This window comes from Aulonocara sp. 'chitande type north' Nkhata Bay, linkage group LG12, assembly GCF_057382095.1.
Source record: "Aulonocara sp. 'chitande type north' Nkhata Bay isolate Kocher_YH1m ecotype deep benthic linkage group LG12, A_spYH_male_GT1.1, whole genome shotgun sequence".
In the NCBI taxonomy this organism is placed as follows: domain Eukaryota; kingdom Metazoa; phylum Chordata; class Actinopteri; order Cichliformes; family Cichlidae; genus Aulonocara; species Aulonocara sp. 'chitande type north' Nkhata Bay.
Genome location: NC_141355.1, coordinates 27,153,165 through 27,297,343, shown reverse-complemented (window position 1 = coordinate 27,297,343; position 144,179 = coordinate 27,153,165). Strand labels below are relative to the sequence as shown.

At 40.5% G+C, this 144,179-nt stretch overlaps 1 protein-coding gene across 2 annotated transcripts; it reads left to right on the top strand.

The window, feature by feature from the left end:
• Positions 1-32,429: 32,429 nt before the first annotated feature.
• Positions 32,430-138,861, top strand: efna5b (ephrin-A5b). Of its 2 annotated transcripts, XM_086314714.1 has the most exons (5): positions 32,430-33,556; positions 119,175-119,467; positions 132,253-132,318; positions 132,679-132,759; positions 134,288-138,860. In XM_086314714.1, exons 1-5 carry the CDS (start codon positions 33,432-33,434, stop codon positions 134,410-134,412), a joined length of 690 nt encoding a protein of 229 aa, XP_086170840.1. In that variant the 5' UTR covers positions 32,430-33,431; the 3' UTR covers positions 134,413-138,860. The 2 variants fall into 2 exon arrangements, with proteins under 2 accessions (XP_086170840.1, XP_086170841.1); XM_086314715.1 differs by lacking the exon at positions 132,679-132,759 and having other exon boundaries at positions 134,288-138,861.
• The last annotated feature ends 5,318 nt before the right edge of the window (positions 138,862-144,179 follow it).

The window sequence follows — 144,179 nt, the reverse complement described above, 5'->3', positions numbered from 1 at the left end:
TTTTAAGAATTATGACATATTGATACTCATCTACAGCACCTGGTGCAAGAGTGCGTGGATGTTATAATGCGGTATTTCAAATGTGTTAAAAGTTTGTCTGTGGGTGTTTGTGAGTCTAACAAACAAAACAGTTTAAGGCCATCTGCCTTGTTAATGGGAGAGCATGGCGCCAGTAGATGCTTTGATAGCAACCTTTGAAACTATGGACATCTGTATGTGGCGTGATGGCTGAGTGTTTGCGTTTTTGTGTCTTGTTGGGAGAGATGGCTCCATCTGTTTGTATTATTTCTCCCCTTGATTGCTCCGCTTCCAGCAAACTTGTATTGTGGCACTGTTTTAGAACACACACCCACACATGCATACCTGCAAGGAAGTATTTGCATATGCACACATTCAGACACAATGAGAACTGAGTGACATTTCCTGGTGAGTACAGTATGTGCACAGATGTGTGTTTGGAAATAGAACGCAAATAGAAAAGTTCTAAAAGGCCAGGGATTGCTTTTGTTCAAAGACTCTTTGTCTGTTCTCCAAACTGATGAAAATTTAAGGATGATGGAAGATTTTTCTTGCTCCGTAATTAAACGGACTGCCCTGAAGCCTAATGTTTAACTAAACAGCTGAATCATTTTTTGTTTATTATAACTAAATTGTTGCTTAATCATCATACACATCCTTTATTCTGTCACTTTCTCTCTTTCTGTGGTTTGGCTTTTGCTATGCTGTTGCTCGTGACTGTGTGTGAGAGTGTGTTTTTGTATGCAATGGGTGTCATGTCCTGTGATGTCAGTGCGTGCACATGTGGAGCAGGCTAGTGTCAGGCTCCTGGGACCTGAAAGACATAAGGCAGAGATGGGGGCAAAAGGTTAATAAACACACACATGCAGAAAAGCACATTCACTCATGCATGCACAAAAATGTGAAAACACTCACCAGACACCAGACCTGTGCATTCACAAGTCATTGCTTCTTCTTAGTTAATCATTCAAATGTATTAATAAGATCACTTAACAGTTAATTAGAACACATTTTTTGTTATTAAGCAGCAGGGGATGAATCTGAGCTTAGTTGTGTGCTTCCTGTTTTTATTGTAATGCTTGGGACATACACGCAAAAGTATCGAGAGCACACACGTACAGTCACGTGTATCCCAGCACAGCACATGCTTTGACCCCTGGGCGGTGGTGTGCTGTTAGAGTGGCTGGGGCCGGGAGAGACCCCACTCTTTGTCTGTTGAAATAAATCAAAAGAATACAGCTTTTTTCTTTTTTCTAGTAAATTGAAATTCCAAACAAAATGCCTATTAAGAGCTAAGAGACCTCCCTTGAGGAACGAGTACTGGCATTTAGCATGCAGACCAAGTGTTTAGCTCCAGTACTTTCAAAAGGCAACACAGTCAAACCAATCTCCTAGAGAACGGCACAGCAAATTTCTTGCGGATGAGTTTTGGCCGGAGCTCAGATATACAAATTGAAATGATGGCTTCGTGGTTTATCAAAGCAACCATAGTGTTTATTCGACTAGAGGCAAACACACAAGCTTCCTAATAACACTCGCAGAGGATATTTCCTCCAACACGTATACAAAACAACCTGAGTGCTACTGTATAACCCTCAGTGAAATTTATGTGAACTGGCTTATGTTTACATAGAGATGAACGCATGAGATCTTGGAGTGATTCAAAAAAACTGCACATCTCTTCCCCTCTGATGGCAGTTTTAGTGTTAAACTGCCGGAATGAGAGGCTGCGTCAATACATCCAGTAAGCAAGGGGGCGTGACTGTTTCGTGCAATGTGACTATGTTAATCCCCTCAAGGGTCAGTGGTTAGCATTTTTAAAAGATGTGTTTATGCAGAACAATTAAATAGTCACTACCAGGATCGCCAGGAGCTAAGAGAACCAGAAATATGAGGGAAAAAAACAACAAAAAGAGAAACCACTCTTAATTGAAGACATCTGTAAGAGTCCATGGAATTTTTTTTTCTCTGAGTAAAATGTGAGCTACTAGTTTAACTTTAATATTGTCACATTGTGAAAAACACTAAAATTGCCATTTACAAAAAAATTTTTTGGGTGAAATAATGAACAAGTCATTAGAGCCGCTCTTGTTCTTGAAGTCAGCACTGATTTACCGACATTCTTTTTACAACATTACCAAGGTTCTTGGTTTTTAAAAAAATGCTGACGCATTCATTTTTCTTGTATTTGCAGCATCTGCCAAAAACAATCCTCATTATGTTAATGCAGAAAATCAATCCAAGTGGCATTACCAAAGCTTTGCACAAATATACAGTTTGAGAATACATTTTGAGGGGACAGGGCAGAACGAGGTTGTGTTTTCATTGCCACATACTGACACATGCGACATTATATAGAAAAGCACCAAGGTGTGTCCTCAATACATTTATACACAGTAAACACAACTTATCTAGTCTCTTTGTGTCATTGCTCGGAGAAGGCTGAATTTATTCTTTGCCTATTTATTTGATGTTGATGAAAGAGTGGATCAAATCCAATCACATCAATCACATCAAAGGCCTACTGTGTAACGTGAGGAATGGCACACACCATGAACGCATGCACACACCCACAAAAGCAGACTTCCACACAATCTCGTAAACCTTTATGTTTGATCAGCGTCCTGATCTTGAGGAAACTTATCTACCCCTTTTCAGAGGAATGTGAAATATCTAATGGGGACAGCATGCTTGTCAGCAGTATCTCTAGGCTCTGCCAGCATTCTCCGTGGCTGCACTAAATGCAGACTGTGCATTCACTGAGAAAATAGGTAGAAGGATAACTTTATAGTCTTTAACTGCCAGTGTCTGTCTTTATCTTGGGGTCAAAGTTGTGCAGGGTTCCTCACCGCCTCACAACACACCTACTGTGTCTTCTCTATCTAGGTCCCCTCCATCGCTCTCTCTCTCTCTGCTTTCCCATATACATTAGATGGAAGACATACTTAAAAAGAAAATTCAAGCTACTCTTCCAAACGGAGAGAAAGTATAGGCTTAGATGTAGGTGTGACTAACCAGAGAGAGCTCTTTATTTCCCACAGGTCAGTTGATGCTTTCTCTCCACTATCATGGGCATTCTCCATTTCCCAGGCCTCCGCGGGCTGGACGGAGAGATGTGTGAGTGTCTGTGTGTGTCTGATGCGATGGGCATGACGAACATGATACATCTTATCATGCTTCTCTTCAGCGGATTAACAGGCAGGCTTCCAACAGCATTTATGCCAACACTCCTGTGGGGACTGGCTTTGTGCAAGCAACGGGAAAATTCAATCACTGCCTAAAGGATAGGAACGGGTGGAATGAAACGCTACTTTGGTTCCATTTCCGTGTTAACCGCTGTTTTTCAAGGCTGCAAATGAGGAAAGAGCGAGAGAGCGCTCGATGGCACTTCTCAATCTGTCCCACTCATATTTCCGACTCCTTATCGAGGAACAAGCTTGCGACAGGATGGATTTAGGAAACGGATAGGACCAGTGTCCGATGTCTCAAAAAACCTAAAGTCGTTTCTGACATTTGTGTAGGTTTATTTTCAAGAATAACAGCAATGCTTATAAATGTTGATTAAGACATTGATCCAAATAGTGTCCCCAGATTTAAAAACCTCCACAACATTTTGAAAAGTAATTTTTATGTCAAAATAAATTCCAATAGTTAGTAAAGTGTGGGCAGTGAGTACGCAGCATCAATTACTTTGCTTTTTATGGCAACTGAAACTGCCTAAAATTACCCTCACTTCTTTTACTACTTTGCCTTTTTTGGTCACAGCACAGCAGCAATAAATTATTTTCCCATGAAGCTCAAACTGATAAGATGTAGTGCAAAACATTTTGATTTTCTAAGGCCTCTTTAGTGTCAAACTAATATCCTTTTCACAAGCTGGACTTTTATAGTATGTCTGCCAACTTTTAAGCATGCCCTCATTTTCAATTTGCACCAGTTTGCAGAAAGAAGCAACGAATGCTGCGATCATGTTTTTAAAACAATTTTGTGAAAAGGGGCAAAAAAGTATATGTGTGAGTCGAGCTGTGTGAGCATGACTTTCCAAATTTATGCTAGAACACTGTATGCATACCTGGAGTGTCTACACTATAAACGACATCTGCTCATGCATTTATGCCTCAAAGGATATTACCACAGTGATAGGTATCTTCTAAAACATCTGCCTGGAAAAAACAGTCCAGTCCCAGCCTGGTAACACAATTGTCTAATACACTCGAGCATGGTTTGCCAAGCTTGCCAAAATCCAAGGGGAAGATTCTGATGTCTTAATTTGATCATAATATTACCTACCCCAGAGCAGGCAACATGAAAGCAGTTGCACAGGAGGAATTCGTTTCTAACAGCATTTTCAGAACAGTGTTTCATTGTACTTCTCTTCAGTCATATATCTATATTTTGAGAAAGAGCCACGCCTTTCTAGTCATGGGTGATCCAGTCTTTAATGCATTCGACAGTTGCTACTGACCATCAAACAGTTCATACAAAGCAAGGGAGAGCCCTGTACCTGAAAACACATCAGTATATCAAGTACAGGATGTAGATGAGTTGTATAAGTTTGGGGAAACAGTGGTGCAGTGGTTAGTACTGTCGCCTCACAGCAACAAGGTCGTGGGTCGTGAATTCACCAATGAAGCTGGGGCCTATAGTCCTCCTATAGTCCAAAGACATACATGTTAGATCCACTGGTGACTCATTGTCTGTGTCTGTGTTACTGAATTGTATAAGTGGAAGAAAAAGTATGGATGGATAGTTATATAAGTAGTTTCACCACTGTATCGATGTTATAGCTAGCATAAGCTAAAACTTAACCCAAACTCCTTCCTTCTGTGGGGAGAAAAAGAAAGAACTGGCACAGCCAGCCCGTTTAACATAATCGGGTGAAGATGATTCAGGTGTGGCTCAGCCTCTGGAAACTCTGCTGCTTTGCGTCCTCCTCAGGAAGATGAAAAAATATGTGTAAGGAACCACAAGCCGACCAGGACAGCTCGTCATAATCCCCTCACACATAAGAGCCCAGACCAACACTCCACGAAGTACTGAGTCAGAGGTTACAGCAACTTTGAAGACAACAAGTTATATCTGTAGGTATCAGAACTGAATGCAATAACAGTCAAAGTTGGAGTTATCCTCTTCATTAACCGTTCTCAGGACAAATGTTCTGTGTGACAGGTAATACCACGTGTTTTATTTAAATGATCAGGAATGCATAACGACCTCTTTAGTACTCAAAATATAGGCTTTATTACTATGCACTTTAGTCAGGAGTTGTATTCAGACTGAGTCATGACTTTGTCCTAGATCTACTGAATATTAGTTGTCAGTCACATATCCCTGAGTGCAACTGAATGAGTAATGCGTGTACGTGTAGTAGAATGTGAATATGCGCATGAATGCTCTGTACACCCCTGTTTGCTGTGACTATTTGTGTATCTGACTGCTGTGGGACTCAAAGACGGTGAAAAAGAGAGAAAGAAAAAGCAGTAGGGGAGAAAAGGAGAGGTAAACTAAAGCTGCATGACGAGTACATCAGGGCGCAGGGCCCCGGCTGGGAGCAACAGTCCAAACACAGATTCGCCGTGTCCAAGCAGACAGTGAGGGGTAGAAGAGATTTCCCTATAGAGGCGGCCCGGGATGCTCTATACCTGAACACACATGAATACACACAGTATTCAATGAGCTTATGCTACAGCAAGAAACCACTACAAAATACAAACAGAGACCACCACTTTTTCTGTACGAACACTTATAAAGAGATTAATGTCTACACATACACAAAGACAACCAGAGATAGCGAATAGAAATGTAAAGTTCACTTCCACCTACAGTCAGCATAATGTCCTGCCAGGATTACACAGTGTATGTGGGGAGACTGGAAGTGAGAGTTGTGGTGCCTCCAATTCAGTATGCTATCACTGTCAAATTGCCCTCACGCACATTGCTTTTAACTGAGGCAACACAAAAGAAGAAAAAAAGGAACAAACATCAGTGCTGAGATAGGAACACTGGATATGCACATGATGTCTAGTGATCCCACAAGGTAGGCCATGTGAGAAGGTGCAGTGTGACATGGTTTGTGTGCAAAAGGGTATTTTTCATCTTTTTTCATTTTTCATTTTTTCCAACCATCTGAGTCATGACCTGATTGACACATTTAATACGTGTGTGCGCAGATGCCGGAAAGACAGATTGATGAATAAACATTGTGGCTAGGCAGGGAAGATGCTGAAGAGAAAACACAACAAATGAAATACTTTGAATGATAATTACCGGGAGAAAACGAGGGGCATGGTTTATACAGTTCTTTTTCTTTGAAAGACAACAAATCTTTAGAATCAGCACTGGTTTGAACAAAGAACTGTGAACTAGGAAAAGAAAATCGTTGTGATTGACAAGGAGATGAAACAGTTCATTCTAGGGCGTTAAAATGATAATATTTCAACGTGACAATCTGTTTCAAAGGAGATCATCATTGAAGAGGAATGCTAACAGCTATCACTTGAAAAGAGTGTTGTAAAGTAAAATCTTACACTTCTAATGTGCTGTCATCCACCCACAGGGAAGAGAGGAAGACGAGTGGAAAAGGTAAAGAAACATTTTTGAAGCACTGTGACCATTCTGTTGTTTCTGACTGGCAAGTGTTATCCCTCAGGGTAAGTTTTAGATTGCGTGGGTGGAAGAACCACAAAGTGGGTTTTCTTTAGCTGATTTTGAGACATTTCTATTATAGATGTGTCACACTTCTTTGAAACTGTCCGAGTCTATAGGCAGATAGCAGATAGAGAGATGAACTTTGCCCTAAAATGATTGGGTAATTTTTTAATGAGGCTCGCCACACACATCCTATTTTTTGATCAAATGTTTCTAAATAAATGCAAACTGAGAATAAAAATGGTGGTCATCTATACTTCCAAGACTTTTACCTAAAAGACAAAAAAGGTGCATTTTCCCCCCTCTGTTGGATGACTTATCAGAAATTTGGGATGTTCTTATGAGGTCAAGCTCAGTGAAGTCTTTTTAGACCTTGATGACCTGACCTCAGGTTGGCATCTTCTGTTTTGTGTCTGAGAAGGCCTCAAGGACAGTCTGACTGCTTGTTTAATTTTGGAGCTTGTGCAGAGCCTACTGTGTTGTGTAATCTGGAAGGGAGATTAGATGTAGAAGTGACCATACAAGACGCACGTCACAATGCCGCTTTTCTTCTTCCCTTGATTTCCTTGAATATTTACATAAAAAGTACAACTTATCTATTTAAAAAATGACCCTGAACCTCGTGAATCATTGTTCTTCTATTTCTACAGAGCGAATCTGTCATATCATTTAATGTAAGTGTTTAAGAATGTATACATACAACATCTGGTTATAAGTTTTTTCAATTAAATTAAATTAAATTAAATTTTATTTATATAGCGCCAAATCACAACGGCAGTTGCCTCAAGGCGCTTTGTATTGTACAGTAGATCGTACAATAATGTTTGAAATAAAGTTTGAAATATACACTGTATGGACAAAAGTATTAGGCCACGCCTCTTAATCTTTGAATTCGGGTGTTTTCCATCCCACACCAACAGGTGTATATAATCAATCACTTAGCCATGCAGTCTGTCTTTCCAAACATTTGTGAATGAAAGGGTCACTTTAAAGAACTCCATACATTTATTTTCTTCCACTTACCCAGTTCTGAAGCCTATTCCAGCTGCCATAGGGTGAGACACCGGGCACACCCTTGAAAGGTCACCAGTTTATTGCAGGGCTACCACAGACAGGCAGACAACTATTTGCACTTACATTCACACCTATGGTCAGATGAGGGTGAGATGTGCAAACCAAAAGAGGCTACAATAGGCGAATATTAATTCTGAGTCAACATAGGTCCTCTAGCCACACTTTGATGACCCCTGAGACAAACAGAGGTCACTAACTAAAAGGTTATGACGGAAAGGGTATGTCAGTGACATGAATGCTAATGAGTAAATACACTTTTCGGATCTTAAATTGGGGTCAAAGGTTGTGACTGGGGTTAAATTTAAAAGGTCAGAAGGTTGCAGTTGTTATTTTTTTTGGTTCAGCTCACAGACATTTATCTGTTCATTGAATTATGTTCTCAAGAGACTCAAAAGAGAGGATGACTTTCAGATTCTGATATAAATCAAAGGGGTGAGGAATGTAGGCTGGGTGGCAAACCACACACCAGACAACTCTGAGTCGAGCTCAGATTTCGGTCTCATTTTGCTGACAAAAATGATGCAAATATGTAGTTTTCTTTGCCACATAGCTTTGTATTAAACACAGATGGGATAGGCTTGGAAGTAATTCTGCTCATGGCAGTCAATGATATTTTTATTGACCCGAGATAACACCCTTGTCAGTGCACTTCTCTGATTAGCTAAACTCATCACTGATAGTATGGAACACTGACTAAGAGCACTAGAGGGGTCTTCATAAGCAGCATAAATGAGAGGATATGTCCCTGTGTCTCAAACACTGAGGCGCTATGATGACAAAATCCACAAAAACAGGACTGAACATTATACAGATTTAAAAGCTAAATACCTATCCCTGAATTCAGTATCACAAGAAAAAGCTTGTTGTTATTTGTATCCTGTTAGCTTTTGTTTCCTTTTTTTTCCTGTCCAAGTGCACTAATGTCACCCTAAGTGCACTCTGTCAGATTTGGCTTTTTAGCACTTTAGCTTTCCTGCCAAATGAAAATAATGTAATGTTTTGACAAGAGGGGTCCTTGCAGTTAAAGAATTAGTGGGAATCCAAGGCACTTAAATAATTTAGAAGCTGTCACTGTTTTCTTTTGAATAACAAATTAAGGAGTCCAACAGTTTTACCCTATAAAACCCATTCTTAGATTGTCACAGTTAACAACAAAACCCGTTGTGTTTACTGTGGAACAGAATAACACTATCATACATTTATAATTGCCCATTTCAGAGGCATACAAGTAATAGGAAAAACTAATCAATTTAAGTGTAAGAATTGCTTTTAATAAGTCACTGCCTGAAGTGTAGAACCCATGGGTATGCACTTCCTCCCTTGAGATACTCTACTAGGCCTTTATGACAGCCACCTTCAGTTGCTGCTGGTTTCTGGGTCTCTCTGCCTGTCTTCAGTAGCTGAAAAGCATGCTTTACTGAGTTGAGTTCAGATGACTGACTTGGCCAGTGAACAATATCCCTTTTTTTTTGCCTTGAGAAACATTGTCTGATCATTTTTGCAGCATTTGGCTAATTCTGAGCTAAGAGTATAGCCCTGTACACTTCAGAATTCATGCTGCTACTTCTGTCACCAGTCACAGTTTGTTGATTATTGATTTGTCCACACCTAAGATTTTTACTATGTTTTGATGGGTTTCTTTTTAGTTTTTCAGTATATTGATAGTCTCCTTCACTTGCATCGACATATTTATGGATCTTATTTTGAAAGTTCTAGTGAATAAATACCAATTGCTGCTTTCATCAGCAGTCACAATAAACAACAATGACCACCGGCAGGCATACATGCCCATGAAATAACTCTGCCTCCACCATGTTTGACAGATGTTACGGTTTGTTTTATATCATTATGGTAGTTGATGGGGTTTTTTTCAGAACTTTGAGGCTTTTTAAAAAAATGTTTACTGACACAGTCTAACCTGGCATTGCCAGTGTGACCATTGGTTTACCCTCTGCTATAAACCCTCATGAAGGTACTTCTTGATTCTAGACTTTGACAATGATATGCCTCATGGAGAGCGCTCCAGCCTTGGGTAGATGTTGTGATGTTGTTATTCTTAACCATGGAGATAATTCTGTGATCATTCACCTCAGTTTTCTTCCACAGTATTTCACACCTTTTGATGTGTCTGAGCTCGCTGGTATATTTCTTCTTTTAAAGAATGTACCCGACTATTGGTTTGGCCACACCTAGGTTTTGCTTCGTCCTTTATAAGTTTATTTAGTTTTTTCAGGTTAATGACTGCCTAATCCTCTTGCAATGACATTTATTTGGACGCCATATTGAAATTTCTAGTGAAAAAAAGGTTTAACACTTGGACTCTACTCTATACCTTTTCATCTGTTATGTGTCATGGAAGAATGAATCCTCGTCCAATCATGTTTGGGCCTCTGAAAACGGTTGAGTGTTTATAAGTATTACTGTAATAAACAGTACAATAATTTTGTTAAACCCTTGAATTAAGTCTGCACTTCAATCACATCTTGAGTGTTTGATTTCAAAGCCACTGGAGTGGTGTACAGAGGTGAAATTACAGAGATTGTGATTATTGTTAAATTCTCTTAAATTCTTCTTGTTGTATGTATGCTACATGCTAGTAATCTCACAAACTTTATTGCAAAATAATTTTCCTCAGTCATAACTTTCATGTTAGAACGTGGAGAAGTTTTCACATCTTTACAAATACATCAAATTATAATATATTTTGAATGATGCACTTATGAGCAAATTATGCTAATATTATTTTTTCCTCAGGCTTTATTCCAGAATATTTTAATGAAGGAAAGATGATAAAATAAAAAATCTTATCAGTGGAAGTCACATTTGTTTCTAAGTATGATTTTGTTCTTTGATTGGTTTCACGTGAAATAACTTGTGATTGCTCCGGTTATTGCAGTCAAATCACATGTGCCTTAAGCAGCACAGATGCAGGAACGCAGAACAAGAGCTGATAGTTCAGCATAATGAAGATGACAAGGATGTTAACAACTACAAAATCAACTAATCTTTGTACAGAAAGCGATGTAAACTGGCAATCCACGTCCAATGGCATTAGGGTGAAAGTTAAGCCTAGGGTCAGAAAACTGCAATGAATTTGCTCTTTTGGATACTTTACAGCTGCAGGAAATGAGGTAGTCAGGATTAGACTTAAAACCTATTACTAATCAAGTTTAGCTGAATTAAGCTCTTTCCATAGGCTATTTATTTGCATGCAACTTGCATAACTTGATACACTGTTTCTCTCAGGTCACAAAGAAGTCCCTCTTGAAGTCACTGTGTGTCAGGCTTTCTGTTTTTAATGATTAGCACTTCCATCAGCGTGGCTTCCTGCCAATGTCTCTCTTTCTTTCTCTTTGTTCAAATACAGGTTTAAATCCTCTGTATGACTGACATAAGAATGTGACTGCGCTGTATACTTCGCTGGCTTGTAATAACATGCTTTTAAACCAATCCAATATCTGAATACAGCTTGGCGCAGTTAAAGGACTCCACAGCCAGGTTGCTACATCAGCTTAGTTGAATTTAAAAAATATTTATTGTCATTTAGTTCACATCTGAATACATGCGTATGATATTTACTGGAAGGCTGTGATATTTCTTCTCCCGTGGCGTAAAATCAATATCTAGCTAAATAAACCTGAGTGGTGGCTCAGCTAAGGCGTGTATTTGTTCCAGTGTCACTCAACTGGGTGTTTAAAAGGTCTGACAGAGAGTCATTCATCTAGACGTTTTAGACAGTCACCAACTTGCTGATATGAAATAGCACCTCAGTGACTGCTTATTTACTCTTATGGTGTTTTATCATTTATTTCCATAAGTGAAATCAAATTTTGGATGCTGGCCATGCAGCTATTACCCACTAGAGTAGGCCAATGCGACTATATGCACACAGGTTTGAGTGGGTATGACTGTGTAATTCAGTGTGGAACAGATAGATGTGGTATTAATGCCCATTTGGAATTTATTTAATAGTGGATAATCAGACTAGGAGCCCACATCATAAGGTCAGTCAGGTCAGTAGTATTCCGTCTGGAACAGGACACAGAGGACAAAACCAGGCCTGGCTGAATCCTTTAAAGATGTGATTAATGGCAATGGGAAGCTGCACATACACACAAATACACACCCTGTTTGCAATGCATAACTCAGTAGTAAGCCTCTTTCTGTGTTCTGTCACAAGAGATGGGGAGCAGAGAGCAGAACAGGGTGACTTTATAATCCCCACTGTATTTATACTCCACCCTACTGACTTGTGCACTTTCCACCCTTCTTTCCCTTTTTCTTTCCATTTCTTCATGATTTCTCTTCAGCCGTCTCCTTTAAACACATATCTGATCTTATCTGGCTTCAAAAACCTAACCCTCTTTCTTATATTGTATTTCACAATCTTTTTCTTTTTTCATTATTCCATCAGGGTACCCCTTCGACTTTCTCATCTCCTATTTTTCCATTTCATTCTTCCAGAGGCTCTCGTTCTTATTTTTTTTTATTCTGTTGCTTCCTCCTTCATTTTTTTGCCCTTTACTTCTCCTGGAGTTGTAGGGAAAGCGGGGAGCAAGAGAGCTTGCCGGTTGGTTGGTTTCTTACTAAACACAAAGCTTTTTTTTCTTTTGATCTTGTTATGTTATGCCTCCTTACTTTTTTTTTGTTTGTTTCTTTCTTTTTATTCATTCATTTTTTAAAAATCTTTTCTCATTTTGTTCAGTTGTGGCTATTCACCAGTAACTAAAAAATAAATTAATACATATATATGGGTGACAAATTATTGGAAAGATCAATTTAAAGTTTGTCAGTGAGGTTTCACCACATGACCATGGCACGGACTAAAACCTCAGTATAACAGCTACTAGATCCTCTCATAGTAGGCACTGGGCCTTTAGGTTTTTCCTTTGATTTGTCCCAGATCTGCACATCAGCATGCATTTAATACACAGCAACACACAGAAAGTGAAAGAGGGAGGCTGGAATGAAGAATCCAAGCACACGCTATCTAAGTACTGATTGACTATGCAAATATCCTGGTCCTCAACTAGAGTTGGAATACCTGTAAAAAAGAAGCAGGGAATAATAACCGACCATTCGCCTTAAAAAAAACAAAAGTACTCTGAAATGGCATTGGCCTGACACACCAGGTGCACTTTTAAATTGTCAATATTCTTTATATATCATTCATTATATGACTCTAGACACTACACTGAAAACCTTGCTATGCATCTCCAGGGTCTAAGTTGCTCTTTATATCCAACACAAGATGACCCACCTGGAAATCAAGATGGGCCGGTGTACTTTTAATGAGTACAACACAATTTGTTTTTATAGCCCACACCACTGTACTCAGTCAAGAAAAAAACAAGTTTAACTAGTTTAACTAATTCCTTCTGGTATGAGCTTAATTACTGGCTTTAAAAGGGGCTATAAAACTACTGGAAATGTTAAAGTGCTGCAGTAGCACTGTGCTGTTGTTACAACTAGTAGAATATTAGCAAAGGTATAAACTGCTGGCGTAGCCACTACAGCTAAAACTCTCAGAACTACTTTGCGGTACAGTATAGACGCCCATGCTCTCGTGACTTCTACTGTAATACTTCAGGTATGAGTGCACACTCGTGTTTTATCACCACTCTTACAGTAGCTGTGGTTCACGGGCACATCTCAGTATACTGAATGGTACTTTGCTATCATTCAAGTAAACATGCAAGTATCCTAACTTGTCATTCATCAAAAATCATCTCAAGCCCTGCTGCTGACTGTCATTATTCATCGACAATTTAATATGCTGGCATTAACTTGAAAATGCAATATCCATCAATGGCAGAAGACACATTGCTCTTTGTTCCTTATCATTTTTTATGATCTAATTTTCTGCCTTATTGATTTCTCCTCTTGCTTCCTCCCTTACAGACACAGTGTCTTCGTCTTCCTCCAGTGCCACACAGAAGCAGAGAGAAGTCAGACAACTTGTAAACCCGGATAAGGAGGCTGAAAGCACATCTAGCACTGACATATACGGGGTCATTTTTACAAGCAGTTTATACAATCTTCGGCCTTTGACCTCTTCTTTTTATTTCGTCTGTTCACCCGCTCGCAAATTGGATGGCAACTTTTAGATGTCCAGTCTGACAAAAAGCGGTTAAGAGAGTCAATCGCAGCAGTTTGGCATGTAAGTGTATCTGCATTTGTGTGAATGTGAAGTGTTTACGACAGCACATGCTGCTGTCATAAACATGAGAGGACTCACAAATGCCCCTTGGATTCTAAAGCACCCTATTCTGTGTGTGGATTTATAAGACACTGCTCCCTCTGGCTAACATTTTCCCATTTGGGTGTGTGAGGGAGAACAGGAGTGAGACAGTGAGTGAGAAAGAGAGGGAGGGAGATTTACACGTCTGCAGAGTAACAGGGTATCAAGCACTTAAGCTTGGGCATGGCCAGTGGAAGGGGCGAGGCCTTCACTCGTTAACTTTAATAAAACACTCCCCCCAGTCAATGCCCCACGCTGTAAAACTCCTGCATCTAACACTTTCCAGCTCCAGCTCTACTGTATATCTCCACACTTTTATTCCAAACACATATATTTACACACAGACACACACACCCTAATAATTTATACTCGCTGTGTTGTTCCACCCTTCACACAGTAATTTCCAGAATTTGGTCCAAGCATGAACCCCCTGGATTTCAGCTTGTGTTTTATTGTACCACCATGACAAGTTTGATTTAGTGTTGCATGCACTTAAATATGTGAAAAAATAAACAAACCCTGCGATGTGATTGGCACAGATCAGACACTGGCTTTTGAAAATATTTGACCCGATGTACATCTGGTAGACGGAAAAAAAGGGAAGGACAGGAAATAAAAAGTGAGGAAGGAAATCAAAAAAACAAAGAAAGAGAGGGCCCCAAGGAGGAAGTCTATAATAAAATGTGGAGGTTAAGAATGAATTGAAAAATGGCCTGTATTTATATAGCGCTTTACTAGTCCCTAAGGACCCCAAAGCACTTTACACATCCAGTCATCCACCCATTCACACACTGGTGATGGCAAGCTACATTGTAGCCACAGCCACCCTGAGGCACACTGACAGAGGTGAGGCTGCCGGACACTGGCGCCACTGGGCCCTCTGACCACCACCAGTAGGCAACGGGTCAAGTGTCTTGCCCAAGGACACAACGATCGAGACTGTCGGAGCCGGGGCTCGAACCGGCAACCTTCCAATTACAAGGCGAACTCCCAACTCTTGAGCCACGATCGCCCCACTAACTGGTGAAGAAGTAAATGAACAGGTCTGAGACAGTTTTAAAGTTTACTCCTATGTATATTTAGCAAGGTCAATTCTCAAATTATTAATTTAACTGCTTCATCACATGCATTCATTTCCAGAAATAATCAGTACACCTGTACCTTTTATGTTGAAATTGATTAATTGGGATATATAAAAACCCAGTCCCTCTCCCAGCTGCTGAAGAAATCTACATGTCCACGATCCTGGAAACAGAAAAATATATATTTTTCACGGTAATCTAATCTGAATTAAAACATTAATCTTGAGTATGTCAAGGGAGATGGTGTTCCAGTAAATCTTAATCACCCTGCCTCCATAAACATGATTGATGTGGGCATCTGAAATATTCAACTAATCAACGATGAGAACACTCGTGGTGGCTCAGGACTGCACTTATCGCATCCTAACTACTAATGAGTCAACCAACTGAAAAACACAGTTAAGGGATAAAGTCTGACGTTTTAAAAAGTATCTGAATGATATATCACCTGAAATGGTTTTTAATTGAAATTTATAATTGATGATCTTTAAAAAGTGGATGTTTATTAAATGATTAATAAATACAAACATTTTCTTAGATGTGATCTTTTATCAAAATTATCTGAAGAAAGTAAAACACATTGCAATATTTTCAGCATCCCTATTTTCTTTTTTAAAATGTGAACTACCTAAGACTACTTACTTCTTAAACAGATGTTAATCATTTAATCAGATAAGAGACTGTGCTTCATGAAGTTTAATATATGGAGATACACGCGTTCACATGCAGACGTGCTGAGTGATGTGGGGGGGATAGCTGATTAATAAGTTGGGATGCGATGCAATCTCCATCTTTATTAAGATGTTGAAAGACACTGAAGACATTGAACCACACACACTGGCAGTCACACACCTGACATGGGGGAATTTGCTGTATAAATGGCCACACACAAATGTCAGCATTAGGAAAGCTGAGAGGATTTACATTTTGTGGTATTGAGGCGAATTAATAAGAAAACAGGAACAAAATGATAATTGTGCACAAACGAGCAGTTAAAAGTACTAAAAATAACTGGAAAAGTTGATATGTACAGTAGGGAGTTGTGGAGCGTGAGGGAGAAGTTGGAGGAAAGGACTGTTTTTGGCCCGAGAATAATGAACAAAATGAGTGCAGATGGAAGAGGCAGATGGTTTCATTTGTGATGGGCAGCCCAGGGCTGCCATGGTGCTTGGTGGGTAATGGATATTACTCCATGGAGCCCATGGTCCTTCCTGAGGATTGTGGCATGATGTCAGTCACATGCTGATAAAGGACTGGTTTAGCATGTGATCTTCTAATTGTCTAGGTTAGGATTCAGTGAGAGTAATTTGATCCTTCTTCTAAGTCTGAGGAGCCCAACCTGCTTCCCTGCACTGAAGAATTCACGTCTGATTGAATAACATACTTTTTCCTGTTTGTCTTTGAAAGTACAAAGACCTACATGTCTTTAATTTATTTCACTACCTATCTAAGCTGCCTTTAAGATCGTCAGTGTACAAATGTATTTCTTGTCACTGACTAAGAGCTGAAAAAGAGCTGAAAAATGGGTCACAGTGAGTAAACCTCTCAAGGTCTAGCGTCTTTTTAATGCAATTTAAGTCTTTTCGTGGCATAACTCTGATAAGAGAGATGGGAAAACTGCAACAATAACAGGAAACACAAGGAAATAACTGTACGTCTTAGTGCTGGCCAAGACAAACAAGCACGATCAGTACTCCAAGAAACTTGGATAAATGGGCAAAATTAGAAGACAGATGTGCACAAGATAAGGTCAGGCAGATTTTTTTTTCTTCCTCTTGAAACAGGACTGATGTTTGTGTGAGAAAATTGTCTTGGTATCTTATTCTAGAAGTATACGTGGCATTAGACTACCCAAATCCCTTAACTGAAAGCTCCGATAAATTGTCCTTGGTACAAGAGGAAACTAAACCCATTCATCACTTTTGTAAATGGCATGACAGGACAGTGAAAACAGAGCAACAAAAAATCTCAAAAGGAGGGTGATTGTGTATTCAAGGCAAGGTTAGAATTATCTTCATCCCCAAATCGCAAGATTATCAGGCCACATCTGTTGGCTATTGACTGGCTGCATATGTTCTAATCATGATGTGAAGAGTAATTACCATTATGGAGCTTTGTGAATGTGTGAAGGAAAGACAGCAAGGTTCCACATTCCACAGGGCCAGTTGAAAGAGCTAAGAGTGACAGATCTTTGGAAATGTCGCCCCAGAAATGTCTCATGATGCCCACATAATAAGAAACAGAAGGAATGGTTTTGTGTGTTTCTGTCTTGGAGTGTTTGGAAGAGAGCTATGGACTGAGTGGAGAGTTAAGGCTGCTGAGATGTGTTGTTTACATTGTGTTTAGCGTTTTGATTGTGTGTGTGTGTGTGCAGTGTGTGTGTGGGCGCAGGTATTTGTCAATTTCAAGGTATCACATTTGAAAGCAGAGCACATAAACAAGTTTTTATGCTTTATGATTTTGCACAAATCTCCTCTCCTCTTCTTGCCTCTTAGATGGACAACCCTGCAATTTGACTTAATCCATATTGACTGCTCTTCAATGACTTCACTCCATAGGGTCCAGCACTGAGGATTTACTCTGAGAAAACCAATCTAAACAACCTGATTTCACTTCTTTTCCTCAGTATGACTGTGTGTGCAAAGCTGAGAAAGACATTGAGGTAGAAACACTTGATGTAGAAAATGTGGCGGAGCTCCCTATTTGTACCTAAGCAAAGCTTTTTGCTGTCATGTCTTTAACATGATGAATGGGACAAAGATGTAAAGCCAGAGATAAAACAAAGCCCCAGTGACTCCGTGGGAGCCCCACAGCCAAGCCATAAAATCCTTCTCTCTTTTCATAACCAGTCGTTAGCTCCATACATGCAGGCTTGTCTATACATATATTTTAACAGCAGGTTCAACGGCGGAAGGGGTGGGTGGGTTATAATTAGAACCAATCCGATATTACCTATCGGTCCGATACTGACATAAATTACTGGATCGGATATCGGAGAGAAAAAAAATGTAATCCGATCCATTAAATATCAAAAAAGCACCTCACAAAACTTGCGACATGGCGTAACTCGGCTCATAACCGTAGCACGTTGGAAGAGTGTGCCTCCTGTGATAGAGCAGCTGTGTGTATTTGTAGCCTCGCTACCAAACCTGCATTTCATCTCCGAGAAAGTTATCCCAGAGAGAAGTAAAGCAAGTGTGTAAGTTTGTAAAGCGTTCCAGCGTTAAGCTTAACAACCGATATATGGAGCGACTGCCTCTTCTCTCTCTCTCCTGCTGCTACTTCAATCATGAAACTGATCAATGATCAGCTGATCGGCTTTTCTGTCGCGATTCAGTCTCTCTTCTTTGTTTTTGGCCCACTTCGCGCCAGAAAGAGGAACCCAGAGGCTGAACAACAGCGGCACGTTTAAGCTTGATAAGCTGTTGTTAGAATTTATTAAATATTACTTTCTACACCAGGATCCTTTTCTACGCAGCAGACGGCTGGTAACTGTGCAGGGGCGGATCTAGCAAAGTTTAGCCAGGGGGGCCGATAGGGCATTAACAGGGAAAAGGGGGCACAAAGACATACTTTTCTTTCTTATTCTCATTTAAAATGTCTAGCTTTAATAAATAATTATCTGAATCTTACACCCAAAGTTTTAATCTGATGTAAAACGTATAGAAGTCCATTACTGTATAACTAACTATAACTATAAGTAACTATTAAGTCTAATATACCCTAGTAAGCTATAGTACTTTTTTCCTTTGGGAAGGTACCATCTGTGCAGTCTGCAATTCTGTTGAAGAAAGATGTTGAATCTATTTAATTATTCTTGAAAAATAATTTATTTCTGTGCATTTTTTTCACACTGCATCAAATTAAAGTTGATTACGTCAATTAAGCATCATGAGGTGGGGGTGGTTCCCTATTTTTTTTGCTGGGAGTTGGCGACCCTATTAGTTAGGTTGCTTAATATTTCTGTTAAGTACTCTTTAAAATACCAGAATAGGGAGGATGGAGTAGGTTTAAGTTTATTAGATTGATCAGATTGATTCTTCTTCCTGCTCCTTTTCACACATGGTTGCAGTGCTTTACTGATAGAAAGTGTGGTTGGTTTGTCTGAAAGAGCTAACTGTGGAAACTGTTGTACCAAGTGTGAAATAAATAAATAAATGAAAAAAAAAAAGAAATTAAATCAGTATTGCTGAACTATGAAATATTTTTGGGTGCAGTGTATTTTTTACATACAGGTATAACAGAATAGCTTTAGTGTTGTTGTTTATTTAAACTTGAGTATGAACTTATACAAAATGCAGCAAGATATAAAAAAAAACAGTTTTATTGATTAAAAAACACACTATATCGGATTCATATCGGTATCGGCAGATATCCAAATTTATAATCTAGTTATAATGTCAGCTGCATACAGACAAACGACACACACAGACACACACAGACAATCACACACACACACACACACACACACAGAGAAAGAGAGACTTGTAAAGATAAAGTGTTACCTTGCTCACATACTAATTGTTTCTCACCCACAGACTGATTCTCCTCAGTATATATGTTGTCCGTGAGCACGTGGTGCACACACTTGCCCATTTCTGCATCAGTGTAATTTGGGATATGTACATATAAAGAAACACATCTGTGTGTGTGTGCGTGTGCTGTTTACATTTGAGTGTGCGTTCGTAGCATTTCTTGTGTATAAGTTGTACCACCAGCTGGGTCAATTTCTGTCTCTTTGCTTAATTAATGGTTTGCCTCTGGCACCACTGTGCAGAGAGCTCCGCTCTGTCTGCTCCAGCAGCCTTCTGCACAATCTGTACTGTGTACACACAAACAATATATCCCTGTGATGTGTACACATACCCCAACAGGTGCATAGGCACCATGTAGAATGACTTGAAGAACAGCAGCAGTGAATCTCTCACGTTGCTTTCCACTGTGAAAAAAAGTAAAAGAAGAAAAGAAAAAAGAAAAACATTTGACTGCAACATAAATTTATGGATTTTTTCTATGTGGGAAAGTACAGAATTGAGAAAACGTGTGATTTTTTTTCCTGTTTCATTCAAGCCTAGGTAAGAAATAGATGCCATTGTGAAAACTTTGTAAAAATTCAGAATTTAATGGCATTTTAAGGTCTTAGATCATATCCTTCCTTGTGACTGTTTTTCACAGACCCTCCCTCTTTATCTAACCTTTTGTCCTTATTTGTTGGCCTGCCAGAACAATGACCTCTCTACCCTCGTCAATCTGTCCTCTGGTATTCTCCCATAGCCCTGTGATGCGGATGCAGCCCTTGTCGGACTATTCATGCATTCTACCCTTGTAAGAAGCAGGCATCTGATTCACCACGACTGCAGAAAGCACCGGGGATCCCATTCAGGGTGGTTTGCTTTTTCCCATGCAGTGTTATTAAGATGCATATGTTTAATTTATGATCGGAAACTTTCAAAGGGGATCCGCTGTCTCAGAGTTGAGCTTTGTCCATATCTTCCATATATATTGCCTCATTCTCTGTCTCGCTCCATTTTCTTATCCCCTTTATCTTGCAAGTGTTGTCATGCCATAGCAGACTCTTGAAGAGAGGATACCCACATGCATGGCAGCACACACACAACACACACACATTCTTGTGTAACAAGTACTTGTGAGTGAAGTGAAGTGAACAGCCACACAAGGACTGCAGGACTCTCAGAGCACAGGGAGGAGAATCCACAGCTGATTCTAGTTAATACCAGAAAAACAACATTTGACGTGGCATGTCTGATGTGCCATTGTTTTACAGGCACAGAGAGCCAGTCTGAAATATATCCATTGTCAAATCTGTAATGGAACAGCCATAACTCTCTCTCAGGTTTGTCAGCCTGCAATCTGTCTGCACGGGTCTGGCCCGGGAAACAATAAGAGAAGAGCCAACAAAGTATAAAGCGAGAGATAACTGACTGTAATAGATAGAGGCAATATTGTAGCAATAATGAAAATGTATGTGTTTTAATAAAAGAAAATATCTCAGATAGGACAGAGGTCAAAGTTCTTTGTCTGCAGAACAAACCTTCCAAATTAAAAATTAAAAAAAAATAAAATAAATCAGATTCTGTGGCTTAAAGACTGTAACGTCAAATGGGTGTGAACTGAGCCTTGAGCACCTGTGACTATCCAAACTTGGGTAAAGGTTCACTCACAGGATAGCAGAACATCTTCATAATCTGCTTCACAGTAAAAAGCTCCTGTAAGAACAATGCTGGAAAACTCTAGCATGGCTGTCAAACGACCAGTAAATTGTAAAAAAAAAGAAAAGAGGAGGATATCTGAAATCCACGCTGTCATAAAATAAATTCAGAACCATAAAGAATGAAGTTGTTCTGGACACGTGCAGAGAAACTGGTGTGAGACACAGGTTCAGTTAGAGGGTGGAGACCAACTCAGAGTCACCCTGGTTGGTCCTGCACAAAAATTACAGGTCTTTCGATTTGTGGTAAATTTGGTTTGGCATGAGATTTAACCAAAGTGCTGCCATGTTGTTTCGACATAAAAACAACTGGCCCAAGTTGTAGGAGAGACTGTGGTGAACCAAACAAATGTGGACTGGTAAATAGTGGCTGATGAGAGAAGAAAAGTGACTTGCTTCCTTTGCTTTTAATTCTTAGAGACAATAATAATACAAATTTATAGGGAAAACACAGACAGACACTTTTTTTAGCCAACCAAATTACAAACTTTGTCCTTTCTGTTTTTTTGGGCAAGGACACTTTCTTTATTTCAAAAATATCACGGCAGCAGTCTGAATGATTAAAGGGTTTAAAAGTGCTTTGTGTTGTGTGTAAGCAGAGTAGAATGCATGTGGGTGAACGATGACCCCATTACAGCATCATATATGTTGTTTTAAATTACCAATTACCACACAGCGTGTACTTCTGCCACAAATGTTAAAAAGTCACTGTGTGACTTGCATAATTAATCGTCTTGTTTCCTGCGGTAGGCAGTTCATCTCTTTCTCCTGAAGCTCCGTTCTTTGGATCTGCCACTCTGCCCGCCCTCCCCTCTTCCTCACGGGGCCTCGAGGCCTGCAGTGGTGTGCAAATCCATTGGAGAGCTGTCACTGTTGCCTGTGTTCCTGCCTCACCAGTGGCAGGTGGTCCCATGTCCCGCCTGGGGCAAAGAAGTGAGAAAGGGAGGAAGAAGGAAAGACAGATGTTGAAAGAAAGGAGCGAAAGAGGCCAGTGAGCTATTGCTATAGCTATGAAAGTGTACTTTCTTAATGGGTGGCAGCTAGTGCGCAAGACACGCTTGCGCTCATTTATCTTTGAAAATGTTTCATCCATCTCCTTTCAACACAGCTTTTCCTTGAGACTTTTGACTGACTGACATAAAGGTGAGGGATCTGTTTTGTTTCACTGCTGCTTATACATAACACATGCCACAGAGATGGGCCATGGGCTCATTTACTCATCATACGTGAATGGTACTTTTTCACCTTGAGGCAAACATGATGGGATACAAAACCTCTTCTATTTCATCCTGCATAAACTTGTAAACTACATGAAAAACCTGTGAGGTGACATTTATCATCTGGATTGCTCTGTTTCCTGGTCTTTAAAATTATTACTATCATTTTCTTTCCGGATCATGAGAGGAAGGAGCAATATATGTAATTTAATGAGCCTTTGTCTCAGCCGGAGACATTACCTTGTCATCCAGATTCTTTGATGGAAACGTTAAATATCCTGTGCCCCCTGACCTCAGAAAAATGTCGCTGATGGACACCAGATGTGTCTTCAAGGAAGACCGCTCACCTTCATATGCATGCAGTATTTTGGAGTGCAATCTGTGGCTTGTAATAAAGTGCACATTTCTCCAAATGTACCCTGTTTTTCTTTAACCCTCCTCCGTGTTACTGTTATATTTTCATTGGTCGTGTTATGTACACAGCCCATACAGAGCAGCACGATCCCACAACAACAACAAGCTCGTTATCAGTCACACCAAAGTGCTCTCTTACCAGTCCACCCATGGAGATGGTGGTGTTTAATGAGCCAAGGGAGAAAGGTAAAGATTCAAAACAGAGAAAAGCAGAGTTGCATTATCATCCCTGTTCCCCCAGGGGTGGATAATTAGCAGGCACCACTACTATTGATAACTGTCTCCGGAGTTGCCAGCTGCAGCAACACTTGAATCATTGCTTTGAACTATTGTTAAAGGAATCAGAAAAGATAAAAGGGAAACAAACTTTTGGTAATAGCTATATTAAATCAAAGGGAGCATTTCTATTTTGTTTTAAAAACTTTAATTTCCTGAATCATACGAACAGAAGCCCGCGTAAACGCTCTATATTTGAACGCTTCTCTGTTTGCATTTGCGGAAAAGTCTAAAACCCTGTGATTATAGCATAACGGTCTGAATTTTAATCATAGTTGAATCAAACTTTCATTCGTGCTAGTGTTTAACCGAACAACAAATTAATTCAAAGCACATCATAACAGACTGTTTATGATGCAAATGATTTGGTTGGAAAGTTGCTGATTGGCACAGTGGCCCCTCAGGCAACAACATCCATTTCGGGGGCGGGTGAAAGACCTCTCTTTATCTGATGGCTCTCTCTCGCTCCCTTTCTCTATGCTAAAGCATCTCAATGGAAGCCAGACCGGCTTGGCCTCTCTGTCAGCAAATGCCACTGCTAATTATGACAGAGTCCTTCTTCCCCAGCAAGTGAGCACTGGTGTTAGATCTGTTTTACTGAGCCCTACATATGAATTGGGATGCAAAAACTCCTATCCTCCTAGGGGGTGATGTATAAGGGTAGTTGCTCCAATATCCTGAGCTGCAGGGATATGTAGTGCTGACATGTTGGTATTAGTCAAATATGGTGTTTCTGTGTTCTGCTGACTGGCTGACCAGCAGGTCTGGAAGTCTGGTTGGTGGAGGAGTGACGATGATACTTATCACACAGGGATAATATTGTTTCATGTTCCATGCTGCACCTTTGAGAATGATTCTTATAAAAACCCATCAAAGGCCGTGCAAAATTTAACGGCTTGCTTTTCCAAATCAGAATATATTTTGTAGCACAAATGACAGACCCGACCACATGTTTGTGATTTAGGTGAAGTGGCCCTTAAATCTACATTTTGAACAATGCGTCAGCTTTCCTGGGTGCTCTCCTAACTTCAGCTTGCTGCCATGAAGCCCGAGGACAACAAATACATATGCTCCTCTGGTACTAATCATTCTAATTAAAGTGTCACATTGTGGTAATGTAAGGCCTATGCTGTGATTAAATCAGAATGGCAGTGACACTATTTTTTCATGCTTAAAAAGTGCTGATCCTCTTTAAGCACGGCCGCGGCTTGGACTGCACGTAGAATTTCTGGAAGTCACTGTGATTGTGTAACTTTTGGGAGTGACCTCACATTTCCCTGCAGGGACTTTGAATGATTACATCATATTTAATGAAGAACTGAAAAGAAAATTGATGACATCACAACCCAGGTGTGATGAGTATCCCTCCTGAAACAGAAAGCCATAAGTCAAAGTGAGAGGCCAGAATTATACGCGGGTATGTTTTTATATGTAAAGAATTTAGGCTGACTGGAGTCATGTTTTCTCATCATTTCTGCATCTGCATTATTTCAAACAGTGTTAACAGCCAATATGGTTCTTCTTTCTTATCAGGTGTAATTACACAAAACATTTTTTGTCATCAAATTAAGAACAACACACACACACACTGGGTTTTTCCACCCCATAATTTCCAGAGGCTGAATTTTCTTGTTTCTGTGTCTGTGATTATGCATGTGATAATGTGTTTAGGTGTGCACAAGCATTCAAACATGAATCTGTTGGGCATGTCGTAATGGGTGCGTATGTGTGTCTGGCAGGTAATCCGATGCTGGTTTACCCCGAGCGCCTATGTATCCTTTATTTCTTCAATTATTCCCTCGATTAAAAAAGCAAAAGAAAAACAGGAGAAGGAAATGGTCTGTCTCAGTGACTGAGTGATGTCTGCGAGAATTAATGTGCTGTCAGGGGGATATGAAGCATTCTCACATTCCCACAGATAGCAAGGAAAATGCCACAATGGGGCCAAGAGTCCCTAATAAATACACATAAAATGACAATATTTCATTGAGGTTTAATGCTTGTAATAGCAATTATGGAAAGAAAATGCACTGTAAATGAAAATGGATTGCCTGTAGATGGGAATATTTTTGCATATGCAAAGTGCATAACAAGTGCCTAGTCATAAATACCACGGGGCAAATCTTGTCAATAGCTTGTCAGCGATACTGTTCGTAGCAATTGTATTTCTCATTATCAGGTATTCCTGTTGGGAGAAAATGATCTTAATTTGATCAGTGTCATAAGTCCTCTTGGATCTCAGCTTATCCTTTTATGTGTGGAATTACAAATGGCCCGATTATAAAACTTTCCACAATGGCAGGGAGAATTAGCAGGCTAAGCATACACTAATGCTATTGTACCCTCATCAATGATGTATAGCTGAGCTCGTAAGCGGTGGCCTTCTCCGCAGAGCAACACCCGCCAGAGAACGAGGCAGAAGGACAGACAGAAGCAGAGAAAGTACAGTTTGAAAAGCAGAATCAACTGGTATTAATAAGAGATTAATGTTCTTTGGCTTGAACTGACACGCTGCACTATTATTCTGCTCCTTTGCTTTGAACAAGTCTGGCTATTAGCTTTGTCCTGGGCCTATGAATCTATATTTCCTTTCAACAGAAGAGTCATAAAGGGACAGTGGAACATCAATTTCTTCCTGGGACTTCAAAGAGAGATGCGAGGCCCCATGGAGGCGAATGACTGCTGCGTTGCACACTGAAGCCAGGGATATCAAAGACTTTTTTACATTCATTGCTGTAATGAAGGAGCACAGAGAGTACAAAAGAGGACTCAATAGTTGCCCACCCTCTCTCCTCCCAGCTTTTTGGTCATGATTGTATGTAAGTATTACTCAGAGTTGAGGATAGCCTCTCCAAATTGAGACCCTTATTGCAGAAGCCAGCTGAAGCACCATTCACATTAGGGTAGGGACAATGTGCTCATAATATCTATATCAGCGGTGTCCTGTCTTAATTCACTTTTATTACATCCATTCATAATGCTCTCATAATGATGAGATGGATCCCAGCCAAGGGATTTTCACAGTGTCACCTTTATTATCACATACTGTGATTCATCATTTGTTACTCTACAGGTCCCTGTAATGAGGATAAGTTAGACTTTTCCGAATTAAATCTAAGGATAAGATGCCACCATGCTATGTATTCTTTATTATTAACTCTGGATCTCCCCTTTGGATGAAACAGTCTTAAGTATAACACATGGAAAGATTTTGGTTTAAAACAAGAAAAAAAAAAAAAAGGAATACTATCAATTCTTATCTTTATGTTTCGCACACAGAATAGCTCACACTAGTCGACATGCTTTGAATGTATGCTGCACACGTGCACACATTTGTCAGCGCATGCCATCAACAACACACTGCATTAAGAAACATAAAGAAACAAACTGCTCTGTTGTAGGCCAAATAAATATTTAAACCTGGGGATCACAGGGGACTGTTTGTGGTTTCCTTCTGTGCATGTGAGCGAGCCTTCGTTCATTTTTTTTGCAGGGAGAATGGGAGGAAAAAGAAAATGGATAGCGTTACTGTAAAGCCGCTGAAAAACTGGGAGTAGGTCAGACATAAAACAGCCGTTTTCACACTAGCGTCAGCTGATAATGTCCAGCTGAAGAGCGAAGAATGCTCTTATTAATTCTTTATCAGATGACGGTATGTCCCAAACCCCTCGAGAAACAAACCTTTCTGGACATTCTCATTCATCTAAGAAAGTGCTTTCTTGGGAATATTTACTTAAGATAAGAAACGGGACTCACAGCGAAAAACTCTCTGTGACATATACTTTTTGGTTATGTTTATTGGTAATGTGAGCACTTTGACAGATCTGAAGGCAAAGACATTTACTCTGAGTGGTTAGAGAAGTTGTTGAGTGGATTATCATTTCAGCTTCACCCTCTTGAAGAATTTTTAGTATGGAGATTTATACCTTTTAATAGAGTTAGTTTTACTGATTAGCATATGTTAGTTTTATATAGAGAAACATCTGGCCTGGCTACATCCAAACACATCTGCCTATCTTCAGATCTAGAAACCACATGGCCTGCAATCCCTCCCCACCAAAGAAACAAAACAATTTTTTGAGTGATTAAACAAACAGGATATAGTGTATGTGCCTACTGGTGAACTTTTCCTTACCTATAAACATAACCAGGCTCTTTGTTTCCTTTGTTTTCAATCTTTCTGCCAAGCTAAGCTTACTGGCACAGTAGCCTCATATCTACTGACTGAACTCAACATCTAACTCTTGGCAAGCAAGCGAACAGGCGAATTTCCCACAATTGTTTTCTTTTGTGAAACTTTAAACCCAAATTTCAATCCTCTCCCCTGCATTGCTTCAACATTAAATATAACTTTTTACAGATCATTTCTACATAATACACATCCACTTTAAAGCAATTACTCAGGACTCAGACCTGGCAAATTGGAGAGCTGGTTGCTTTTTGAATCCACGGTGGAGCCTTAAAACAAAGAGGGGCTGTGCTTTTACTGTTCTCGTCCTGGAACGCCCTTGATCAGCTCAGTCAATCCCTCATTTAAAAAAAAAAAAGAAAAGAAAGAAACTAAATGTTTAAACGCTGCCTGAATAAAATGGCTTTCTAAAAAAAATGCTTTTAATATTTTAGTGTTTTACTTTGTTATTAATCACATTTTATATTATGCATATTTTATGCATTTGTGTTGCATTTTGGGTAAATTCTCCGGTTTAAACGGATGCTGTAAAACAAAAGCAATATTATTATTAATATTGTTATCATGTGGACATAATTCTGCCTTGGTTTCTTTTACCCATGACCATGATCTTTCCCAAGACGTCCCATGGAAATGTGGATCAGTAACAATAACATAAATGTCTTAACAGTGGCATGGATCTATTTTCTTGTGAGATGTAATTTCTTGTCAAGTTCCCCCCAAGCCCATTGCAACACTTTCTGTCCTTGTTTGAAAAGGTGTCTTCCTAAGTATAACCCCCTCCCCCTGACATGCACACACTGTAAGTATCTATACACTCAAAACCTTTTCTTTATTCATCTCTGTTTCTTTTTCTTTGCACCAGCACAAACACAGACAAGCCATCTCTAACGCAGACTCCTGCTCTCCCTCTATGAATAGGGGGACCTTGGCTGTCTCTATTGAAAAGCTCATTCCTCATTGAAAACGAAGCCCTTGTCCTTACATTCCTCTGCCTACCGCACTGATTGAGTACTAATGGCAACATCAGTCCCCATCTGGTGTCCATCATTTGGATTCAGGGCAGGGCTCGTCCCAGCAGATACATCCGATTAGTCCATCTCATCGATTTGTGCTGGCTCGTCATGACTTAGTCAACCCAAGGTGTCTCTTCTATGACATGCTGTCTCCTTGCGATTCAGTTTGCCAACACTCTAAGTGCATTGAGTGTGACAATAAAATCTTTAATCTAATATGCATCCTAAGGAGGGAGGTGGTGGAGAATTAAGAGAGAGTGAGGCAGCGGTACAGAGGAGGGAGGTAATGCACTCGATAAGATATAATGTATCGTGTTACTGAAATGCAGGATACAGCCCTACAGATGGATAGATTTGCGATTTCAGGTGTAACACATGACATTAAACGGTTTGTCAAATATTCTTCCTTGTTATCAAATCGTGAACATACACTGCAACAGAGTGCGTATTTTTCTTTTTAAGCTCTTTGTGGAAGATATCTCGAGAAGGTGAACTGAGATTATTATCTGCTGAAATAGACTTTTTTTTTTTTCATCTATGCTCCAAAGAGGTCCAAATCCTATTTTCTCCCAGCATGTAACCCAACCCAATCTGTGTTTGCAGTTTGACGCACATGATAGCATGAATGGGGTTATAGGGCAAAAACACATGCATAGTGCTCCCAGTAATGCTAACTGACAAGGATCCCATTGCCTGGGCTTGTGAGAAAGTATCATATTTATGGATGTGTGAGCTGTATATCAATGAGATATGAAACAGCACTGTTTGAATAGATCATTACACAGATCTCCAGTACAGTGCTTGATCTACTGTATTCCAATGCTGCTCGCTATCTCTGTAAACGCGCATAACATTATGGAAATGACAGACTGTAACACATAGTGATGTAGTGTAAAAGTGTGGGAATATGTTGCAAAAATTTGATTATGGGGACGTGAACACATTTAGTTTATTATTACTCTTCTTATTTTTGTGTATTGGATGAAAAGCCAACATTATAACAGAATGGTGCCACTTTGACTGTGCCTCTTTGGTGGTTTAGGTTTATATCTCTTTTGATGATAGTGCATAAATAATTAATGAAATCTACATCTAATGGAGGATGCAATAAATCCTATTCAGAAAAAGAGAGTTGATTGTGCTGACAGTTTTAACTAATGCTTTGCTAGGCTTTGTTTCTTTTTAAAAATGTATTTATTTTAAGAACCCATGCACAGAATCCTCTTTGATTTTCATGTCTATAATTGCTTGTTGGCATGGCTGACCTTCCATGTTGACACCAACGAGCCGCGTTCTCACCTCTTCCTCCCAACTTCTGCTTCTCTATAATTGTCCTGATAATAAATGAACAGTTGCATTGAAATAGGTATGATTCACCCACCCAGTCAGTCAGTCAGCCTTCCCATCTCACCCTGCAGTGACCCTGCCTGCGTGAGTGTTCAGATTACTGTATGTGAGAGGAGGAAAATCTCTGGCTTAAAGCCAGACACTTGTCATTTTGTAAGAACGACTACATATATATATATATATATATATATATATATATATATATATATATGAAATTGAATGATAAAACCTTCAAGTAAGAAAGGGAGAATTACATGACACTGCAGTAAAATTAGAAAGTACTCTGCTCTGTAAAAATACACAATTCATAGGGGGCGTTGGAGGATAATAAGAACATACAATGAGATGTTAGCAGCAAGTAAAAAAAATATGAGCATGCAAACTTTCATTCATTTAAAAAGAACACACGCATCACCTGGTCACTGGTTGTTTATGATGGTATTGTTTTCCTCCGCACTAATCAATCAAATAGGAAAATAAACCCCGCTTTTTGAAAATAGAGTTCAAGCCATCTTTGCACCGCTCGGCGGGAACATGTGGATGGAGGTGAGGGAGAAAATGGGCCTGCGTGAGAAGTAATCAACGCAGCCCACTATGATGGTGGCAGCAGGTTAAGAAGGGGATGGGGAGAGATAGCTCTGTTCCTATGCCAGAGAAAATGAAAGCAGCTGGGGGTATACGCTGTGTGCGCTAGTCAGTCAAACATGCTTGTTATCAACTTTTTCCCCCCTTTTTTTTGGATGCTAGTGTGTATGTGTGCATGTGTGCGTGAGAGAGATGAGACACAGCAGGAGAGGAATGCAGTCATGGTTGTAAAGTGGGTGTGAAAACAGCCATGTTAAGTGACCTCCGGGTTGACCTACCCACCCCTCCTTCCCTAGTAGCTGATAATGTCCTCCCTTTGTGTGTGTGCGTGTTACAAAAAAAAAAGGCTTGGAAAAAAAAGTGTGTATGTCATAACATTTTTCCAGGATTGTCTGGTGCTGATGTCTGTATGTGGTTGCAGAGTGAGTGTCCTGCCAGTGTGCATGTGCGCGCTGATAGATGTAAGTGAGTGGTCCTTAGTTTACACTAGTCCAAGAGAACAGGTCAAGAGAATTATCTTAAAATATTAGCTGCCCTCTTACCCTTTCCTCCCTTCTCTTGTCTTTCCACTCTTGTTTCCTCCCCTCCTGTTTTCTGAAAGGGACACAGCACCTGTTGCACTCACATAAAGTAGACATTTTTGGAATTTAGAGTGAAATGTCTTGATTTTCTTGACTTTATAACAGAGATATTGATGCACCAGGCAACCAGGCAAGGTTTTATCTGAATTTACTATTTTTTTTATCAATAGGTTTATATTAGCTATTTGCTGACAGTGATATTAGAGATGTGGAAAATGTAAAAATGAAAACAACAGAAAACGTAGCTATAAACTTTACTTACCTCTTTGTAATGATCACATTTATTGTTCATGCCTATTATAATAAATGTTATTTTCTAGATTTACATTTTAAATCCCACTTATTTAAACTTCAATGTGCTTGTTGTTTTCACTGGAACTACTTTTTCCACTTCCTCCACCTGCTCTCTCCCTTTAAAAATCATATCTGCTTTGTTTAATATCTCACTTATTTTTACATTTACACAAGATGGGCAAAGATTTTAGTCCTTAAAGTTTATAGTATGTCTTCAATATTATTACTGTTATTTAAAAATCATTCCGAATGGCCCCATCGGTGAAATTTCACCCCATAACTCTTGCCTCTATAGGCTGTTCATATTACACATTATTTTCGCTGCGGATGTCCCATCTGAGTTTAGGCCTACAGCTTATTTTCTAAAGTTTCATAAATCCTCCTTGTGAGCATTTGTCTGATTAACTCGACGACAGACGCGCTTCCCCTGGCGCACTCGAGCTTGAATTTGTCCTTGGCTGAGTCGGCGACTCGCCACTGCGGGGCGTCTGGGCGCTGGAGCAGCTCCTCGAACCGCTCCAGCAACAGGCTGCCCCGCTACATCTGCACGGGCAATGCGTGGTCATCATCTCTCAACACTGCGCTATCACACAGAAGGGCTGAGAAGTGTCGCTGCCCTCCTCCTCTAACTGTAGATTTGACCTTTGTGGAGGTAAAGTAGTTAAAATTAAATACAATATAAAAAATTATATTAAATATATTTTTTTAAATTAGATTGATGAAAAAAATAATGGGCAATGAAAGTACAAAGAAAATAACATGTTAATATTAATTATCTTTTTCCTTATAAAATCTAATATATTTATGTATAAAAGTATTGTTATGTCAACATCTTGGCCATTACCTCGTTACAGGCTTCCTCTTGTTAATAGAAAAAAACGCAACTTAAATTGAAATGAGAGTGTAACTGGAGCCCATGGTCTTCTTTGGTCCGCTGCGTCCGTTTGCATGTAATTAAATTGCGCCGAGCGCACTTATCAAGCGGAGCTGACAACGTGGTGTGGACAGAGTATCTAAAAGCGGTCACTGTCCCAGCTGTGCGCACCTCTTTCCATGTCCCCTTCCAGCTCTACCTTTCGGTAATTGAATTAGCTCGGTTTTAGGTGGGGGAGGGGCTTGGCTTTGTTCGAGAGACGCCCATTCAAATAATTTCAAACCAATGGGACTATCCCCCGCTCCGTCGTAACCAAACCCACTCTCTCACTCGGCGTCTCAAGCTGCCTGCTTGTGCCCTCACCTTCCTGCGTGTCCCGGCGTTTGAAACCCAAACATAAGAAAAAGAGGAAGACTTCATAGCGCGCTCATGGGAGAACGCAGTATTTTTTTCATGCCTGCACGTCGCACGATGGCTTATATATGAGGAGGACAGTTTGGGATGCGACCATAAACAAGCGCCTCCACGGACAGAAGCGCATGAGAAAACATAACTCTGTCCTCCCCGACACCGAGAAGGACTCCTCCCCGCATCGGTCGTGTCACACCCGGTAAATCGCCGGGAAAGGATAACATTATTTTTTTTCACGCTGGAAACGAAAGACCGTGTCCAGCTTTCCCCATTCATTTCTCAGTGACTGGCTGACTGTATGGCTTTAAAAAGTTGCCTGGAAAACATGGACATCTGACGTGCGCCTTACAGCGTCATTGGACACATTGATTCCCCCCTCTCTCTTTTTTTCTCCATCATATCTTGGGCTGGCTAATCCCCTGCGCTTTCGGTTTGGAGTAAAGAATAAGTGTTCAGCAGCTGTCATTTGCCCTGATACAGGCTACATCCAGTAGCTCCCTGCAGGAACACGATCACACCACAGAAGACACTGCCTGTTGTGCTGCGTATTGGTGCCTACATTTGCTGATCACTGTTTGTGCAGTAGATGGAGAGATATTTTGTCACCTTGATACGGATTTGTTAGAGTTGACAACCTTCACCAAATAAAGCTCATGATTCATCTGAACTTTCTCTCTGCGTCAGCGAGAAACGCGTTGCTTTTGTAACTTCACATTTCCTTCGACCCGAAGAAGTGTCATCCGAACTGTCATTAATGGTTTTTCCTTCGTTTTCTATGTTGTGCGCATTTGTATTTGTTTAGTATTCACAAACTGCGCCAGAAACACGCGGACACGTGTGAATGAGACTCATCACCTGTCCCGGTTGAAACGCCCGTGCAACTTGACTGACTAACCTACGCTGAAGAGGAATACGTGCCGAAGTTTGCTGTAGTGATGCTGCAATTGGAAATGGTTGTCTTCGTCTGCTTGGTGCTGTTGATGTGTGTATTTAGCCAGGAGCCAAGCTCCAAAGTGGTGGCCGACCGCTACGCTGTCTTCTGGAACCGAACCAACACCAAGTAAGTGGCTTCTCACCGGGCAGGTTTAACTACGGAGGGACGGCGAGGTTCCTTCTCTTATGTACGAACGACGGCTTTTCAGGTTTGCCGGACCACATCAGTATTTATTCTCCGCAGTGAGGGCATAATGCCAGCATCTGTAGGTAAATGCTACAACCAAGGACAGGAAAAACCCTCTGTCTTATTTTCAGCGCGAGGCTGCTCATAAAAAGCGTACCTGCCGAGAAACTATAGATTAAAACCGTGCGTAACAAGGCCCGGACATAACCTGTAAAGCCTAATGTTCCTTCGCTTTACCCGCTGTCAGTATCGTCCTGATAAGGAAAGTAACCATTTACCCTCTTACAGACAGAGGGACTGTGCCATACAATCAGGATCATTATCTTATGTTCTTTCTCTCCTCGGTGGACTCAAGCTGTGCTTGACACGACCCCACCGGAGCCATTAACACCTGTATCTTATTAGTCTCAGCACAAATCCAAAAAGCCCATTTACCTACAAAATATGGTAATTAATTTCCTCGCTTTTAGATTACATGTGTTTGCTTCATTCGGAAAACTCCAGTTATAGGAGTAACGCCACGAACAGGCCAAATGTCTCAGACCTGTGAACTACGGAGGAGGGCTTCTCTATGTCGCTTGTCCGTTTTGCGTTCAGGGCATTTATGGCTTCGTCACAATATAGAAACTTAAGATACTGATCGTAGGCACAGATAGCCTATATGTCAGTCAGGATTAAAGAATCAATTTTTCATATTTCAGGACAGTTACCATAATGTAATCTAGACGCATTCGGCGATATCAACACAACTAAAAATACCTAAAGGAGTGCTTCATAAGTACAGAGTAACCACAGCAAAAAAAGAAAATGACAGAAAATGTCAAACTCACATTTGAATAATAAAAACACGCAGTAGATTAAATCCGAAGTGACGTTATCGCCAGTTTTGAGAGTTTTAATTGGTCAAGTTTTATTTTTTTCTTCTTTAAGTTGCTCCTTGTTAAATTTGTTCTCGGATCACCTTTAAGGGTTGCTGGAAAATTAAGCAAAATGTTATCAATGTTTCTTTAGTTCATACGTTTAACAGTCAATGTGAAATATAGTTTGTAAAATTACATTTGTGCAGCATTGAACTGTAGCATGTGTGGACTTATTACAGTGAAGCAGTAAATGAAGCATGTCGAAATTAAGCAGCGTTTTTCAAGTTTTTAAAGAAACTAATAACAGATGTTTTGCTAAAATTAAATACAAGAATACTAATTAACTGTGTCATCTGTGAAAGGTTTAATTTGCCTTAGTAAAGAGATGGCTGGTTAGTGTGAAAACCAATAATTTGTCTTCTTAAAATAATGTTCTCCTTTGTTATTCTGAAAGAGACAACGTTTTTCTTGAAATTTATTTATTTATTTGTTACTTTTTTCATAGATGTGAAGATAAATTGTTACTTTAGAGTTTAGAGGACATCTATCTTGTCAAAAAATGGAACAGTTAATGTAACTGTGAAAAGAGGCGCTTTTCACTTTTTATTTTAGGAAAATAAAGATACTTATGTGTTTAACATAATTAGATTCACCAAAACTCAGTTTGTAAGTGAGAACGTAGGTCATTCAAACTCGGCAACTTCAGCAAAGCAAAATGAAAGTTTGTGAGAAGTGCTGCAGTCCTTGAGACTGAAACTTCAACAACGTTGAGTTAACCTCAGTGCACATTGTGGACATTCGTTGAGACAGCATTTCCCACTAAAAGTCCCTTATGGAGTTAAACTGTACAGCCTTGTCTCAGGCTTATTAAGTCTAAATGCTGCTGGTTGAGTTTACAGAGAGATTTCACTGAGCTGCCAATGGCACTTAGTATTTGTTGAATAAAATGCTTAACACAAAGCCATTAATAGCATATGCTGAATTTGTTGCACAACTATTTACGTTCAGTTTGAAATTTGGGAAAACATGATTTATTGCTTGAAACAATTAGTGGTCAGGCTTACAGACGGAGGGCTGACTGTAAGCTTTCTCCTGAAGTCGGGGCCAGTCTAGCGGGGTGTGTAGATTCTCGGCCTGATATACCGTAGACCGTGACTGCTGTGGTCTTAGTCCCTATTCCAGCTTACCCTGGCTGTTTATTTATGGAGCGCTTTCTTCAGTAGAGGCAAACACAATTTTAAGTTAAAGTTTGAGTTAAAGATTTCTGCTGTTGATAGACACACTTTCATTAGTCTGCACATTTTTTTTTCCCCAACAAAACAGTTTTGACTTGACTTGCCGCTCTGTTAACTTGATATCTTCCAGATGTGCTGACAAGTTTCAGTAAAGAAAGAAACAACAAAAAACAAAGTACGGTTTAAAGAAAAATGGAAATATAAGTACATCTACGTTTGATCTTTGATCTGACATAGGAACGCGGAAAAAAGAAACGGTGAGAGTGTAAAATACGGTTGTAGTGATCCGTGTTGCACTTTTACTGTCTTTGAGTCCGCTGTAAAATCACAGAAACGGATAGTTTCTTGCATCTCATCTGTTTCTGAGGCTCTTTGTTGCCCGAGGAAAGAAAACAGGTTTTCATGCTAACACCAGTCACTCTGTTCTACTTACTCCAAATAGAGTTTGTTTGACTCTCACCCCTGCAGGTCTGAGGCAGGAAGCCAGAAAGGTAATGTTAAAAAGCAGTGAAGAAAAGGAGAGAGGCAGAGATGGCAAACGTGTGTTATTGATGACTCTGTTAATAAATATTGAGTCCCTTTCCTCATGCATTACTGTAGAAAGCTGGTGTGGCATGGTAGTGGAACTTGTGTGCGTCTGCCTTTTGTTCTGAGGCTTCCAGTCACACTGAAAGAATTTACAGCGTCCCTGATCACAAACAGACTCATTCGCACGTTACTTTCCAATTGATTTACTGCTATCATCATGTAATTCATCAGAAATGTTATTAGAAGAGTTAATTCCATGTTTTTTCCCCCTATGTTTGAATCAGCTCATATTCTTAGTTGCTGGTATCTGACCACAATCATTCAGGGCTTGTTTTACTACCTAGAGAAAAAGCCATTTATCGACACTCCTTTTTTGCTCCGCGTGAAACTGCAGCTTCCTCGAACTTGAAAATTGCCCAAGAGATATGATCCATCACACTAACGCTGCTCTTTGAGTTGGGTTTTGTCATAAAACCTCTTTTGCTTTTAATTCATTTAACCAAATTGGATGTTTCACTTCAGTGTGCGCAATGTGCTGTGCTCTGCTTGCTTACTTAATCACCTGAAATGCACAGAAGTAATTCTTCTAGAGAAAGCTTCTGTATGGAAATGCCAGGTGAAACAGTTTGACTCGTAAACTTTGCTACATCTGTTTCTGTCCAACATCAATCAGCCTGAAACTGTCCGCAGGAACGTAAACATGAATTTGTCTGATTTCAAGTGTCATGCCGTGCTAAATGATTTGAGAAAGTCTGAAGTCGATGTAAACGGAAAAAGTGAAAGGGCTCAAAGTTTAAACAGTGAGCTATGCTTTAGTTTCACTCGCTGATATACAAAGCACACTGCGGTAGACCTGCTTACAGACCGTCAGTAACGTAGAACCGGGAGCCTCAGATTGGAAGTTTTTGTGTTTGGAATAAAACGTTCTGCTTTTTTTCCCCGTGAAGTTTGCATTTTCTTCAAAAGTTTTCTCATTCGAAATTATAACTGAATTACACATTATTGTGAAATGCTATTTGTGCTCGCCGTGCCACAGTAATTTCTGCCGGGTGTTTGTGTTGTTCCTGATCTGGGTGCAGGCTGAGGGGGGTTTCCTTGCCGTTTTGTTGGCTTGGTTCCATCGTTGTCTCTCACGGCCGCAGCATGAGACCAAAAACTTGCTAACTGCATTGTTTTTCTGAATAGCACCTTTATCTTTTAATCTCCCTCTCTCTCTGTGAGACATCTAAACTTTCTCTTTTAGTTTTCTCTTTGATAGTTACTCAAAAGAATTTAATTTGGAATATTAGCATTTTTGAGGATGTTTGGAGAAATCCTGGATGAAACCCTACAATTTTATCTGAAAGACTTCCATTAGTTTGAAATAACACTTCTCTCTGTGGAATCTGTCCCTCTGCTATCTCACTAACTGTCTTTGCTTGCGAGCATTTATTCCAATAAGGGACAGACAGTGACTCTAATGATGTCTCAGCTGTAATAGCGAAGAAATGGCTTTCTCTTCCATGCTCCCCCTTCGTCCTTTCTTCTTCCCCTTATCCCTCCTTGCCTTGATCCCGTGCTGCCTCTCTGCTCTCCGTCTCTTTCTCTCTCTCCTTCCTTCCCTTTCTCCCTCTCTCTTTTTGTCTCTTCTTGCCAGGCGCAGAAAATGAATGAATACAATTAGATATTTTCAGAGTCCCTCCACGGTTGATGGTGGAGAAAGACGCGCAGAGGTCAGGCACACTCTGAGAGGAGCTCAGGGAGAGGTCACACACATACGGAGAGGAATAACGAAGCAGAAAGTTGGCTTGCAACAGACAAAGTAGTAACTGCAACTCTCCTTGAAGTGGAAGGTGTTATTAACATAAACAGTTTGATGCGGTTGTGGTCATGCAAATTGCTCAAGGTGATTTGTATTTTGCTGCATAATTTGTAGCTCAACCAATGAAATTTTCTAACAAGCTGCTTTAGACCTGTATATAGTAGTGTTGCTCCTAGTATTAGTCTGCTTTTGTTGCTGTCTTGATTGGCTCATCTTTGTTTGTGTGTGTGTGTGTGTGTGCCAAATGAGCCATAAGGTCATAAAGGGCTTGTTTCCGCTTCTTCATATTCCTGGATACTGCAATAATCACATGTTTCTGCCTCTTACTTCTCATTACCTGTCATAGACTAGTGGGTCATGAATATATGTATTATCAATCTGTGCTTGCATGTAGGTGCATTGATTTATACTAAGGCACAAATGCATAAAGTTGGAAAATCATAGTCTCTACATGCATTTGCCTTTAACAAATGGGAAAATTTTATATTACGTTATCATCCGTATGATTACAAATTCTGAATACCTGTAATTTTTAAAGTCAAGTGATATTGCCCTGTTTTAGTTGCTCCTAACCTCCTCATCGTTTTCATCCTGACTCACTCTGTGTTCTACTCTTTCCTCTCCCTCTGTCCCCCTGTCTGCAGGCTGATTAGTTCTTGTTAATGACCCCTTGCTCTGTCATTTTTTTATGCTTGTGGCATTGGCAAGCACAGCCACCGGCAGAGCTGCAGGGACTGCGAGCGGAGGGGACACAAAGAGATCGAGGCAGAGAATAAAGACCAAAAAAGAAAAATATAGGACTTGATAGAAAACCAGCAAATTGTAATGATAGTGCTGGGCAGTATAATACTTTTATTCAGTTTAAATGTAGTATTTTTGTCACCAGACATGTAAATGCACTTTCCATTTAAATTAGATTTTTTTTCCTATTAACTAGAAAATGAGCCCAGCAGGCAGCAGTCAATGCTTAGTCAATGTGCTTGGCAGAGCAGCTGTTCTTCAGTGAGCAGTGGAAGAGGGGTAGGGCTCTTGGCCGTGACCCTTGTGAAGGAACTATGCAGCGGACAGAAGCAGCCCTGTCGTCGGGGGCGACTGGTCAGACTGTAGACTTGCATATGCTAATCCTGGTGAAAGCACCTTATGACGAAAGTACGGAAGTGTATTTTTATATAACTAAATATACTTTTATATGTTAATATTTTCATCTTTGTCTATAGATATATATATCAGAAAACTCGTGTTTTTTCATTAGTAGATATATATTAATGAGTAGCGATATCATACTGGTAAACTGTAAAATTACCACTTTTAAACGTTATTTACTCCAAAAAGGCAGGATTGCTTTAAAAATAAAACATAATTTCTGAAGCGCATAATTCCCTTGCCCGGACAACCACACATTAATGTCCAGGTAATTGTTTTCACACTAGTCACACCAAGGTCAGATGGTGTGCTGAAACACTGCTATCAGCTGAGTGATCTACTTTTCAGCCCTCATTCAATTGTTGGCATTCAACCCATGGGGGAAACAGTCTGTATAGTTGTACTTGGAAACAATAAAGTATTTACCAGCTTATGCAACTTCCACGTGTGCAAATCTTGGTGCAAGACTTATATTCTGTTATGAAAATGTAAAGACAAAAAACCTTTACCCTTTTTTTTTTCTTTGTTGCCTTTGTACTAGATGCATTTGTTTTTTATTTGCAGACTGATTTATTTGTTTGTTTGTTTTTCCGCGCCACTATCGCAGGCCTCTCTGGCTAAAATTAACCAAAAAAAAAAAAAAAAAAATCTAAGTTGTATATTTTTTTTCCTACCAACTCTAATTTTTTTCCTCTTAAAGTGAATTCATATCATCTGAATCCAAAGTGTACTCTTACTGTGAACACGGCAGGTTAATTTATGGTTTAAAAGGTTAAATAAACATAGAACTAAGAAGAAAATATGTATAATGCATTTTAGGAGATCAAAAAGAGTGGTCAACGGGAATAAATGATCACTTTAGTTCTAATGAGGGTTCAAACACCAATCCAGAAAGCTCGCGCGTTTGTTACGATTCTCATTCGCGGCTGAAAATGGCGCTTAACCATATCCGTCTTCACGTCCTCTGCGCTCTTCCATAAGATGGAGGCCTACAAGCAGCTGTTATAACGCTCGGTTGGTCTATCCCCCCCTGACCAGAAAGGGGCGCTACTGAGAGAGGTGTGATACCTTCTGTGCCCTCTGATCTCAGTTGAAAGGAGTAGTGTTGAAAGAGATATATATATATATATATATATATATATCTATATTGGTATAGACCAGCACTTTCTGTTTTCTGTGTTTGACCTTGTTAGACTCATTTACTGTAAACTTCATATTATTTTTACAGGAACTACACGGATACGTGTGTAAGGCCAAAACAGCTGATGGGTTTCTTTAAGAAAATAAATAAATAAATAAATGTTTTCACTTATTTTGTCACCCGTCACTATCTGAACTGGAAAATGTAATGGGAGCGATTGAGACTGTTCGGGTTTTTTGCCAGGCACATTTTCCACAGATAATTCCTTTCATGGTAGACTGGCTTCGGACTGTACGCTGCCGTTTTCCTTATTTAACTTGGGGTGCTGCGGGGGAGTGACTGGATGTTTTTCTAGCTGGGCAGCAGTGTGGAGAATAGATCCCAGAAGAGAACACATCTCAAGCTTGTGAATAAAGACCTAATTGACAGGTTGTAGCCAGTTGTAAATGACTCATGAGGTAATTCATCTTCACAGACAGACTGAGAAACACACAGTTGGGTTGTAAAGTTGTGTGGTCTTCTTTCTCTTTGGTATTGACGCAATCTTATTGATATATTTGCAGACTTTTACAGCCCCGCCGCAAAAAGAAAAATTAGAAAATATAAAACACTGATTTTAGATTAGGACGGCGTTAACTCCTTCACCACCTGTGATTATTTTAAAATGGCTGACACAGCCTGTTTTGCTTTCAACGAGTTCCTTCTTGTTTACATTAACATGGCCATGAAAAAGTGGACTAAATATAGGTCAAAGCACAGAAATGTAAGCAAACAAAAACAAAGTCACACAGTGCTGTTTTTCACTTCGTTAACTCTGTGGTTCTAACAAGACATGACAATAATAAGCTAGCTGCATTAGCTTGTTTGAACTGACAGTAGAGAAAAATACTAGCAGCCAGTGCCCCCCCCCCCCAGCGCTGCACTGCTAGACTGAAAGGCAGCCATTGTTCTGCTCTCTCTGTCCACTCCACATAGCCAGGGCTGAAAGTAGCGCATGCCTTTTAATCGGAGGGGGAAAAAAAGAGAGGCCAAAGGAGAGGAGTGAGGGAGAATCACATGAATGGCAAGGAGAAAGGGAGCGCGAGCAGCTGAAGTAGTAGTATGCTTTTGGACAGAAAAAGGGAGGAGAGGAAGAGCATAATGCAAGTGCCAGACACTGCTGGGGCTGCTATGTCGTAGTAGTAGCCAGGGGTGTCACAGTGTTTGGAAAAGAAAAGATGGCATTCTCTCTTATTTCCAACTGCCCTTTCCCCATCTTCTCTTATGTTCTTCCCTCAACACCATCCGGCTCATCGACCCCCCCAGTTTCCACCCCCCTCAGTTCCTTGTCTGGCTTTGCCACATTTTAAAGATGCATGCAGCTCGCCGGCTGTCTCTGTGTCCCGGGTGGCGGCTGTGGTTGGTTGGTGGTAGTTCTCCTGGGGCTAAACTCTGGGTCTTCACCCTGAGGAGATGTTGTCTTTACGGTTTGAGTTTAGTGACACTGGGGCTTTCTTCCACAGAGACGGGATTAATCCTGCTCAGGTTTAGACCCCTGCTTTTGTTTCCTCTGACACTAAAGACTCCCACACACAGGGTTGTGTTTACTCGGGAGTTGGTGCTGTGCTACTAAGTTGCATCTTATTCTTAACTACTGTGACACATTGCACGCTGTGCCCTTGAAAGTGCATTTTCCACTGCAAAGCATGTATCACAGTCAGAATGCCAGGGTGTGTGCTATGTAGCAGCTTAATGGAAGGTTTCGTTCCAAAATGGTAGATATCTGCTGTGGCGACAAATTGGTACAATAAGAGCGAGTCGTTTTTGTCCTTAGACGTAAATGTACTTTAGAAGCAAAGACTGTGATGAATAGTGTGGATAATTACGCATGATTGTAATTCAAATAGTAGATATCTAAATGTGAAAGAAATCTCTTCATATTTGTCTCTAGCTGCGCCACCTTGGAGTTTAATAACTCTAAAAACAAATGAAAATGATCTTTTAGAGATATCATTCTGCATTTCTCAAACTTCTTGTCAAGATGAAGTGCAGTTTATCTTTTTTAAATCACTACCTTCTACTACTACTACTACTACTACTACTACTACTACTACTACTACTACTACTACTACTACTCACATTAAAAGCGTTTTTTTCCCAGTCCAGGCTTTTTATGAGGCAACAGATGCCGATGTTTGATCCAAACTTTAAGGAGAATCTAGAATCAAGCAGTTAATAAATCATACTTTAAAAATGTGTAACACTGAACCAAGTCTAGCATCCTCCGCTTTGATGGCTTTGATGCTCAGACGAGTGTGCGTTTTGTGTCTTTTGGCGGTATCTTTCTGTTTACTCGCATGCCAGTGGCTAGTTACTTGTGCGCATGCTCGAGTTTCTGTTAGCATGCGTGGTTATCCTGAGACGACCTCTGCTTCGAAGCCTGCTTTAATGAAGCAGCAGAAACGCATACCTACTACTACGGCAGAGCGCAGCACTATTCTTGACCCAATTCTCTGAGCCTGCTCCTCTGAGAGCTGCTTGATAGTTTTCCCATTTTGTGAAGTTGCATTGTGTTGTGCATGTGCGCGCTGCTTTTTGTTTGTGTGATGGTTGGTATTTCGGTGTGAAACTGTACTGAGTGTGGTTTTTTTTTTTTTTTTTGTTGTTTTTTCCCCTGAAGAGAAAGTGATCGATCCCCTGAATGTGTGATGAAACCCATCTTCTCCCTCTTCCTCTCATCTCTGCCCAGCGTTGACTGGTCTGGCTTATTCTGAACATTATCCCACAAAACCAAATATGACACCCCAAAGAACATAGACCGACGCGCACGCATGCACGTTTACCACTCCGATTTAGGCGGGTAGTTCATTATTTCTTTAGCGAGGTTCAAGTTGCAGGAGATGTGGTATTTAGTCTGCTTGTTTATTTTCTTCCTTTAAATCAGCAAGCAGTGAGGCTCAGAGTGCAGCAGCCTTTGAACCGCGGCCTATCCCATGACTGCAGCCCTGAGTATTAACCCAGAGCCACTGAGAGGCTTAAAAAGCCATCAGCTCATTGTCCGGAGACACAAAAACCCCCTTCCTCTAAAATCCCCCCACCCCATCCATCTCTTCTCTTTTCCTCCTTCCCTCCATTCTTAGGAATGCCTTGAGCTGGCCTCTGCTGGCATTCATATTAATCAGTTTTAAGGGTCTAATGAGATAAGTGAGACTTAAGGGGAGTCCCCAAAGTGGCCTAAGCCCTCCAGATAAACAGAGGTGATGAGCGCTGCCTATGGCTACATCCTCAGGAGTGTGTGTGTTTTCTTCAGGATAGTCATGCATACAAAAGTTTTTAATGTCCTTAATCTCACTGTTGAGCTTTGAGAATCAAAACAATACCAAACTGGATCAGTCATCACTTGCCTCGTAATTGTAGAGGTGATAATGGACATGGGTTTTGATGCTTTGTTGGCTGGGTTCCAGAATTTTTTTTAAGGTAACTTCTTCCTACGGGCATTTTTTTTGCCCTTAACACATAGCTGCTTTTGTCTTTCTTACCTTGCCTCGTATCTCTGAAATATAGGACAGTTGGTTTACTCCCGCTCTTTTGCTCTTTGTGCCATATTGTCCCCTCTTTCCTGTCTCTGGGATTACCAGATCTTTAACTGTACTGCACTGGGGTCTTGGGATCCCGCTGAGGTGACCCAGCATGCCCACTGTTAGCATTAGGCTCCATGTTGTGGCTGCAGCACTTGAGTGACAGTTGCGTCCACACTCCACCTCCCCCTGGTTTTTGGGGATTTTTTTTTTTTTTTTTTTTTTTAAAAATCTTTTTTTCTTTTTTTTAATCCGTAACCTAGCCCCTCCCACCTCTATGTCTATTGTTCGTATGTGTGTGTTTGTGTGTGTGTGTTGTTGTGACACTAGCCAGAAACATGGACGTTTATATATACAAGACCCGTCAGAATCGAGTTTTGATTTTAAAAAATGAATTCTTTAGAAAACTGTGATTACAGCTACTTGGTAAGAACAACCTTCTTAGGCAAATTAGATTATCTGTAATAATCTGCTTCAACTCCACGTGTAGAGTTCTGTTAGAGTGCTGTTAAACTTAAATATTTGATTTATGATTTTATTTATTAAATTATTTCCTTTACAGTTCAGTTCATTTTTATTTCAAACATGTGCCTTCACAATCATTACAAAAATTCATTCCACTTACATACAGACACTTATTAGTCCCTACCCCCTCAAATTTGACCTTTCATTGATTTAATTTTCTTTTAGCCTTAAATTAAACAAACAACATATGAAGAAAACGGTCTTCTTTCTTTTGCACATTTGGGTTCTTGTGTAACAGATGGCCTGGTTGAACTATACAGTAGAACTACTGGGAGGCGCGACAAGCCATCAGAGTTCAGTTTCACCTGCTGCTCTGCTCCTCAGGGCCGTAGGACCCCACGACCGGAGACATTCCAGCCAGGATTAGTGCGTTCATGGCAAACGGAAGCACAAATAGGAGGGAGTGAAGTGGCTGTTCACTCTGCTTTTCTTTTCTTTTTTTTTTTTTTTAAGAAGCAGAGGAGCATTTGGCCCGCCTGTTGCTTTTAAAATGCTTCTAAAATTTTATAGCATCACTGCTTTGTGTCTTTTTGTTTGTTTAGAAAAAAAAAATCTAAATATCATTTTTGCTTCCGTTCAATACAGTTTAAACGGTTACATTTTGCACATATTTAATACAGAAAACATTCTTATTTATAAAATATTTACAACAAAAAAATTTACTGTTTGATCAAGAGAAGTAGCAGCTGCTGCTATGAAATTAAATAATTAAAATAAATAATTGTGTTAATTCCAGTATTTTTTTTTTTTTTAAATTTCTTTAAAAATTGAAAATATATCTTATTTACATTGAATAATTGCTCCTTTATATATACGTGTGTGTTTTGGGGTTTTTTTTGTTGCAAAGTTGCCGTCTGTTTAGGATTCCTTTCATGGAAATGCCTGAAATTTTGCAGATGTCTCAGTGGTGATATTTTTTTATGAGGTACAGAGTTGTGGTAGACCATTAGTCCGCGGGAAATGAGATGCCTCATATTTCTCCTCTATTGGATTAGAGTGCGTGCTTGGCTTTGGGTGGAGTGATGAAATATTCATTACTGTTTGTGATCTCTAAGAAGAGTAGTACTTCTAAACCTTAGCACGCGATTTCATGAAAACTCTAGTACAGGTAGCATGTTTTAAGCCTGAAGGCAATGAAAGGTTGTCTGCTTAACTAATTTCACTGACCTTTCACAAACTTTCACAATGGCTACCATGACCAGAAACCTTTGTTTGCCTGTTTTTTGTTTTTGTTTTGTTTCTTTTAAAATAAAGGCTCATCTCTATATCCATATGTTTTAATAATCCTTTGTTTGTATAAGTGCATATCATGATAACTCTGCCCCTGGATTCTGGCTTTCTCGTCAACAGGGTGACAGGTGTCATTTGCAAGGCCCGTGAAGGTATCTGGCTTGTCAATCTGTGAGCGGCATTGGGTTTGCAGCAGCTTTAATAATGCAGTACAGTCACACTTTCCATGTCCTTTCTCCGGGATGTAAAGAGCTGTACTTACATTAGGCTCAGGTCAGATTGTGTCTACAGTCGTACATTAGCGGCAAAGCTTTCCTGCCTGTATCACTGTTAAGAGGAACATGGCACGAAGATGGCTGAATTATTCACACTCATAATCTGCCTTTATGTCCCGCTGCCAAGCCTGACCCCACTGTTATTCTAGTGCATAATTGATAGTGCTCAGAAGTGGAAAAGTTAGAAAAGCAGAAGTAATGTGAAGCGAAAGTGTAGTCAGGCAGCACAAGATGGGGAAAAGGGGGATAGAGGGATGGAGGTGGGCCCCTGTAGGAGTTTTTACACTGAGCTTGTGTTAGCCTTTACGGGGCTTAGGCCCAGCTAGCATGAGGATCGCGTGTGTAGGCGAGCCAGACTAGTCTTTTGAGGCGGGGGCCAGGATGAGGAGGATGAAAGGAGGTGGGAGGGAGAAAAGATGGGGATCCTGAGTAACAAGGCCTGACGCTGAGCCGCCCCAAAATGTGGTCATTCTGCGTTAATCTAGTACTTCAGTGTGGGCAAATATATTTTATTAAACAGCACAAATTCTATTCAAAGCAAAAAATAAAGAACTGCCAGGTAATATTCAGAGTATGTTTTTTTTGAAAGAAGGAAGTTATAATTTAAGGGGTTTTTGTAACTTCAAAACAATGAAGGTACGTACTACAAGAAAAGGCTTTTGTGTTTCTGTTCAAGGAGTGAAACTATGGAACAAACTGAATATGGAATTAAAGCAATGTCCAAACATAAAACTGTTCAAAAAGAGTTCTAAAAATATGATCTTCTCGATCTATAAAGAAAAGGAAAATATTTTTAAGTGAATGTCTCTATTTAAAAACAAACAAACAAAAAATTCATGATGTGATATTATAGTATATAGTATATCAGAAATCTGTTCACTATTTTTATTACAAATTATATCAGTAAGGAAGCTGACTAAATATTCACTGATAATTTATGGGACAGGGGTGGGATTAAATAAGTGTATACTTCTTCCCACTCCCTTTCAACATGTAAATTAATCAGAATGTTTTTTTGTATGTAATTTGTATAGTATATTTTTTTTTCTCTCATTTCTTTTCTAAATGTACTTGTATATTGTTCACATGTTGAAATAAATTACCAATCAATCAATCAATCAAACTGAATTTAATTACCAAAAAAATTATGTATTTTATTTATTTTTTTCTCCTAAATTATTTTAAAAAAAAGAGTATCCACAATAGTTTTATTATGTGTCAAGTTTCTAATCATGGGTTTGGATTTGTTTGGCCCTAATCCACCTTTTTTTTGTTTTTTTGCAATAGCTGCTTGCTCAGACAGGTAAGACAGGCATTGACATCACATTACAACCATGTGATACTATGATCAATAAACAGCAACCCCAGGAGAAGAGCAATGGCTGGCTCAATTCCAACAGTTAAGAGAGGCCATCTATTGAGGAATCGATTTAGTCAACCTCTTGAAAATGTTTAAAGACAATACTCAATAGTTAAAAACACTATTCCATATATTATTTCAATTAGCTGCAATCATCATTTTCAGTTCCCAAAATAAACTTTTGCCTGCTTTTTATTTTTATTTTTTAAAAATTAGCAATAATCAGTAATATATATTTTCCACCTCATTACACAATTGTTCTTTGTTAATCTGCTTAAATAAATTGAACTTTTTTCCATGGAAGTTTGTATGTTTCAGGTGTTAATACAGCCTCAGGTGTAGTCTGTTTAACACCTCTGTGACCCTTAACAAAGCCTGACTAACTGCTGTCTAGCTCTAACTTTTGTGTTCCATAACAAAGCCCTTTAGCTTTTAATAACAGCACAACCCTGCCAGTGTCAAGAGAAACCTGAGATAAGGTCCACATCAGAGAGTTGGTGGGAACTGTTTAATCCGCTTCTCGAAACCAAACCAATGCACAACAGGCAGGGATCATGTTTGGCAAAGTGGCCCGCTTTGATGGAGGGATCGTATGGTGTGAGTAGGAAGAGCGGGGAATAATGGAGGAAAAGAAAGACGGATAAATGCCGGTAGTCTTTTACGGAGCTGTGAAAGAAAACATCTGGAGAATAATACAGGGAGTTGTACAGGGCGTGTGCTAATGCTTACTCACACAGACATTCACACGTAATGTCATAGCAGTATTACATGTTGTAGGTTCATTCAAGTTCTTGCCTCCGATCACAGTTTTCACGTGTGCAAATAAATTGCCCAGATCGTAGTGAGTGTAATTTTCACCCCCTCAAAATAAAGAGACTTCCAGTATTCTCTTATCTCTTATTTTCCAGGACTGATAACGCTGTAGTCGTGCCACACATCTCGTTAAAAATTTAAATGAAAGCATTACGTCAAAACCCTGTTTTTGGTCAGCATCAGTTTTGCAGTATGTTAGGTAGCATCTTTCACCGGAGTCGGTACAATGTGGCCATAAAGCCGTCGAGTGGAAACATTAACAGCGATGTGTCTCAGAAACTAATAAAACCAATTTATGAGTGCACTTAAGGCCCATACACCTACTGGAGCCATTCTATAAAGATGCAGACAGAGATTGTACCAAACTCTCCCCAATTACCCACATTTAAAAGTAATAAATGTGGATCGATAAGTGATAGAGGGAGGTTAATCTCTGACTTACCCAGTTATTTCCAATTTAGACACTCCTTTTCAAACTAAAATTGCAGCATTTACAAGCTTACCATTGATTTGTTTTATTGTTTTCTTCCTACAGGCTAAATGCATTGAGCTGTTTTCGCTGTAGTCTTCCAGAATTAATGTTCTTGTCTTTTGTAGTCTTTAAAAAAGTGTTTAAAAAGAGAATTGCCGATTTCTTATTATAAACGAAAATTGCAGGGAACAAAATACTTTTTGGTGTAATGATTCCTTTTATGTGCTAATGACTCGTTTATAAATTTCCCATAAGAGGAAAGAATTTTAATTAAAGGAAACTTAAGCAATCTGCATCACTGTATTTGGTAAACAACGCTGCTGCCCAAAGGCGCCGAAACAATAGTTGCAGCCCTCTGTGGTCATTCATCAATAACATATGTGAAGAGGTCAGTGTGCCCAGTTGAGCTCATATGCTTACTTATGGGCTCAGTGTGCCAGTATGGGAGTGCTATTAGCACAGGCAGGTATGGATTAGACCCCTTTCTGTCTCACTGTGATGTTCACTGAGGGAATCCTCCTCCTGCAGTAGACGGGACTCTCTCAGTTCTCTGTTCAGACTCGGCTTACAAAGCTCTACACTTTCACTTTTAATTTGAATTGACAATTTATGCCTCCAACCTGATGAGACTGCATCCCGTAAATCATTTCTCTGTGACCTTTTACACATTCTGTCCTAAATGAGCCCCGCCCCCCCAAATCCCCCATCGGCACTAGTGTGTACTGCTATTAATATGATATAATAGCTTATTATGGTGTCGCTAATTAGATTGTACAGCAGTTAGATGTGTTATCATTCTGCTGTGCCATTCGTTGCTCCACAACTGATCTGCTTTTACATAGTTACATGTAAATGTGCAAGTATTCTATATATTTTAAGTGTGAACAGAAACTATGCAGAAGTTCCTGCATGTGATTTCTTTATATTGTACATCATGATGAACCCTGAGAGCTGCTGATGTACTGTCAAGACAAACGTCTCATCAGAAAATGCAACCGTCAGTGCCTGTGGATGGCATTTAGTTTAAATTCACACATGGCTGATGGAGGATGAACTGCAGTCTGTTTGATACGTGTTAATTAGGAGTAGACTTTTGTCTGTAGCCAATTAATTAAATGCCACGGCAAAACTCAGATTAGCCATGCATTTATCTGCTTGCAAACTATATTTTGATGTATGAGAATTTGATTTATGATTGATGCGGAGTTCTTCGTTTGCCATTGCTTATCATTTGGAGTATTAAATCAGCACTACAGCTGTCAAAATATGAGTTGATTGTATCTCAGCTCACAGTTTTCAACCCCCACCCGTTTTCCATCCCCCCCTTGAAAACAACAAAGAGAACATTACTTTGGTACAGTACACGCTGGTATTTTACTGAGTGTGTTGTGCAAATGTTTTACTTCCACATATCTGGACACAGAATAATTCCCCTCATTCTGTCTTTGTTTTCTCTGTGTCTCTGCTGGTCTTTTAATTGTGAATTTTTCTAGCGTTTTACAGTCCAGTAATGATTTTATAGCAGGCTGTTTTATACCGGTGTCCAAACCACCAGCCTGTGGGAAGATTTAGTGTGTAGACGCTGTTGGGTAGTGAGCTCTAATTGGAAGGTCAGGGGGACGCGTTTCAGAGTAGCGGGAGATCACCTGCCTACTGCAGATTTAAAGGTTATCCAAACCCACCTGCAGACATAAAGATGTAATTTTCTTGTTATTTCTAAATGGGGAATATTGAACGCTGAACTCATTTAAATAAAACAATTGTGTTGAAACTTGCTGTAAACATTCAAAAGATGCAAAGAAGCAATTATCACCTTGTGGCTGAAGTTGTATGTTTGCATATGTTTGTTACATGTTGTGCTAGTTCAAAAAGGTGCGAGCACGTATTCTTCTTAGCCGTTTTCACACTAGGACGCTTTCCCCCCCCCGTTTCCTTCTTGAGAACAGCTGCCTCTGCTTCTGCGTGGCATGCCAGGAGTTAACCACAACCTAGGCTTGGCTAGAAGTCTGAGGCGTCTGTGTGCTTGACACTATGTGTGTGTCTGTGGGGCTCCTTTTCTGCATTTCGTGCCACATTTCGTGTCTATCGCCAGCCCGTCTCTCACGCTTGCTTGGTCCCGTGTCGTTGATGGGGTTTGGGTGGAGTGAAGGAGGGTGTAGGGAGGAGGGTGGCCAGTAGATAAGTGATGTCTGGCGTACATTGCTGATGTAGGCGGGGGTAATGTGGGCCACATGGTGGGCATACAAAAAGATATGTCTGGGTGATTCTTGGCACGCGATGTCTGCATAAACACAGCACCCACCTCTGACATCGGGTGACATAGAAAACTACGGTTTTTCAGCTTCCAACCTGATTGGACATGTGAGAGCTGCATTGTGCACCTGTTTATATCTATGTCTGTTAGTGTGTGCTGCGTTTTAAACTGTGCATCCAAGTGTGGCTCTGTGCTTTTCCACCCACCCTTGGTAGTAACACAGTTATTGACAACAGAAGGAAAGGTGAAGGTTCTGCAGACAAAGAGGCAGAATGTGCTGACCAGAGCATCCAGTGACAAAGGGACTGGGGAGTGTGGGCTGAGACAAGGGTGCACAGAAAGTAGATGCACCATAACAGCCTGACTCAAATGAACCAACTTGGCTTCCTGACCAACACTCCTCTTTTATTTTTTGTATTTTATCTCATCCTTTCTCCTTCACTCCCATTCTGTTTTCTTTTTTCTCCTCTTTTTTTTCAGGGGGCAAAGGGAATTGATTTTTTTTTCACCCCCCCCTTCTTTTATTTAATACCCCTCTGCCACTGCCTGCCCCTCTCAGCTCCAATCAATACAGTATCTGCATGCTCACTGGGATAAAATACAAGCACACACTATATAACGCTGTGACAGTGGGGGGCTGATGTTTCTCAAACCAGCGTCCTTTTGTTTGTTCATCCTTTTACCTGTCTTCTATTGTGCTTCTTCTTTATTATATTCACTTTATGTGCCTCTTCTGCTTTCTCGCCTCCCTCTTTGCACAGTGAGGATATAATGCAGAAAGGTGAGAGAGTTAAGAGATTGAGAATGCATTTACAGCTCCCCTCTTGTCCTGTGTGCCTCCTTCTCCTCCGCCGCCTCCTAGGGCAGGTTTGCAATCAGAGTCCGAATGCGTGTATGTGTGCTTGTGTAAGTAATGAGTCATATTGGGGTCAGTGACAGTGAACGCGCACAACGGCGCACAACACCATTATAACCTAGTACCCTGCCTGGACATGGTCTGTGGGTGTATGCGCATTTTAAGGTTAACATGTTTGCGAGCAGGTTAAACCATACGTGCAGAGCTGACTCGATCTGCATTCGTCTCTGCTTTAACCTTCTTTGTCCCAGCTGAGCTTTGTTCCGAGAGAAACAGCCGAGCACATGTACGTCCAAGCACATGAACACTTGCTAGAAAAGCAGGCAGTGGGACAGGGTGACACACACTTGCAAACACACTGACACCTCATCCCCATCCCTGTCTCTTTGCTTCTCTTTCTTTCTGATTGCTGCTCCGCTATTTGACTATATTCAGCGATTTCGAGGAGCAGCATTGAGAGCTGTCATGCCCAGTGTGGAGCTCCCATGCTGGGCTTGCTGTTTCCTAGAGCTCCCCTCTCTGATGACAAATGACCTGTGTCTCTGGATCAGACACTGGAAGCTGCTGTGGGGGTGGGGTGTGGGAGGGATTAATAGTGTAAAGCGCTCGGTTATATGAACTGAATTTAAAAAAGGTACTTGTCGAAGGCAGTAAAGGGGGAAAAAAGACTCACAGACATGGTTTGACCCATATCTGGTGAGAAATGGAGCCTTTCATGTGACAAGGACCTCTTTCACCTTTTCTGTTTATTGAGTCACCTTTAAAATGCACAGAGTATATTTTTATCATGAATTATGTACGTAAGACATTTGTGGTAGAGCCTGTTAAACAGGCTTTAATTACACAAATATTTATCTAATAACAGAAGCAGGTAGATACACCCATATCTGTGTACAGTACAAGTACACACAACTACACAGTTGCTTATTGAACATTCCCAGTAGCCTGAATACACTATTGTAATTTCTACAAAGAACCTTGGATATTCATGAAGAAGAATACAATAGGTTCCGGTTAGACTTTTGGCTTAAAAAAAAAAAAAGAGTAATTTAGTCCCATTAGAATGACTGCTGATTTGAGACACTATTATTTCTGTGTAAATGGCCTCTGATTCACCACATGTCACTGGAAGGGGCAGCCCAGGAGGGGCCAGGGTGACTAACAGTTCCTCTTTGTTCACACCAAGGTTTTCAACAGGCCTTCAAGACCTCCTTTTTTTTTTTTTTTTTTTTTTTTAAACAGAAATGCTTAATTCATCCCACATGGTTCCCTATTCCTTCGTTCACTTTTCAGCTTTCATTGCATATATTTTCACGTTCGCGCGTACACATCACAGATTGTACCTGTGCACACTCACGCCTCGAGTAGTCGTTTACGCGTACAAACAAAAAGAGATACGTTTACTTTGATGCACAAGCAAACACCTTCAGCCTTGGCTCCTGTTTGGCTGTACCTTCCTCAGTCAGTCATTCAGTGTTAGATCGTGCTGATTCAGACACTTGCTTACAGCAGCATCAGCACTGAGGGCTACGGCAGGCAGACACCATACAGAGCCACGTAGACATTATGGTGTGTGTTTGCTGGGAGTAAATGTTGTATGTGACTAAGCATTCATCAGGTATTTGGGGTAATGCGGTATTCAACTAGGAAGTTATTTCCACGGTCTTTCTTTCAAATTATAAGGCCAACCTGTCTGCCCTTGTGAAATAAAACAAAGTGCCATAAAAGAGAAGTCACAGATGTGACAACCAGTGTACAACATCAAGAGATGAGTGCTCTTGATGTTGTACACTCACCTGCTCATTTATTGCAATTTACCTCGGATGAAAGCATCAGTTAAAATACGAAATTTTGTGACAGATGGGATATGACAGGCATTTCACCATGGATTTCCCCCCCCTATTGATTCTAAAGAAAATTGACCTCCAAAATTAACTCCGTGGCAAAGTGAATTAACCGCAGGCTCAAGGGTTCAGTTCACCCAAATTACAAAGAACACATTTCCTCACTTAACGCTGAGCTGCATCTAGTGATGCAAAAAGTTTTAATTAGAGTTGGTTTTAAATAATCTTTCTTTAACCCCCTAAAGAGGCAATTCTAATTTAGTTTGTTTTGCTCCCAACATTAAAAAATACTGAAAAAGCAGAAGAAAAAAAGACATCTAAAAGCTCTGATAAATACAACGAGAAATATCTTCACGACTGCACACCTGTAGAAGTTGTGTCTGTATAACCACACTGTACAAAGAATAAACAAATACTTTTAAAATAAAAATTCCGTGAATATTTTCATTTGCCAGAAAGCACAACACACAAAGTGCCACCAGAAATTTCATGTAACCGCCATTTTCCTTTAAAATAGTAGAAATTCTCTTTGGTAAATGTCTGAAGTTTTCCGATTGTACTTGGTAGGTAAGTTCTTCCAAGCATTTTGGAGAAGTTACGACAGTTTCTTTGTGCTTTTAGGAAGTCTCAGTATCTCCTGTCTCTTCGTGTAATCCCAGGCTGACTTAATGATGTCGAGATCAGGCCTCTGTGGGGGCCAGACCATCTGCTGCAGGACTGCTTGTTCTTTTTGTTACTTAAGATAGCTCTTTATGACTCTGGCTGTATGTTAGGAGTCGTTGTCTACTTGGTGAGGAATAAATTTGCGACTGATCACACGCTTTCTTGCTGCGAGTGCATAAAGGATAAAAATGTAAAGACCTAAAATGGCTAAAACGTTATCACATGTATGTTTCCATTTTTCATGTTTAAAGGCCTGTGTGGTGGATGTTTTTCTATGTGCTCTTTTTAGAGATGAACCCCACTGACAGTTGATAATTGTGTGAGCGCCACTTTGGATCCTTAGTTCCTGCTGTGGCCTCAGGGGTGGGGGGTGCCCTCCATAGATTAGACACCATCTGTTGGCTGGCATTTGACAAGTACATTGCCCTCTGGCGCACAAACACACAACTGTACACATAACTATGTCACTTATCTACATTTTCCACATCATACTCTTGTTTGTTGCCTTTCATCTTTTCCTACATTCACCTTTGTTTTATTGTTTTCCATTTCCATCATCTTTCCTGACTTGCCTTTTCCTTCCTGTGACTATAATTTATTACTGCCATCATTCTCCTATTTTCCTCTACTTTCATTACTTTCTCTTCTTTTTCTTAATTCACTTTATTGTTCTCCTGCACTGCTCTCTGTGTCATTTATCCTCAACTCTCAGCTTTCCTTCTTACCTAAATATCTTGCACGTCTGGTGGGAGTGTTTGGGTGTGAAAGACTGTCATTAAAGAGATGCCCCCTCTCTCCTGCTGGGTGTAATCATCTATGAAAGAGGACAAATTAATGTTACCACAGCTAACACTGTTGGCTTTGTGTGTGTGTGTGTGTGTGTGTGTGTGTGTGTGTGTGTGTGTGTGTGTGTGTGTGTGTGTGTGTGTGTGTGTGTCACAGTTTGAGTGGGCCAAGATACCAACATGGCCCACTTTTGTTTCACCCAGCACTCCCTTCTCAAATACTCAACAAATCCTCCTTCAAGGTCACAGCTACTCGGACCAGACTCATTCTCTCTGTCGTGAGTGTGTGTGCGCGTGCGTGTGAGTGTGTGTGCGCGCGCGCGCGTGTGTGTGTGTGTTGAAAATCACATGACTCTTGTGTTCTTGTGCCTTTATGAATAGCGCTCATTCTCTGCTCAAACACAGACATTTTTTTAATTCTATTTTTCAAACAAGCAAATAAACCACAGACTAATTTCACAGGAATTAATGCATTACTTAAACACGTGCCAGCTTGTATGTGAAGAAGTGAATTTGTGTCAGCAATGTGTTTATTTTTTTTACTCTGTTGCTGTATAAGCTCTCTTTTTGTCGGCATTGTTTGTGTTTTTCCTGTGTATGTGTGTGTGGCATCTCTGTTTCATCTTGTCTCCTGAGGTTCAATGCTCCCTGGCTATTCTGAAGGTCAGAGATGACACCATGGGAGAGGGGTCAGTCATCACTGCCACCCCTCCATCTCCTCCTCTTTCCATCTTTCCATCTCTCCATCTTTCCTTTCATGTATTCTTTCCTCTCTCTTGGTATGTGGACTTTATTAAATTTTCCTCTGGGTGGGTGACGGAAAAGACAGGAGGGGATCAGGGGAGTCATCCCCTCTGCTGCTTTCATCTATCTCTCTGCTTTCATTCCAGCATGGGGACTGTGGTTGTTGGGTCCTTGTGCCTGAAAAGGTAACCGAGGAACTTCTGCCCTCATTGGGCACTGCACGTCATGACAGCTCCCTGATTCCATCTGGAGGTCAGAGAGTAGAAAAGAGATTTTTAAAAAGCTTTCTCTCCCCGTTCATATAGTACAAATGCTGCATCCTCTTAAGTCTGACAGAAATGTGAAAACTGTTCAGCATCCTCCTCAATCTTCCTCAATCAATAGAAAGTAAAAATGTGCTTTGCAGCAGCAAAATAAGGTCCAGCCCGGAATTGCTTTGCAAATTCAGTCAGTAAGCTCTTCTTTTAATGACGGCGTCAACACATCTAGTTCTGCAAGTGCACGCACAGTTTTAAATACATGGCAGATTAGAAGCAAGAATACATGAGAATGAGAACTTGTGTGTGACACATGCATTTATAAAACCATGCGTCTCATTTGGACTCATGTACTTATAGAGCAATAAGTACATTAAAGAGCATATAGAGCAACTACTGCATTAGTTTGTAAGCTAACGGGATTTAAAACGGGATTTCTGTTTTGGTTTGCATGAGTACGAATATACGCAAGAGACTCTTGGTGGATTAAAGAGAGTAAGCAGTATGGTAGAGTGTGTTTAGAATATTATAAGTAAAGAAAATAAAAAATATAAGCATGTAGCTAGTCTTTGTGCATCTTGTTACTACTCATTTTCAGTGGTGTATCAGTGGATTCATCTAAGATGCAGCAGGAGTAAACTACTGTATAAGTGTAAAATGTTGCTGGTTTTTCAGTGATTCAGCTCTTATTAGAAACTATTCTGCCCCGTGTTTTTTTTTTTTTTTTTTTTTTTTTTTTTCCTCCTCCCTTTTTAAAAATGGTATGAATCACACCATAGTCTACCCTGGGGCTTCCTGGCTCACACTGTCTTTGTTATTTCCAGGGAATCAAATGAAGTAATTGATTGCGCCAAATGATACTTTCCCCCTTTGCCTGCTGCCTACAGTGTTTGTGCATTAAAGCGTAAGCATGTTTATTTACATTTTGACCCATAAAATAGGAAAATGGAAAGATAATAAAAAAAGGCCAGCTTATATTCCCCCATTGCTCACACCATAATGGCAGCATGCACAGCCATTCATTTGAAAGGAAAAGACAGTCAGTCAAACATGCAGTATTGATATGTGGCATTTTTGTATAATATTCTGTAACTAATTGCAAAAAAGACCTACCCTGTATTTGCCTAATATAATCATGTGGAGGTCACATTCACTAGAACAAATATCAGTTCCAGTGTGGAGAACCTGTCACAGCAGACACTGTGATTGCAATTATCTGCCAGTTTGTTCAAAAAGGATTATGACAGAGAAATTATTGCTTTTACTTCTGTTTTACTTTAAACTTGCCAACAGAGTTGGATTAATAATTTGTGTTAACAAGAGGCATGTCAGCCTCTTTTCATTCATCCTCAAACAGTGCCCTTCTCGGCTTTCACACATCACCCTGCTGATTATACCTGACAGCTCCTCCTTCTCATCGTCGGAGATGACAAAGTGTTTCTACTGCGTTCCCAGAGTCTCATTCCTCACCCACGGATGGCCCAGATCACAGTAGGAGCAGATATGAGACCAGGGAGGAGATCTGTCATGACTCCCCTTTGTACCTGGAACTCATTTTTCAGCTCTTGGATAGGCAACTGTGTGACATCTCTTAGTGGTAAATGTGATTTATCCACTAAGCTGTTGCTTGGTGGTGGCCAACGTGGCTATAGGAGCCGCCAGACTCACAATTAACGCTGATTTATCGGCTACCTCTACAGTTAAACTCTGAATCAGCAGTGATTATAATGAAGATGCTTCTTTTCAAACCTGAGTAGTGGTTTTTTTTTAAGTGCTAAAGTTGATTGAGAAGACGTTTTGTGCTTATGTCGTGAAAATGAAGAACAGCCAGTCTGTAAAATGTGCTAAAATTTATGACTGCACAACTGGAAAAATGGAAGACTGAGGAAAAAGATAAAAATGAAATAATAAAATCGTACTCTCCAGTACACCTTATATCCTTGATGGTTTATTATTAAATGTAATCAGGCTCTATTTGTATTCGTACCACTGCACTCCTTTTCTTTGGAACTGTAATGAAAGGAAGCGCTCAGGCACATATTTTAACACAACACTCTAAGACTTTGTGGGTAGGACAGATAGCCATTTAGCAGTACAGTATTAAACAGGATTAGGATGACTCAATGTGGAAAGGAGGCGCTGGAGATGACAGCTTTAGCCACACATTTCACGAGGTGTCATTTAATACAGCTCCACTGCTGAGCCAAAATTAATTCACTCGTGATGACTTCTGCTCTTTTCATTTTACTTTATTTATATATTTAGCTTTGTTTCATTTTTTCCCCTGTCTCTTTCTGCATTCATCACAGCGAACTTTATTTAATTCCAGTTTTAAATGTGACAGCAATCAGAATACCACTAAATTGCAGGAAAATTAGTCTGTTTCATTTTTCATAATTCTTGACACAAGGGGTAGAGCATAGGTTTCAACCACTCACATATGCCCATTCCTCGTTTTCTTTCAAGACTTCAGAAGCTTAGTTGCACTGTCAACAGGTTTGCAAAAAAAACTGTACATGCACATGGGGTAAAATGGTGATTGCATTTACGAGGCATTAAGAAAACATACGGATGATGAATTTGGAAGTTTTGCATCATCTCCCCCCAAATATTGCAACATAGCATTCATCCACAGTCTACACTCTTACAGAAAACACGGTTTGTTTACTTCACCCTCTCTTCTGGTAAACTCGGAAAGTGGAAATGTAATTTTTGTGGTCAGAACCTAAGAAAGGGATGGTAGCAGTGCCTGAGAAAGATGAAAGGGTTCATGTCTTTACCATCTACCTCCAGTGTGACATAGTGAAGAAATACTGAGATCCGTCTAGGTCACGGCTGAACGTCTGGTCAAGTCTCGAATGTAACGCCATCACATTCTTGGAGCTCTGTTGCTGTTGTACGTTTGGGACTTCTGCAATCTGTGTGGGTGCGTGCATGAACGTGTGCATTTTCACACTTCTGCCATATCAACTTATATTTCCACTGTGTGGTGTAGCATGGGGAGCAGTGGTCTCTGAGGGCTCAGGGTTTATGCTTGTGGACAATTGTGTGAGAATGTGTTAATGTATGTCTGCATGGGGCGCCGACAGGGCTGTCTCTCGGGGTGGGTTTTAATTCCAAACGGACGTGTGAGGACTGGCAGAGTAAAAAAAGTGCATCTATGTGTGGGTGGACGGGGTCCATAGATGCAGTGCGTAAAATGGTTATTGTAGCATAATCAGCATGGTGACCTGAGCTAGAGTTAATATTGAGGAGTTTGACCTTTTCTGTTGGCGGGAGATCAGTAGTGCCCTCCATTCCCTGTGGCTTTTTATGTTAGCATACACTTTACACTGTTGTGCTTCACTCACTCACACACACACACACACACACACACACACACACACACACACACACACACACACACACACATATGCATATATGCAGACGTGTTTTCTCAAATGTCAAATGCACGGCAAGATCAGTAAAAGACACACAAAGCTGACAATGTTCAGAGGTGCTACTCATGCATTTGCATCCATTTATGATGCAAATAGATTCAAACCTATAATATTATCCGCTGTTGATGAAAACAGAAACAGGCTGGACAGGTCTATAAACTTCAACGATAAGATGTGGGGCCAAGCTGGAAGGTACACGGTGTCAGAAGTAAATCTTGAAAATACAGGCTTTATATACCGGTAAATTGAAAAACCAGTTTACTGTCACATTCATAAAGATCTGGTCCATAAAGGAGGTCAAGTATGCCGAACTACAGCTATAATAACAAAGTAAGTTTATAAAGTAATTGCTCAAGTGCAACTCAATTTTCCACAGATAGCAAGCACATTAGCTAAATATAAACAAAAAATGTTATTTTGTTGGTTCATATAAAATCCCCAAATATTTAAATTCCTATTTTAAGTTTAAATGCATAAATATTCCCAAACCTCATGTGGAGAATGCTTGGTACATCCTTATTGGTATTTATGGTATTTAGGACAACTGCTTCCCAGGAACCATGGACTGCAACGAAGAATAACAGTCATACTAATAAAATAATAAACAGCTATGCTAAGCAATACATGCCAAAACTATGACGTGTACGTGATCGGAGTTAGCAACTTCTTTCATAGTTGTGTGGCATCAAGTGCACTCATCACACCCTCTTGAAAGAAAAGAAAGGGAAAAAAAACTCGTTCACCTTTTGTTCCATTTGCATTTGGGAAATCTGCCCAGTCTTACCTGCCCATGCCCAAGGGAAATAACTACATACTTTACTATGCCTGCAGCTTCGCTTATCCTTTATTCATACCAGCTTTTCTCTACTTTTTTGAATCACTTATTCTCCGAGTCCCTCTGCTTTCATAACATCTCTTGCCCTCTCCATTACTCTCACCTCTTAAATTCTCCCAGCAGTATTAAATTTGTGTTTATCCCTCTAGCCTACCTCCCCCATGTCTTCAGGTCCCCAAGGAGACATCAACAGCACAGAGCCCCAGGTAGGGAGCCCCAGGCTGGGCTCGTAGCTGCTGTGAGAGCGCTCCCAGGGATTTGCGAGCTCTAGAGACCCTGTAGTATCTGCTAAAGGTCTTGTGTTTCGCCACAGAGAGATGAAGAGGGAAAGCAGAAACATACTGTAAGACAGAGAGGTGAAAAGAGAAAAGGAATTCGGGGAATCTTGTGTAAATTTTAAGATCGTAAAAGGGGTTATATGTTGTTGTAAATTGCTATTTTTGAAATGGAAAGATAAAGCCCCCCCCCCCCCAGCATCTATGCCATTTAAAGCCACCCTATATGTGAACGGCAGCCTGTCATTTGCCTGACAGAGACAGAACAATTGGTCGCAGTGGTTTCAGAGACCCTGTCTCAATCTCTGCTTTGCACAGGGATGATGTCCCACGCTAAGAAAAAAGCTGGATAATTAACCCTCTTCAGCAATTGTGCTAGCACGTTTCATGTGACCTGCTGAACAGATGCATCTGTGCACACATATGTGCACAAAGGGATATACTGACAAGCATAATCAAGCTCACACACGGGCATTAAAACAGTCAGAAATGCAAACAAAGTGTTAGACCGTTTCAGGCATGGTTCACTTTCACTGAACTTAAAACGGCATGCCAGTAAATGTGAGCTAATTTCAGTATCTTTGCACACAGTGTGGCTTCTCTGCTGAGTGTCTTTGAGTAAATCACACACATACCCTGTAATCTACTCTTCTTTGTTATACAGCCTAGGTGTAAACTTTTTAGCTGTGATGGACAACATTATAATAGGCGCTTTTTTTCACTCATCCGTGTGAATGGAGTCTTCTTGGTATTTAATGATAGAGCACAGCTAAACGAGAGGACAATGAGAAATTTTAAACTGATTGTTTGGAGCTGAGTATTTGTTTAGAGTATTTATCCCTTAAGGACCGGTGTGTTCTTCATTCTCTCTTTCAGTCAGTCATATACTGCAAGTAAACAGTGATTTTTAAACATTTGCTTTCACTAATGAAATAAAGGGAAGAAAACCCTCATCTGATATTAACTACTAGGCATACAGACGTATATGGCTCTTATTTAGTATTCTAATTAGCTTTAAAAGTACCCATAAGTGCTTTTAACCGCCTATCTTACAAATGCTATTGACTTGTTTGTGTGACAAATAACAGAGCAGAAAGGTTTCCAATATGATTTGCTTGACTCTGTGGCAAACGTCTCTCCCTGCCTTTATTACTGAGCCTGTGCTTAGTGCAGGTCAGTTACATCAGTCATTCTCAGATGGCCTGAGTTGCAATATACTGTATGCTAATTGTTTGCAGCTTAATATGCTACATCAATCAAGACTAATTATGACACTGTTTCGGCACTCTGCTTTGTTTCAACAAACGAGACAGTGAGAGAGGGAGACAGACGGGAACCAAGGATGGCAAAAGGCTCCATAAGCAGAGCAGAACACAAATACGAATGCAAGACAGGATGTGCAGTGCTTTAAAAAAATAGTGTGATCTACTCTTTGTGCAATTCTTTAAGCCTCGGAGGATGTATGTAATGTTTGAACTACACTTTCTCCTCCTCCTGCTTTCGTTCTGGGGTGAGAATTAACATTAAATCAACAACCAATGCAGTGCGCAAATATTAAAATTGGCTTAACAAGTGCTTTTGTGATCCAAATATGGAAGATAATTCTAATGGCTGCCGCATTAAATGTCTTTCATGACTGATTACCTCAGGAATTCCTTTTAATGGGTTCCTATCACACAGTAGAAGCACTTCTAGTTACACTAAATTATTGTCAGGTATTGTGATGCGCTAAGCTTTTAAAATATTATTTCTCCTGTTAGAGAAATGTACACACATACAGAATGCTGTGGAGACTCTCTCTCCCACACACACACACCTTTTAAAACTTCTTGACTGCAGAAGGTGACTCATTGCCAAGTGCCTGGGATGGGGGCCTTCGGCTTGGGAGTCTTTTTAATGGACTCCTAGACAGTCCATTTCTATTGTGTGTGGAGAACAACCCTGGTGAATGCAGCAAATTAATCACATTTGGACTTGGACTAGCTGCCACTCTTTAATATGAGCCCCCTTGCTTAGGTGCAACTACAAGAACTAGAAGGGTCAGACAAGCAGAGAATGGAGGGCTGGGAGAAGAACGGGGGGGTAAGGCTTTAGTTTAACTCTGTTGAAAGCGGAACAAGACTGTCATTTTGTATTCCTGTTCGGCCTCTTTCGTGCTCCTGCTGGCATTCCTGCTGCATTTGTAGTAGTGTGTGTGTGTGTGTGTGTGTGTGTGTGTGTGTGTGTGTGTGTGTGTGTGTGTGTGTGTGTGTGTGTGTGTGTGTGTGTGTGTGTTATACATGTAGGGAGACAGAGAGTGTTCTGGATGTTTTGTTGTGGCAAAGGTCAGCTTGTAGTGCCAGCTGGAGAAGAAGCCTGTGAGGCCCCCTGGAAGGGAAGATGTGTTTAAAAAAAGTGGCAAGAGGATGAATGAAAGGTGAAGAGGAAGATGTTGGTGAAAGTTTAGAGTAGGGTGTATAACATGATGTGGAGTAGGTTAGCTTTCATTACAGATTTACTATTTGTTTGTGTCATATTTATTTGTCATGCCACATAAAAGCAGGTGATGCTTTAGAAGACAAAAACATTTTTTTTTTAGTTTGTGTCAGTCTGTAAAACAAGCTGAGGCAGAATGAGGATATATAACGTGGAAAGGAGGAGGGGTGGTTAAAGGAGATGGAGGGTGGAGAGTTTAATGGGCAAAGGGATATGAATGCAAGGAACAGAGGAGAAAACGGGCCAAGCAGTGAGAGGAACCCCTTGGCTTGCCGTGGCCCCTGTTCAGTATGCATCCCCACTGTTGGGATGATATTGGGGGCAGAAGAAGGCCATTGTTCCTCTTGGATCTTCCTCTCTATTGAAAAGGGAGATGGATGGAAGAAAGGAGGAAAAGAAGGACAGAGACAGAAAAAGGGTTAGGCTGTGGGGGCTGACCCATGACCCACCATGACCTGCAGACACCCGCCACAACTGGGGCTTTTGTCTGAGGATCCAGCTCTCTGTGACCTCCTCCGTGTAAAATCGAACCCCCAGAATCCCCTCTCCCCCTCAGAACCACTCAAATGTGACAAGGTCAGGGTGCAAACACTACCGGGGGCCCGGGGCAGTCAAACAGAACTAGGAAGCTTCTTTTTGTGTGTGTGTGTGTGTGTGTGTGTGTGTGTGTGTGTGTGTGTGTGGCCAAAGATGTGTTTATATGCTTGTGGTCATGTAATGTAATAAGGAGTGGATTGAATAGAAGGGATGGCCCACAGTTTGAGTGTGGTTTAACTAATCCTTGGTTTTATGTACATTTCAACACTCTTTCAGTCCTTTTTTTTTGTGATTGTGAGTGCAATCAGTGCGGTGCCAGATTGCTGCAGGGACTCAATTGTTTTCAAACTAGCTTAAAATGTAAGTTAAGAAGACAGACAACTTATTATATATATATATATATAAATAAAAATATATAAAATCCACTTAATTCTCTATTTAGTCTTTCACCATTGTTATATCATACAATATATTCATTGGAGAGCCCTTACACTACTGCAAAAATCACAGGAGCCTGACTGTTTCCATGTGTCGGGTTTTATTGCTGGTTTCCTGCCTTGCTAATGTGGATTTTATCAACAGAGCATGTGGATATTGATGTTTGAGAAAAAAGTAATAGTTTTTTGAAATTTCAGACTAAAGTCTTTATGGTGCAGTTTTAGTAAAGAGTTCTTACACATACAGAAGTCCTATATAGCTCTCTCATACACACACACACACACACACACACACTCTCTCTCTCTCTCTCTCTCTCTCTCTCTCTCTCTCTCTCTCTCTCTCTCTCTCTCTCTCTCTCTCTCTCTCTATTCACACTTCAAAACAATACGTTTTTGGGATAAAATAAATCACCACAAGATCACACACACCCGCCGTCAAATTGTTGGAACAGCATCCACCAATATAAATGAATTTCATAGACCTGGCCAGTGACTAGAAAACATATATTAACATTTTCCTCTATATTTCAAGCTTGTCAAATGAAGGGGAGTAGACGGGATATACAGCTAGTAAAACTTTTTGACTGATGCTCGTTGACTGGAGTGGAGCATTTAAAGCTGTAGCGAGTGGGAGGGAGAAGAGGGAAAAGAGAGTGAGAAGAGCTAAATGTGGAAAACATGATGCTGGCAGAAAAAAAGCAGGCAGTCAAGCAGTGGGGGATCAAGAAAGGGATGGTTTGACATGGCTCTGTCAAACCAGTGTAATTACTAAACAACCCAAATTACATACCCTCATTTATTTGTACCCTATCATTTACCAGTATCCACATAGCACTCTTTTTACTCCTTCTCTCTGGCCTGTTCATTTATGCTCCTTTTTTCTCCTCTAACATATTTCCCTTTTTTCCTGTTTACAGTACTGTGCAAAAGTCTCGAGTCACCCCTCATTTCTCTATATTTTCCCTCCAAGGAGCCAGACTTTCTCATAACTTTTTAAAGTGGTCCTGAGCAACAGTTCTCCAGGCTTTCTAAAGGTCTTTCAAAGTCTGTCTTTTTTTTTTCCATGTTTGATGTTTCACTCATTTTCAGTCCAGTCCTTGTACCTGACCACTTATTTAGAGAGAAATGGTTTTTTTAGTTTGTTAATCCACTTAACACTGACATATGAATCAGTCATCCACTGAAAAGTCACCTGACCTATGAGATGAAACAGTGTTCTGCCAACACATAATTTTAAACTGTATCTTTAGGCACTTGTTACTAGCAGTGTGTTGCATAAACACCTTTTCTTCCTATTTCTTTAGCTCAACCCAAAGAAAAATGCGAAAGACAACACAGTTTGACAGGCATAAAATAGTATTTTTGACTCCCAAGGAGCTATTAGCCAAAAATTTGGCATATCTCAGCACTGTGTGCATTTTGTCCTTTGAGATTTAAGGAAATTGGACAAGTTGAGGACAAAAAAAAGAAGTGGCAGGCTGAGGAAAAACTGTTCACAGCAGATGAACTGTATCTGAAAGTCATGTGCTTATGAAATAGGAACAAATGTAGGAACAAAGACCTGACAGAGAGCCTGAGAGATGCATCTGGCCCTTCAGTTGATTCATCTGTGTCATCAAGTGTCGTGATCTGAACTGAATGGTGAGTGTCGAGAAACCATTTTAAGAAAGGGAAACTAGGGAAAAAAGCTTAAAATTACAGAGTAATTTTGGTAATTTTGTAATTGCCAAATTATACAAGAACTGGACTGAAAATCATTGACAACGGGTCTTATGGAGTGATGAATCCACATTTGAAATTTCTGGTTTAAACTGCCTGGGTAAGGTCAGCAAAGAGGTACAGCAGTGAGTGTCTGCAACAATCTGTAAAATGAGTGAAGGCTCTATCCTGGTTTTGGGCCATGTCCAAATGGTCCAACTCATCTAAATTGGTGGAGTTTTGTACACAGACAAGTATGGTCAGATTTTGATCCACCATGCAATACCATCTGGAAAGTGTCTGATTGGCAACAGCTTCATTTTTCAGCATGACGATATCCTAAACACACTATTAGTGCTGTAAAAGCATACCTGGATAGAAAAACACACAATGGAATACAATCAGTCATGACCTGTCCTCCCCAGAGCCTGGACCTCAACAGTATTAAAGCAGTGTGGGATCATCTTGATAGAGAACAGAACAAGAGGCAGCCAACCACTAAAGAAGAGCTTTGAATATCCTTCAAGAAGCCTGGAGAACTATTCCTGAAGACTACTTAAGGAAATTACAAGAAGCTTGCCAAAGAGAGTTCTGGCTATGTTGAAGAACAAAGATGGTCATGGCAAATGTTGGCTTGTTAGAATTGTAGAAACTCTGTTTTGACCACTCTATTTCCATTTATGTTTGCACATGTTTCAATGAATCACACAACCTCTTTCCCATTTTCTTAGCAAAAAAGAAATATGGGCTAGCTCAAGACCTTTTTACAGTGTTGCACATTTTCTGTCATGAGCTCTTCTTCTTCTGTCTTCTGTTCCATCCTTTTAAGCTTCTGGGGTGTAATAACATTTTCGTTTAATTACTTGTCAAGGGTAATGCTAGTGAGGAAAATCATATACAGCTCTTACAAAGATACACCCAACAGATGCTTCTTTGTTAAGGCAACTGAATTAAAAAGAAGTTGGCACTTGGATTTTTAGCACTAATGACAAAGTAGTCTCAAATTTTAGGGTGTAGGCCTTGAATGGCACCCAGCATTACTTGTCTGTCCAAGATACAGTGAAAAGTGATACTTTGTTAATTTCAAGCTCACTGCGGGTGTGAAACGTTATTGTGAGAACATGTATTTACATTAATCCACTGACAGCGAATAAAGCATAATTTTAAACAGCTTGGCCTCTTACATTACCAACGGCACAATACAGGCAACCATATGTTTAGAAATCAGAAGCTTTACTCAGGGTTAGAGTGCCTACATCTGTGGGTTCCTTTGCGAGTATGTACTTGCATATTTTGAAGTGTCTCAGTGTGGATATGTGGCAAATGGTGCATGCTAGTATTAATCCCTTGTGATTGTCTTGTTGTGATTACAGTCTCACAAGTTTGCTTAGGTTGGCACCAAAATTGGCACAGGCAGACACCAGACAAGTAGCAAAACCCCTGCCACAGACTAAATACCAGGCTAAAAGGTCCATATCCAGTGTCCTTCTGTCTTACCCACAACACACTCACAGGTTTCCTGTTTGGCTTATAGTGTGTACCTTTTTGATTGAGTTGAAACCGCTCTTTATGCTGCCGCCCTGTCTGAAGTGTCTCATTCTGTTTGGGAAAGAATGAAGCACTTAGAGATGTGTCCTATTCCAGCACTTTGTGACTGTTTGCACAACGTGAGACCTTGTGGAAAAATCAGACCATCAGGACTCTCGCTGCAATATCTCTGCTGTGGCAGCACACTGATGATGTCATAAACCTGCTCCAGCCCCTCTAGATCACTGCTGACATTTTCATGGCTGACGGGCCGTCGAATGGGCCCAGCACCTCACATCAAGGAAGGGATTCCATTATTGCTCTTGTAACCCATAACTCTCTCTCTTTGTCTGTGTGTGTGTGTGTTTGTGAGAGAGTGAAAGAGGGAGAGAGAGAGAGAAAGACTCTTCCACCTACTCAGAAAATGTAAACTTGAGCTAGAGGACATCCATTGTGCATGTCTGAGTAGGTGTGTATTGTTTCCAATGAGGACATTTGGGGTTTTCAGGGACGAGAAGCGTGCTCTAAGTTGGTCTCTTTGGTGATAATCGCTAGGTGCGGCTGCTGATTTATAGTCCCATCAACGGCCACGGAAACCATCAGCAGAGCGATGCAGATGAGCGGAGAGGTAACGAGATGAAAAACGACAAGAGCAGCGAAGAAGTGAAAGAGAAGGGGGCTGTGATCAATAGAAGAGAGTGGTGTCCATTTGGGTAATGGACAGCAGATCATAAGTGGACGGGGTCAGAAGCAGTTTCATTATCCACTCCAACCTGATCTCCGTCTTGTGGCTATGCGCATCTGTCTGTGCGCATACAGGTTTACGCATGGGTGGCTGAGCATCTCTGAATGAGCGGTCGTGCTGTTGTCTGTGTGTGGGCCTCTCGTACACAGTAGTTGGTATAGACAAGTTGTGAGTCAGCTCCATTATCTCGCCCATCAGCTCTTTTTTCTCATTTAGTAATGTTAAGTGAATTAGAACTGAAAGAGAAGAGGCTGATTACAACAGCCAGTGCGAGAAGCTGACACAACTTTTAAGGGAGCATTAAGATGGTGTTTATCGAATGTTTTACTAAATAACGACAATAATACACTTGATCCACGTGTCCGATTTGATTACCTTGCTCGAACCCAAGCAACTTCATCTTACACAGGGAGCGTATGCGCACTTGCATGAGCTTTCTTTCTCCGAGAACTTCTGAATTCAATTTCTTTTCTCTTTTCTTTTTCTTTTCCGTGCGCTCGAGGGTCGTTCAAGTGCACAGCGGTGTCTGTGTGCTTGATTTAAAGATGCATGTAAAGTTTCCAAGTAACCTACTAGAACTCAATTTTTTTGCAGCATGCACTCTGTGATCCTACCTTTTGCAGTAATGCTTTGAAGTCCATCTGCATTGTCACCGACTGCCAGCTCCTTTCAGCTTCCTCCTCTCTTCTTCCTTCTCTTCACCGTTTTCTCTCCCCTTTGTTCCCTCTGCATTCTTCTGACTCTTTCTTCTTATATCTCTGTCTCTCTCGCTTTACCTTTTCAGTCTATTTGTCTTCCTTTAGTTTACTGAGGTTTTTTTCAGTTCTTCTATTCACTCCCTGCTCTCTTTCTTTTTTTTTTCTTTTTTTTTTTTGCCTCTAAGCCGAAAATGGACTTAAATGGATGAGGTCATGGATAGCTGTCAACACCATGATCATATGGCTGCTACCAGCTCTGCTCACAGCTGAGGATGCACTTCCAATGGCAAATCTGTGTTTCATAATCTCAGGAGACTCACAGGGTCAATGGAAAATTGAGAGATGAATTTGTTAAAAAAAAATGACAGACTACTGGACAGGCATACACCAGACGTACAAATCAAATAATTAGATGCGCTGTATTCCGAATATCCATTTCATAGAGTCAAAAAAACAAAAATGCCTAATTGATCTTATATAAAACATCCCATAGCCCGCTCCATGTGGCGTTATGTGTGTGTGGTCACAGTTTTTTTTTTTGTTTCTTACCAGGGTGGCATATGTTTTCAACACATACAGACACATCAGAAAGAATCTGTGAGGAGGTGTTGATTTGATCCAATGCAAACACCTTCGGCACACACAGTCTCACACACTCTGAGGGACGGGGATTTCCCTTCAGCCCAAGAGGGATATAGTTAAGGATTTTTAGACGTTTCTACTCTCACATTAAGCAAGCAGGTAAGACGTGATTATAGGATACCCTCTGTGTGTTTGTGTTTTTATTCATACCGCTCTTCTCTTTGTATTCAAAATGTCAAAAATGTCAGACTTTTATTTTGGAATTCAGAACAGGCAACACATTTTTGTCTTTAAAAACAATCACTCAGACTTTTAAAAGTTTGAGTTTTTAATAAGCAGCTGAATGAATACTAGGAGGACCTCCATGAACATCCTTTGCTGAAATTAACTGCAAAAAGTTCAAGTTCATATCTATCTAAAATTATTTAAAAACACCATGTAGATTTGAACTCAATACTCAAGTCAGGCAAACTCAGTCAGTTCTCATTTCCAGGGCATCAAAGTCACTGGTGTTAGATAAACATAATGCCTTTTAGCACTGGTGTCTTTGTGCACTGATCGTAGCGGTATTGGATGTTGGCAAATGTTCTAGTTTGAAAAAGCAACAAAGTCCATGTAAGGAGGCAGGAAGGGTTGAAGTGGCTTAAATCACAAGCCTGTCAACCAAGAGTTCATTCATCCCAGTTGGGAGCTTTGGTTTTTGTGCCTAGTTATTTTTAAACCCTGCTTTTTAGTACTTGTTTAGATTCAGAAAAGGTGGTTTGGGTAAGATAGTGTGCATGTGACCTAGTCAAGTGTTCATTTGTGACCACTTTACATGAGGTGGCCTCACAGCTTATATGTGGTTCTTAGATGACAGAGCGTTATCTATGAAATTCTGAAGAGTTCTTGTTCATTTGCTAATGACAGACTACTTATCCTGGCTAAGTTTGTCTCTGAAAGTTTTGTAGTGCATATCCAGTAACAAGTGTTTGCTGTGTTGTCTTCTTGCAAGTTAAATCTTTAACAAGCTGCTGGATTAATTCAGTCAGTTCTGACTGCACCTCCTGCTCTGTCAAACATAATAAACAATCACCTTGACTAAACTGTAAATGTCAATGCCAACCTTTCTACTGAAGTAGAAGAAGTGGGAGCTGTTTAACATCCCTTCTCAAACTCTGCTTTCTTATGTACAGGTAAGCATTTATGTTAACAACCAGCAATGAAAAATCAGACTGTATGTTGCCATCTTAGTTTTCTTGCATCTCTGTGTGAGTTATATGTGGAGGAAGAAGGAAAGCTAGAGCTGTATTGTGAATTTCATGGAAAAATAGCCTGTAGGTATTTAGACAAAATAGCCTTTTCTAATGACTTTCACACAACATGTGGCCAGAATGGTTCCTAGTAAGATGTTGAAAGTCTTTATGTCACCTCCGGGTTCACGTAGAGCCGCCTTAGGCTACTGTTGTTTACACAGGGACCGTGTAGGCTGATGGCTAACAGCATGTGTGTGTTTCTGCGTGCAATGTGGATGAGGTGCATCTGCTATATAATGTCCCCCTGTCTTTTAAACACCCCACATACACACCCAGTCTCTCTGTCTAGATGGTTATAAATGGCTGGGTGTGTGGTGCCTGCAAGCTGTCATTAGGAAGCCATTAGGAGCATGCAGGGGAAGGACAAAACGAAACGGAACAGAACAGTGGAGGAAACATGCAACGGAGATCATCTTGGATCAGCCGCTACATCCTTCTCCTTTTTCCTCCTTCATCTTCCTCCTTCATCCTCCCACCATGTAGCAGATTGTAGCAGAGGTGCTTAGTTAATGGCTACCACACCTCCCTTCAAATGCCCCACGCCCCACCCGGCACTGCTGTCAGAGAGAAAAAAATATATACTGGGAGGAGGGGCTGTAGGTGACAAGAGGGGAGGGCAGTGAAGACAGATGAGGATAGAAATCTGGCAGGGCAAAGGGATACTGACACTGGATAGTGGAGAACAAGAGGAAAAGCAGGTAAGAACAATGAATTGGGGTCAAGGTAGTAGAAGTGGAAAATGGGAATTAAACGAGACCTTCTCATTTTAGAGCTTCCACTTGTGTGACACAAATCAAGGAGAACAATAAAAAAGAGAAAATCAATAGCTTTTACTTTCTTCTTCACTTCTTCATGTTTCCCTCCATCTTTCTGAACAAACAGGAGAAACGAGCTGTGTTTTTCCGTATTACAGGCCTCTTCTCGTTTAGTTAATCTGTTCATTTTGGCCCTGTCCTCTCTCTTAGTTTGCCAAATAGTGGGAGATAAAATAATAAGACAATAAACAGATAAAGTAAATCGGCGTAAAGCTGAAAGAGGAAGAAAAGAAGGGAATGGAAGGGAAAGAGAGAGAAAGAGGGTGTAAATAGAAGCTTGTAAATAGCTGCTTGAAGCGTGGACCCATGGTCTCCTAGCAACCAGGACCAGCGATGCACTTTTTCCTCTGTTTGATTTCCTTTAAAGGACTGAAAGAGGAAAATACACTTTGATTAGGTTGCTGTGGTTTTGTTTTCTATAGACAAGTAAAGGCACAACAGAGATTTAGTATGCATCTTAGAAGACTGTGCTATAGGGGAAATTCGATGAGAGGAAGAGAGCGCTGGAAGCGGACGGTATAGGCTAAAGGAAAGAGATTAACAAAGGACAAAAAATGGTGAAGTGAAGAAAAGGGTTGGCCCGAAACCAGGACAAGAAGACACACCCTGTTATGAGAGAGAAGTTGGACCTGTCGTGGGATGATGTTAAGGCTGAGGCAGAGCAAAGGAATGTGGGCCAAACATTTAAACTGGAACAGACATTTTGGAATAAAAAGTGTAAAGAGAAAAGAGAGGAAGTGGCAGGATGAGACTGAGAATGGTTTGCTGATTATCTTTGTGCTTTTTTTGTGATTCAGTAGTTTTCACTTGTAGCACACAGAGTATTTTAAAGGAAGATGTAGCATCATTGATTTCACCCATTGGTCTGCATCTGGTATCTTAATTTATTTTCATGTAACGCAGATATCACGAGCAAAGGTTGGACCTGACTGACAAGGACACTGTAATTCATGTGGAAGCAACTTTTAAATACTCTGCTTTATCATCTAAGTGTTTACTTTTTTACGTAATGGACTTCTTGCTATGTTAAATGAGACTTATAACTAAACTCATCGGTAAAATGTTTACTGCTATATGAGCTTTAAGGTAAGTGTCCCATAGACTTGGACCTGTTTTCTCACCTTGACTCGCCACCTATTAATGATTAGATGTATTACCAAAGAATGTAGGTTTAAGGCATGTGTCCACCTTTTACAGCCCTAGAAGATTTATCCCTCAAGTACAGTCCATGGTAGCACAAAATACTTCCAAGAAAAAGAGGTGGACAGAGTGTAGAAATAAGGCAAGAACCATGATCAGTCTGTTAACAGGTAGAAAAATGTTTGGGTTTCTGCCAAGGTAACTTAAACCATCGTGTGTCCAGGAAGGAAAGGAAAGATTTTATGTCTGCAGTTTTGTTTTTGTTGCATGCCTTTGCATGCGCAGTGTTTGCAATGTGATTTTGGCTTTTGTTACACTAGCAGTCTCTGCAATACAAACTGTGGAAATGAGGGAACTCATCTGGGACACCTTGAGCTTAGAGATCAGAGGAAAACCATCTGTATATATGAGTAAGCTTGTGTGTAATCGCTTTCTCTGTTTAAGTATTCATCTCATCTGACATGAGGGAATAGTGCAGATAAGTGGAGGACTGTTTCCTGAAAGAACAATAGATAATGGGATCAGAAATGTACAGTAAACAGCAGTTAATAAACACAGGATGGCTTTTAGATGAATTACAGAGTCAAAAATTACATGGCAAATGCGGCTCATTTTAAATAACATTTATCAATGACAGCCAAACCATTGTTTAACAACAGCATGCCATATGTTAGTGAAGATGGTGAGTGCAGCTGGGGTGGAACAGAAGTAGACAGGAAGAGACTGAGTGGGATCAAAGGGGGAGAGATTATATCAGATCTCAAAATTGACTTTGTGGTGCCACCTTTGACTTAAGAAAATTAACATACTTGCAGACAGATGGATCTGAGGAAGCCAAATAAATGAAAGACTGGTAGGCACGCAGAAACCCTCTGATTCAGAGTCAGATTAAATGTTCCGACCTTGTATAAACTCCTTCAAGATTAGTAATCACCCCTCACTAACTTTCCCCTCCTAATTAAAGATATCCTGTATCAGTCGTGCCACCACACACACAGTCGTGGCCAGCGCTCGTCAAGAGTGAAAACATGCTGCTGTGTCAGTGTTTTGGGGGGTGGCTATAGCAAGTCAAAAACACACAGAAAAAAGCATAAAGATGAGAGAAGGGTGCATTCCTGCATAATAACCAGACAGCGCTGGTTAGTGTTTACGGTAAACAGCCTTATGCCAATCATTCTCTCCTGCTTTCCCCCTCAGTGCTGCGACTCCAAGGCAGCAAGTTGCCCTGGGCAAGTTTTAAAGTTTCTGTTGACTTGCTCTCACACGCAGGGACATTTGTTGATGCATGCAGGCAGGTCTCACTTGCATTTTCATAAACATGAGCATGTAGGCAATGTTCTTTTTACTCCCAGGCAAACATCCTTTTTTTGTTTTTGTACTTGTGTCATAAAGAAGGAACAAGGAATGACTTATGATATGAAGAGCTCCACATATACCTGCAGTATGTGCTGCAATCCTTGCCAGCAGTAAGTCACCTAATCAGTGACCCCAAGTACATAACGGTCTATCTACCTGTCCTACCATGCAACAAGACATCAGCCATAAAACAAACAAACAAAAACAAAAAATGCCCGACCACCTCTATTGTGTGTAATTCGATATATTCGAGGTGTTGGTGTGTTGTCTTGGAAGTGTCAGACAGTTTCCTGACAGCCAGACCAAGCATGCTGGAGGGCATGGCAATGAAGGGATGCATTGTTTGATCAGATGTAGAGCTGTAAGTGAGCAAGAAAAATAAAGCAGGAGACTGTGAGAGAGAGAAGAGAAACAAATGTGACAGATTTGTCTGTGATGCATGCTGCTCTTCAGGCATGAGGATCCAGCATAATGATGCACCATGATGGCTCAACACAGGGCCCAGTGGCCCCCTTGGGGCTGCTCTCACCAGACCTGAGTGAAGGGTGAGGAAACAACCCCGGGCCGTGAGCTGACACGGAGCCAAGATGCAAAGAGGAGCATTTGTTTATTTATTTCCTCCCATATGTTGTATCCTCTGCAGTGCTACAGTGAGTCAGCTCAATGAGGCATAAGGTGAATGCTCCATCAGTTCTTTGAGGATGGGCGGGCGTTTCTGCCTCAGGAGCAGCTTAGTCAAACTTCCTGTGTAAAAAGTGTTCCTTCGGAAGAGTTCGGATGTGAACGGAGATTTCTGGCCAGTGGGACTTACCTGTTGCGTGCTACCTCGAGCTCTGCTATGGCTGAATAACATAAAACAAAAAACAAACAACATGGATTACATCTTAACAGATAATTAAGTTGGCAACATGCTCCAGTCCTTGTGAAATAAAGCCAAACATCTTTTATGTAAATGCGTGCCTCTCAGAGGCTACATGTGAGAGAATTTTTTTTCATCTCCATGCATTCACACATGAGTCTCTCCCTGAAAGAGAGAGTCCCCTAATGCACATAACTTCAGAAACTGTAACAATGCCATCTCATTACCAAATGTCCTTCCTTGTGTTTGTTTACGCCATATGGAGAGTTTGGAGCCAGAAGGGTAAAAGAAGGTTTCTGACTCATTTTACATTCCAAATGGTTTTGACCTTGCCACTGAAATTTGATTTAAAATCTTAACTCTTATTTATGTTGGTAGGTTCACTAACACACTAGCATGTGCAGCAAAGGGAGAAAGGACCGGACACACGAATACTCATGCACCTGGAAACTGACCATTATGACTGTTTACCTATACATTGTGCTCAAGGACAAAGGCCAGAGTCGTCTCTGTCCATCTGTGTTGCTTTGAAGTGAAATATTTTGCATTCATTTGTTTACCTACTTATTTTAATTGGCCACAGATTTGATCGCTTTAAAGGGTTGCTCTAAATACTTTGCATGTCTTACACAATTATACAAATCACGCAAATTTTGCGCCTCTATAGATTTCCCAGTGGAGGCTATGTCTGAGGGATGCAGCAGTAATAAGGGTTGTTTTGACTTGTCTGTATATGCTCAATTGGAAACTGACATCCAGAATTCTACTTCTAAACAGCAATTTTCGCTGCCTGACAGAGGACTAAATTTTCATTATCCGTCTCACATCACCCATGTATGTTTTTCTCTGGAATCGATTTTCTGACAACATAGCTAATAAAGATGTTGCTTTTTTGGCAGCTGACTCTTGAAACTTGGACGTTAAAGTCTGCAAGAGAATGTGCCAAATCCATCAAGTAACCAATGTGTTTTGCTTATTGTATGAAAGCTTTGATGCCTCAATGCAAAGTTTGTGTTTTCTGGAAGTTTTTTTTAAATTTCACACTCGTGGGGTTCGGGGAGCTTTGCCTCCGTGCTAGGGCTCTGGCTGGGCCTTGGGGGCTTAGGTCCTTGTTGGTGTGTCGCCAAGGTTGTGGGCGGGTGGGTGCACGGGGCAGGGGGCCTCTGGTGCATCGGCCTAACTAGGGGGCTCTTCAACTGACAGGGAGTTTGTTCCATCCTTGCAGGAGTCCACTCTGCAGGTGGGGGAGAGTCATAGGAGAGGTGGAGAATAAACTTAACCTGGGTGTCTACTTGTGCAGTCTGGGAGATGATTGAATGTTAGGGTGGGTACAGTTTCCTCTGCGGTGGGGTCGGGTGGGCTGCCCCGGGTCCTGTGGGGCTGGGTGGTCCTGCTGCCGTAGGCCCCGATCTGGATGGGCCTGGGCTCCCTTGCCTTGGTGGGTGCCGAAGGACGGGGGTGCCTACTGGGGTCAGTGGGAGGCTGGCCCCAGGGAGGGGCATCTTGCTCCTCCCTTCTTTTCCTCCCCATCCCCGGCTGCCTCCCTCTTCCCGCTCCAACACAACAACCCACACAAGTAGGGCCTTGGGGTGCGGGTGTGTCACCAGGGTGCAGGAGAGGTCCTCAGCTCTTCCCAGGAGGGTGGCACGATGCCCCTCCGGTGGTACTCCTTGGGCTCTTGCACTCTGGGGCCTCTGGATGTCTGGATCTCCTCCATGCCTGCTTCATGCCCTGGGGGACAGGGCTATGGCTCTCTACATCCTCTAGCAGACCATTACATGGGGAAACCTTTTGAATTCAAGCGCGCTGATCCACACAGGTGTGCACACGGGTGTTCACTGTTCATAGACATAAACTACACCTTTATTGGCTTCTATTTCCAAGCACATTGTGTGCTGTCGGTCCTGCTTGCTACACAACAACATTCAATATTTAGTATTTACTGCTGTTTACACTTAGCTTGATTAACGTGATGGTGTTGTGTTTAGTATGTTGCTCTTTTTTTGCTTGTTTTCTCTTCTTTTTCTCTCAACAGGTGATCCAGGAGATTTTTTTTTCTCTTCTTTCTCTTTTTAAGTGCCCTTTCTCACTGTCCTTCTTCCCTTCTGTTTTTCTTTTCCTTCATCTTTCTTTCTCCCTTTCCTTTCCCTCAGTCATGTCTGTCCTGTCTGTAACAACTGAAACTAAAATAAAATAAATAATAACAACAAAGGTAGATCAAATGAAGCAATACGGCAAGGCCGTGATGCTCTATTTGGCAAAGTAAATCCATTGGGTATCCTTGTTGGTCTTCAGACAACAATTGTGACAGCTAAAGAACCAAATGGCACAGGCAAAAAAAAAAAAAAAAATTCACACTCGTTTTTAAGCTTCATTTAAGTGTCACCAGGTAAATTTGCACTGTAGCTAGGTCGTAACCACAAACACAGTCCACAACTATTGTTATTGGCTTGTTCAGTACTGTTGATTCCCTATGTATTTCCAGTTACTTTTTATCAGCAGTTTTTGAATTTATCTTCGAGAAAATAACAGTCCTCATCTCAATGTAAGAAAAAATAATCACAGCCTTAATGTTAGGGACTCACAAATCAGAAAATTCCTGGAGGGCGATTGCTGAAACTGTCAGAACTGACGTGAGGAAATGTACAACAAAGTGGAAAAACTTGAGGGACAGATGTTTGCCCCCGAGAAAAAACTGAACACAACAGTGAGTGACAATGCTATGCCATCTTATATAGTATACTATTCACACCAGCCTAATCCCCCCATCAATGTAAGACAATAGCCATCATCTTTTCCTAAGAAATGAGACGGGGACCCAAATTCTATAGGCAATCCTCACTTGTGATCACAGAAATAAAGGAGTATCTCAAAGGCAAGATTGCCACCTCTTGTCTGCTCCTTTCATGTGTGCACATACTGCCTGTGTATGTATGTGTGATAGAGTGTGTGTCCTTTTATGAGGGACAGTGTGCTTATAAGTGTGAGCGTTTACATATGTGCATCTAATGAACACTAATTTCATTTAGAAAACAGTTAGCTGGGTGGTGCAGTCAGGCATCCCATTTCAAAACTCAATTCCCCTCTGGTCAGACACACACACACACACTGATTCTAAACAGATACCCAGCAAATTTCTCCTGGCTGCTATTTAACTATCTAATTATTCCCTTTTTCATTAAATGAGTAAATCAGATTCTAATTAGCTAAACTGTCATTCAGTAGCCAGGGAGCAAAAGATTGTGATACATATTGGTAAGTCTTACTGTGTGTGTGTGTGTGTGTGTGTGTGTGTGTGTGTGTGTGTGTGTGTGTGTGTGTGTGTGTGTGTGTGTGTGTGGGGCGATGGGTATGTGTCCATGTGTGAGTCTGACAGCATATGCTCCCCTCTTTGTCCCTAGGGTGAGGTAGAGGTCTCTAGTAATTACTTTTGTTGGACCAGGAAAGAATGCTGGTGGAGAGCAGGAAGGAAGCCAGCAAGAACCAATCAGGTGTTGGACCTTTGATTAAAGCTTCCTTAGACACATAATAATGAGCAGCTTGGTAGGTAAAGACCGCTATTCCCAGAATACACGATAAGTATTTTAAGAAGCATGTTTATTCAGACAAACGTTGGGCAGTTGTTAACATCCACAAACTAGGTATTAAACATGTACAACAAAGCGGGGCAAATTGGGATATATGTCAGTTCATAAGTAGCCAATCAAAAATTTCATATTCAGCAATTCTGATCCAGATTCGGTTTAAAGGAGCCATCAATGGAAATAAAGTGAAGAAGAGGGTTGTGTAACGTTGACCATGGTTTCTCTAATTGGCCCTCAAGAGACTCAGTGCTGAAGGGGGACACTTTCTTCTCATTCCTGTCCTGCAGCAGGCTCACCCTTATTGTTCTGACTGCATCTCAGGATTGGGAACACATTTTATAAGCATTGACTATTACGAGCATTGGGTTGCGTGCGTGCGAGTGCCTTTGCGTGTGTAGGGTTATGCATGGCAGCATATCCTGCCTGATTGGATGCAGCACTCCTGTTTATCCACGTCCTGTTTGAATTAGTTGAATTGATGTAAAACACTTTAAAAATTGCTATCTCTCCCAGATAAGATAAACATCGACTCATCAGGAATTCCAGCCACAGCCAAACAAGCCTGCCAAAGTTTCCCATCAGTACGCCACCTCCAGAATGTCAATGTCCCTTAATACTGATTCTGATTCTAATCCTAACCCGGGCCCCTTCGCTCTGGGGTCTTACTAAAGATTTGTTTGGAAGGCTTTTGAAATTTTCAGGACTTTGCATTTGGCTCCTTGTTTTGTGTGTGCTTGTCATTTCAATTGTAATTGCAACGCAGGAAGAAGGAGACCGAGTACTGTTCAAGTGTGCGGTTATGCCCCCGTTTCCTTTGGAAGCTTTGAAGTGAAAAAATTTCAAGGTGAAAATACCGAGTGCAAAAAATAAACAAATAGAAAAAAAAATGAACCACTTAGAATTTTGCCATTTGCAGCCTTTTCCAAATTTGAACAGCGTAGCTTAGAAATTGTCTCTGTCATCCAACGACTTTTGTCATGCAAAATTAACAATTGTGAATAGACTGAATGCTGGTACCATGATGATGTTTTGCCATTATACAGAATGCAATGATTTCAATTTGCCAGATTTGCACTGAATTTCTTCTAGCTGAAAACAGTTCAGGCCTTAACACATGAAATTATAGTGATAGCAATTTCTACTGACAGCAGGAAGTTCGCCCATATGTGACAAACATTATTCAATTTATTTAATACTCACATGGAGAAGGCTACACATCCAGCAACATTTAATTAGTGGATGTTCAATAATGCCACATAGAAGACATAGAAAGTTACTCCTTTGTGCGATACGAAGAAATGTTTGCTGGAAATAAACCCCCCTGATAATGTGCAAAGAACCCATCGTTGCCACTTACAGCATTAATGAAACATCAATTCTGTTGCCGACAGCAAAAACAACAAAGACGCAATGGGGGAAAAAAAAAAGGGAAAACTTCACATTTGAGTTGTGCTTTAAAGTGTGTCCTTTTTGACAAGCTGCTTTTCTTTTTGTTTTCCTTTCCTTGTTGATATAACCCTAAAAAACTCTTCAGGACTTAAAATAGCATACATGTACTTCTGCACCTTTTGTCTCCTTCGCTTTGAGTCGATCTACTAACAAATAAGTTACTGTCAGATTTCCATTGGAGCAGACCTTTAAAGAAGTGAAATGACCTAAACAGATTGTGTTCATATGGCAACGCCTACATCCAACACACCACTGTATAAACTTTGCTTGATTAGGGGAGTCAATATCTGTGCAGCCCAGTGGTTGACCGCAAAACGGCACACAGTGTGGTTGTGATTCAAAGCCTCCAGGGAAGAGAAGAATTAATAAGAAAAACAAACTTTTCAAAGTAAGGTATGAGTCAATGTAAACAGTTAAAGGCTTATATTTAGATATTTGTTCACTTGTTCAAACTCCTCTTTAAGCTTAAAGTGTGGTGCCTTTAGCATATTTTGGGATGAGATTTATCTTTAATAAACATTAGGTTAAATGCAGGCAAAGAATACCAAGAAATATTTGGTATAAAGTTATATCTCATATATAATTTGAATAACAATGAGACTGTAGAAAACTAATGGAGAATGTGATTATGAGGATATTTTATTCCTTATTTTTTAGATATTATTTAAAATGTTACTGACATGACAAAATGTTGTTGTTGTTTTTTCTCTTTTTCCTTCTGTGTTTATTTCTGTGTCGCTCTACTGTCAGTTCAGTGTGGGTGTTCTGTACCAGCCAGCTCACCACATCTGGGCCCTCTTTGAAAGTGTACTGTTATTTCGGCAATTAGGCTTAAAAACAAATAGAGTACTTTTAGTTTACGCATGCCAATCTCCAGATATAACGCAAACATGCTCGAACTCTTGCTCACACCTTGCTCACACACGCTGGTCCTGCACACGCTTAATGACATAATGACAGTCACTGTTTATGTCTGTCATCCATTTTTCATGGCCAATTAGGTGAAATGGAAAGCGCATCTCAGTGAAACCTCAGCTAAGGCTCTCAGGCTGTACAGGATGAGCACAGGAGCCCAGGGAACATGTGTGATTCTCTGCAATCATGTGCAGCAGGCGTCCTCAGAAACGGTGTGAGGTGGCATGCATGTGCATGTGGACATGGGTACATATAGATGTGTGTGTGCCTTCGAGGTGTATAGTAAAGTTTCATCAGTTTTGGATCGCACATCAATCATGGCAGATTAGCTGACACCTCTCCTACCCACACTGCTCTACTCCCCGCCTGCAGGCCCTGACTGATAGGTGGGTGCTAGAAAAACAACACACACTCACCCGATAGCAAACAGAAATACAAGGTCTCACTCCCTCTTTCCCGCATACACACAAAACCCTGCACATATTTGTCCTCCTCCCTTGACTATTTTCTTTTTCACTGTCTTCCTTTTTCTCTCTCACTAACTCAATATTTTTTTTCTGCCCACTCACTGGATCAGTCTGCTTTCATATATACGATTTCTTGTGGCTTGTGTTTTGTGTGCCTGTATGTGCAAATATGCTAGTTGCTCTGGTCTTGTTGTGTACATATTTCACTGATTGTTCTGTCTGTCCACAATGGCTCATTGCCCATTGGACTGTGTATCAGACTCATCCAGTTTTCAACACTTAGATGAGCAGATCCCTGATGGATAAATAAAGGGATTGGCAACATTGTAAAATTTGGGTAGCACCATTATATGGATTAGCCGAAACATTCACCCGGCTTGGTATTATAGATGTTTTTTGTGTAGTCACTGGTAAAGGATTAGTCATCAGTACCATGCACTACAAAATCAGACTGTACTAGTTTTTTGGATACATGTGGGAGGAGAAAAGGAATGACTGATCATAATGAAGGACAAAAAAAGAACAAACAGGATGATTAAGCATTGTTGACCTGCGAAATGAAAGAGCTATGGCTTCAGGTGTCTGTGAACATTTAAGCACTTGTGCTTCTCAAAGAGTGTTCTCATTCTCTGATGTGCTTAAGATATTGGGAGCTTAACAGAGCTATAAATATTTGGATTTTAACCTGATAATTGCACAGTTTTCAAGTTTATTGACAGGAAAAAGAATGTAAGATGTGAAACTGTTCTCTATCAAAAGGTTTCAGTCGGATGCATAGGCTCTTTTTCACAACATGAAATCAAATCAAGCAAACAAAATGAGTGCATTCAGACTTTTTTCTTTCTTTCTTGGCTGCAGGAGAAAATTCCTAAGAAAATCTGAGCTTTGATGTTGCTAAAACATGTGTCGTGTTGCGTGCCGACGATACTTTGTTAAACTTTTGAAAAGCTGTTAAGCAAGCCTGGCCCGATAGCGTCTGATTTTACTCTGTGACAACGGCACCTTTGGAAGAGAGACAAACTATGTTAATGCTCTGTCTTATCAGTTTATCTGATATGCTCCTCTTCTTCACCTCTCTAGTAGCTCTTCTTGTATCTCATCTGTCCGCTGCACTCCTCATCTCCTCTCTTCAGTTGTTGTCATGAAAAGGATGCAATCAGCAGGGTTTTTGCCAGGGTACTGCAAACCCAGCAGTCCACTGACTCTAAGTTGACCCCCTGCCTTCAGACATTAGCATCGATCATTAGGTTGGCTAATGTATGCTAGTGTTTTAGACTAATGTTCATGGTGACTGTTTTTACTTGTTTAAACAACTTTAAAAGAAAACCAAACGTCAAAAATGAACTAGAAGGAAATACAAAGTTTTGTTATTAAAACTCGGGTAATGTAAGAATTAATATAGATATGATTTTTCTATTTATTACCGTAGATTCATCGTGTGAGCAAGGTTACCTGTGATTCAGTGCTGTCCTGCCGCTATGGTCTATGCTAGCTTTTATTCTGTCCTCTCATTTGCCACAGAATAGAGAAGTAAGAGCTGCACATATACAGTTCCACCTGTGCCACATAAACTGTGTACACATAGTGTGTGCGTTATAGTGCATACTGCGTCACTACCAAATCGGTACTTAAAATTGTTTTTTGTTTTTTTTAACATGTTAATAAAAAGGAAGCAACACAGTGATGCGATGGTTAGCACTGTCAACTCAGGCTAAGAAATCCAGTTTGGGGAATTTCTGTGTGGACTTTCCATGTTCTCCTTGTGTCTGCATGGGTTTTCTGTGGGTACTCCAGCTTCCTACCACAGTCCAAAGACACATGCATGGAGTTTCTAACCGGTGATTCTAAATTAACTGTAGCTGTGAATGTCTGTCTGTATGTGTTAAGCCTAGATTATATTCTGTTGCGGACATGGACAGCTGGAGACCCGATTGTCGAATAATCATTCCTGTTACGTTTCTTTGACATCCGCTTAAAGTCCACCACCTGAGCACATGTGTAGTTAGTGAATTATAATGTAAATTCTCAGCGAATGACTCTGTGCAGTCACAAAAACAGGCAGACACGTTGGTGTCTCGTGATGAAGTGTATGTCACTGGGATCCTTAGCAGACTTGCAGACTCTTCTTTCTACCCTACAATAGATTAATAGGATAGAATAATAGAATAATAGGCAGGGCAACTGACATGAATGACGGGTAGAGACAATCACCGTGCCATCATAAAAATGACCTGTTCTGGACATGGACACGTGTGCAATCAAAAGCAATTATACAATCAAAATTTTCTTTCATTAAAACTTTTAATACAGCTGACTAATCATCTCTGTAGGAAATGGGATTAAAAACACAATTGAATAAATGTCGATAAATATTAATAACAAAATAATGAGAACCACCTGCTAAGCTTTGCTAGGCCCTGTGGCGCAAATAAGGCCAATCCCATTGTAATAACACGGCACAGTGTGTTGTCTTCAGTAGCTCAACTCGTATTCTTTTGAGAAGATATGTGCCTACACACAAATATACCTGTAGCATGCGCATGCTGTGTCTGACTTTGCTCACCAGACCAGTAATATCAGCCTATGGGACCAGCTAAAATTTGCAGACCACACAGTGTGAGGGTATGTGTCAGCACTGTATTTCTGTGTGTGTGTGTTTGTGCACTTTTGTGAAACTACACCCTGCCTTTTCTTGTTTAATGGAGTGTGAAGGGATTATGCTGATTCAGTTCATAACTGGGGCACAGTGACACAGTCATTACACAGGTGAGTGTGAGTGTGTGTTCTTATGTCTGTGTGCGTCCTTGCATGGCTGTTTTCCACACACGGCCAGGTGAATGGAGATGGTGGAGCAGTGTAAACGTCCCAGTCCTTTTGTCCTCTGCGCCAAAGGCAAACATAGCAGAGAGCTTTCACTAATCCCTTCCGCTAGCCTTATCTAAACCACACCTGAGGGCAAAGGGGAGGTTGGAAAGAAGGGAGGTGAGAAGGAGGATGAAAGAGGTGTGAACACAAAATGAAGGAGTTATGAGAAAATTGATAATAGAAGACTGCGTATAGGAAAGATGGAGGGAAGAGAGAAGTGACTTGTTTGTAAAGATTAGAGATTTAAGAGGTGTCAAGAGAAACACCCAATGGGGAGCGAGCATGCAAAACACAGTGAAAGAAGAATTACTGAAATCATAAAAATAGTTTTAGTGTATGCTATGTGAGATAAAACAAAACCTATCCTTAAATTAAAGCAAAGCACCCCACTGATGTCATCCAATCTTATGGCTGAAGTTGGCTTTTACCATCAGGTCCAAACAATGTGTTATAAGTAGCAGAATAGACCACATGTGAGGTATAATGTTTATCTTATATAATATATTTATGTTTGAGCTTGAGTTAAAGAACCTAAAATCTTCATTTAGAATCTTAAAGATTTATATAAGTATACACAAGTAATAGCAAAATAATAATACTAATAATAATAATGAAAAAAACAAATCCCAGGTAGAAGTTAAGAAGTTAAACTGGATGCTCTGTCATATATACTACTACAATGATGAATGCTCACATTAATCATACCCTAAATTCAGCTCAGGTTTCAGACAGTTTATTTTTCTACTGTTACATATATGTGATATCAGCAAGAGAGGATACCCTAATATCATGTATACACGTGACACGTGACTCAGAATTTGAGTGCTGCAGCCCCGCCCACCTGCTGTTCAAACCCTCTGCTCATGACTGTCAGCCAATTGGCTTGAAAGAGAAAACAGTTTGTGTCAGACACATGATGAACAGAGGGGCTGGGCAAAAGTCCAGTTTAAAAAAATTATAATAATTTGAACTGTGAACCATGCGATGTGAACTCTAGCATAGTCCAAGAATAAAAATAATATGGAAAGCGTAACAGATCCTTTAACACTCAAAAACTCAGTTTATCGCTTCCATCAGTACTTCATGGTTGTGCTTGGCTAGATTTAATTGACTCTGGCCTTTCAACAAAAGCAAACATTCCAGCAACTGTCACTAGAATTTGATTTTTGATTTCATCAAGATAAATGAGTACTTTCTCTTAGAAAAATGTGACTCCACTGCCAACTTTGGAGATTTATATTACTGTACAAAGTTGTAAATAGTAATACAAAGTATAGCAGGCTTTATTACTGCATGTCAACTAAATATAAAAAGTCAATCAGCAAGAAGAGCAAGATAACTAGAAAAAAACCTCTGTAAACACTGCCAGATTTCTTATCAAATTCTAAACCAGTTACGCATAACATTTTCTGTTACTTGCTCCATGATTTGGGATTGTGTGAGAGTTGCCATCTAAACTTCTGAAGGTTTGGTGGGGAAATCTTTGACAACACTATTGATGTTTTCAGCCTGATCTTAATGACTGTTTAAAGCTTTTCTAGAGTCTCGTGTTGTATTACTTGCCTCTTGTCACAGACAAAGCAAACTAATGGATTATCACATTGCGTTTGTGAGGCTGCTGGAGGCTAAAGAGGAGCAGAGGATAAATAGGATGGCAGAAAAGCATGAGATTAGATAGATGATGCAGATGGTTGTGCTGAAAAGGACAAAAAAAATAGTCTCCCTCGCTGTCCTTTCTCTGCTTTCCCCACTGTCATCTTCTTCCACTCACCCCTGTGTACACGTGTGGGTTCACTCAGAGTTGAATGCCAGTTGCATGTGTTGAAAACAGGAGCTGGATCACGAGTGTTTTTGCACAGATCAACACCTTGAGTCACTGGATACACCATGTGGAGCACAAATGCCAATTCTTTCACACATTGGAAATGTTTATGTGGAATCCAGTAAAGATTGTACTAGCTGTGCTGTTACTACTGGGTGAAGTAGCTCCATCACCCCACTAGGGGGAGGAAGTGGGCTTGTTTAACCAAGTTTCTACAGTAAAAATTAAGTTTAGTCAGACTAGTTCCAAAGTTGTTTCTACTAGAGATGGCACGATACCACTTTATGTCCGATACCGATTCCGATATCATAAATTTGGATATCTGCCGATACCGATATGAATCCGATATAGTGTTTTTTAATCAACAAAACTGTTTTTTTAAATATCTTGCTGCATTTTGTATAAGTTCATACTCAAGTTTAAAACAACAACTACACTAAAGCAATTCTGTTATACCTGTATGCAAAAAAAATATTTCATAGTTCAGCAATACTGATCAATCTAATAAACTTAAACCTACACCATCCTCCCTATTCTGGTATTTTAAGATTTCCACATGGGGATCAATAAAGTATCCAGTAAAGAGTACTTAGCGTAAATATTAAGCAACCTAACTAATAGGGTTCCAACTCCCAGCAACAACAAAAATAAATAAATAAAAAAAGGGAACCACCCCTCACGCTCCACCTCATGATGCTTAATCGACGTAATCAACCTTAATTTGATGCAGTGTGAAAAAAAAATGCACAGAAATCAATTATTTTTCAACAAATATTAAATAGATTCAACATCTTTCTTCAACAAGATTGCAGACTGCACAGATGGTACCTTCCCAAAGGAAAAAGTACTATAGCTTACTAGGGTATATATATTAGACTTAATAGTTAGTATATACAGTAATTGACTTCTATTCATTTTACATCAAATTTAAACTTTGGGTGTCAGATAATTATTTATTAAAAGCTAGACATTTTAAATGAGAATAAGAAAGAAAAGTATGTCTTTGTGCCCCCTTTTCCCTGTTAATGCCCTATCGGCCCCCCTGGCTAAACTTTGCTAGATCCGCCCCTGCACAGTTACCAGCGTCAGCTACGTAGAAAAAGATCCTGGTGTAGAAAGTAATATTAAATACATTCTAACAACAGCTTATCAAGCTTAAACGTGCTGCTGTTGTTCAGCTGCTGGTTTCCTCTTTCTGGTGCAAAGTGGGCCAAAAGCAAACAAGAGACACGGACTCGCGACAGAAAAGCCGATCAGCTGATCATTAAGCAGTTTCATGATTGAAGTAGCAGCAAGAAGAGGCAGTCGCTCCATATATCGCTTGTTAAGCTTAACGCAGGAATGCTTTACAAACATTCAGAGATGGACTTACACACTTGCTTTACTTCTCTCGGGATAACTTTGTCGGAGATGAAATGCCGGGTTGCTAGCGAAGCTCCACATGCTATCCAGACCACCACAGGTCCCGCATGCCACAGCCGCTCTATCACGTGATGCATACTGCTTCGACGTGCTAACGTTCTGAGGCGAGTTACGGCGTGTTGCAAGTTTTGTGAGGTGCTTTCGTGATATTTAATGGATCGGATTACATTTTTTATTTTTCTCCGATATCCGATCCAGTAATTTAGATCAGTATCGGACCGATACCGATACGCAATATCGGATCGGTCCATCTCTAGTTTCTACTAGAGCATGGGAAAATATGCCTCTAAGTATCAGTATATTCTGAGTTTATGTCGAATAAGTGATGTGAAATAGTTCTGACCCTTATATTTGAAGCTAGCATGTAGTCGCACTGTTTGCTAGCGCTATATGTTAGCATTGAGTTAACAAGAGGGACACTAAATATTTTTTCACGTATTTCTCTTGATTAGACAAGTTGTAATTTGAGTTAGTAAGGCTTTAGTAAGGCTTTCATGCTTTCAGGCTATTTCATGTATTATAAGAAATATATTATGTAATTATGTTTGGGGAACAGGATTTCATTATTTTTATCTACATTGCTGCCTGCAAAGTGACACCCTGATATAGTTCTGTGATCTGTGAAACAGTTCTGTGAATCACTGAGGCACTGTGTGTTTGTGCGTTCTTTGTCCTCAGAATTTTCAAATAACTTGAGATGTTTTATGATTAATAGCTATGTTGTGCCTGTACTATTTTGAACATACTGTCCACAGGCTCTAGCTTTATTTTTATGTTGATCGTATTAAAACAAAGAAAACAATCTGAAGTTGTTGTTTTTAAGTTATATATACAATGATTTTACCAGTCCGGCCCACTTGAGAATAGACTTTTCACCATGTGGCCCCTGAACTAAAATGAGTTTGACACCCCTGTTCCAATAGAACTTTGTGCTGCCAAAACAAGCGGTCAGCTTCCAGGCCTTTCATACCCTGACACGGCCCACAGAGTAAATCCGATTCTCACACTCAGAGTGTATCCTGCTGGACATCCAATAAAAGCAGTCAAGATCTATGCTGTTCTAGACAAACACAGCAATCACTCCTTGGCTAAAACATACTTTTTGACATTTTTAAGTCTGAAGGACAGTTTGAACCATATACATCGAAACCATGCTTTTGCTCGTCTCCTTGCTATCTCTACAATATCAGCCACTTCATTTTAGAGTCTTTTGATGGTACCACTCAGCTTTCCCTGCCCACCATTATTGAGTCTGATATGATACCTGATGATAGGACAGAAATCCCATCACCAGAAGTTACTCACTACTGCCCACATCTGAAGCCAGTCAAAGGTAAAATTCCAGAAATTGATCCAGATGCCGACATCCTGCTCCTCCTTGGGAGAGACATTCTGTGTGTTCACAAAATCAGAAAAAAGCCTAACAGTCTCCATAACAAGCCATATGCTCAGTGCTCAACCTTGGTTGGGTGATTGTGGGAGAAGGGTGTCTGGAGGAGGTGGAAAAGACAGCTAACATTAGTGTATACAAGCCCAACATTCTACCAAATGGACAAGCTTCAATCTTGAGTGCATGCCCAAACAATATGCAAGTCAAAGAAAAGCTTGGTTGTCACACATCGAATCTAAGTCTCTAAAGCTCTGCACAACACCTGGAAAGTAAGAGAAGTGATTTTGCCAGTAAGGTGTTTCAAAGGACACAACGTGACAAAATCTCTGCTATGTCAAGTGCCATGACAAGAGGTTTTTTTTTTGAAAAGGCTAGAAAAACAAGTCTATAAAGATGGTTGCAACACTTGGGTTGCCCCATTGCATTTTGAGTCATCATGAAACAGCCTTCCCAATAACCGACCTTAAGCCTTAAAGTCTTTCATCTCTTTGGAAAACTAGAGAAAAAAATCAGAAATGAAACACTTCATCGATTTCATGCAAAGAGTGTTGGATGAAAAACATGCAGAGCCAGCACCGCCATCAAAAGAAGGTGAGGAAACGTGGTATCTACCAATATTTGGGGTTTACCATCTACAAAAACCTGGCCAGATAAGGGTAGTGTTCAATTCAAGTGTCAAACATAAAGGAATTTCCCTCAGTGATATACTCATGAGTGGACCCGACTTGAACAACACTCTTCTTGGAGTTCTGATCTGCTTCTGCAGAGAACCAATAGCAGTTACAGCAGATGTGCAGAGATGTTCTACTTCTTCAAAGTCTGTGAAGAACATCGAAACTTTCTGATGTTCTTATGGTATGAAAACAGCAATCTACAAAAACCTGTGAAAGAGTTTCGAACGACAATTCATGTATTGGGCAACAGTCCATTACCAGCATTTGTCATTTACTAACTCGGGCGAGCTACTCGGGAAGCAGATGACTCCACTACCAGTGCAAGAGTTCATCACACGCAATTTTTATGTGAACGACAAATTTGAATATTTTCCTAGTGAAGCGGAAGCCATTTGTGTCCTGCGGCCTTCCCAAGCGATAAGTGGTCTGTTGAGCAGTTTAGCTGGGACAGACCATTGCCAGCATCAAACCGGGAAAATTGAAAACCTGGAGAATCTCTATGAAAGACTTAGGTCTTGGAATCGGGAGTTGTTCTAACGTTCCAGTTTCTGTGTCCACACAGACTCGCCACAGAGAGTTGTGTGTTTTTCAGATCCGTCAGTCATTCCCATTCCCATAGCTGCTGTGGCTTACTTGACGACAATTTCTACAACAGGACAGATCCATGTGGGATTTGTTATGGCAAGACAAAACTGGCCCCACACCCAGCGCATATAGCGCCCCGCCTTAAGCTTTGCACAGCTGTCTGAGATGGCAGACATCATCCAAGATGAAATGGATATTGACAGTCATTCTTTGACGTACTACAGTGATAGTAAAATAGTACTGGGTTACATATATAACAACTCACACAGATTTTATGTCTGTTACTATCAAATATGTTCTATGAATAAAGAAAGTTTGCTTGGAGTTCAAAGATTTATTACTTTTTCCACTTAGAGATCTTTGACTGATGCAGTGTCCACACTAATCAATAAAGCAAGAAGTGTTGCAAACACACATGGTGGCAGTAACAGTAATCTTTGAACTGAACAGCTTTCACAAGGGAGTTTGAGTGTCTTGTCAAAGTGGACTAAATCCCAAAACAAAGCTCTCTTCAAAAGTTGACACCGTTTCTGGACAAAGATGGGCTACTGAGAGCTGGTGGCTGTATGTCCTAAACTAATTGCTACCTAGCTGGTCAGAAAACATCATGAACAGTCTGCACACCCAGGACGCCACTTCACAGAAGGAGCTATTAGATTGGCAGGGAGGGCAAAACGCCAGCTGTCTGTTGATTTTCTGTGAATGACCTCCAGCATGCCTTAAATGTATTTTAAAAATGCTCTCAAATGAATCCATTTATCCATCTTCCTTCCTTCTTAACCACTCATCCAATTCAGGATATCTTTCTACTTTTGCTTTGTTTGATCAAGAAAAACTATTTTAAAGTAGCGTGTCACAAACTTTTAGTCTTTTAGTCTCATCTGTTATTCCTACGACAAAAATGTAAAATATGTTCCAATAACAGGATTTGGCTATAGGCATATTGCAGCCTCCTGCATGTATGCATTTACTGTTTTCCTTTTCTTTCTTTGTGTGTGTGTGTGTGCGTGCGTGCATGATGGAGTGCCAGGCAATGAGTTGATTGGCCATATGTCTGCACAAATGAGCTCTTTATTTAATAAGGCTGATGATCTAAATTGTCATTACTGTCAACATTTAACTATGGTCCTCCCTACCAGATGGTATTTGGTTATATATCACAGTGATGAGCTCTTTCAGATTACTCATTACATGATAAAGCCATCCGAGATTGGAAAATGCTTCGGCTTTCAGTTGGATTATCTTGAAGTGCTCTTTAGATTTGATTTTCCCCTTGAATCCAGTTTGTCCTATGTTATAGTAATAGTGCCAAGTTTAATTTGCTTTAAACAAGTTCAGATTGCTTTGTGTGAAGCTTAGTCTTTATAATTATGTCATTGTGCACTTTAAGCCCTTTACATTATGCTACAACCACAACAGTAAACTGGATCAGAATTTTGTTTAAACTGGGTTTTGGTTTGAACTAAGTAGAGTTGGAAAGCCTGACCTTTGAAAACACCCATTTCATGCTTTTCTGCTATGTAATGGAAGTTTAAAAGAAACTGTTTTCTTTTAATATACAAAGGATTGATATCTTTAGACAGAGGCTTTCTCCAGTGCAGCTCCTGTTTCTGTTGATAATACCTTCCAGAAATCTAACAAATGAACCCATTGTGCCTGCACTACCAGAATATCTTGATATATGACAAAGGATAATGTTTAGTAAACCATAACACTTGTGCTTTAGTTATTGTGGTCATCTTGTTATTTTAATTCAGCTTCATGATTTTCTCTAAACATTATCTCACTGTACTGAGAAGAAATGCTGCATCGTTTTATATATTTTCCTTTGATAGGTCAAAATTGAATTGTATCAGTCAATGCATGCTTTTGTTGTGAGCAGTTGCCTTACATATTACTCAAAGGTTTTGCTTGTGCTGGAAAGTACCTACCCTGACGTAACAGCTTCAGTTTAGATCACTGCAAAACTTTGATAGTTCCTAGTTTGTGCAGTTTGCACACGGCAAAAAATAGGGAACTTCCTCCAAAAGTTATAAGGTTCAAGGTTCTTTATTTGTCACATGCATAGTTATACAAGTATAACACACAGTGAAATGTAGCCTGACACGCTCCTCGACATGTGCAAAAAATGGGGGGGGTAGAGGAAGAACATTATATGCAGAGATGGGCAGTAACGCGTTACTTGTAACGCGTTACTGTAATCTGATTACTTTTTTCAAGTAACGAGTAAAGTAAGGGATTACTATTGCAAAATCGGTAATTAGATTACCGTTACTTTCCCGTAGGAACGCTGCGCTACTGCGTTACTAAAACCGTGATTTTTTTTTTGCGAGAATGTCTCATGACAGTGACGTAATCAAGTGCAACGTTGGTGACAGCAGCTGTGTGCAGATCAACAATGGATCATATATCGAGTGCGGGAGAGAGTATGAGCGTGCAGCGTTTAAAGTGTGGAAGTACTGACCTTACTTTGAGTTTGATTCCATAAAAAGTGACAAAAACATTAGTGTCCATCGTGCGTGGGAAGAAAACTTCTTTTTACAGCGAAAAAAAACCTTAAACTTCCGAGCAAGCACCGAGTAGCTACGACGTAATGGGAAACTCACAGAGACACTCGCGCGGATTCTTCAACTGACCGCAGCACACCTACACCAGGGTAACCCTCCGCCTACCCTGCTCCTGCTTTACAGGTGAAAATAGAGCAAAAGGACCGCTGAGTCTTTGACTTTATTTATTTTCTGCTGTGTTTTACTTGCATCTGTTTGAAAGAGTGAGTGAAAACACAAAAAATATTTTATTTTATGTGCTGGAATGTGTAGAAAATAGGTTTAAATGTTAAACTAATTTATTCAAGTCAGAGAATGTTGCATATAATTAAATGTTTTGCTTGATGCATAAAGTTAAAAGATTAAAACTGATAAAACAAGTTAAAAAAAGAGACTTTTCCATTTGATTACATTTTGTATGATGGATTATGTAGAAAAAGTAGAATTGGGCTGAAAGATCTATCACTTTATCACCTCTTCAGGTTGTAAATCGTGTTTTTAAAAAGTAACTAAGTAACTAAGTAATTAATTACTTTTGAAAATAAGTAATCAGTAAAGTAATGGGATTACTTTTTTGGGGGAGTAATCAGTAATTAATTACACAAAACGGAGAAGTTATGACAAATGAGACTATAAGGCAAAAAGAAAGTGCAGCTTTATGGTTTCATGGACAAAAGAATTTCTGTGGCTGCAATATGACGAGCTAAATAACCAGGGGTGCACATAAGTGGTCCGCAGGTGCGCATTCGCTGTCAAAATAAAAAAACGCGCACAAGGGTTAGGGTTAAATTTAAAAACTGTACTTTTGAGTTAAAATATATATTTATAATTTTAATAAATGACAAATTAAAAAGGCATGAACATTTTTTTGTATCGAAAAAATATCGAACCGTGACACCAAAGTACCGAACCGAACCGTGAATTTTGTGTATCGTTGCACCCCTTATATATATATATATATATATATATATATATATATATATATATATATATATATATATATATATGTGTATATATATGTATGTATATATATGTGTATATATATATATATATATATATATGTGTATATATATGTATGTATATATATGTGTATATATATATATGTATATGTATATATGTATATATATATATATATATATGTATATATATGTGTATATGTATATATATGTATATGTATATATATGTATATGTATATATGTGTATATATGTATATATGTATATGTATATGTGTATATATATACATATACATATATATATATATATATCTATCAGTGGTTCTTAACCTTGTTGGAGGTACCGAACCCCACCAGTTTCATATGCGCATTCACCGAACCCCTCTTTAGTGAAATTTTTTTTTTTTTTTCAAATTCAAGACATAGATATGTTTTTTTACTGGTGCACAAAATGAGCCGTACATGAACATCACCTTGTTCAAAGAAGAAAACCAACACAATGCATGAACTTACAACAAATTACATACCTGCAAATCAGTGTGACTTCTGCTGTTGCCTTTGAGAGACCAGTTCAGATATGCGTGGCTTCACCTTGGCAAGTGCCAGTCTCATGTCATTTTCACAGAAAAGTCTGTTCCTTTTCTTCGTTTTTATGTCCAGCATCGTCGAAAAGGATTGCTCGCAAAGATATGTTGTAACAAATGGTATAAAAAAATCCACGGCTTTCTTAGCAATAACTGGATACTCGTCCATTTGTCGACACCAAAACGTTGAGAGTGTTGTTGTTCTGAAGAGTTGCTGTTGAACCTGGCTCTGCTGAATTTCAATGATTTCGTCAAGGTATTCATCATTGACATCTGCTGTCTCAACAGCAAACGTGAACGGCTGTCTCACCCATGCTGGATATGACTCTCTTGTAGGGAAATATCTGTCGAGAGACTTTGCAAGCTCATCTAAGTGCGTTGCAATTGTTTGCTTCAGTTCCGTGGATACAGAAACATCTCCGATTCCAGACACATCTTCGACCTTACTTACACAGTTGTCCAGAAGGGGGAAGTTTGCAAAGTTGTTGTTCTCTGTTCGTCGTTTCCATAACGTTAGCTTTTTTTGAAAAGCCTTCAGGTGTTCTTCCGCTTCTATGATATTGACTCCACCACCCTGCATCTGCTGATTGAGATGATTGAGAGCTGCGAATATATCAGCCATGTACGCTAAAATGAGAATGAACTCAGGATTTTTGAAGCAATCTGCATGACAGTGTTGGTGCTCTTGCAAAAACAGGGCTAATTCCACACGCATGGCAAAAACACGATTCAGCACCTGTCCCCGGGATAACCACCGAACATTAGAATGGTACAGAAGTACCTCGAATTCAGAGCCCATTTCTTTACACAGCTCACTGAAGATGCGGTGCCTCAGAGCACTATTTCGCACATAGTTCACACATTCCACCACTGTTTTTAATACTTCTGCCATTTTTGGAGGCAAGGTTTTTGTTGCCAATGCATGCCTGTGCAAAATACAATGAGTCACAATGATGTGTGGTGCATCGGCTTTTACTAGCGCACCAAAACCAGAGTTTCTTCCCAGCATGACGGGAGCTCCGTCTGTACAAACTGCAGAAACCATGTCCCATGAAAGATTGTTGTCTCCGAAGAAGTCATCCACAAGCTTCTTCACATCGGCTGCCTTAGTTGTTGTTGTAAGAGGCTTACAAAATAAAAAATCTTCTTTTATCATGTCATCTTTCACATAGCGCACAAAAACAGTAAGCTGGCTTAGATTAGCAACGTCTGTGCTCTCATCGAGCTGAAGGCTGAATTTTGCCGGGCTTGAAATCAGATCGGCGACTACTTGAGCCAAGATGTCTTTACTCATGTCTTCTATTCTGTCGCTGACGGTGTCATTTGAAAGAGGAATTTGTGATAATTTACCTTCGGCCGCTGTTCCGAGTATCAGATTTGCCATCTTTAACGCGGCTGGTTTCACAAGTGTTTCACCAATGGTGTGTGGCTTGCCCTGCTTTGCGATCAGGTAAGCAACTTCGTACGATGCTGTGAGGATCGGTTTGTTAACGGGTACAAATCCAAGAGCAGGCAGAGTGGGCCTTTCATCGAATCTGGCTCTCTTCACCTTGAATTCAGCAAGTGTTGTGTTCTTGTATTCCCCGTCTCCATGCAGCTTCAAGAAGTGTTCCTTTAGTTTTGCCGGTGCGAGACTAGAGTTGCTCAACTTGGCGTTGCAAATCATGCAGATAGGACGCTCACTCCCATCACGTTCCGTGATACATGTAAATCCATATTGTACATATTCGTCCAACCACTTTCTTTTTTTGCCCGACATAGTTAGTATGGATTAAAATGTTAAAAAAAAAATCACGCGAAGTACTACCACGACATTCACATGTTGACTACTGCGCGCGCTACATTCCCCGCAGCCCTGATTGGCCAAGCAGTGTAGCATGATCGTCTGCAGCCAGTGATGGCCAGAAGGGGGCGTGTCATCACACATTTACACGATAATTCGGGCGTGGCTGGACCTCTGCGACCTCCGCAGTGGAGGCTCTGCCGAACCCCTGAGACCGACTCACCGAACCCCTAGGGTTCGATCGAACCCATTAGTATATACACTGGGTGAATGTGCAGTTGTAGCAGCAAGCAGGTGAATTCTGTACATTAATATGAATAGACATCTGACTATTTTACAGGATAGACAATATAAACATATTTAAAATTAAAGGAATTGAAATGTACATTGTGCCTTGGTTTAGTGTGTCTGGAAGAGAGTCCTGTCTCAGTCAATTATAGATGATGTGAGAGGGCGGGTGTGTGTGTTTAGGGCACGGATGGCTTGGGGATAGAAGCTCCTCTTGAGTCTCTCTGTCCTTGCCCGGAAGATGCGGAACCTTCTACCAGATTGCAGAAGTTGGAACAGTTTGTTGCCAGGATGGGACGGGTCATTCAGTATCTGCGCTGCTCTAGTCCGGCATCTCCTGGTGTAGGTGTCCTGAAGCGGGGGGAGAGCAATCCTGCAGCAGCGTTCTGCTGTACGGATCACTCTCTGGAGAGCTTTTTGGTCCTTCACACAGCTGTTCCCGAACCACGATGTCATGTTCTGTGTGAGGATGCTCTCCACAGCGCCTGTATAGAAAATCCTGAGGATCTTTGGAGAGACCCTGAACTTCCTCAGTTGTCGTAGGTGATACAGGCGCTGCCTAGCCTTTTTGGTCTGGACCTGAATGTGGGCAGCCCATGTCAGGTCTGAGGAGATGTGGACACCAAGATACTTGAAGGACTGCACCCTCTCCACTGGAGCTCCATTGATGATAATGGGCTTGTAGTCTCTGTGCTGACCCCTTCTGAAGTCCACCACCAGCTCTTTGGTCTTGCTGACGTTCAGCTGGAGGTGGTTGTCCTGGCACCACGATGCCAGATTCTTCACTTCATCCATGTAGGCCGCCTCATCGTTGTTGGAGATGGCACCCAACACCACTGTGTCGTCAGCAAACTTCACAATGGTGTTGGAGCCATGGGTGGCCACACAGTCTGAAGTGTAGAGGGAGTAGAGCAGTGGCGAGAGGACACATCCCTGAGGTGCTCCTGTGTTGATGGTGATGCTGTTGGAGAAGCACCTGCCCACCCTCACCACCTGAGTTCTGCCAGTGAGGAAGTCCAACACCCATGCACACAGACGGCTGTTAAGTCCCAGATCCCTCAGCTTTGTGAACAGTCTGCAGGGCACTATTGTGTTAAACGCTGAACTGTAATCAACAAACAGCATTCGCACATAGTTACCCTGTTTCTTGTCCACGTGGCTGAGAGTGGTGTGTAGGACGTGGGCGATGGCATCCTCTGTGGATCTGTTGGATCTGTAGGCGAACTGCAGCGGATCTGTGGTGTCTGGGATGGAGGAGGAGATGATGTTCTTCAGCAGCCTCTCAAACACCTTCATTACTACCGAGGTCAGTGCAACTGGCCGGTAATCGTTCAGGGATGAGGGTTTGCTGTTCTTGGGCACAGGGATGATGGTGGATCTTTTGAAGCATGTGGGGACCACAGACTTCGCCAGGGACTCGTTGAAGATGTAAGTGAACACACCTGCTAGCTGGTCAGCACAGCAGCGCAGCAGACGGCCGGTGATGCCGTCTGTCCCCGCCGCTTTCCTTGTGTTCACTCTCCTCAGTGCCGCTCGGACGTCATGCTCCGCGATGCTGGTCACCGGTCTCTCGCTGATGACGTCACTGTCCTCGGTAGTCAGGCGGTAGATAGCATTAGCCGCCTGGCTAACCTCGAAACGGGCGTAGAACCGATTCAGCTCGTTGGTGAATGCAGAGTCGGCGTTGATCGGCGCAGTGTCCCTGGCTTTGTAGTCCGTAATGGTGCGTAGTCCGTGCCACATACTCCGTGTGTCGCCCTGGTGGAAGCGGGACTCCACACGTTCCCGGTACCGGCATTTGGCATCTCTCACCGCGCGCCGCACGCCGTATGAGGCCGCTTTGTAGGCACTCATATCGCCAGTGGCGAGACCCGCGTTGTAGGAGGCGGTCCTGGCGTTTACTGCAGTGCGGATCGATCTGTCCATCCATGGTTTCTGGTTTGGGAATGTGGTGACTCTCGCAGTGGGGATAATCTCCTCCGCTAGCATATTGACGAAGCATCCTGCTACTTCCGTAAACTCGTTGATGTCGACTGCGCATGCTCTGAACATGTCCCAGTCTACGTCGTTGAGTGCGTCCTGTAGCGTAGCTTCTGATTGGGCAGTCCACCGTTTTACTTCCCTCTTGGTCACGTCTTCCCTCCGTATGCTTTGTTTATACTGGGGAATGAGGAAGATGGCGTTGTGGTCAGACTTCCCAAAAGCCGGGTGTGAGACAGCTTTATAGCCCTGCTTGTATGGCGTGTAGCAGTGATCCAAAATCCGATCCCCTCTCGTTGGACACGAGACATGCTGGTAAAAGTTTGGCATGACTTGTCTGAGGTTCGCTTTGTTAAAGTCTCCTGCTACAATGAGGGCTGCGCCCGGGTCCTTGTTTTGAAGCGAGCTCAGCACAGAGTTATAATAACTCTGAAGAGGTTCCTCTGGTCTGAAAGGGCCTGTTGCCACATGATATTAGCACTATACACTCAGGATATATAGTACTTAATCAAAATACTTTTAATGAATGTAGCCCTGTGATGGACTGGCGACTTGTCCATGGTGTACGCTGCCTGTCACCTAATGACAGTTGGGATAGCCTGCAGCCATCCTGTGACCCTGAATTAGATAAGCGGAAGAAATTGTATGGCTTAATGGATGGAAAGAACCGGTAATTGCCGTTTCTGTGTACTGCATGTGCATGAATTTCGTTATTAAGTTACACTTAATGTTAAATGGAACCACCTCCAGAAGGAAGCAAATGTCTTGATCCAGGATTTTTTTTTTCTCCCCGCCCCCCTATAGCTGGAAGATATTTCATATTGCCCAGCATAATTTTCAACATAATGTTGGCTGGCAGCAAGTTCAACTGCTGACAATACAAGACCAGTGATGAAAATGTCAGATGTAGTTTGTTAATTATCGGGTTATCCAAGATGAGCTCAGTATCATGGGAAGGCAATTAAACAGGGGCACGTCTGTCAGCAAAGTCTAACATTTGCTTGAACAAGAGGAGAAATTTAGTGGACACTAAGGTTAAAATAAACTTTGCCAGACGTTTGTCTGGATCGTGAGAGCGGCAGAATAGTAGGAGGACATGTAGCCTGATACAACGACAGGCAGAAACTGTGATGGAGTGGTAAGGCAGAGCGGGAATAAAGGCGGTCTATGAGGAGAGAGGAACATTGTAAGAGGGACAAAAGAAAAATGTATGTGTTATTTTGTGTGGTGAGCTGTTAAAGTAGAACACAAGGCTTTGCTCTTAGCTGTGGTTACGTTCCTGTTTGTCTGCACGCATGCATGCGTTCATATGCGATTGTCGTACGCTGTGCACACGCGCGCAACAACACTTTCGTTGTTTTTCTTTTAAATCTCCCGACATCAGACATTACACTCTCCGTCGTCTATGTTTATTTTTCCTTTGTACATCTTCATCCTGTTTGTGCTCCCCTGTGCCATCCATTTTAGAAATACTTTTAATCAGTGGTCATGCCATTAAAGCTTCACTCAGTGGAATACGAGAGAACTTCCTTCCTCGCCATTCGGGTAATGCTTTAGCTGCTTATCATGCTACCAAAAGAGTTTATTCTGTTTTTTTGTTGTTGTTTTTTAATTGGATCAATGTGAGGATTTAAAAAGAGATTTTAAAAAACAAAACAAATCCTCGCTGCTAGAGGAAAAGTGAATAAACCGTGCCAGAACAAACCACAGAGTGGAAAGGAGTCGTGTCTGAAGTGGAGACATGCTGTGGATTCGGCACATGGCATAGCGTCCTTGTTAATGTAGCATGTTGAAGAAAACACGGTAGAATGGAAAGTGTGAGTTTGCTAAATGTAAGTTCTATAGTTTTGCAATTCAGTTTATCTACTTCTTTTAATTGGATGATCAATTTGTGGGTGTTTTTGTCTGTACAAATTTTCCCTTCAGTCTCTGAATTTCAGGCTACAGGCTGAACTTTTTACTTAGTCTCAATTCTTTGACTGTCTTCCTCTCTCCCTGCCTCCATCCCTGAGTTAGTCTCTCTCCTAATGGGGGTTAAGTGTTCAGGGTAATTGCACCCCTAAATGGAGCCCTCACTACAGCTAGGAGGAAATTTTCACACCATCGTTAATGTCCTTTAGTCCTTAACTCACACCGTCGTCTGTCCTCTATTGTTTCAAAGCGAGCCTGTGGGAAATACAGAGGGCTACTTCACATCTCTGTCTTCACTCACGCACTCTCCCGTAACTTGAAGTTACGGGCACACTCGCTTGGATTTCCTGTATATCACTTTTCTGAAGCTGATGAGTATTTGTGAAATATTCAAAATCACATAAAGAGCTTTTTCATTATCGTTGTTTATAGTCCTTTGAGTGTGACCACGGGAGAGCAAATCTTCATAGCTGTAAGGTGTTCAAGGTGCAACATCAAACAACAGCCCATTCTTTCTGTCCTCTGTGTCTCTGTCTCCTATTTCTTCGCTCTCATCTGTCATCCCTCCTGTGCTGCCAAAAGACAGCCAGAAGGCAGGGAATAGGAGCAGGGTAATAACAGGGAGGGAAGGAAGGAAGGGAAGATGGAAAGGGACACAGAAAGGGAAGCAGTGTGTAAAAATTGTGCAATAGATGGGAGCTCAGAAAAGGGTTTTTCATCTGCTGCACTGCTGTTTCCACAAATGCCGAATTATAGTAAACAGAACTTGATATATGATTAATATCAGTGATTTTCTTTCAGGTTGATTTAAGTTGTGGTCTGATCCAGAATTATAGCTCCCCTGTAGGTGTATGTGCAGCTTTTAGATGCTATAGGTATGTGTTATTTCTGTCCTCTCTTCTGTAGGTCTCTTATGAGTTTCTATTCACTACACTGCTTTTATACTGTGAAGTCATATAACGATTCTCAGGCAGAAGGCAGATTAAAAACTCTGCATGCTGTTTTGGAGGTTACAACTTGCATTTAAGAAGTTGTAACCATGGCTACTGTGTCCAGTGCTTGATGTAGAGTTTGTCATTTGCCAAAGTTTAACATGAAACTCTGCAAACATCTGCATGCAAACCGACTTTTGAGGATATGCAGAACTGTACACCGTACAAGTGGAGCGCTCCCCAAGTGCTAGATACTAAACTGTATAAGGGTCTGTAGGAAGTTTTTCTACAATATATCCTGTAGGATTCTTTCATTTTTTGTAAGGTTACACACGAATGTCTTTGTAAAATAGCTCGAACCAAATGCCTGGTTGTGCTTTTAGTGTTTTTATTTAGTCTTTTTGTTTTTGTTCACATACCTGAAGTGTGTTGCACCCCTGTAAAGAGATGCTGCAGTTATTGTTAGGCACGGGATCTCTTCCATCATTTACCCGCTGTTTCTTTTTCACTTGGTGCTTACTGCCATTCTGCTTTACTTTCTGTTGGTCTTCATTTGCCTTTGTTTTTTACTTCATCTCCTTCTTTCTCCACTCTAATTCTATTCATGAGAGGTGCACACTCCATCATTCTGTCTCCTTATATCTCTTTCTGTCCTCCTTTTTCTCTATACCTTTCTGCACCGGAGCAAGATGGAGGAAGAAGGGAAGAGAGAAGGGTGTGGGTTGGAGAGATGGACAGATTAGGTGAGAGTGATAAGCGATCGATCTCCAGGCCGAGCAGCCCAGGGAGAACCACTCCCATTGACCCCCCCATATCTCTGTTTCCCCTCACCTCCATATTCTTCTTTTATTCCGCGCTCCACTCATCTGCCCCTCTTCCCTCTCTTCTTTTCTTCCCAACCTTTGTTGCCTTCAAACCTGACAAGGGTTCATTAAGGATCCACTTTGTGTGTATAAGTGCATGTAAGTGTTTGCCTCCTTGTGTGTATGTGTGTGCACACTTATGCCTGTCTGCCTAGTTGATAAGTCATGAAGGATAGCTCCCTAAGGTGCCCCTAAAGAGCTTTTAGTGGCTTTCGATCACACGCGCACACATGCACACAAGTGAACGCAAACACAAACGGAGGCCTCAAAAGAGTTTTTCTTTTTCTCCAGCAAAAAGCACTTTGTTAGTGATTGTTGGACAGTGTGTCATACGTGTTGGTCCATATCTGCGTATTCATTTAGCTTTTGTTTCTCTTCTGCTAAAACACCACAGAGAAGGTCTCCTATCAACCCCCTTTCCCTTGTCACATCCGCCTCCCATCATCCCCATGTGCCTTTAGAATCTGCCCGCCACAGCATATTGCCCTAACGAGGTTGTCTATTGATCAAGTGATGCTCTTTGTTGTAGACACCTAAATGGACCTTCAGCCACTCTCGCCAGGCCTTTATGGGAGTTGTTATGGCTTTGGACTGATTACAATAGAAGCACTTAAGATGCTCAATGCCTGATGTTTTATGCAAGAGAAGGCTCAGCTTCAGAAGTATACATCTGCTACGTTACATCGTTCCCTGAGTGTATTTCAGCACGTTTTTTTTCTTCCTCTTACTGCCTGCTGGTGGCTGGCAATCACCTTTTTTTATATTCCCTTTGTGTGAATGTTGATGATTAAAATCTAAAGAGTTCAATCGAATATCCAAGCAATTTCTATTAGTCCTGTCAATCACTGGCTTATATGTACATTTTAAAGTTACTGTGTATGCGGTTTATTTTTAATTTTCATGCTTGCGTGGTTGTGTACACGTATAGAAATTCAAATGTGTTGCTGTGCCCACCTGTGTGCTGCTTTAATTTGAGGCCAGCCAAGTGTGACTTGGAAGCATGTGGAAAATATTACACGCAATCCTTTTCACTCAATTCAGGTTTCACTCCCCTTACCGCCCCCTTTCACCCCTCCACCCATGCTTCAGCCTCCCGATAAATAAGCTTTTGAAGGCAATCATTTCCTCTGCTGTTTATTCATGATGCATCCACGTCAGACATTCCACAATTTTTCAGGAAATACTGTTCATTGTGTCAAGGCTGCTAATTTATGAAAGTGTCTGGGATGTTACATATGGGTCTGTCAGTATGCATCTGAAATGCCATCTGTAATATCACCCAGTGATTTTAACATCAGCCTTAAATTTTTTCTTATTTTGTGAAACACTGCTTGTGGTGCTACTCTGATCCAGTCACCCAGTGTGCTTAAATGAAATGTGCAAGTGCTTGCTGTAGTTTAACAGAAACCTCACACACACACACACACACACACACACACACACACACACACACACACACAATATTAAACCCACCCCTGTCTACGCCTCAAGCTGCATGCTGATGGGCTGAACTGCAGAGATGGTCAATTAGATACTAACATATGATTTTCATTGTAATACCTCGATAATCTCCTTCCCTTTTCTTCTTTTGCCCAGTACCTTAAGACATCATCCCTCTTTTATGATCAGCATATTTCCTTTGCTAACACCCTTAATAATCTGTGAAATATTTTGTTCATTTTTCTTGATGGCAGTAAAGTTTTTCTTGGATCTTGAATCTTTTCTTTCATTTTCTTTATCTTGATCTGTCTTCTTCTCACTCCCAAAATATCTGCCAAATGCTTTGTTTCTTTCTGGAAAAAGAAGCAAAAGGTCAGCAGTATTTATGGGAATTCATGTTTTTATCTCATTCCACGAACACGCCTGACTTTTGAGTTGTGCTACAAGGAGAGGGACACAGTTACATCTGTTAACAGTTGTGTAACGTCAGAAACGGTAAAATATGTAGGTGAGGGCGTTGGTAAGGACTAGTATTTGAAATTATTAGTCTACGAACTGATCTTTAGCACCTGTGAGGGGATTCAGCCAACCATGCAAAGGCTACACTGCTGACTTCATATGGACCATTTCTTTGCACATACAGTATAAACACACTTGACTAATGCCTCAACTGGGACACCTCAGCCAGGCATGTGTGTGCCTGTGATGAAGGGGCCCCTGCTGTGCCATGATGGGTACATCAATACCAGACGGTTTAGGCTTTCGACACGCTAGTGTCAGAGTGTGGAGAGAGAGCAGCAGGTGAAGTGAGACAGATAACATGGAGGTCAGGCAGAAGTGATAGTGCTGGACCATCTGCATGAATATTTCTGGCAAATGTATACCGCAATGTACTTTGAGAAGGTTGAAAAGTACGTTTGAAGAGAGTTATGTGAAAGAATACTAAAACAAAAATGCTAATTGTAAATAATCCAACATATGTACCAAATGCAGTACAACATATGGTCTTGCTTGTGGTTATTGTTAAATGATAATTGGACCCTCTTTATAATACTGATTGATAGTAATCTTATTTTATGAGGTCTTGCTGTAGTCAGCCGCAGCATGTGGTGGGTGTGCAGTATGCTGTGTTGAAGCAGGAGGCCCTGACAGCAGCTCAGGTCAGGGGATGAGATGGAGACAGCTGGAGAGGAGGGTACGCTCAGGGATGGATGGACGCAAAGATGGAAGGCATTCTCCAACTGCGCTAACTTTAGACCACACATGTCGCTAAACCTCTCGAAACCTGTCCACAGCATGTCACCACTTGCTTCCATAAACCCCCCTTTGTGTGTGTGTGTGTGTGTGTGTGTGTGTGTGTGTGTGTGTGTGTGTGTATGAGAGTGCCTATTTGTGGGACCATATACTGCGGACCATTTCTGTGTTTGCCTACGCCAACTAGAGTGCATAAATAAACAATACAAAGAGCACAAATGATTTCCTAGTACAGCCAATTCTGTGACTGTGTTGAAATTTCATTTTCTTCGCAAAAGCTTTATTGTTTCAATTTCCAGCTCTGAGGCGGGTTCAAAAGTTCATGAACTCGTGGCTGCGAGTGTGAAGAAGAAAGCAGCATGTGCCCACCAAGACATGACCTACAGACCTTGCTTTAGTGCTAAAACCTTCTGTCTTCTTCCAGAGGGGAAACTTGAGTAGCCCAATTACTTCAAATTAAGACCTAGATATGGTTTGGCAAAAATCAATCAGAATCTCTATTATCAGAAGACAGATTTGGGAAGAGTGTGTGTGTGTGTCTGCATATATGCGGTTGGGGATATAGAATGCTTTTGGCTGTATATGAATTAAGGTAAAGCTTAATTGCTTTTCCTCTTTCTCCTAAGTGGTTTGGATAAGGATTGTTCTTCCCTTATTTTGAAGCTGATCCAAATTTGAAACTGAAAAGCAAACAGAGGTTTTTATTACCACAGATATAACCAAAGAATTCACAGACACACGTACTGTGTGCATGCATACAGTAAGACCCCCGCCAATCATACGCAGTGCGCTTGTGTGCACAGTGTTTGCCTGGGCCCAGAATAAAGGCATAGTAAACATCTCTCAGCTTGTTCAACATGACACAAACTCTGTTAAACTGACAAAGTTCCTGGTCTTTTAAACGGAGCTAAGCTGGGATGTTGCTGTTCTTTCCAAAAAGAGGGAACACACTTGTTTTGTTCATTCAGGTCATTAGTGATACTTTCTAATTTCCTTAGTATATGGTGAAGTCACTTTAAGATATGAAATATTAACTTGCTAAAAAAACACAAACTGGAATGTGAAGCAAGACTGTGATAAATGTGATCATTACAGCAACGTAATCAACCGGACATAAAGATAGTTTTTACTAAAGCAATTCAAACATTTATTTCCGATTAAACTAGTTTTCTGCCAGATACGCCAAATATGCAATTGATCTGTGTGTGATGAAGTTAAATAGAAACCTAACCTGATCAAGGGCATAATGTAAGCCATTTATAAAGACAGCAATACAAAGGTAAACAAACTGGCTCTGAAAAATACAGTTTAAGGGAGTTATTTGTGCACACAGATTTCACGTACATGCTTGCATTCGCTTCTGTGTGTGTGAACGTCACGTCTATATTGCAAAGTGACCTTTGGTGCCCTATATAACACAGGCATTGCCCGCAATAAGACGTAGAGCCCAAGTACCCGACACACCACTTAACCCCCTGCCTGGGACCTTGACAGCTTCTCCGTGGGAGTCTGACCCTGAAGGTCCTACAAAATGCTTTGTTCACACTGAACACACACACACACACACACACACACACACACACTGGTGCATTATACAGACTTACACTCTGCACATGCATGCACAGACATGTAGGAGCTAAAGAACCATATAGCTTTTAAACGGGCATGAGGAATTAGCGGAGAGGCCCATGTGTCAGCTCCCCACTGGCAAAAATCATTTGATGCCCCTGGAGTTACAGCTACAGTGTTGCTCAGAGCCTCGCTGTTATCTCTCTGCTTCTGTTAATGTCACCCTAAGTAAATGTTAGACATTAAAATATTTATTTGAATGTAAAAAATATGTGCTCCTCCATATTACTGAGCAGGATTTTTTTTTAAATACCTAGCAATTTTTATATTAAATTGTCAGCATTTCTATAGATAGATTGTTTTAGGGTTTATACATATCTGTCAAACAGCAATCCAACATGCAACGAGAAGACAGCACCTAAGTCTCTTTGAAATATTAGCAATTTTCACCCCTTTTGCCGACTTTATACGCTCATACAATATATTCATGCATTCTTGTTTTCCAGCTGTTTAAAAAGAAAAATCCCTCTCATTTCTAGAAACAACAGCCCCTTGTTAGAAAACATGGCAGTGGTTGTTTTGTGCCGAGGCTGGTTATAAAGTACTTCCATCATCTCTCCATAACCATCTGCTCTTAAAACATTCTGCCTTTTTCAATCAGCAGATGTTCTGTAAATTACCTCCTCTAAACCATGCGCTGCCACATCAGCCACGTCTCCTGTCTGCCGGCTCTCCGGTTCAGTAATAGAGCCATAACACTTAGAATGTTGGTGAATTTCGATTGTTCTTAAAAGTTATAATTGAACTTGAAAGTTATCTGTCTGGGGAGAACGTAGCGCTGTGCAGTTCCATATAATCTGATTGTGATCATTGCGATAGGCTTTCGCTGTTGAGATGAAAGTTTTGATTAACCCTTTGCGGACCCTGTATTCAAATTTTCAAACCTGATTTGGGCAGCCGTCAGGGGTGATAGCAATCGGAGAATATTGCTGTTTTCTTTTATCTGATTGATGTGTCAACACTTGGTGCCAAAGCTTTATTATGTAGACTACACTGTTACTCAGACAGGCGTTCACCGTCTAGACTGATGCAGATGATATTGGGGGCAAAACATGATACGATGTGACAAAACATGTCATCACATAACACAAGATGTTAGCACTGGTATTTATTCAGAGGATCCTTTATTACAGTGAAATAATACACTTTTTATTATGAGTCTCCCCGGGGGGGGAATGAATCAGAAACCTTGGCGGAGTTCAAACCTTCCTCTGTCTGCTGAGCAACAGCTGGGTACTGTTTAGACCTGGTACTGATTCTTGTATCGTAAGATTCCAGTGTTATACTACATTTCACTTCACAGACCTCTTGTATTGCCTCAAGACAGTAATTAGTGTAAAAATGAATGAATGGTTGATATATGCTCTCATTAAGTGAACAAGTTAATTCCATTCCATGTAATAGACTGCAGTATTTACAGTGAGTTCAAGTATGCAGAAGCTGGAGGGCAGAGATATAGATACTTAAAAAGAAAAGTGTGCGAGTGCAAACATTGTTTTCACAAATCCCAAAAAGCTTTGGTCATATAGTTTTAACTTGGCATGATCAGGGGCTTTGTGCTGAACAAAACACATTCAAGCGTGATTTTTATCAGAACTAGTCTGCTCAGTGTAATATTATATGAAACTATCTGGGAGGTACCAAGACTGAAATCAAGAAATGATGAAGATCACTATTGATGGAAATGGAGTAAAGTAGTACCATGCCAGGGTACATCCAAATGAAGTATGCACTTTAAAAACGTAATAATTTTGACTGTAATCTTTGCTTGGAATACAGTTGTTTATCTCTTTAAAGATAAAGCTACAATTTCATGGTACAAATCTAATTTATTTTGTAAACTTTTACATCAGTGACTAGTAGGTTTGAGATTTCTTTTTACTCGAGAAACAAAGTACTGTGTGATAGATTTCCTCAGGTAGCGTGACATTCATCTTCAACCATTTCTCATTAACCACTTGTCAATAGGGCAGCAAATGAACATTTATTTTCTGAATACTCTGGTTACAATTTAAATTTGAACCAAGCTGCTTTCTTTGAGCACGGATGAAGTAAATGTGGCTTTTTAGTAACTCGACGAATATAGTTTTGACTGTTTTTGGAATTAAAATGAAACACTTATGCATTCTGATTAATTTATTAGTTATGTCGCTAGTACCGTGTTGGACTTCCTATCACATTCAAAACGTCCTTAATTCCTTGTGGCGTAGATTCAACAAGGTCCTGAAACATTCCTCAGAGATTCTGGTCTACATTAACATAATAGCATTACACTGCTGTAGTGCATCTGTTTAAAGTTTTGATGTGCTGTTTATTCTGCATAGCTCAGTTATAATGAGTGGTTATCTGAGCTGCTGTTGCCTTCCTATCGGCTCGAAACAGTCTGGCCATTCTCCTCTGACCTCTGATATCAACAACACATTTTTGCCCAGATAACTGCCTCTCACTAGATATTTTCTCTCTCCAGACATTTCTGAACATAACCCTGAAACCCTGAACATGCAGGAAAATCCCAGAAGATCTCCCGTTTCTGAAATACTTAACATACAACCATATCACATTCAAAGCCACTTAAAGTCAAGTTTCTTTTCCATTCTGATGTTAGGTTTGAACTTTAGGTCATCTTGATTGTGACATGTCTAAGTGCACTGAGTTGCTGCCGTGGGATTTGCTGATTAGGTAGTTAGATTAATGAGAGGTTGAACAGGTGTACCTAATGTAGCGGCTTGTGAATGTGTATTTGCTAGAGTCCTCTCGTTAAGTATGAGGAATCCCCAAAGGAAGGGATCAACAAGGTTTTCACATGACATCAATGATGTATAGACGGGCACAACTATAGCTACAGTCTGTCAGTAAAGCAATTACATAGCTCAGATAAACACAAGAGTTCACATTTGGCTTCCCATAGCTCCGTTTTTAAGTGTTACATACCTAACTTATCCTAATCACAGAAGGCTTGGCACACACTCTTTCCGTGCATGTACCCACTCTATCTCTCACACACACAAACAGTATATTGTTAGTGGTTTGTGAACTGCAAAAGAGGTGCAGGTTTTATGAAAGTGGTGACATTATAACATACGGTCAGAGCTCCATGGCAACCTACTGTGAAGGTCAGCCTCTGTGTGTGCATTTAGTGCATAGATATACAGTATATGGGGATGTCAGTGGGTGTGTGTGTACATGATCAGTCCTACAGGTGAAAATATTGTCGAACAAGCATGAAGCAGCACACACTCGACGATTCTTCTTTTTTAATCCGTGATTCTGATTTCATCTGTCCACATATTTATCTCCTTTTCTTTTCATCCCTCCCTTCCCTCTCTTTTGGAGCTTTCAAACCTTAATACATGCCTTTCTTCTTTTTCCTTCCTCCCACTCTGAATCTCTTCTACTTATCACTCAATGTGATTCCATGATTTTTCTTTTTTGTCCATCTTTGCCCTTTCTGCCAGTTTTCCCACTCACTCCACTCCTCCATCTATCTGCTGATCATTTGTCCTGAGAAACAGAGTAAGGAGGGCTTATAGAACAAGTACTGGAGTGGGCTGATATTCTGCTTTTCCAATGTGCCATAAAAAGGTGGATGAAAGTCAAAAGAAAGGTGGGGGAGAACAGATGTACTTGCCTTTTTAGACAGGAGAAATCTACTGAACAAAAGCCCTCTCTGTTCTCCATTACTCCCTCTCTAGCTTGTTTAATGGGGTTTTTTTTAATTGTTGTTTTTTTTTTTTTTTAACACAAAACAGGAAATAGTTTCCCCTCCTTAAATGTCAATGAGAAATAATTTTAATCAATAACAGAAATATCTGTTTAAAAAACAGAGCAGGGCCATTACTAAAGTCATTGTCTCTAAGTCTCTTGTTCCCATAACATTTGCAGAAACCTTTAGTGGCATTGCAGCAAACATGAGGAGACCAATCTTAATTCTCTATGTAAGTCTTGCAGCATTTTCTACATGAATTATTGTGGACTGTAATTATGAAGTTCAAATAGACAAGGTTTTTGTCTTACTGTACAAAAGGTCATATACAAAAGCTGAGCCCAGTGCAGGCAAACAGTCCCAGTTATGTCCAAGCTATTATCTCAAACCAGTGAAACAAGGTGGAGGCAAACCCTAAGAGAAAATGCTAGTTTGCTACCATCAACCACAAGCATTTACAGGTTTCACAGATGGCTTTACTCAACATGATGTTGTTCACTGAAATAAATATATAACATTTTTCTTCTCAGGTTTGTACTTGATAACATGCTACAGTACAAGTACTCTTGTACACAATATTTAATGAATCAAAGCTAACTGTATTCTTATCAAGGAACTCATTTCTAACCTAATAGACCTAATCAACATGTCTGATAAAGACTGACATTGGCTATGTGCTTGTTTACTTAACAACCAGGGTGCTAAGCATATTGCGTGATGTGATGGTGCATAATACACTCAGCAGTTGCACCATACTCCTATTTTTTTTTTAAGCCTACGCTGATGTTCTGATCTGTCTGTTTTTCCACCAAAACCCCATTCGCCTTGTTGGAGTAATCTCAACACTTATGTGACTGATTTTATTTGATGGCACTCTCTTTTCATCTGACCCGATAAGCTGACAACCTGGCATGGCTTTTAGCTGAGTGGAGCTAGTGTTGCACACACGGGTGTAAAATTTCTCTTACTACTGTTTTGCAAGTTCTGCTGTATTGTTTCTGTTGTGTTACTGTAACGTTCCCGGAAGATACTGTAATGTAATGAAAAGTGAAAAATGAACCACATGGGAATATCCCCTTTAAGCTGTGTTCCTGGATGTTAAAGGAGGATTAATTAAGGTAACTTTTTTCCCTTTTAAGAAATAAAGGGTACGCTAACTCATGATCTAGAGGATAAACATTTGGGAATATTTTCTTTATATCCCCAAAGTCTGCTCTCTGGTTCACTCCAACTTATGCTGTCCCAGATGAAACAACATCTATAAGCAAGGAAACATATGGCAGCATTCTCTTAAAGTCCCAAATGTTCTCAGTGTGAACATAAAATAACCAAAATAGGAGATCCTCCCCACCCAAAGTGATACTGGGAACTATTTCATCACTAAAACAGCAGTTTTTTTTCTAGGCGTGTTCTGTGGCAGTTTGGGATATTTGTCACCTTTAGATCATATAATGTCCCCAATATCCCCCCTGTGTTATTTCCTACAATTATGAGAATAGGTAAAGTAGAAATAAATATAAACATAAAGAAATTTTAAATAAAGAAGCAACTTCTTTTCTTTTAATTTAACCACATTTTGCCTCATTCAAAGAGACGTTTTAGATACGTTCGTGACCTACACAGGAGACATTACTCAAGCACCCGAGCAGTGTATTGTGAGTACAGCGCTCCGTTGTTAGCATCATCATTTTCAGTCCAGCGACTGTTTCATCTGCATTGATGAGACCATTTTAGTTCCATTTAAGGTTTGTACCAGTGACATTATGCAATGTCGACTACTGTACACAAATGAAAGCATGCACCTGGGAATGTTTTCTGTGTTTACACGTGCATAATAGCCTACCTATCAAACTGTTTAGTTATGTCACTTACAAAGCATTAATTGCTGCAGACACATGGCGACTTTAAGTGTTTGTGTTTATCTAGCCTCTTAGAACCTATCGAGAGCGAGCTAGCCAGACTGCCTGACCAAGTTTTTATCTCCATCCCTATTTGTACAGGATGCCCTTCTCTCCCTCGCTCCTTCTCTCACTCACATCAGGAAGATGGGTTACACGGCTCAAAGCCGTTTCATTGCCACTGTTCTGTCTCAGCTGCCAAATACCCTGTCACTATAAAACAATGACCAATGATTAATGGCCAACACATTTCACCACTCAATGATACATGGCCATTAATTGATAGCAACTGCCCATGTGTGACCATGAATAAGCCCACATGCATCTACAGGCAAGCACACACTCCACTCTGGACCCAGTAAACATGTCAAAGTATACAGTATTTACAAAGGGATTGAAGTGGGCTTGGGGCAGCAGTGATTCAGAAAAATGACCCCAGGGTCTGACAGGATGTTGGGGGATGTGCCATTTTTCCCTGACTCCCTTGGTGATGAGGAGAGACATAAAGAAATCCTTTTACACACAGACCGATATACACAGGCCCACATAGACATATTCAGCCATTCGCTCACACATATCGCTTTTACACATCAGTGTTACACATCCATAAAAACGGCTGTTTGGCAGAGGAGTGAGTAGATGAGCTCAGAGGAAGTATCTGTCTGTCTTTTTTTTCTTCTTCTCCCCCCTCTGTTTTGGACTCGAGCAGCAGCATGCTGATGCAGACTACATCAAACACTTACTGGAGCCCTACATCTTGCTGTTTCACTCAGCACCAAGAGCAGAACAAGAACTTGTCTGTCACTGCTCTTAATTCATTGTCTCCCTGGGGCAAAATGACTGCTGACAGACATAAATGGCAGAAATGAATATTGTAAGATCACAGTCAAGGGGTGGTAGGGGTTGAGGTGGGCGGGAGGGGAAAAAGAGTGAGGAAGTAAAGGACAGGGAGATGAAGAGGGAGAAAAGACTCGGAGAGGCGAACGAATGAAACTATGTGGGAGTGGGAAAGGTGACGAAAAGCATGGGCACGTCCCTCACTGCTGACAGTCGGTATATTATATTGGGCTGACCACCTGCTCTGAGCCTGAAGTTCACCGTCCATAAACCTCCAGCAGATGGACACAATAAAATGCACCATGACCAGCAGCTATGCACTTCTGTGTGTGTGGATGTGTTTGCACATTATAGTCGATATCTAGCATGAACACATAAAAACATGCCTGCATTCATAGACACCTGTCCCGCAGGCATACCAGTAATATATGATATTCTATAGGTCTGATGACACTGTGTCTCATCCTCTAACCCCTCCCAGCGTTGTAAACCTATCGACCAGTTAGTGAGCGAGGAATGCGGCTGTCAGCTCATGCAACAAGTTGACATTTCTCGCATGTTCTGACTTCACTGCGCCCCTCTCCAACTTCATAGCCATCTCTGTACTTCTTCAGTAGTATTTTGGGATTTGAATCTCTCATCAATGTGCCCTTTTTATAGCTGTGGTCATTTCTCTAAGGAAAATGACAACTTTGCTGCAAAGTTGTCAAATGGGGCAAAAAAAACCCCCATAACTGCCAGAAAATGCAGGGCGATGTGTAATTATTGTATTGTATATCGTCCAAATGTCCATGTATTCCTAGGTTTTTGCTCGGCAACATTATTGTATTTTGCATATAATACATTCTTACTAAATAACACTGTTTTTTAAGCGTCCCATATTCCATTATAATGTGACAAAATGATTCGTTGAAGCCTCCAATCCCAATTCTGGCTTGGTATAACCAGTTACAGAGGGTTGTCAATGCCCAGTTTATGTGTTAACCTGCTGGAGAAATAATTTTAGGACTTGTAAAATGTGCAACCAAGAAAGCTGCATTGTCATCCTTTGCCAGTTTCTCAGACACAAAGAAAAATGCTTTCCATCTCAAGGTCCCAAACTGCTAACATAGCAGTCAAGATGACTGTCGAGCACAGATACTGGATTCAGTTATCAGTTCTTCACCCCTCTCCCCATTACACTGCTTTGCCATCAGTAATAAGAAGGTGAATATCTGGCTGGAAAGGCTAAATCCCTTTCTAACAGCTGTTATCAACAAGAATGATGAGCAGCAGCCGCTTTCCTCTTTCCCTTTACGTCTTTCTGTCTGCCAGTACTGCCTTTCTTCTCCTCCTTTCATCTTCAGACCCAAACCAAACATCTGCAATTAGACAAGTGTGAAAACTATATCTTGAAGTGTTTGTTTTGTGTGTTTGGAACATATGTGTTGAATGGCCCTCCAAAGGCTTTTGCATGTATTCCCTAGCCGGGTTCAGTCAGAGTTCATCTTCTCTTGGCTAAACAGATTCTCCCTCTGGATCAAAATCAACAAATTATATTTCACTTTAGGAGGACATACATAACCCCACCCGCACCCTCACGCACACACACTAATACATGTAAGCACACACACACACACACACACACACACACACACACACACACACACACACACACACACACACACACACACACACACACACACGGTCAACGGGATGCAGAGAAAAGTTGAGGGAAAAACAATAAAAGACTTGCCTTTTAAGGTCCCAGTGCATTTCTAGTTTCTAGGTTACTGTGATTTGATTTATCAAGCAACGGAACATTGCCTGAGGATACTGAATTGAAAATATATCAGATGTTTGAATTTCAACAGGGAGTGTTGAAATAATGTAAATAGATCTGATTTGGGGTCATGAGCAGGACTGGGCAAAGCGAGAAACTCAGGCAGGCGGAAAAAATCAAGAAAGAAGGGGATGTGAGCGAGAAAATACATTTCAAAACTGGGGGAAGAGAAGAAGAGACAAACAGAGATGATCTTTTGTACTGAGGTAGATGGGGCTTTGGCTTTGTAATACATGCAGCTGTCAGCAGTGTCTAATCTTAGCATTTCTTGTTAAAGTCTGTGCAGGTAAAAAAAAATAAGAAAAGAAAAGAAAAGAAAGATGAAGCAGAATTGTTCCAGGGATTTCTTTCTACATAAAATGTTAACACTATTTTTGCCTCCTTGTGTTCATCGGTGTTGTCATGATCATTTTTACGTGACACCAGTGGCAGTCTCTCTTTGTCAGCACACGTTGGGATGCACGTTATTGCTGCGTCTTCACCCTTTACGTCTTGGAAAAAAACAAAAAGAAAAGAAAAGCGAAGAGCACGTTTTAGAGCATATTTTCTCATAATACAGAAGCAAAGCATTAACATGGAATGATCGTACCTCTCTGATACGCTGTGTTAGTCATGAAGCAGCCTCTGCTTTCGGGTCACACCTCTGAGCAGTAGTATTTAGAGTACTGCTCTTTCTACTGGATCTCACTTATTCAACTGGTTAGATGGTTTGGATTACTCTCACTCTGCCTGCCACTGAGCTCTTGCTCTCCTCCTCTGCCTTTCTCTTTCGCTCAGGTTATCTATCTCTCCCTGTCCTTCTTGCTTTCTGTCTGCAGCTACCGATGCACAGCTCAGAGAAGTGCCTCACGAGAGCGCATAGGCCTACAGCATGCGCAGGACCTGTGTGTGTGTGTGTGTGTGTGTACGTATTTGTGTGTATGTTTGTCTCTCTGCGAGTGTGAATGCGCCCGAGTGTATGCACAGCAATGTCACTGGGCTGTGTAATTGAAATGGAAATGAGCCAATCAGCAACTGCAGTGGTTTGCCACCTTACCCTGAATTCACTTCACTGTTCCAGCTCTCCCAAACTTGCTCTGTTTGTGACTCTGCATGTGCAAGTGTCTCTATGTGTGTGTGTGTGTGTGTGTGTGTGTGTGTGCTGACAATACTTGCCCCTTCAGTTTTAACCCAAAGGGCCTGAGGAGGCGGTGTGAAAATGTAATCAGTTGGCAATAAAGATTATCCCTCACACTCTCTCTCTCTCTCCCTCTCACACTCACACACACACACGGACACACACACACAGACACACACACTCATGCTCTGTGTCCAGCTGATTTTCCTCGCTTTGTGTTGTGACCCACAGCTCGCTGGGACAGCTGTGGCATAACAAAGACATGTAATTATCACCATTTGACAATTAGCCTGCTATCCAAATTTGCTCCTTAATTACCTAGCCATTTTACTGCTGGAAGGCTTCCGCTGCCGTTCTGTGCCGCTACAGTTTCTCAGAAGAACGGAAAAGATTACAGCTCATGACGCTGCCAGAAGTTTGTTCTAAAATACAGAGAAGCGTCTCTGGTGGCTGGGTGGAGTAAATGTTTAGCATTAATAAACGGTCTTCAAAGTGCTTTTCGGTGCGTTTCCCATTCACACGCTCACACACAAATGACAGCAGAGTGTTTACCTGCAACTGGAAACAACTCAGGGTTTAGATTCTTGTGAATGTGGAGGAGCTGGAGATTGAACCAAAACACCACTCTTTCAATTTCAGAGTACTTGCTGAATACTTTACAAGATGCACGTTTATCTTACATTTAAAGACAAAATCATGCATTTTAATTGGATCATTTAATGATCCTTTTGCACATTCTTTTTTATATTTGAGTGTAGCAGAACTGGTTTTTATCATTGATAAATCTCTTAATTTGTTATGACAGATGGCTGAAAAATTCTATACCCTCCACACATTATATCCCTGACTTACATATGCAGAAAAACCTGTAAATTAGTTGGCTTGCCCTTCTGCTCATATTTTGCTCTTCTTGATTTTTTTCTTTTTGGTTATGCCTGTCACTCTTCTGGAATCTAATGAAGCACTGCTTTAAATTTACATTACATTTGAGCAACATCTTGGCGCTTCTTCATCCAACATACAGACCGATGTACGCTTGGGGAAAACGTCCAAAACATTGCATGATAATGAACAAAGCAGAACTGACTTTTCTAAAAGTTCGTAAGGAAAATGAACACTTTTTACAAAAAATCCATGAAGCTACATCTTGATGAGTCCTTCCCTGAATGGTGATGGAGGTTTTAGAGATTTGACTGCTCACACAATCATGCCATGCACATGCAGCTTTTGTAAAATCTCCTTTAATGATGAATGCATGCTTGAGTAACTCCTGCAAAGATGTGGATTCACCAGGAGCCTGGCAGTGCTATCTGCTGCGTTCAGTCTTGCTGTCTCTTCTTTGTATTCTCTCACCCTCTTTTGGAACCAGGTCCTTTCTGTCTCTGCCTCCCTGTCTGTTTCTCACCCTCGGTCTCTTTCTCACTCGGTGCCATTAGCAGCTTCTGGCTGTCTCACTGCTGTTCCTTTGCCAATGTGCCAGGGTGCTCGCTCATCTGATAACACACACCTAATGTATGTGTGTGCCTGTTTCTAATGGGTGTGCATGTGTGTGAGGGTTTGTACTAGTTTTGTGCTTGTTTCATATACGTGTGTGTGTGTGTGTGTGTGTGTGTGTGGGGGGGTGTATATGTGGGTGGGTGGGTGTGTGACTGAGTAGGTTACATGTTACAAATGCCTGTCCTGTCCCTTTTTATGTGCTCACTCACCCAAACATCCTCTGCTTCATTTGCAGTCAGGGCCACAAGCCACTATTCTGACTGCTGAGGCAGGGAGAGAAGGGCAGCTGAAACATCACACACACACACAGGCACACGCACGCATACAGGCTCCCTCTCTAACACTCTTTCTCGCTCCTGCTCACACACTCGCAGAATGTACACATACACATAAGCTGGGAGGAGCGACCGGGAGAATTTGACCATTAACGCAGTGACATTTTAAAGCAGCGCGAGAGATGCATGGCTCTTCCTGGACCTCCACAGACATGTTTTAAATGAAATGTTACAGATGAGTTGCTCTATGCCTTGGTTGTAAACACCCTCATGCTGATATTTACCCTACTCGGGTAAACACAGAAGAACAGCATTTCATGCTAGCTCATGCTCAAATATACACACGTGCACACAAATATTCCGCGCAGAGCCAGAGGACACACATGATCGCGGTAATGAGAAATGGCTTGGTTCAGTTTTGTTGCTCAATCGTAGCAATAATTGTTCCATTACACCAACATGAAGAAAGTAACAACTAAAAGGCCCCAAAACCAGATTTTTTGCTAAAATGGCTATTTGATCTTCAGTATCAGGCGCCTGGTTTTCATTGTGATTGTTATTCTCTGCAGAGTGACCAGATAAACTGCAGACTGATGCAAGCCAAGCAGGATTTCAATACATGTGTTTGATTGTAGGAGCTTCAATCTTTAGAGGCAGAACAATAGAGCTGGAGTTTTCGAAATGAGAAATCAAATAAGTGGTAGGAAAGAGAGTGAAAGCACGGTTTCAGCATCCTTTAAAGGCAGTATTATGGTATTTTACACCATGAGTTAGAATTTTTTTTGTCATTAATTTGACCTTGTTCTTTCTAACTGCCTATTCGCCATATACAAAGAGACATGCAGTTTTTGTTTCTTTAGAAATACGCAATACTTAATGGACATGAAAAGAAAATACTGAATGAGAAAAGGTCACTATGCTGCTTTGGTGCCTTAAATCTAAGCCTAAAAATTCTTATATAAAATGAATTTGTCCTGTCGTACGCTTCTTGCCTGTTGTGGGGGTTGAAGAGTTCTTCCCATAGACAGCAGATGCGATTTTTTTAATTATAAGTTTAATTATAAGATCCAAACTCTTGTAAGGTTGTGCTCTCACGACATTTAACCAGGGCCTCGCCTCACGCCACCTGGTTTCTCTGTGAAGCGAGTCAGTCACGCCAGCTGCGTAGGAATTGTCAACTCTGCGGTTCACATTATCACTCTTGTTCTGCTTCAAGTGTGTGCGTGTGCCTAATTGGGGCATCCCTAGCAAGCTTACAGGTGTTTGGCATTTTCTCTCCAAACCCCCTCGTGACCCAGAGGTTAGGGTCACTCCACCCTGGGTCAACGAGAGCACTCGCAATGCAGAAAATGCTCTCTGATTTTGGAGGATGTGAAAATTCCACAGATAAGAGGGCTGCGTGTTGGGCAGCAGAGACTGTGGTGAGATTGTGTGCATGTTAGTGCTAGCCTGTGACAATGTGTGGCCTTTTGATGAATCTCCCTGTATGTATTGAAGCCCTCTGACCCTGCGTGGCCTGTTCTAGATCATTGCTGCTGTAAAAATGCCTCACTGCACAGCCCTCAGAGACAGTCTGGCCCTGTATTTTTCCAATCACTGACATTTACTGGCTGAACCATCCTGCCATCCTATATCTCTGTGACCATTTCTACTCTACTTTTTTTTTTACTGTACAAAAATCCTCAAGCAAATGTATTTTTTTTTGTTCCAACTCTGAGGAAAACTGTTTGAGGAAAGATGTTTACAGGGAGAGTTGGATACTTCATTTTGCTACCATTCAGAAGGCATATGCACAAGTAAATATTTGTTACAGAGAGAGATTTATAGATAAACCAACCCACTTAGATTTATTGATGCTAGAGGATGAGAGTGTTGGTGCATGCAAATTTTCACCAAATACTGAAAGAGTGCTGCGAGATGTAGCGTGTTCACATAAATCATTCAAAACTAGGTTTGCATTGAAAATAATTTTGAAGGTTAACCCTTTTCTGCCTCCTTCTTTTTTTTCCCAACCAGGTTCCACCGTGGGGATTACCACATCGATGTGTGCATAAACGACTACCTTGACGTCTACTGTCCTCACTATGAAGACACAGTGCCTGAGGAACGGACAGAGCGCTACGTCCTCTACATGGTCAACTATGATGGCTATAGCACGTGTGACCACACCTCCAAAGGCTTTAAACGCTGGGAATGCAACAGGCCGCACTCTCCGAACGGGCCACTTAAGTTTTCAGAGAAGTTCCAGCTCTTCACTCCCTTCTCCTTGGGCTTTGAGTTCAGACCGGGCAGAGAATACTATTACATCTGTGAGTACCTGCTCTGAATGAGTATATGCTGTGCATTACATCTACAATACACTGTAGAAGAAACAGCAGTGAAATAACAAGAAATGGCACTACTAATACAAGATTTAGGCTGTTTTACATATTAATGTCGCATTAATAATAATACTGTGCTGTCGTGTGATACTTCCAAAAGCTGTTATCTTCAAAAAACAAAAAAACCAACCCAAGCATCCACGGAAAAAATACGAATCCCAAAAAATGTAATTCAACAGGAATAACATACCTGGAAGGCCCTTTCCTGACCCACTGTTTATCTACTACTACAACAGCACGAGAGAGCCGCTATTTCCCAACTATGTTTTCTCAATTTTGCTGCAGAGCTTTGAGGGTGGCATTACAGTGATCCGAGTAGATGCTTTCATGCTCTGCTTTCAGCTAAGCTTTTCACACTGCTCTCGTCAACCACAGAAAACTCTTCCCTAAAATGGCAATGGAATTCATAGGGGAGTTAAATTGAGACAGTCTGAAAGTTATAGCTCTCTTCTCCTGCTTCACAATACTGTATCTTTCAAAAAGGAGTGCCCTGCTCTCTGTATTATATTATTCTTCTGTGTAGCTTGTGTTCGATGTTAAGTTGTCTGCTTCTTGGCATAAGAACTGAGCCTAACTGACTTCATCTGAAGTTGAGGCCCCTGGGAAATGAGCTTTTATCAAAGTAAGGTAATAGGGGAACTGAATGGCACGAGTCCTTCCTCTACAGTAATATATGCACATGGACAGAACATGAGTTATATACTCGTATAGTCACTTTTCTTGGTTAAAGAAAGGTTAAAAAAGAGGTTTCTGTAATTGTCAGCCTGCGGCTTAAATGGAGCTCAGCGCAGCTGTCACAATCCCATGTCCTTTTGTTTTCATCTCCCAAAGATGACTCAGGAGCACAGCTGAACTCTACCTATACACCGCGATCTGTTTTCTAAATTGGCAGGCTTTTATGAAGCAGTTAACCCGACAGCTAACCGACACTTGTGTGCTTTATTCCTTTCACGTGTTTCCTCTTAGGGACTGGAGTAAAAAGAAAAGAAGAAAGGGAGGGAGGGGGAAAAACAACATAACTGTATCTCACTAATGTTTGCTATTGTTTTCGTGCTAAATAGGTGCTGTCAATCTCAAGCTTGTCTATGAAATAATCTTTCCCCGAAGCCTTTCAACAATCAGGTTTTTGGCCATTTATCTGTTAAAAGTAACCAGATTTTCCTTTTCTTTTATAGCCAGTTCAGACTGACACAGACTAAATCAGGAGGGAGGGGGGGGGTCTCCAGACTTGGGAGAGTTGATAGGGGTTAGTGTAGGGTTATAAAATTCATCCACTCCCTCAAGTCTCTTTTTGCAATTTTTTTCCCCATTTCTGTTGAGAGATGCTTGTCCTAAGGGCTGGATTAAATTACACTGCGACCGACAGGGCTTCCATGGAACACATCCATTCTGCTATAGCACGCCATATTTTGTTTAGTGGCCCGCGGCTTCATTGGCTATTGAATGATTTCAGCGTATATACTCACTGGCTAGTGTGGCGGATATTAAAGTCATCTACCATGAAGTCATCTGACATGTGATTTCCCACTGTCATTGTGTTCAGCCTGAATGTCCACAGGAAGCAGGGGAGATGGCTGCTAATGGATTGGACAGTCTCTTTAGGAGACGGGATGTAAAGCTGAAGAAGGGATATGGAGAGAGGGAGAGCTAGTCACATTTTTACATCTTTACAATTCATCTGTGGCAGCTTCTGTCATCATCATCATCATCATCATCATCATCATCATCAGTGTGATCACCGAATCTTCTTAATACACCAGCGCGACAAAAAATGCAACCTTTTCAGATATTCAATTGTAGTAAAAAAATACAAATTTCTAACGCAGGAAAAACTAAAGTGGCAAAATTAAATCGTAACAGTATAACTTAATCGCTGCAATGTTCCCAGGGATTGCATTTTTACCTTAACATACAGTTTTTCCCTTTCTAATACTGAATAAAATACTAAATGCTGCAGTAACTGGGAGTCTCTTTTCTTGTTTGCACATCAGCACCAGGGCATCAGCTGCAATATTTTACAGGCACCTTGAAGTGAAGTCAGCTTTTCAGGCAGATTTCCCTCATGTGCTGTATGCTCGCAAGCCGAGTCTTTATTCAAAAACACTGAACTTTGTCCAGATGCTGGCTGGGTTTTGCCTGCCGTGTGTTTTACAGATAATCCTCTAACTCCATTCAAACGTATGGAGAAAATATTTATTTTCACTTTAACCCTCTGTGTCTAATATTTGGCAAAGTGACACAAATAAGCAATAAAAATAAGCAGGTTTTTTTTAGCTTCAATTCCCTGTGTTACAAACATACCTATCAGCTTATTGGCTGTTTAGACTAATGTGTTTACAAAACCTTTTTGCAATCTAAACAGGAAGAAACACATCCATCCTCCTTAAACCAATCTTGCTTGCAGATGGAGTGTTTGCTCACATTTCGGGAACTACATTGCAAAAATATCCAGTGAATGTGCACTTAAATCTAATAAATAAACCTGGTTTTCTTGGGTTTGTTGTGTTTTAAGTAAACACCTGAAAACATGCATATTCTCAACCATCTTTCCTTCTCACCTTTTCATGAATGGGAATCTTTGAGCACATTCAGTGTGCCTGCCATTTTCACATGAAATCACAAATACTCTTGTATGGTGTGCAGATAAATTCTAGCGCTAGTGTGGATATAACATAACATTTCAGTTTTACAGCTGTTGTTTATTATCATTTATTAATCTCAGTTAGGGCTTACTATGTTGCGCTAAACCCTAGAATGGAAAAAATGGGTTAGTGGACCATGAGCCTGACAAGATGGCATTATTTCTGTAGCAAAGATTGAGTTGGCCAAGAAAGTTGGAGTTTTAATAGCGTTTAGTGCAGCGTTTTCTCTTGGTTTCATTGTTCCAGTGTGTTACTAAGCCTTCTGCAGGAATATTTTCAGTGTTACAGTTGCAGCACTTTGTCAATGTCTAATGCCATCATTCTTATTTAATGAAGTGAATACACGGTTTAGCTCTTTTTAATGATAATGATGATATTACGTCCTATAGTTTCTGAGATGTGAATGCTTATTCAGCTATGAAACAATCTTGCTGATATTTAACTTGACTGTTATTATGATAGGATTTAGCCAACTACCTTGTGACAATATCCAGTCTCATTATTGTTGCTAATGATGAAAAAGAAAGAAAAAGACTGCTGTCAAATTCTGTGCAACCGCGAGTAAACACTAATTAAACTCTGGCTCGTGCTGCATCTTGTTAGGAACACCTAAGTACTGGCTGTGCCAAAATTTTGTGATTTATTTGAAGCATGAAAAAGTTGATTCCTGTGGGGTTCATGTGGAATGTGAACACGCAGTACATCTGGCTTTTTTAGCTAGCTGTTAGTTATCACACTATGGGGAAAATTGGCACCGTTTAATAAAAAAACCCCAAAACAAACAAAACAAAACATCCAAAATTCAAACATGATTTCACTCATTTACTTATATATTTATTCAAATAAATATATATATTTGCCATTTAAAGTGAAAAAACCTGTTATTCTCCATAGTTAGACTGTTGTGTAAATGTATAGTGTGGCATAGCCAACAGAGAAAATCTTAGGCATCATTACCCACTGAAGCTGGCTATGCTGCATAACCGCTCTCAACTGAAATGTCAGTGTGTCCCAAGGCAAAGGTCACTATCCATGAACACACAAGCTGAGGTAAGCAATACTGTGAAAGCGCTCATGTACTTGAGACGTAATAGTTTATCATGCATCCTAGATTAAAAAAAAAAAAATCTGTTCACAATCAATATTCCTCAGATTTGTACTCATTTTGAGTAAGCACAGTCTGTCTCCATACACAACAGAGGCCTTTTATGTAAACGGTGCTGACATACAGTATCAGAATATTAATCTTTTCCTTTCTCTATTAACTTTCTGTAGCCAAATGACCGGAGGGACTAGGGGATGAAAAATTTGCCCTCAGCAACGTGATTGATTTGCTATCTTGTTTGTAGATGACAATTAAGATGTCAAATCATATTCCTGCAGAGAAAACGCCCCTTAATGGTGTTTTCGCCCTGTGAGTTTGATGCAGGTCGAAGGTTGATTTGTTGCATCTCTGATAAAATTAGAGAGAGGAGACAGGGTTCTGCTGTCATCTGCTTCGAGAACAGAAAGCGCTTAATCAACGCTAGCAGGATGGAGGAAATTCACTAAAATAGAGGTCATAATTCTTCATTGTAGTTTGCGTCATCCTGTTTTTCTCCATTTGAGGCAGTTAATTAAAGATGTAAGAAAACAAGAGTCGGTCAGGAGCCTTATCTTGGTGTACAAGTCAACGCAAAACAGAGTTAACAAAGTAAATAATGGTGAACACATTCAGATGCAGGAGGGGGATTATCTCAATGTTGGTCACATAAGCAGTTCAGCAAAATGCAGTATTCTGCAAGTGTCTGCCTCCATGAATGACAGCTGGGATAAGCCTGGACAGCGGGAGCCCTTCTTGGGTCACAGTTCACAGAGCAGTCTTGGTTTAAGTGGAGCCCATCTCGCTGAATGCTGATGCAAGCACAATTTTCTAATATGGACACAATCCACAATCGTGTATCAGAGTGATTTTAATCAAAAAGGGCAGGTATCCAATATCAGCGGCACCTCACCGCAAGCAACGAGCGAGCAGAGTTATGATGTTTATTAGGCAAGATTTGTGAGAAAAAGGAAACTACTTGGAGTAACAATGCAGTGGCAGACCGGTGGTTAAAAAGACATTTTCTTGCCGTTTGACTTGCTTGCCTTCATAGACTGGAACTGCTTCTCACAGAACGCACAATCAATAATATCTTTGTGTCTTATCTTGTGGTTATTACAGAAACGAACAGTCCTTTGGAAAGTCTGTGCATGATATCAAATGAACACTTGTTTAATGCGTTATCAAAACCCAGACTGCGGTGGCGATTATATCCATGCTGTATTACAAAATGAAAAACATTTAGCAAAGTTTCAATCAGTCTCCAGATGCCCGTAGGCTAAAATGCGAAATGCTAATGCAACACAAAGCCAAGACTGATCATAAATAGCGAGCTTAAAAAAACAAGAGAAAACATTTGATATTTATAAGGCTTTTTTACAAAATCTCATAAGACATATTTCAGCTTTTCTGGACTGCTACATGCACACAAAGCTTTAACAGATTCTTCAAGACGTGGACTGTAGCTGTCTCGCGATTGACCATAAATCCCGTGATGCGCCATGATCCTTCAAGCCACTCTGGAGAGGAGAGAGAAGCAGAGACAGAGCAGGAAATGGCAGCCACAGAAAAATGGCATTAATGGCAAAAATGAAATAAAGGCGGGGGTGGCGTATGTGCTCTGTGTTTTTCCGGGGCTATGGAAGACTTGCTAATAATGATAAAGAGTCAACTCAGTTCCATTTGTGGTACAAGGAGGTATCCTGCATATGGACGGGCATCATCCATTCAAATGAAAAATCAGGGCTGTCATTGGCATTCAGAAATAATCTGACAACATGGAGTAACACGACACTTGCACAAATGTATACACACTCATCCACATTTTGCATAAATAAACATGGACAGATACACATAACAGGCACCCGGATCCACACTGTCTGGAATGCATTATTATAATCCTGATAGATGGATATACATTCCACCACTATCTCCCCTGGTTACTATATCAGTTATTGTCTCTCTCTTATATCTAATCCTCTCCTTTGGGTTTAATACAGTACTCCCCACTATAGACACAGACATATAAACGTGGACATGGGAAGGTGTGCTGTCACTAAGCTGTGTGCATTTCAGCCTGTTAGAAGCATAATAGAGTCATATGTTATTAGTTTGAAGCCAGGGCCTTCCACCGAGGGACTTGTTAGAATACTTGCTCAAGTACAAACTCAGTGGGACTGCACGTTTAACAAACTTTACGTAAGAACAGGAGGCAAATCATCGTTCAATAACCTCAGTGAAAAAAATAAATTAAAAAAAGCCACAAATCGCACAACATTTGTCCTATAATCCTTTAAATCTTAATAACAGAGCCACGATTTCCACAATGACCACCAGAACATTTATTAGAAGTCCCAGATTTACAAAGAAGACAGAAGTCGACGGCTTTTCTGCAGGAGTCAGTTCAGATTCAGGGATTTTTTTTTTTTGGGGAGCTTGTACTTAGCAGCTGCCAATGGCACTGCTTTTTTAATTAAGTGTCCTCCCTGTGCCTCTTTGGCACTAGATAAGCTCAGTGTTTTTGCCTCCCAGAATGCATGCCACAGATACAAATGCATAGGTTTGATTATTTGTTCTAAGTGATTAATACATATTTTGAGTATTCAAAAACTAAATTACTACTAATAAGAGACTGTGGAATGATTTGCTCTCCAAAAACATGGTTAACAGTAAAGGGACTGGTTCTTATATGGCACTTTTGCACTCTACTTGAGCACAGGGAGCACTTTATCGAACATGCCTTATTCACACCAGAATTCCCCCCCCACTACACTCTAAGCCTTTTGTACCCAATATTCACACTTTGAATAGAGCAAATAGGGTTCAGTGTCTTACCCAAGATATTTCTGTCAAAGAACGAATTTTAACATTCAACCTGGAGCAGCCAGGAATTGAACAATCAACATTCCAATAAGTAGATTACCCGCTTTACCTCCTGAGCTACAGCCACCCCGAAAACATACATAAATAAATGCTTTTTCTATCTTCTTGTCTACAGTATTTCATGACCGAAGTCCTTCTGGGTGTTCTTGGTGCCTTAATGAAGATACAGATTTCTCAAATATGTTACCTATCTCTATCTGTATATCAAACACATTGGTAAATGTGTCAATTCAATGTGCTGGGTTCTATGGGAAAAAGAATGCCAGGCAGAGCTGAGCTGAAGTTTTGGATTACTATCTCAAAGGCTTAACTCAGTCAAAAAAATATTTTGAAATACCCAATTTAAATTTTTGACAGAATAATGACACATTTTGACTTACAGATGGCTTCTTTTTTTATTTTTTTCCCTAGTCGTGGAAACAAGCCTGCACATGTTTTGGATGAGATCCAATAACGCAAAAATAAACTGGTTTTGGTCATGACAAGCTCACTGGAACTTCAGGCATCCATTTTTTTTTTAAAAATAAATTGAAAACAGTCAATCAGTTAGCTAGCCTGTTGGCCAGACTTGGTTAATAATAGACCATGAGTGAACTCATGGCATACTTGTTGACAGCCCAGAGAAAGCAAGGCGAGATAGAAAAGTCTCTAATCAAGTTATCCGAGTTTGACCGCCCCTAAAGTAGTCATCACAACGCCTGCCAGAAAACAGAGTGGCTGTGAAAAGCCAAGAGATCAGTGGAAAAATAGGGCAGGCGAGGGCTGTGAATCAAAGTGCACACGGCTCCTCTCAACCTATTATGATTCATGCACCTAACAGCCATCTTCAGGAACTGATTATGATTCACAATCCCAAAGTCAAGGACATTCTATCCCTGGCCATTAAACCATTAACAGATATAGTACTGTGCAAAGGTTTTGCTAAAAGCAAATTGGGTTTGCTTAACTCCCACTAAGGCTGCCTCCCTTGCTTCTGTTTCCTCACGTAATCCTAGACTGAAATGATAATGTTGAGCTGAGGGCTCTTTATCGCCACGGTATCTACTGCAGGACTCGTTGCTCAGGATAGTTTTTAACTGCGTGATGCATAAAAACCTAAACATCTATAACCATTGTGTAGCACAGTACAGTGTTAATCTGCAAGCGACTGTGTTTAATTGGTTAATTCTTGTATATTTTTCTCCTTTATTCTTCCGTTGTTACAGTGCACACATTACTGTACTGTACACTCGCGCACACACACACAGAGCCTCACAATTTTGCTCGTTTATTCAGTGGGTGGGTACTTGGCCATAACAATAATATTATGATCCTACGTGAGACACTAAGTGTAGTAATGAACCATTATTATGCACAGACTTATTATTCTGTAACTGCCTTAAAACGCCGAACTCCACCATAGATTAATAAATCATCCATTTTATTGTAATTTGAGTGCAAAGACATGAATCGGTTGATGAAATTGAAGGGTTTTCAGACTTTCAATCACTCGCTTTTCATTTTCAAGACGACAAGAGTAATTTGTAAGAGCGTCATTATGTGGTCTTCCACAAAATTATGATGCTGGATGCACTTTGACAAGGAAATAATTGTATCCTTACACAAGTGCTCTGACATTCAGTAGTGTGAGGAAAGTGTTGCACTGTATAATTAGGCGTTATTGATTGCATCTAACTTCCCCTTCTCAACTTATATTTCTCTCAGTGTTTTCCTCATGGCTTGTGACCTTGTCCCAATTGCACAAGTGGCAAAAGGAATGACTTTGGTGCACTTTTGCCAACGATTGAAATATACAAGGAAGGAGCAAAAGGCCAGCTATCACCAGGGGGAGAAGTTTATGTTCCCTCTGATGCATGAATCCAAACCCTCCTCTTTTACTGCTCCTCAGCTCCCTCATTCCCTCCCATTGTGTGTTCGCTGTAGTAGCATCTGGTTAATGGGCCTCTTCAGTCGATAGTCTCTTCCATCTTCTTACACACACATACAGATTCTGTGTATAAAGGCAAACACACATACGCATTCACATTTTTTTTTTAAAGCCTGTAAATAGATACATTTTTGTCCTTTTAAGTCTGCTGCTTTATAAGATGTGGGAGAATAATTTCTAAGGAACATTTAGCCATTATGTGTATGTCAGTGCATATGGACACTTTATTGAACACGTGTTTCATACAGTCAAGTGTGCGCTGTTGTTTGCAACGAAGAGATTATTCTGAACAATGAAACAGTTCATATTTCTTATTAGAGGGGTCATGCAAGCATTCTCTCTCTAAAAAATTAAATAAATAAAGCAAGTCTCTTGAATTAAAAGTTTTCTTTTGTTTATTTAGTCCAACATTGTTCTTTTTTCAGTGAAAGCTAATAGATGCCACAAGTAATTTCTGGTCTCGGAATAGCAGATTCCTGGGAAGGAGGCTGTATAAAAGAAACATATAGATGCTGGCATATAGTTTTTAGAAAGTGAAGCTTTTCGTTTCTTCTCCCCTGTACACAATTTTATGTAAATTCAGAATCCTGAACTTTTGGACATACACTCTAAGCTTGCATGGGGTAATTCACATGGGTAATCCTACTAAATGAAAGACAAAGCCAACGGGCTGTTTTTCTCCGAGCTTGAAGAATTAGCTAACGAGGAATGCTCGGAGCTGGACACAACATTAGACTTTCCAGTTTAACCCCTCCCATCTAACAAATAAGCAGTGATCTAAGGAATGGAGCGCCATTATTAAAACCAGCTGGAGACTTGACACAGGCTACAGGCACGCTAACATCATGCTATTCATGTTACACGTTCACATGATCCTGTACAAGTCTGTGCAAGGTTTGACTTTTGTAACTGAAACCGAAGGAATGCCTTTCTGCGTAACGCTGTTCTATAAAATGCTGACAGTTTGTTGTGACAGTATGATTAGCTTTGGTGGACATCTGGGCTAAGTATGTTCAGTGGATTTTTGTGTGTGTGTGTGTGTGTGTGTGTGTGTGTGTGTGTGTGTGTGTGTGTGTGTGTGTGTGTGTGGAATTGACCACTACAAACACAGCAAACTTAAACATACGGGTGAAAAGAGGAAACTTTTTCATTAGAAATTAGTTAAAGACTGCCCGACTGCATTAGGCTTTGTGGTTGTGCTGATACTGGCAAACACTCAAATGTTTAAAATGTTCAGTGGTTATGAGAAAAGCTCAGATGACACAGATTTGATGTTTACAAAATGACAAACAAAACTCACCCTGCATTGTTCCCCCTCCCCCCATTTCACCTGCTAGATGATGGATAACCCATATGCTATGTCAATTTTAGCTTCTGTATTTAGATATCTTTGCTTTTAGCTTTCTTTCAAGATATTTATTGGTTATTCGTCATGTCTGGAATGTAATCTTCCAGTGAAAGACATAGGAAATGTGTTTTGTAGATAAAATTTCAGTTACAATAAAGCTTGGCTTGGGCTGTGATTGAAACAATACTGCTCCTAAGCTGCACTGAGCCCACCTGTTTGTTCTTCTGTAATTGGATTCTGCTTCATTCCATTTGCCTTAATGCTGATGCATAATGCAGTGTACTGAGGGAACCGGCCATTACCAGCTAGGGGACAGGGCACGGTGGAGGTAACCCGACCTCCCTCTCACCAATCCCATCTTGGGACATCTAGGGCCTCTGTCCTTCAAAGCAGCCACTTGCTTAGGCTGGATGGATTGATAGTTGGATTGTGGGCCTGAAGGGAGCCAGAATAGCAGGTGTTGATGTTACAGCCTACAAGAACAATAAGCTGGCCCTCAGCAGCTTGTTAATCTAAAATAAGCAGGCACTGGTGTGGACAGTTTGTGCCCAGGTGGCAGAATCCTCATCAAATAGCGAGCATTACGAGCTGCTACTGAAAAGAGAATGCAAAGCCAAAGCTCAGTCTTTACGATGTAGACAAAAATGTACATTTACATGCAGTGCACCCATGATCGGTGCACTCATTTAATCAACTCTTGAAATAATCTAGATGGTCATATTCTATATTCATAATATTAGTCAAGATAACATAAAAATTAATTACTCATGCATTATTTCTATTGCGTAAGAGGCAGATATCATGTTCTAGCCAAGTCGATGAACATCCCAACAGCATGACAGAGATGCCCACATGCGCTTTGCTGTTTTCATCAGGGCCATACTTCTCTCATGATCAGCTGCCTTTGTTAAGTGGCTAGTGTCGATGGCTGTGACTGAACTCTGCCCACAACAGTGATGAAGATAAAACATCTGGAGATGGTGTGCGGCTGTTTGGGCGCATATGTGCGCACACTGAGAATGAGAGGATAAAGAAGTGCAGCAATAAGAAGAGTGACATAAATTGCGTGGGCGCTGGTGTGTGTATGTGACTGAGTGGGTGAGCGACGTCGGCCAAGGTTCATTAGCGTTCATCGGCTGCCTCCACACCGAAATAATAAGGTCCTCTCTTTCTCTTTCTTCCCTTCTGCATCTGCTGAATATGAACTGAGCTGTGAAAAATAGTGTCTGATCTCAGGTCACCTCTCCTGTACAGTGATATATGACGGAGATGCGGGTAACAGTTGATGAAGTGACAACATTAAATTGGTAACGCTGAGGTTAAAAATCAAAAGGGAGCGAGAAATCCTGATGAGCTGCACAGAAGGCGGATGAGTATGCAGCGTGTTTTTGATAAGAAAACTGTCGTCGGGATTTTAGGGTGACTCAGGAGACGAGAGCGTGCAAATGCAAGAAAAGAACGGGTCAGATGAGATGGAAAGTCATTAGAAATAATTCTCTTAATGAAAACATTTCCCGGCTTCAGGGACGGCTCACGGCTTTTTTTCCACCACCTTCAGAAAAAATGGATGCTAGCGCATTCATTGGAGCAATGTGTACAGAGACTGTTTTTTTTTTTTTTTTAATGAAAAATATTCTTCAGATACGGCGGTTTATAGAATAATAAAAAAAAGTTATTTAAGAGGATATGCAGAAGAGGCAGTGAAAGTGCTGGAAAGGGGGAAAAGGAGGAAAGCGATTTTGAAATTGAATCCTGACTTCACTGCATCAGACTGATCCACAGAAAACATAAAATAATGCGAAAAGACACCTTAGTGGACAATATGGTCTCACTGGAGCTGAAGGGGATAATAGAAAGAAGAACTAGTAAATAGCATGAATGTATCGCAATAGTGGCAAAAGCCGACTCTTCTTTTTTCTGCTCTGACCCCAGACAATAAAATTTATTGCTAAACTACTACATGTTATCTTACCATGATGGATGCAGGCAGAACTCACCCACTAGACTTCAGCTGACATGTGTTTGACCCCTATCCTCGTCTACAGGAGACAGCACCTGGTGCCTCAACACAACGCCATTAGTGGTCAACCACACACACACACACACACGTTTGCACACGCTCCCTTTGAGATATTTTTAGGGGATGTGATACAACCACCATGGTAGCTAATGCTGAGAGATTCACACCCCGTGGACTTGACAGGAAGGGATCCATTTCCTGACAGGAACCGCAAACCATCCACACATGTAGCACATACTGTACATCCTCGCTGTGTGAACTTTGCGCTCCTGAAAGAAGATTGATGTGTTTCTATAGGAATACATAGAAATTTGTACATTTAAAGTATCTGCATGAGAGTCTTTAACCAGGTTAAATGATGAGAATTATGTTGATCCCACATTGAGCTAGTGCCAGTTTTTGAATCTCAAAATGGTACAATTAAACTGCGAGCAAAGCACTCCACTTTCCCTAGAGTGATTTCTTCAGCACATCTGTAAATACTTTCCAGCTGTAATCCCACAAGAACCGCAGCTAATGCCATAAAATCCACTTACGAGTCAAAACGAACTATTAAGGTTTGTGTTTTTCTTAATAAATTACCTCACTTCTAGTTGTTGTCTACGGGAAAATAAATATATTCATAACACAATCATTACATTATTATAAGACATGCATGGGGTTAGGTTAATTGGTGATTCTAAATTGGCTGCGGGTGTGAGTGTGAATAGATAAAATACACAGTTGCATTGTTTGTTCATTGTTTACTGTATATATCTGATGCTATATAGTATTGAAAGCACCATCTTTTTACCTGTGTCTATTTTCTCCAGCCTCCACTGTTGCTGAAAATGGGAAAAAAACCTGCTTGAAGCTCAAAGTTTTCGTCCGACCAGCAAGTAAGTGCAACACAGGGCTTTGTAACCGAGCTTCTTGAAGTAGCCGGTTGGAGTGAAAATCAAAGCACTTTATGTCCACTTGTCTGGTTACCTCACTACCTTGAGCTCACTGTTGAACATAGCTCTTTCACTTATCACAGCACTGGTTGATTTGCCAAAAAATAAATAAATTTGAAAACATGAAAATGATGATAGACATTCACGTCAAATAAAATAATCTGAATATCTGAATGTTGCCATGAGCTTTGTTGCTTGAGATGTTTATTTTGAGGGCTTGGGGGTGTTGGGGGCTACAAATGTCACTAACCTATTTGGCACATACCTCTAATGATTTCTCATTCTCCCTATTTTCTGTTATAGACAGCTGTGTGAAAACTATAGGTGTACATGACCGCGTTTTTGATGTAAACGACAAAGTAGACAATACATTAGAACCACGAGGTTAGTATGGCTTCCTGCTTTTTTGATTCACTTCTGTATGAGTTCCAGCTATCTGTATATGTGTACCTTTTTCTGTGCCTCTTTCTTTTATGATGCTGATCTGCCCTTGCCTATCTGTCTGTATAATGCTTCTTTTAAGCTGCTTTTTCTCCAGAATATCAAAGTGGTGTCACGTTACTGCTGCTGCATACATGATGTAAAATGCTGCTCATGTAATATTCCCAGCTGCATGTTGTGGTCAATGCCACAACATGCAATCTTTATGCTTACTAAAATTCTTCTGCCTGTATTTTAACTAAGAACGTCAGTTTTAAAAACCATTAAATAATATGAATGCAGTAGGCACAGCCACACAGTAGCTATACATTTGGCAAATTTTAATCTTTTTCTTTACTCTTGACTGACTTGCTGTTGGCTCTGTAGCACAGCATTGATTATTTTCTGTGCTCAGAACGCACAGCAGTTTTATGTCTTCATATATCAGCCTAACCCAGTCTCTGAACTGAAACACTCCACATCACCCACATGCTGTTGTCTCATTCCCAGCACCAGCTCACCGCAAGGTCTGAAATAACAAAAAGACTACCCCACTGTCTATATTTTTTATTTATATATAGATATATACAGTGATATGATCATTGATCACAAAAAAAGGATTCTGTCATTTGAAAATGAGATCTGCTGCATTCTGAAATGTCTTCACCGTGAAGATAAGATATTATGATACCTAAATGGGACACAAATACACAAGTCCAGGCAGAGCAATACTACATCCTAGGGCATGTTTGATACCCATCTGCTTCTCCCCCCTTTGCCCGTCTTAAAACCCTGCCTGCATCCTCAATGGCTGGCTCTCATCTTGCAAGCTTCTTTTGGCTCATTTCCCTGTTATGCCTTCCAAAGGAGAAACATGAAAACATTAATTCGTCATCTGTTGTCGCCCTGTCTCTGCCCAATTTCTACCGCACACACACAGACACACAAACACAACTTTGTATAGTTATGTAACTGTCCAGTCCTCTGTTCTGTCTATCTGTCCTTTGCTGTGCATGGTTCAGCTCCTTTCCCATGGTGCGGTGGGCACATGGCTGCTCACAGATACTGATGCCACTGCCAGAAAAACACAGGGGGCAGCTCACCTGGGAGATGAATTCAAAAATGTTTCTGACATTGAGAGTAGAAACATTATATAGCAACTGAAGTTCATATGGCAACTCAGACTTTATGGCACAAACCCAAACATCTATGCTTTTCACTAACTGGTGAAAAGTATTATTGGTAAATAAGAAATATTCTCACACTACAAATGTGAATGCACTGCCCAGGACACACACAAAAAAGTCACAGACTCTTGATATTTTCTTGGACCACCTGATGATTGTGACGTTTTTTCTGGCCTGGGAGTGTATTTGAGAATATGTTCACTGAATAAGCTTTTGTGTGTATGATGCACTGTTAAGAGAAATCTGCATGTACCATAGAATTCACTTCTATTTCTTCTTCTTCTTCCTTTCTTTAAATCCTTTAGACGATACCAGCCATGAACCGGCTGAGCCTTCACGAAGTGAAACAAATGATGTGCCACGCCTCCAGAAAACAAGTCCGCTTCTGGCTTCGATGCTGATCTGCTTAGCAGCACTCTCCACTTTATAGCGCCTCCCTCTGTCCCGGAGGTCATTTACACCTAGCGTGGCCTGAACCTGCCCAAGGCTGCAGGGTAGGGGGTGGGATTTGGGTGGATTGCATTTGCTTGTTTGGGCATAAAAGCAGGCTTCTCAAGGAACCCTCTATTTTTTTCAGAAAAAAAAATATTTAAGTGGTCTTTCTCCGTCTGTGAGTGAAAAAAAAAAAAAGTTGATGTTAGAAGCGGGAGAAACAGTTCCCCCCCTTAAACCTTCAACTAAGATGCCAAATCCTGTTTGACACATAGTGATTCTTACTTTCCCGTGACTTTTGACATCCCTTTACATTATGTTTCTGTCATGGCAACGCTGTTTAGACATACACATATACACACACTTTACATAACACACGACATTACAGTGCCGCAGAGTCAAATACAAAAAATATTGACATCAGCATTGAGCAGGAGTAGAGTTGTTATACAGTAGCCAGTTTTACATAGTAGGACAGTGAAGATGCTAGGTCTTAGAAATGACTGTACATACGCAAACAAATAATCCTGAGACCTCTCAAGGAGCCTTTCAGAATATATTTTGATTGTTCTGTTGGGTCATTAAAAGAAAAAAAAAGATTTTTGCATCTCCGTTCGTCTAGAGTTTTTTTCAATTAAGTAAGAAAAGCTAAGAGTTAAAGACGTAAGAAAAGAAGTGTGAAGTTTCAAGCAGAAGCAAGACGATAAACCTGAGCACTGAAAATTAAATGCCCGGTATGCACCTTAGCCCAACAGGTCTTCAGACTATGTTGGTTCAAAGACGGTCTGAAGATTATTTGCCATTCAATCTCAGATTTCCCTTGAAAATAGAGTGTTTGTATATTTTGGATAAGCTACTTAAAAGGTTTAGCGAATCTTTGAGTTAATAAAGGTAAAAACCATGAAAGTCTGCTCAACAAAGCATTGCTCTGGCTAACAAAGCAACTAAATTGAAACTTTCTCACCAGACATTTTTTTTTGTTTCGGCGGATATCAGGATCAAAAATCAATACCTTCTCAAAGTTGATCGTGCAATTTCACAGCAGCGGTCACAGTCATTTTATACAATGTTTACTGAGCTAGGCAGCAATTTGTTCTCTCTATTCAGTTTGAGAATTAGTCAATATTAACACTCCCATAAACATTTGCATCCACAGCCCCCCCACCCCTCTATTGACTGTTAAAAGAATTGTTTGAAAATGATTTGCAGCTTTATTTTTTACATCTCTATAATAATACAGGTTCTAAAACTGTAGGACTTTTGTACTGTGTGACATCAAGCTAAATAAGAAATATGAAAGAAATCGTGGGAAACTGTTTGAAAAGACATTTCCATTATTAGTGCCATATTTTTCCTTGGATCCCTGTCCCATAAGTGTAACCACAGCCTTGACTCATACAGTAGATTTACGTAAAAGTGAGATTTTTTTTAGAGCCAGCTCGTTGCATTAGCTAATGCATAGCTTGTGTTTGCCGTGTGAATAACAACAACAAAATCCATTAAATTCTAGGCAACGCACTGCTTTATTTCGTCTGGCCAGGTTTGTGTTAGCACTTAAATTTAAAGGAATTCGCTGTGACATAATGATATTCAGCTTCCTTCAACTCCCGCTGATGCACATGGTGAGTTAGCATAAAAAGCTTTTATGTTTTTTTTTTTTCCTTTTTCTTTTCAGATTGACTTATTTCTTAGTTTTAAAAGAAGTCTGAACACACAGAAAACGTGCGGCAACTGACTTCCCTTCAGAGCCGGGTTCTTGCACGAGAAACAGGGCACCAATTGGTCTTGAAATATGGATTCAGAAATGTAGAAAAATAGCAAGAAAAGGAGCAAAGGAGCAATTGCATGTCCACCTTCAGCTTCTTGTGTTACTGGCTTAAGTGACTCTTTAATGAGGTTCAAAATGACAGGCATGTGGACCCCATGTTGTGGCAAGGGGAGTTATTTCTGGTATTAAAAATAGATGCTGGAAGGCCTGGGGGGTCTCGGGGGGAGGTAGATTTCCGCCGTGGGGGGTTTTAAAGCACCAATGACCTTGCAGTTTGAGAGAATTGGTGAGTGAAGGAGACAGAATTAAAGTGAGAGAAACACACACACACACAGATGGAAAGACATGAGAAGTAGCTGAAGGTAGTGTGACTAGAGTGCCTAAAAAGTAAAAAATAAAAATCCAAACAAAGTGACAAAAAATAAAAGAATCCATTCAACACTACTGGAACAAACACCTTCTCTGACAAACGTACGTTCAGTAACATTCAGTCTCAAAGGCACATGGTAATGGTTTTGCTTTGTGGATGCCTTTTTCTGTCTTTATTACTAGAAAGACTGCCTTTGCCTTTTGCCATTAGTTTTTTGGGGGGGTTTTGGTAACAATGCTATTACAGTGGAATAGCAGCTCGGCTGTGAGGGGTGACAGGAGACATGCCATTTAATGAGGTACTAATTTTCAGGATAACACCACAGGGAATGAGCACTGCATATGATTCGAAATGGATGCTTGCGAGCAGATTAACAATAGACTTTTATCGGAAACCAGCTTCAATTGTACTCTTATTAATTACTTAATTACCAATGGTATTTGTCATTATTGCTATCATTGTCATGATTTATTCTGTACACACCTTAACCTGGGAAATGAGGATCAACTTATATACTGGATACTGTGTATCCTGAGGTAGTCAACCATAAAACATGTAGTGTTAGGTTAGTATCCGTTTTGTACCTTTCTGGAGGACAAAAGAAAAAAATGAGATACATCATTGTTAAATCTGTATAATTATTATTGTTATGATGATGATGATTATGACTATTATTATTAGGAAAACTTCTTGATGTAAATAGTGTTTGATATTAAAGTATTAATTTGGTTCTTATGTCTTTTCTAAAAAACAAACAAACAAACAAATACCATATTATCTCGGGGTTTTGCGGAGTGTGTACTGTCTTCAAACGATGCATTGTGTGTTTTGATACTCAATGCCTAATGAAACTTTGAGCTAATACACAGTGGAAACCTGTGGGCGCTGAACACGTATCGGTGAACAGCAGGCTGGACTTTAGCCAACAGGAGGCTCATCTCTTACATGTTTCAAACCAGTCACCAACCACCACGTCTTCATGTCAGGATCCTGCCTTGATAAGAAACATTTGGGACTTAATGGGTGGCCTATTTGTACTTTTTTTTGCCTTCAGTGTTTGAAAGCATGTTGGTCAGCTCAAAAATCAGCCATAACTGGACTGTTGGCTTTTTAAAAAGAAGGATCTCACCAGTTTCATTATGTGGCATGCGCATGAACTTGATGACATGTTTAAAAAAAAATCATTTGGAAAAAAAAAAAGTTTTCTTCTGCTGTTATTTTCTTTTCCTTTATGATGTATTAGATTTTCATGTTCATGTTGTGCGATTTCTTTTTTGGTTTTTTTGCATCCCCATTTGAGTGCTGTCATTAAACTGTGTAGTTACGCAAATGTACATAACAAATATCATTTTTGTGAGGTTACAGTGGGGTCAGTCATTTTGTAGTTCAAAAGCAACTTTAAGTTTTTTTTTAATAAGAATGACTCTCTGTATCCATCTACTGAAGTCATCCCATGTAGCTGCACTCTGTCTTCTCTGACTAGTCATTCACTTTCTGCTCTCCCAAGAGGAGGTGTTTGGGAGTGTATACATCGTGTGGATGTTTTTCAGTAAAAAAAAAAAGAAAAGAAAAAAGAAAAGGAAAAAAAAATGTGTGTGACCTGTAAGTTTGGTGTGTGCATGTCTCATTTGCTGTTGCTGCAGTGAATGGGAAGCGGCAACCCTCTTTGGCAGCAAAGAGTGTTTCCCATGCCTTAGCCCTTCAGCCTCTGCCCTGGCAGCCCGGTCTGTGTACAAGACGCTTTCTGCCATTGTGCTTTTACACGGAACAGCTGCTGGCGTCGAAGAGACTACGACGGGGCCCTTCACTTTCTCTCCCTTTTTAACAACCCTAAATCACTTGTCACTACGGTAGACATTGGTCCCGGGCACAGTTCAAGGATTAGCGCACCCCCTTCTACCAATCCAAAACCGGATTGTTAGCGGGGTAAAGCCCATCATCGATCCAGGTTCCGTGGGTTCTCAGCTCGCCTCTTGCTGATGAGCCACTTCTTCATTTTATGTCTCATTCTTCTTGTACTTGTATAACCCCACCCCCCACCGCACCGCACCACCTGCTATCTTTCTTCCTTCACCTCTGAACTCAGCTCCCACTTTGCCATCAGTGGGGAAAGTTTCCAACCTGCTCTTTTACATTATATAAACAAAAATTAAAAATGGACAAAAAATGATCTGTATTTGTATATACACATGTCTGAGCTACTATGAGTACTACAATAAAACACAAATCCATTGCTTTGCTGACTGTGCTACTGTTTTTCTTTTTTTTTTGTAACTCATTTTACAAAGGTGTGGAAACTTAATTTAAACGTACGTGACCATGGTATATTAAGAAGTACTGTATTAGGGTTGTTTATTGCAGTAAACATTCCTACTGTAACTAATAGAGAAAATGAACATACTCCTCTGACACTCGGGCAAAATCATGTCTCATTATGTGCCAAATTGAATGTCATCAGCGTGCGCACACACACTTCTCTTTAGGTTTCTCCCTATCTGTGCCCCTGCCTAGCTGTCTGTGCAGTAAAATCACACTCTGTAAAGACAGGCAAAGAGGAACACCATCCATCAGGATCAGAATAAGACCTTAAACCTCCTTTCACTGCAGTCGGGCACTAATGAGGACACCTAATAACCTTCTGCTGGACCCCATCAGCGCTATTTAGCTTCACCTTCCATTATCTCTGTTAATTAGACTGAGAGTCGGCAAGCCCTGAGGACCAAACGAGGGGAAAGGCCCTCTCATATGCCAGTTGGATTTCAGCAATGTTATGAAGTTCGATGAAATCTGACTTTATAAACTATAAATATAGGTTAAACATCAGCAGAGAACTAGATAAAAAAAAAAAAAATAATAGGATGAAAAGTTGTGCTGCCAGTTTGTTGTCAGTATTTAAAAGCACCGTAGCATAAAATGCATTGCTACAAAAGATCGGATGCAGTTCTGTGGAAGATAATCTTCTCACAAATTTGGTACTTTTTTTTTTTTTTAAAGCATCAGTAGAAAAAAAACATGTTATGCATGAACACACTTGACATGATGAGCCAATTAGTGTCAAGTTGTTCTTCCTGCTGTTATTACCAAAGAAGGCTCTAGAGATGCAGGTGTGTGTCTCTAGGAAGACCAATAAAGGCAAATCACTGAGCCTGATCATTAAATTTGGGAAAATGATTGCTTTATGTGAAGATGCATCCCACATGTACTATTAAGCTGTGAACATACTCAACATCTGTGACCAGCAGTGAATGAGTGGCGAGCAGTGGGAAGAGACGGTCTTCAATAGAAACCATGCCACCCTTGAGATAGCCACATGAATGCAAGAAGGCACACCGATCTACCTGCACCTTTGATCTCATTTTTCTTTTCACCAGTGTAGCTTTCTGTTACAAGTTTTAGCTTAACACAATAACAGCTCGAGTGACAGTCTTGAAGAGGCCACTTCAATGAAAGGCTTTTGAAGGCATCATTCTCAAGTCAGCTGGCTCACTTACTGGCTGCATGGTGTTTCGTTTCCATGTGAACAATCCGTTTGACTGACAGCTCTGAATGATGTCTTCAGTTAATCGCTTCAGTGGTGTGAAAAGGTCATAAATCACCCAATTACGTCGCCCCGCTTTATGAATAGATATTTTTTGGGGGGAATATTTAAAATGCCTCCAAGGCATATCAACTTAGTCAACCCCATATTTATTGAGAGGGAGTTTGGGGGGGGGCTGCTTGTGCCAGAAATAACTGATAAGCAGAATACATTTCAGAGTCTCAGTCACACTGTGGAATGTCACAGTGTTATTTAGAAAGTTGGAGAAGAATTCAAGGTCAGAAGTTATGACTTATGACAGCTTTGACATGTTTTAAGAATATATTTAGGAATATATAAAAACAGAACGAGAAATCAAAAATAAAGTGGAAAAAATATCTTTCAGTAGGTTGTTTTGCAGAAGATCAATCGTAACAGCACAAAATGTTTCCAAAAGGGCTGAAAGATCTTATCTGTGTTTGATCATACCCATCAAATTGTGTTTTTTTACGTACTTAAAGAGTCAGTTCCTCAAAGAAATATGAATTTCTCACACTTCTTCTATTTAAGAAATTTTTTTTAGCTTAAGATTGATTTCTTCTTCTCTCGGGATAAATACTAGAAAAGAACATCCTGTTAACAATCAGGTAAAATTGCTTTGTTACAAAGAGCATGTAGCTTCTAAAGATGACCTATCTGCCTATCTTTCTACAGGGGTATCCCCCACCTCAGATAGGAGTCACTGCATTGTGTTTGATGCAGGTCATTTTCTTTTGCTTATGCCTCTCACATGTTGACCTTCAGGGCTAAGAGATGAGGGGCTACAGCCTATCCAGAGGAGGATTACGGGAAGATGTGATGCTAGTAGAAAATGTCAACTTAAAGGGAGATAAAACAGAGAAAAAGGCAATGTTAGAAGGTGAGTACTTGCATCAGGGATCACATGTTTGACTGGCTATATGTTTAAGGGATCAGGTTTCTATCTATGCACGTATCTGCATTTTCAAATGTTGGAAGCCAAATGTTATTCCTCTGTGAAACTCAGATTGTTTTCAATGCTGTCTTTAGACAGCCAGATGCTATGAAGAGCTATGAAAACAGCAAGTGTTCACACAGTGTTTCACACCATGTCTAATGTGTTACAGTAAGTGATCGCACATGTAGATATTAAGATTATTTCTCTTTTGAAATGACAGCTAATTTCACACAGGGCTGTGGAAAAAAATGCAACCCAGATGTATGAACAGTGTGCTCTAACTAACAAAACACTTGAAGTAGCATGACCAGTGGGCGGCTTTAATTGCTGTGAAACAAATGGATGCACTAAACTTGTCACAGCAAAACAAATTAGTTTGTCAAGTGTCAAACGGTTTCACTAAAGAAAAAAAAAAGCATATTCTGTCGTCACAAAGTGCAGATTTTTCAGTGACATCTATTAAAAGTGTTGTTTTTCCATTAGTGACAGTGAGGTTTAAAAGTACTGTTACCTCCATAAACTCTAGTGATTATTTTGTTATTTTCCCGGTTGCAGGATTTAACCATCACAGCCAATTTGGGTTGTAGAAATCAAATATAAAAAAAATCTTCTGTTCACATATTGCACACATATAGTTATCCATAGTGATATTTGTAGGATTCTGCTGTGAGATTTCCCAAAGTGGAGGTTTTTGTCTTCTGATCAGCCCTTTCTGCTCAGTGTGAGAGTATGAAATGAGAGTATTTCCTCTGTGCAGACTGAATGAATGAGGAAAAAGTGACAGGGATATTACACTGACAAGTCAATACTAGAATCATAGAAGTCTTTGCCCCAGGGTCATAAATTTGATTCTAATGATTTTGTCATCCTGTTAAAACAATAACTTTCAAACCCAATCTCCTTTTTTTGCCTCTATAACCTTTGATTTATGCTTTTAATTTTTTGATGGCTAGAAATAGTCTGACACTTGCACAATTATGATGTTGATGGGATGAAATATCGTCACAATTCATTTTCCTTTTCGGGTTTAATTAGTTTACTTTAAATTGCCATCCATCATTACTGATGTGGATGAAATGTAGAGAGTACAGAGAGCAGAGAGACTTGGCAAGAAGACTATGTTTTACAGTTGACTTCCTGGGAAATAAATGCTGGCTGCATTATTCATAAAGCTTGCCATAACTTTAATCTGATTCTTAATTCAAGTCTTTCCCTCTTGGACAATATATCATGTTACGCATTCAAAATGTCTTTGAGGCCTCTATTTCAGCAAATGCGACTTGAGGTGGATTATCACTCCTGCTGCTGATAGCATCATATTGTTTTTCAAAGAAGAATGCAGCATGTGTGAGATCAGGTTACCACTCTGTGTGCTGTAATAGTCCAGATTTTCATTAATCCAAGCATAAAATGAAGGTTCAAGTTTGAAACAATATATCAATTTAATATCTAAGAAATAACCAACGCTCAGTATTTTAGTCAAACGTCATGTTTGTCCATATTTATAAATGCTAACCTTATTTTTAACTAGGGAGCTTATAGTACTGTCCAAAGGTCTTGAGCCATCCCTCATTTTTTATATTCTGCTCATGTGCATAGATTTATCGAAACGAGTACATGGAAGTACAGCATTTAAGGCAAAAACAGTTTGTGCAATTCTATTTAGCTTGAAAGTCAATATGACCTCCTTTTTTTCTCCAACATAGCCTGAACAGACAAGCTTTATTATCATTTGTTTAAGTAGTCTTCAGGAATAGTTCTCCAGCCTTCCTGAAGGCCACTCAACTTTTGTTTTGTTTTCTGTCAAGATGACGGCACACTTCGTCAACCTCAGCCTCAATGTTGAGGTTCAGATACTTTCCAGGTGGATGAAAATCTGACAATACATAATACCACCAATTTTGACATGGTCCCCAACACTGGGTAAAATACAACCTCAAACCATGGTAGAGTCTCCACTGTGCAGATGGCTGTGGACCCTCACTGTTACCAGATCCATCTCTCAGGTCCCGTATCCGATCTTTGGTGGATTTTTCTTGTTTGTTTGAGGACATGAATTTCCGACACCGTTCATCTGTTGCAGATTGTTTTTTGGCCAGTCATTTCTTCTTTTGTGGTCCTCTTATCCAGTTTCCTCAGATTTCTTTAGGACCCACTGGACACCATGCTGAGATATGCCAGGTTTTTAGCTAATAGCTCTTTGAGATTAACATTTTGATGAGTTATTTTTCATAGAATCAGCTAAAGAAATTGTAACAAATTAGGCTACTAGTAACAAAATGCCTAAACAAACACTTTTAAAATTCATTATTCTGTAAGTTGTCCGTTATGTGTAGACACAAAACTGTTTTCATCCCTTGAGTGCCTTTCTATGCTTGAATGATTCAAATTCAGCACTGACTTAACTCACTCATACCTTCTACTTCTCTGACTTGATTAGCAATAATAGGCACAATTCAAGGTTCATGTTAAATATTATCAAAAGACTCCTGAACGCCATTCAGTGTACTTTTCCTGCCATGTCATCAGCTTAATGTGAAATATTTCTTACATGCTAGTGCATTACATTACATTTACTGGTAAAATGAATGGTATGAGGTCACAGTTCAAGCCTGGATTGTATAAACCTGTCCAAGCTTCCGGTGAAATTCAGAATTCATTTAAAAATTTTATTAATCACATATAAAACCTTACTTTGGCAGGCTAGCAGTCAGCCCCTCTGACCACCCTATCAGAGTCTTTTAATGGTTATTTTAAAACCAGAGGCAACCAGATTGGTAACTCTGGTTGTAACTCCTAAATTTAGGAAATGTTTAGTCTTTAGACTTACTATTGATTGTTGTTCTTCTACTGTGGATATAAAGTCCAGTGCTGATTGTCTGTTATATGTCATATGTAGCACCATGGTCTTGAAGGAACGTTTTCTTATTACGCTGTGTACTGTACCACTGCACATGCTTGGAATGAGAATAAAGCCACGTGATTTGACTTGACTTGAAAGTGTGTATGGAGCAATGAATGTAAGACACCATGTTTGTAATTTTAGACATGTAGCCTCATCAATCATGTATTCTTTTTTTCCCCAATCTTTGAAATATTTTGTAACTGTGTGTTTTATAACATGCTATGCAAAT

Bases quoted from the DNA above. Each gene is read 5' to 3' on its own strand.
- efna5b (XM_086314714.1), top strand. From the start codon at position 33,432: ATGCTGCAATTGGAAATGGTTGTCTTCGTCTGCTTGGTGCTGTTGATG. The intron at 119,468-132,252 runs GTGAGTACCTGC...TATTTTCTCCAG, and splicing joins CAGAGAATACTATTACATCT to CCTCCACTGTTGCTGAAAAT. The intron at 132,760-134,287 runs GTTAGTATGGCT...TAAATCCTTTAG, and splicing joins CAATACATTAGAACCACGAG to ACGATACCAGCCATGAACCG.